This window comes from Medicago sativa, chromosome 2 (assembly GCF_051527215.1).
Source record: "Medicago sativa cultivar Bolivia chromosome 2, Bolivia_mono, whole genome shotgun sequence".
Taxonomy (NCBI): domain Eukaryota; kingdom Viridiplantae; phylum Streptophyta; class Magnoliopsida; order Fabales; family Fabaceae; genus Medicago; species Medicago sativa.
Genome location: NC_140750.1, coordinates 78,717,290 through 78,861,468, shown reverse-complemented (window position 1 = coordinate 78,861,468; position 144,179 = coordinate 78,717,290). Strand labels below are relative to the sequence as shown.

Genomic DNA, 144,179 nt, shown 5'->3' with positions numbered 1-144,179 from the left:
ATGAAATTTCTTAACGATTGTTGAAGGCATGGGCGGTTCTATGGCCCGGCGATCCTGGGCACCCGCCCGGACTCCGGACCAAATTTTTTTGCAATCTCTTATGTAAATTTCGATGAATTTCTTATATAAACCCTTATAAATTTGGCAATTTATTTAGATTTTTTTTATTATTTGCTTGCAATTTCTTTGTAAACCCCTGTAAACGTGTTGCAGTTTTTTTTTTTTGTCTGGGCTTTACAATAATCCTGACTCCGCCACTGAAAGGTAAGATTATTTCATATTAATGTTTGAGCCACGAGGTTTTATTTACTTTAGACACAAGTCAGGTGTCGTGTCTTCACCCTATATTTCATTTTAACCAACCAACATGATATTATTTGACAAAAACAAAACGATGTTAATGCATTCAAGTTGATAAAGTACATCAACAAAAATAAATCATATATTTAATATCACTAAAAATATAAAGGATGAATATGCGAGTAAATTCACAACATCTAAATTAATAGCATACAACGACAAAATACTTACAAATAATATGATCAAATCAATTTCTCCAAAAAAAAAATGATCAAATCAAAGTAGCTGAAATATTCGTGCATTCAGATTTATAACGTTGATGTCGAAATTATTAATTGAATTTGTAATTGATTGATGTTGATTTTTCAATATAAACCAAACGAACACCGCAATAAAACGAGAAAACAAACAACGTCACACAAGTTACACATCACACCGCAACGGATATTTTTTTGGCCATGTGTTATGCATCTATGCACCTAAATGGACTAAATGGATGACCTCTTAAATGAAATAAATTTGAACTCAAGTACAACCTATTTAAGTACCGGAAGCAACTCAACAAATTGTCTATGACGACTATTAAAGTAAACAGATACACTATCAAATACACATTTTTTTTTGCTTTTTTTTGGTGTTTTTTATACTACTTACTAACAAATTTGATTTTCTTCCCTTCTTTGCTAATAAGTTTGATAAATCGTTGTCTAATAAAGTTTTTTCAAGTTTATATGCATAAAGTTTTTTATTTAAAAAGTGGAAAACAATAGGTCATGTACTAGATTTGATGCTGTGAAATAAAGAAATGTTCATAGTGTTAACATTTGAACCAATTAGTAACATTTGTTTTGATTCAATGTGGAACCATTTACTTGTTTAGTTTCAAATTTATAGGAAGTTTGAAAGTATAAAATTTACAAATGATTTTTATTCTATGCTTTTTCAAGATTGACATGAAGAATAATTTTACAAATGAATTATTGTGTTTTAAGTAAATTAGAAAGATTTACATCTGTCGTGGATTTACCACCACTAGTATAGTATTGCAGTCAACAGAAAAACAATTGGTTAAGGAACCAATAGATTTCAACATTGAGTAAATTGGATCACGAGAAGCGAACTTAGTATCCATTAAGTACAGCAAATCCAGGTTGTGAGTTAACAAGAGTCAATTAAGGGCCTTGACTTCTCATGGGTATCCCAACCCACGACAGTTCCAAGAATTAGGAGGCTTTTTATCTTTTGTATGTTTGGTAAATTTTGACCAACATCATTCCTTATGTTGTTGTCATACATGGTCTTCCTTTCCTTATAGAAAGGACTCTTAAGGTCCATATTATCATCTGATTGCTTCTATTCATGTTGTTGTCATTTTGGATTTGTCTAAAAACTTGACTATGATCTTTACCATCAAAACAGTTTGCTGTGAATGCATATAATTTCTTTATAGAAGACTTCCATTGAGTTGTTTGTGATTGCATTTTTCATAATTATGTGCAAGTGTGTCTCTTGTGATTCAAGGAAGCGGACACAGAGTGAATGAGAAAGACATACAGGAAGCAGAGCTAAAAAATGGAAATACAGTGTGAAAGTGAAAAGCACAATGCTACCACTTGAAAAATGTTTTGTATTAGTTCTTTTTATATCAAAGTCAAGGCAAATATGCATGTTGGTTTTGAATTAATGGTCAGGAAGTATATAGTTATTTATGGGGGGTGTTGTTATTATTGTGCCTTTTTTATTACGAGGTGTTTCTTTCTCATTTTTTGACTCACATAAACTACAAATCACATAGCACACTCCAGAAGATTGAATGTGTTATGTGATCTGTAGTTTATATGAGTCAAAAATGAAAAAGAAGCACCTCATAATAAAAAAGGCACAATAATAATCATGTCCCACATAAATAACTATATGCTTAGTTACCATTAATTCAAAACCAACCGACATATTTCCATGACTTTGATATTGAAAGAATTAATACAAACCCATTTTTTAAGTGGTAGCATTGTGCTTTTCACTTTCACACTGTATTTCCATTTTTTGGTTCTGCTTCATGTATGTCTTTCTCATTCACTCGTTGTCCGCTTTCTTGAATCACAAGAAACACACTTGAACATAATTCTCAAAAATGCAATCACAAACAACTGAATGGATGTCTTCTGTAAAGAAATTATATGCGTTCACAACAAATTGTTTTGATAGTAAAGATCATAGTCAGATTTGTAGATAAATTCAGATTGACAGTAGTTATTTTTTCAAGTAATACTGGGTTTATGCTAATGTAATAGTTAAACACCAAATCATAAGCAAAATAGATTTGTATGCATGAAATCATAATATACACGTAAATATAAATATGGACCCTAAGCTATAGTAGTTATAACTCTATACCCCAAGAGATGACAAGGAAGATGGGAGAATTGGCTTTATCAACAACAACAAAAACCAGCTCAATAAGCATAAGAATAGAAACAGTTAGATAATAATATGGACCCTAAGAGTCTTTTCTATAAGGAGAGGAAGACCATGTATGACAGCAACACAGTAATAGTTGAATCGAATAGAAACCGAGTTGGAAATTAAAGCACAAAATTACAGCACGTAGAACATATATGAGAATCAAATCAATTGCCTCTCTAGCTCACTCAAGCAACAACGAAACAATCTCTGCCTCAATCATGGCTTGCCTATCAGCATAAGCTTTATGTGCCATAATCATCAAAATGTATGAAGCCTTCTCTTGACATTCAGTTGAATATGAGAATGAAGATTTCTCCGAGCAGTCCAACGAGAGGAGAAATTGCTTTGACTAATGCAAACGGGCCTCTTTGCTCCGAAGATAGAAGAAGAAGGGATGACTCAAGCAATGAACAATGAGCGATAAAGAATGTAAATGAATTACGTTCTCAAATTTTGGGTTTTATGGTGGTGAAATGAAGAAGAAAAATAATGAATATTGAGATGTAATCAATTGATGAAGGTGAAGAAGAAGAATATGGCAATGAAGATAGAGAAAGAGGGAAGGAAAATGATCTTGAACTAAGAGATTTTGGTGTTATATAGGAGGGCACAAAAGTAATATCCCCTGTTACACTTAATTTTTTTTGTGTGTGGGACCATGAAACAGTTTTTTTTTTTTGTGAAACCTATTATTGAAGGTCATTTTGAGTGAACCATGGGTAGACCTTTAAAATTAAGGACTATATTAGGGGCTTCCTGATTTTCATTTCCTCTTAAAGTTTTTATTTCTCATTTGAGCAAAGTAAGGTGATACATTATAACAATAAAGAAAGAAACAAGTAAAGTCAATATAAGTTGAAAAACAAAAATAAATGCAACAAACCTTAAATAAAGAAAATCAATTTAAAAAATGACCTAGATTGAAATTAATTTTCACCTAGATATGAAGAATGAAACAAGATTTGAACATTAATGGTTGACAACAACAAATTTTTTTCTTTCTAAAAGACACTAAATGGAGATGGGCTAATCACAAAAACGTAATCCATGCATAAAAAAAGTAGAAGATACTAACACAATCATTCCAACTTTGAAGAGGACCGAAGCATTCACGTTTTAAAGTTAGTGAAGCTCACACCAACACTAAATCTTCAACCAAAGCAATATGTAAATTCACAAATGCAAATGTTAAGAAATCAAAAAACACAAAGATTGCGGAAAATCAAAACCCTAACTCAGTGAAGATCAAATCTCAATTCACAAAAATGTTGGCTCTAAAAGATGGCGGCGAGAATGGAGGGTTATAAGGGATCAAGAACATGTGAGAATGGAGGGTTTTGACGGATTGGCTACGGAAAAAAAATGGCGGAAGCAAAATATAGGATGATGGTGAGAGATAACCATAGAGAGTGATGAATTGATTTAGGGTTTGATTTCCCTAAATGACGAACGAATGGGGAGAGTGGGAAGGATTCTGTGGTTTTTCACCCAAATTTAATTCACGCTAATACTATTCAAACCATAGTCGGTACAAATAGGTCATAGAGGTTCAATCTTACAAATCATCGTTGTTGGTAGGAAATAAACAAACTACGGCGGTTGAGGTAAAACTGTCGACGTCTTCACCCTACTAGCACCATTTGACCTTTTCTTCAGCCTGCTAGAACCATTTACCATTTTCTTTGCATTGGAAGGTGTTGTGTAAGAAGATGATCATTTGGAAAGGTGATTACACAACAAAGGATGGACAATTTACAGACAGGATGAGAGTTGTAGGTTGAAAATGTTTGGAGGTAAAACCCTCCACACCCCATTGTCATACCTAGTATAGTCCTCCTTTTTTTTATGTTATGTTGCTGGTGTTGGATAAAATAAAGCAACTTTTATGAATGATATCATGTCTTATTTGAGGGATATTTAAATAAAATATAGGATTAATTGCACTTTTGGTCTCCAATTTTACCAAACTCACAAAAATAACATCCTTTTTTTAAATCAATTTCTTTTTTGTCCTTCTATTTTTAAATTTGTTGCAGTTTTGGTTCAAGCCATGTTTTTTACTCAAAAATTGATTTTTTTGATTTTGCACAAAAACAAGGTGATTGATTGTTCGAATGTTAAATATGAAGCCAAAATATCACCCTGAAGAGCAAAATTCACCATTTTCAAGGCATACAACATGGGTTGAGACCAAAATTATAACAAATATAAAAATAAAGTTAGATTTATAATTTTTTTTTTGTGATTTTACTAAAATAGGAGTCCAAAAGTAATATTAAACCTATAATCTTTGGAACTCACTTGTCACCTAATATACATTTTCTTTTTGGCTTAATTGCATTTTTGACCCCCTATCATTCCAAAACTTACGGTTACAACCCCCTAACTAATTTAAATACAAAACAGCCCCCTAATTATTGAATCTTTGGCAGTTTTGGCCGCTCAAGGCCAAAAAAAATTTAAAAAAATGACACGTGGCACCTCATTTAGGGTGCCCCGTCAGCGTTGGGGGCCAAAACTGTCAAAGATTCAATACTTAGGGGGCTGTTTTGTATTTAAATTAGTTAGGGGGCTGTAACCACAAGTTTTGGAAAGATAGGGGGCCAAAAGTGCAATTAAGCCTTTCTTTTTCTTTTTTTTGTTAAAAATATAAGGTCCTCTAAGAGAAAAGAAAGCAAGAAACAAATACATTCTCCAAAGAAGTTCATTTACCCTTGTACTCCCTGCGTTCCAAAATGTAAGCAAAAATGAGTCAATAATGTATCTGGTACAAATTTTGAACCAAATAAAATAACTTTTGTTGACCAATTTTTGCTTATATTTTGAAACGGATAGAGTATATATTTAGCATTTTTATTTTATCAATAATTCACATGATTTGTTTTCATAAAATTATATTTATTTTTTTGAGCAAGTTTTCATAAAGTTTTTATAATGCACTGTTTATCCATTAACATGATTTGTTTTCATAAAGTTGTCTTTTTTTTAAGCAAGTTTTCATAAATTTTTTAATGCATTCTTTATACTTTTGAAAAGAATGATAATTTCTCATAAAAAAAATGACAATGAGATTTTTTTTAAGGGGAAACGATGAGATTTATTAAGTATTTATTAATAGTCAATGAATAAGTCCCAAAAATAAAAAATAGTCAATGATCCCTTAAGAATAGATTTTTGAATACATTAATGGTTAAGAACAACAAAAATATTTTCAAAAGACACTCAATGAAGCAAATCTAATCACAAAAAAACGTAATCCATACAAAAAAAAGTAAGATACTCACAATATCATTCCATCTTTGAAGAAGACTGAAATATTCAAGCTTGAACATTAGTGGAAATTCACACAAACACCAGATCTGCAACCAAGAAAATATGTAAATTAACAAACGCAAATGATAAGAAATTTAAATACACAGAGGTGGCAGAAAATTGTATTGGGGAAAAACAAAACACTAGCTCACTAGAGATCGAACCTCAGTTCACAAAAATGATGGCTTTGAAAGATGGTGAGAATGGAGAGTTTTGAGGGCTCTGAAAGAAGAGATAAAGATATTGACGATAAACCAAAGAAGCAGTAAATCAAGTTCTTTACTTAAGTCATGGATTTTTATGTTTTTGAATCTAGATCCAGTATTCTTGAAGCTGAATTGAATTTTTTCTTCTCTTGTTGAACAATTCGAAAAGTGAAATTTAGACAAAAAAATTGAGAAAAACTGAGATTTTTTTGACAAGATCAGAGAAGAGAATAAGAAAGAGATGATGAAGGTGTGGTGAGTGTTGTGTTGTTGAGGATTTTGTGTTTGAGTATTGCTTAGTGTGACGGCTGCTGAGAGGTAGAGAGAGGCGATGGAGGTGTGGTGGTGAGTTCATGTTTCAACTTTCTAGGGTTTCTAGGGCTATTTATGTTGGATAATTCAGTTGAATTGGACTTTTAGTTTTGGGCCTGCAAGTAACAAAAATATTGGGCTTAGTTGGATCTTCGGTCGAGACAAACCCATTTTCAGCTAGGCCGATTTTGGATTTAATAAAACTAGGCTCAACCGTTTAAGCCTAGACAAACCCATTTTTTCTTATTGCTTCACCCCGAGACCCGTTTTAACCCGCCCCGATGGACCCGCAGGTGACTCAGTTATTTTGGGTTGTTGACGGGTTCAGATATCATGCCCAGCCCTACCAAAATCTATGCAACCATGAACAAACTCATCCTCGTATGAAGCCCATTTACCCTTACACATAGTTAGCATGATTTTTTTTATTATCAATAATTATCATGATTTGTTTTCATAAAATGATTCTTTGTGCACTATTTATATATACTTTTTGAAAATCATAAAAAAACAAAAGAATGAGATTTATAAATTAGTTATTAATAGTCAATGAATAAGTTCCCAAAAAAAATAGTCAACGATCTGGTTAAAAAAAATACCCTCTTAAAGAAAGTTCCCAAGAAATAAAAATAGTCAACGATCAGGTCAATGATAAAAATGAGGATATTACAATATAAAAACATATCAATTAAATGATTTCTCAATATATGTTTTTTTAGGGGAGGTATAGAAAATCTAAATGAAGGAGTATTAAAATCTTTTCACTAAAAATATAATATTATGTATGAATTAGAATTACCTCTCCATTCCTCTGGGGGAAAAATGTATGAATTATTTCTCCATAAATCATTGTTTTGTTAAATGTTAGCAATATAGAATGAAACACATATTTGATTAATGACCTAAAAAACATGATTGATTGATTAAAGAATGATTAATTGTTCAAATTGTTCCTATAATGTACGTGAAATTTCAAAAATGCCTATGTTTCCTTAAAAAAAAATGTCTATGTTAAAATAAACACATATTCTATCTTTGCAATTTGAGATTCTTCCTTTTGTTTATCTCCCAATAGTCCAGTCACATAGAAGACGCTAATGTGACAAAGAATTTTACCACCTAGCTAAAGGGAGCTTCTATGAAGAAGTCAGGCAAATGACTTCATCGGTGCAGTCGTGTGAATGGGCCAATCAGATTTCAAGTGATGACACGTCAGAAACCCTAATCATGTTCCAGTGCAGCGCGGTCTACAGTAAGGAAACTTTTAAATATTGCAATCTAGTCCCTATATATATTTTAATTATTTAATTAATAAAAGTTATTAAATTTATTTTATTAAAAAAAAGTTATTAAATTTATTATATTGAATAATTAAAATGAATATTTAGTTTTAGAAAATCCCCTCCATTGTTTTTTTGAATCACCATCTTCTTCTTCACATCTTCTTCAACTCTTCTTCCTCAGAAATCACCATCTTCTTCATACCACGAAATCCAACGTTTTCATCATCCAGTCCTCTGCAATCATCATCTTCTTCGTCATCCAAAATGATTTAATGTTTTCAAAATCAATCATCTTCTTCGTATGGTTCACCTCCGTGTTTGATTCTTCTGTCAAATCGTTTTCTTCATATGAGGTTCATTTGTTGTTCGTCGTCGTGGATCAGTTTGTCAGAAGTTGTTGCAGTTCGAAGTTGCTTGTTACCCTAAAAAAAAAAGTTAAGGTGATTCTTATTAGCTATTTTTATCGTTTTTGAATTTTGAATACTCTCGATTAGGGTTTCGATTTTCCCAATTCTGGAAAGTGAACTAGTGGATTAACGTGTTATGTGTTAATTGAAATTTCGATTATGAAGCAACTCTTGTGTATGAATTTTGAATTTTGGCAATTAGGGTTTCAATTTTCCCAATTCTGGAATGTGTTTTAAGCCTCAACGGTGTATGAAATTGGAATATTAGGGTTTCAATTTTCCCAATGCTGGTCTGGTACTTGGTGGATTAACGCTTAAAGTCGTAACTGTGGTTTCTATTTTCTAGCAATCCTGATTGGGATTTTAACTGTTGTATGAAGTTTTGTTCCTAAAGCTCATGTTGCTGATACCTAACGGAAAATTACGAAAGAAAGGAATTGTCAAAAGTAAAAGTATGTACTCAAATGGCATAATCTACTTTCATTCATTCACCAAGTAATTAAGAAGTATGCAAGACTAAAAACTATGAGAAAAAAATGCATAAAGAAATTCAATATTCAAAAGCAATATCAAATTAACAAAATCTATCAAAAAGTTAACTTCAAGACCAAAACTGGTTCGTTTTTCTGCTTGACTTGGTTGTCTATGGTCATAGTGCTGAACACTTTTCTTGCAACAATGAACTCAGTGAAGTAACTTTGAGTTCATTTAATGACTACATTTTCTATGTTGATTTTCCCTTGTTGTGGGGTTGTGTGGCGTCCAATGTTTGTCTAACAACTTACTTTTCTCGGTATGATCCGTTGACAAGGTCCAATATGAGTAGCTTTCTTGCTTAGCGCTGTGTGGTTATTAGTGCTATAAACAAAGAGTGTGAGTTGAGTACCTCATTGTCAAGTTATACTAATCTTTAACCAGTTACGATATCTTCAAGACTCACATGTTCTTCAGTATAATCTTTGAGCGTGAGTTGAGTACCTCATTGTCAAGTTATATTAATATACAGTCTTTGATTCTTGACTGCTGATTAAAAAAACAACTTGCTGATCACCCTTATGTTATGATGTGAAAATTGAATCAAATAGAAGCATTTTTTGTTGGCAAAGATAGGTTTTATTACTACTATGTGATTGGTTCAAAAATATGGTTATATAATGGATACATTCCTGATGCATTGATAATCTAATGTTTGTTATACACTCATACAGCTCATATCAACAATATGAAGATGAGATGGTCAAGTCAAGGAACATAAAAAGGAAGTAAAAGGGTTCAGACATCAAATCGGCATAAACGACATTGGTAGAGGTATGTAAATAGAATGCTAAAGCAATTACCATAGTTATAATTATAGAATTCAACAAAATACTCAAAAGACCATGATTGCATCGCATGTCGTCACCGAAACAATGTCAAATATGGACCTAAAATGACCATAAGTTCCAACCAAAACATAAATAAAGTCTTAAAACTCCAATCAATGGACCTAAAAAGACCATAATTTACAACCAAAACATAAATAAAGTCTTAAAACTCCAATCAAACAAGACAATAAATTTAAGATTGCATATCCATTCAAACTTTCAAACTTTGACCAACGCCTTTCTTTTTGATTCCTGATAAGTCCAATAGTCCGTAGCCTTTGATAACACCTCTTCTGACAACACATTGTTTTTACTTTGCACCAATTGAAGTGCAAGTTTCATTCTTGAAGCAGTCACAACCTGATACAATATAACCAATCAGGACCATTCATAATCTAATTCAATGATACAATCATACTTATGTTTTAGTGACCACAACTTAACTTACCGTGATTTTGTCGTAATCAGTTCTATACGCACCTTCAGTAAGCCACTTAGCCACAAACACTCCACAGTCATTTCTATATCAAGATATTATCATCAGAACACAACACAATCAAAATAGTTGTTACATATCAATCATAACTAGTTAGAAGTTTGATAATTACGATCCAGTTCGTTGACGTGGAAAACATCTTGGTTCAATCAGACAAAAGCTTGAAATTGGTGTTGTTGAAGAGAGTGTGCTGATTCCATTGAAAGATTCGTGAGTAAACATTTCCTCAAGAAATAAACCCTGCAATAAATTAGAATATTTATGAACTGAACCGAAAAAAACATACGGTACGTGATCAATACCAAATCACATACCAGCTTAAGCACTTCGCGGCGTCTATGACTTTGTCTTTCTGGACATGGTAGAGAGTCCAGCAAAAGTACTTTGTTCTCCACGAAATCAACAATCATTAGATACCAATGAATCCCCCTATCATTAATGGGAATAAAAATCTGAATTTTTTTTTTGAAAAACAAGTAATAAATAGGTTATCGTTATGATGGGGTGAATCAGTTTTAATGCAAAGCTACGCATAAATTACCTTGGCCACAGAAGTTGCGCAAGACATGAAGCTAGATTGATATCTCTTCCTGATATTGTCGGGGTTATGATGCCAGTCCAAAGCACATTGCTGCATTGAATATAATTTGTTAATTGTCTTTAGTATTTCAAATAACCAGAAGCTATGAGGTATTATATCTCATTATAGTCAGAAGCTATTACCGAAAACGACGTAGGCAGATACCACACTCTGTTCTCCTTGCCAAATGCAGGCTTAAACCAATTCTGTCTTGCCACAACCAGATTTATAACCTGCAAATGATGACAATCACATTTCAGCTGAGATAGTTCATCTTTCATTTGTAGATGTTAAACAATGTTAAACAATAATCACCTCCTGGTCAACAAGACATCTAGACATCAGTGTTTTTAGAGCCTTCCTATCCCCATATACGCCACATGTTGTTCTGATCAAAACCTCGTCCCTACGAAACAGAATGAAATGCAACCACATGTGATCAGCCACATTATACTACATGAATCTTTAGATATTATATTAACAATGATATATATGAATTTCTAACCTAGTTGAATCTTCCTCGTCCAACATGAAAATGTATGCTGCTGTGTAAGCACATATATCATTAATTGCCATATTTGATGGTGGTCTGAAAGCTATTGGCATCCACTGCATAATTAAACCGTTTTGAAACATTCATTAAACTCAATTAGGGAGTATGAAAACATTTAGATGTTTATAGCTTATAGATAATATAACTTACTTCAGGAATATCGAAATCACCATATAAGCCGTCGTATCCGACAGGAGTCCAAGGTTGGTAGTTCAAGTAAAAGTCGTGATCGTCGTCTTCTTCTGGTTTTAAGAACAATTTCTTCTTAATTTTGTTGTATTGTAAGTCATCAAGTAACCCTTTTCCTTTACTTAGATTGAGAACCGGAGGAGCTGACTTTGTTTGATTGTCCAAAATAAGCTTATTCTTGGACTTTGAGGCTTTTTTCTCTGTCTGAGCAAACTTCTTGATGACCTTTCCACGGTCAGCGATTGGTGTCGATGCTGTTGAGTCGTAATTGACTGCCTCCTCCTCACCACTATTGTTAGGGGTAGTTTGGTGACTAATCAATCAAATACCAAAACAGATGTAGAACAATATTAGTAGCTTGTCCAGAACAACTCAAAGGACGACACGTTAACACATATTCCATACAACTATACTGAGGTGTGAGAACATAGATTTTAGGACATGTCTATTTTCCTAGCCTTACAAGGATCTGTCTAGCCTTACCATCTAAACACCTATGTTCCAGAAAACTTGAATGGCATGTAAACACATGTAGTTTTCAGATTTATTCAATTAAACTCTAAGGAAAATGTAAGCACATACAAGGATTTATTCCATCCAACTCCACTGACATGTGAGCACATAGATTTTTTAAAATATGTTCCAGAAACATTTGAATGCCATGTAAACATCTATATTTGCCAGATTTATTCCAATAAACTGTAAGGAAACGTGTTGATGGTCATGTTAAACTATTGAATATAAGTCATTTTAAACAAAAAAAACTCTAAGGTCATGTGAAACTCAGAAAGAACAAAGCCAAAAACCATATTGGATAAGTACCTTGATGAAATCACAATAATCTCTGATTTGACTTCCTTACTCTTGCTCTTGGTTTCTGTTACCTTCTCTGTCATAAGAGCTGTAGTTTTTTGGAAATCTGGATTTGTATGCTTAGGATTTGTAGTTTTCTCCCTTCTTGTTGATTTTCTTCTGTTATTTCCATCTGGTGTTGTCTTACGTTTTCTTGGAGTTCCTTTTCCAGCCATTGTTTTTTTTTTCTGTTGTGAAGAGTTTCTAAGGTCGAAATAGAGAAGAAGAGTTGGGAGTAATGCTTTTCTATAATGGTTTATACGTTGGAATGTCTAAGGTCACAGTAATAATAGTTAAGAATTAGTGAATTAAGTTTCTTTTGATGTAAATTCCAATAACTTAAGGCACTCTATCGTTATTTGCAACCCAAGTATAGGACATTAAATGCGCCCACATAATAGGAAAACGCATCAGTTATCAATGCATATGACATTTAGTTTCATTTATCATTCATTCTTTCCTATGTAAATAAACTATTGTAATTTGTGTAAAAAAAAAAAATTTAACTAATGTGCTTTTCTGATGATATAGTGTAGGAAATTTGTTGTTATCAATACAATGTCTGGTGGTGGATCAACTTCAAGGACTCATAGGGATAATGGAGAAATACTTACTGCTTATATCATCAATGAGGTTAGAACTTCCTATTATTTTATGTTGAGCAATTGAATATTGTTTAGTGAATTATCTAAACTATATATCTCATTTACAGCCGTATGGAGAGATTAGACCTTCCTTTGTTGAGCATTTTATCCACAAACTTGGAAGAGAATTTATATTGATTGATGCAAAATCCAATAGACACAAAGTTAAGTTCAATCAAAACATTGAACATCCACTTCTGACTGAGGGATGGATCAACTTAAGGGAGTTTTATGGTTGGAATGAAGATAAAGTGATCTTTATGAAGTTCTTGGGGAATGATTGTTTCCAATTCACTGCATTTCGTGGACATTTGAATGTCAACTCATTGCCATCATGGCACACTTACAAGCAAGGAATTGAGGATCTCAACCATTATGAAATGATCTTAACTCCTTATATGGCTGCAGGTTATCAATTGGTAAGTACCAACAACTCCTTCTAAAATGATACATCTCTATAAAGTTGAAAGCTATTCTAATTGTCATTTTGTTTTTTTCAGACACTGAACATTGAATTTGGTGATTACATTAGAAGCTCAGGCTTCTCTGCTATTAATATGTATGGACCTACAGGCACCGAGTACAAATGTGATGTACTAATAAGGGATGGAAAAAAGAAGGCAACAAAGATTGACAGTGGGAGGAACAAATTTTGTAAAGACAACGGATTCCATGGTGGGGATAAGCTTAAGTTTAAGTTTGTGGATATAAGTACATCAAATGTAATGAAGGTTTCTAGGATTTAAGTAGTGTGTTGGACTTTGGTTGTATTTTTTGTGTTTTGTGCCAATGTTGGTAAGTTACTTGCACTAGAATTTAACAAAACTGTACATTGTTTTGGTAGTCTATTATAAAACTCATATGTTTTGTAGTCTATTATAACACTCCTGTGTTTTGTGCCAATGTTGGTAAGTTACTTGCACTAGAATTTAACGATTATGAGTAACCTACGATCACTCTTCCAAGAACAGTCAAACACATGTATGTGGAGGTATACCTTACATATGCTATAATGGTCATTTACAGAGGTGCTTCTTTTTGATTTATCGCTCAATTAGATAAATCAATTAAATTTAGTTGATTATATTCCTCTTAGAAAATAACATACCAACAGTTCCTAATAAATCAAACTTTATTCAACAACACAAATATTTTTTGAGGTTGAGCATGTGTTTTGAATTTGGATAGACCTTTTTCAAAGCCCTATAGAATAAATAGGATAATATCTACATGTTCCTAGCATTATGATTTATGGCTTTTAGTAATAATACTGGAAGTGATACGATAGTAAACTCAATGAACCTGAGATTAGCAAAAAAAGGCAAGGTTAAAGATTGTGCAAGGTTAAAGAAGATGAAAACCCACCAGTCATAGATATATACATATATACCAGGAAATAAAAAAAAAGGCAAGGTTAAAGATTGTGCAATTAGTGGTAGGAACACCTACACACTAATTATATGTCTTTGGCATAAAGCCATTAATTACAGACCACCAAAATATGAAAGGCAAAAGGTTAATTTCAAAACACAAGGCACGAGCATATCACCACCATCTTCCTACTCAAAGAAGGAACCAGGATCCTCTTCAAAGAGGTAGCTTTCTTTCATAACCTTAATCTCATTGTTAAAATGAATATTAACAATGTTGAAGATGATCCGGTCTCCTATCACAAAATTGCTTGCTGCAGCGAATTCCTTCCATCCATCTTTAATCTTCACATGCCATGGATAATCTTCATACCACATAAGACAGCTCTCCTTCTCCCCTGCTGGTCCACGAAGAATCACATCATGACAAACAATTTCCTTCATATAGTCACCCATCGCTTGAGGCACAGTCTATGTGAAATAAACAAACAAACCAACACAGTCAGAGTAAAACCAATAGATAACGGTTACAAATCAAATAACCTACAAACAATTAAGGAATATTATACATGGATATGATACTTACAATTTCTAAGGCCTATGTGGGATCCTCGGTCAATTCCATGGTGAATGCAACAGCTTTGCGAAGGCCTAAGCTCCCACTATGCCATGTCGGGAAAGCGGAGGGTAGATCTTATATGGCAGATGATCAACGTGAAACACGCTGTGTCCCTGATAGCTTAGGAAGATGAAGTGGTTCCCTTGCAATCCGTAAACCTCCCTTAAATGCAACCAGCCATCAGTTAAACATGGGTCGTCATAATCCTGGTTGCACCGGACCACAAAGGTGTTTCCATCCTTGTCAATCAAGGTCCAGAACTCACCCAAGTATCTTCGGTACTCTCGATAGAACCGTGGTTCAATCTCTCCGTAATCCTATCAACATTTATACATAGTCAATAAAACAAACTCCTCTACCATTCAAAACATTCCTTCAAAATTAAGTCAAAGACAGTCCTATACTAAACATGGTCTTTTAAAAACAAAGTAATTCCTTCAATTCAAAGACACAGTCCTATAGTTTAAATACATTCCTTCAAATCAATTCAAAGACAGAGTCATATAGTTTCAAAACATTCCTTCAAAGTAATTCAAAGACACAGTCATATAGTTTCAAAACATTCCTTCAAATCAATTCAGAGACAGAGTCATATAGTTTCAAAACATTCCTTCAAAATAATTCATACACAGAGTCATATAGTTTCAAAACATTCCTTCAAAGTAATTCAAAGACACAGTCATATAGTTTCAAAACATTCCTTCAAATCAATTCAGAGACAGAGTCATACTGTTTCAAAACATTTCTTCAAAATAATTCATACACAGAGTCATATAGTTTCAAAACATTCCTTCAAAGTAATTTATGCCAAAGTAATTCATACACATGATTTTTTTAAACAGAATCTTATACAATCAAGGAATTTACTGCAAACAATGTCTTACACTATATAGATACAGAAACTTAATCTATTCTTAGTTTATTAAAACCAGAAACTGAATCTATTGAATTAAAAGGGAGTCATTTTTCCACACAAACCAACTCTACACAGAAAAATCATATTGAAACTAGTCAAAGTCATCATGCATGAAAAAGGAATCATGAGAAACGTTAATGAGAAATGAAAAAGGACTGGCTAACCCGATTCTTCGCATGGACAGTCATGAAGTGTGAAAGCCTCTGTCTGACGCAAACATCTTTCTTCGTCGTCTTTGCCATCGTCATATCCATATACATCTTCAGATGAAGCTTGGGGAGAAGTACAGAAAAAGAAAGGTTACTACAAGAAGAACCTTTTTTGGAAACTTCTCAAAGAAGGTGAAGGGAAAAGATGGGATTGAACTTATGATGTGGGAGGCGAGATGTGACTTCTCTGTAAACTGATCAGAATATGCTGACCTTCAGAAGGGTTAGATGAAATGAATTGAGTGTTGTGGGAGGCGATATGACTTCTCTGTAGGCACTTTGAAAAACTTGAAATGTGATATTTTCGATGTGTCATCATTAGTACCCAAAATATGTATTATTTTAACAATTGTTTATGGATTGATACCCAAAATATGTATTATTTTAAGGAAAATAATGTGATAAAAAAACATTATGTAATTAAAAATTTAATATACTGAATTAAAGAGTAAAAACTTGAAGTTGGTGATATTGGCAAAAAACTTGAAATATAAATTAAATAATAATCTTTAATTATATATTAAATTATAATATTTTAAGGAAATATTATTGTTACTTAAATTATGTCTTTTTTTTTAAATAAAAAACTTAACCCATTGAATAAAATTATAGTATAACCCTAAGACTTGAAGTTGTCAAAGTCATTTATAACCCTAGTCCTTAACTACACAAGTGATATAAGATATTTTTTGCTCTACTCCTTAACTACATGTGATATATTATAGTTTTTAACTCTAGTCCTTAAGTTAATAGGTTGTAATAATTACTAGGCCCAGTCATTAACTGGAAAGGTTGCGAAAGTCAATATTACCCCTAGTACAAGTTTACAAGTTGTAGTCATTTATCAACAAATTATATAAAAGTTTATTTAACTTTTTACTTGTTATTTTTAACTTTATTTAGCTTATTCTGCAAATGTAACAAAAATAAAATAACCTTTTCACATGCCATTTTTCAAGAATAAGAACAATTAATAGTCAAGTTATGTAAACAAGTTAATTATTCACATGCCATTTTTCAATAATAAGAATAATAAATGACTTCTTGAAGTAAAAAAAAAAATAGTTTGGTTGCAAATTCCAAGTTGCAAAAGTCATCATTTGGTTGCTGATTCCAACTATCTCTACACAGATATTACATTAACTTTTTATTTGTTATCATTAAACTTTACGAATTCTTCCATTAAAAAAAAAATAGGTTTTTTTAACTTTTTCTTTGGTATTTATAACTTTACGAATTTTTTAAGTCAATAAAAATTTATTTAACTTTTTATTTGTTATTTTGTCAGTAAAATTTATTTATGAAAATATTGACAATTATATAAAAGTTGTATTTAACTTTTTTCTTTGCTAAGTTTTATCTAAGTAAAAAATAGTAGGATGAACCAGAAAATGATACTTATAACATAGATATGGCTTGTAATGGAAAATATATGATGGAAGGGATAGAGAGAGAGAAATATTGGTAAGTGGGAAACAATATGACTTCTTTGCAGGCAAAATGTGACTTTTTTCAATGTGTATTAATTACTTAGTGGTTTTTTATTTTTTATTTAAGAATCAATACTTAGTGGTTGTTAATCAATTTTCCAATGTAATTACATTCAGTCGAATTGTTAATTAAAAAATAGTAAAAAACGCATAACCATTATTTGGTAAAAAACTTATTTTATGGAAAATTATTTTAAGCAATTTATCTCGTTCTAAATAATAATATTGAATTATATATTAAAAACTTTAAGTTGGCGACAATCCCTGTAAAAAACTTGAATTATATGTTAAATAATAGGCTAAAGTGCATTTTTCCCCCTTTAACTTTCAAAAACTTGCAATTTTGACCCCCTAAGAATGAAAACTACAATTTTGGCCCCCTAAGTTTTAGCCCCATTGCAAATTTGGTCCTTTTTACCAATTTTGACCGGTCAACGCCTACGTGGCACGCCACGTGTGTAATTATTTAATTAAAAAATTAAAAAAAAACCATATAATCATTTTTTAAATTAAATAAATGAAAAATGAAATTAAAAAATTAAAAAAAATCAGGAAAAAAAAAATCAAATCCCTCAATTTTTTATTTCTTCTTCTTCTTCTTCATCTCTTCCTCTCAAAACACCCACCGTCACTCTCCGACCACCACCGCCGGTGACACCTCCTCCTTCTTATTCAACAATGCCTCCACCGCAGACAAGATCATCCTCTGTAGACAGTAATTAGACAAGTTATAAGGGTGATATTGTTAGAACCCAAACATGTCCAAACTGTAGACAGTAAACTCTTGCCCCTGCAATAATCTGCCCATGGATCTTGAATTGTCGAGGCGTTATCATGATTTATTTTTATGAACAAGCACAAATTCTTTTCAACCATGGGCAGATTAATTTTTAGAACAGCAACAACATGAACTCACATGAACACAAACACCATTTTTTTTCTCACAATAATCAATTTCGAAAATCATCATATACAAAACCAAATCAGCTTTTTTCGAATTCATTCGAGGACAGCCACAACACACAAATTAAGCCGGTTAAATCCAAACAACAAGCTGACGACGGATTCATAGAAGAAATCCGAACCAGCAGCAATCAAAGAAGAAAAACGAAGGTGTAGAATCGATCGTGAAAGAGTGTAAAATTTGGTTTTGATAAAATTAGAGGAAAACAATTTGGTAAGCAAAATGAGTAAGAACCAACTTACGTCAACAAGGAAATGAGACAACAACAATGACAACTCCAATTACATCGACACGGCAACAAAAGGACTCCGTAGTGATGCTTTGAGTGTTTCTCAATTCCAACGGTATCAAACCAAAAAGAAAGAGTTAAGGGATGAAAATGGAAGAAAACAAATGAATATTCACAGCAACTAAAGTTGCTTACCGTGACTGATAAGTTTTCCGTCGCTGTTGTGGCGATTACCGGCACGGTGGTCGTCGGCGAAAGTTCTCCGATCATGAAATAAATTGAGGGGTTTTGAAGAGGGAGAAGAGATGAGTTCAATGGTGATATTTTTTTAGCCAATGGAGGTCGGAGTAGGGCGGCACATCGCCTGGAATGGTGGACGGTTAGTGTACGAGAGAGAGAAAAATGAATTTTTAATGTATTTTTCCTGATTTTTTTAATTTTTAATTTCATTTTTAATTTATTTAATTTAAAAAATGATTATATGTTTTTTTTAATTTTTTAATTAAATAATTACACACGTGGCGTGCCACGTAGGCGTTGACCGGTCAAAATTGGCAAAAAGGACCAAATTTGCAATGGGGCTAAAACTTAGAGGGCCAAAATTGTAGTTTTCATACTTAGGGGGTCAAAATTGCAAGTTTTTGAAAGTTAAGGGGGGAAAAGTGCACTTTAGCCTAAATAAGACTTGAAAATTATTTAAGCAATTTATATCCTTCTAACCCTAAGACTTGAAGCTGGCGATCATCTCCTTCAACATTGTCAACCCTAACCCTAAATACTTGAAGTTGGATATTATCTCCTTAAACATTGTCAACCCTAACCCTAAGACTTGAAAGTGGCGATTGTCTCCTGTAAACATTGTTGACCCTAAGACTGGATGCAGGCGATCATCTACTTTGGCATGAATTTCTTGGTGAAGCTTTGTGGGCATGTCGAACTTCTCCTAAAGAATCGACGAATACTACACCCTATAGGCTTACATTTGGCCATGACGCGGTTTTGCCAGTCGAAATTTTTATTCAATCAACTAGAGTCCAAAATAAATTTGAGATTCCAACAAATCATTATTGGGATATGATCTTGGATGAATTAGTTGATCTGGATGAAGAAAGATTGATGGCATTAGAAGTTCTCACGAAGCAAAAAGAGAGAATAGCGAAGGCTTATAACAAAATAGTTAAATCGAAGTATTTTGCTCAAGGAGACTTGGTGTGGAAAGTTATTCTGCTAATGGACAAGAAAAGTCGAGTGTTGGGGAAATGTTCTCCTAGTTGGGAAGGACCATGGGAAATTCGAATAGTTTTTTCATTGACGGATCAAAGAGTTATGCGCATAAACGGAAAATATTTGAAAAAATATAAACCGATGTTGCAAGAAATTAAAATTGCACAACTAATGGGCATTTTACATTATAAGTCCCAAAAAAAAGTGCAAACAAAACAAACTAGATAGATTAAAGTTTAAACAACAATAGACTAGTGAATCTACCACTCGTGATTCATGCCAAAGACTTCGATAAACCATCGAACTTCGCTATCAAGGCGACAATCAATGCAGAAGTTATGAAAGCGGTAGTCTTCGTCAGCAGCAGGAAGAAAGCCGCGATAATGCCCCGCCCTGCCATCTCCTGGGCAGTTAAGCCAGTTGTTGCAAAACTGTCGGCGTATCAGACCTGCAGGCATGGCTCTACTGTACCAAGTGCATCGAAACCTGAAAGGAGTAGTACCTCCCAGAATGTCCAGTCGATAGCGTTCCATCTGTCTGGTCATCAAAAGTTCCCTGATATCATCAAGGAGCCCCTCATAGTCCAAATGAGGCGGGCCAAGAGCCTTCAAGATAAGTTGGAAATATTCGGCACTCTTAAAGGGAGTAGCTTTCTCCAGTAAACGGTTTATGGCACCAAGATTTGGTGTTTCATGCAACATTTGTTGAGAACATCGAAGGAGGCAGAACATAGGATTGCCATGGTTCCATAAACGCAACATGAAATCAAGTTTTTCATGGGAAGGCTCCAAGTCAGTAAGAAGATGAATGCAGTCGTTACCAAAAGATTTGGTGACGATAGGATCTCTACAAAGCACTGCATGCCTTTTGTTGGTTCTTTGGAAATAAAAGAGGTCGTACATGCTGTGTTTAGCAACCCTCGCAGCTATGTTAATGAGAATATCATCGCCGAGAAAATCCATATTTTTGGATGACTTCTCTGTAAACTGATCAAAATATGCTGACCTTCAGAAGGGTTAGATGAAATGAATTTAGTGTTGTGGGAGGCGATGTGACTTCTCTGTAGGCACTTTGAAAAACTTGAAATGTGATATTTTCGATGTGTCATCATTAGTACCCAAATATGTCCTTTATTTTAACAATTGTTTATGGATTGCTACCCAAAAATATGTATTATTTTAAGGAAAATAAAGTGGTAAAAAAACATTATGTAGTTAAAAATTTAATTCCCAATTGTAATATTTAGATGACAAAAATAGTTTTGGTGTTCGTGCAAAAATAGTTTTTCAATTTTTACTTGGTGGTTCTTGCAAAAATAGTTTTTATAACTTTTTCTTTGTTATTTATAACTTTACGAATTCTTTAAGTTAATATAAGTTTATTTAACTCATGTAAACATATTTGTATAAAGTTTATTTAACTTATGTAAACAAGTACATTATTCATATGCAACTTGGAATTGGCAACAATATAAATGACTTATTGAAGTAAAAAAAAAAAAAATAGTTTGGTTGCAAATTCCAAGTTGCAAAAGTCATCATTTGGTTGCCAATTCCAACTAACTCTACACAGATATTACATTAACTTTTTATTTGTTATCATTAAACTTTACGAATTCTTCAAGTAAAAAAAAATAGCTTTTTTAACTTTTTATTTGGTATTTACTATAGCTTTACGAATTTTTTAAGTCAATAAACATTTATTTAACTTTTTTCTTTGCTAAGTTTTATCTAAGTAAAAAATAATAGGATGAACCAGAAAATGAAATAAGAAGATGAACCAATAAATTTTAAATCAACATGAACTTAGAAGATGAACTAATACATTTTAAATCAAAGACAATTCATAAGAAAGATAATAAAAAGATGAAGATTACAACTAAGAGGATCAAGATGAAGATTTAATTGCGATAGATCTGCATACACATTTGATAACATCTCATTCTATCCTCAACATTCTGCATAATATCTCTTAAAACATTGAAGTTGTCTTTCATATACATAACAGCCATCATCATATGATTCAAGATAGCAGTTCGAAGATCTCCTTCATTCTTCTCCTTTTCTTCATCACAAAGCTTCTCCACAGTATCCCAATGTCTTTGAACCTCATCAAATGAATTCAAAACCATACGTATCTCTGCAGCGTCTGGTGCATTTTCTTCACGCATGAGAATGTTATTTTCAATGTATTGTAGTTTGAAATCAGAATACAGTTCAGAAGCATCCTTCAGTAAATCAAAAATGGCAATGGTCAATCTACTAATGTGAGTTTCCATGAAATAAGGATCAATAGTGAGGGATTTCCAAAACCTGGAAACACACCTAAAAGGTAGAGGATTTTCTGCCTCTACCTTCAAAAGGATATCTAACATTATTTCTGCTGGTAGAGACTCCATGTTGGCTTGTGATGGAAAATATGTGATGGAAGGGATAGAGAGAGAACTATTGATACTTATGATGGAAGGGATAGAGAGAGAACTATTGGTGCGTGGGAAACGATATGACTTCTTTGTGGGCACATTGAACGACTAAAATGTGACTTTTTTCAATGTGTATTCATTACTTAGTGGTTTTTTATTTTTTATTTAAGAATCAATACTTAGTGGTTGTTAATCAATTTTCCAATGTATAATTACATTCAGTCATATTGTTAATTAAAAAATAATAATAAACGCTAAACCATTATTTGGTAAAAAAAATTATTTTAAGGAAAATTATTTTAAGCAATTTATCTCGTTCTAAATAATAATATTGAATTATATATTAAAAACTTTAAGTTGGCGACAGTCCTTGTTAAATAATAATAAGACTTGAAAATTATATGTTAACCTTAACCCTAATAAGACTTGGAAATTATATCTAAACTTGAATTATATGTTAAATAATAATAAGACTTGAAAATTATTTTAAGCAATTTATATCCTTCTAACCCTAAGACTTTAAGCTGGCGATCATCTCCTTCAACATTGTCAACCCTAACCCTAAGACTTGAAGCATGCTATTATCTCCTTGAACATTGTCAACCCTAACCCTAAGACCTGAAGCTGGCGATCATCTCCTTCGACGTTGTCAACCCTAACCCTAAGACTTGAAATTGGCGATTATCTCCTTTGAACATTGTTGAACGTAAGACCTGAAGATGGCAATCATCTCCTTGAACATTGTCAACCCTAACCCTATGACTTGAAGCTGACGATAATCTCCTTTGAACATTGTTGACCGTAAGACCTGAAGATGGCGATCATCTCCTTGAACATTGTCAACCCTAACCCTACGACTTGAAGCTGGCGATAATCTCCTTTGAACATTGTTGACCGTAAGACCTGAAGACGGCGATCATCTCCTTGAACATTGTCAACCCTAACCCTACGACTTGAAGCTGGCGATAATCTCCTTTGAACATTGTTGACCGTAAGACCTGAAGACGGCGATCATCTCCTTGAACATTGTCAACCCTAACCCTACGACTTGAAGATGGCGATCATCTCCTTTGAACATTGCTGACCGTAAGACTTCAAAAGTCATTTTAAGTTACTAATCTTGTCTTTAATTTTATGATGTGTTATTTTATACGATGTTGATGAAGTAATTTTAACCAAAACTTTTTCGTTAATAAAAAAATATATAAATTACATTTTATTTCTCCATTTCATTCTTCGTTAAAATTCATTTTTTAATGTCTATTTTAATTTATGGACTTTATTAATAATTTTGTTATTGTGTATTCAATTTTTTTAAGGGATCATTACTTAGTGGTTGTTAATCAAATTTTGTTACTTGTTATTTCTAATTTTATTTAGCTTTTCTGCAAATGTAACCAAAAAAAAAAAACTAGTTTATTATGCAGTTAATAAGAGAGAAGAAAAAACCATTTTTCAAAAATAAGAATCATAAATAGTCAACTTATGTAAACAAATACATTATTCACGTGCATTTTTTTTCCAAGTTTATTTAATTCCCAATTTTAATATGTTAATAGTTTGTTTGCCAATTCCAAGTTGCAAAAAGTTAATTGTTTGGTTGCCAATTCCAAGTTGCAAAAGTCATCATTTGGATGCCATTTCCAACTAGCATATTCTCCAGTGAATTATGATAAGACTCTCTATCCTATACAACAATTCATATGTTAAGCACCAGCAAATGCACAATTTTTATCAACATAAATGGGCTCATTAACTTTTTATTTGCTATTATTAAACTTTACGAATTCTTTTAAGTAAAAAAAAATAGCTTTTGAACTTTTTCTTTGGTATTTACTATAACTTTACGAATTTTTTAAGTCAATGAAAATTTATTTAACTTTTTAGTTGTTATTTTGTCAATAAAAGTTTATTTATGAAGATATTGACAATTATATAAAAGTTGTATTTAACTTTTTTCTTTGCTAAGTTTTATCTAAGTAAAAAATAATCAGGGATAAAATTACAACTAATAGGATGAAGATGAAGATGACATTCAATTGTTAGAAATTCGACAACAGATTTGATAACATCTCATTCTATCCTCAACATCTTGCATACTCTCTCTCATAATGTTAAAGTTCTCTTTCAAATATACAACCACCACCAACATATGATTCAACATAGCAATTCGAATATCTCCTTCATTGTCCACTTCTTCTTCACAAAGCTTCTGCGCATTTTTCCAAAGTCTGTCTACCTCATCAAATGCATTCATAACCGTATGTATCTCCTCATTGTCGGGTCGATTGTCTTGAGGCCTAACAACGTTATCTCTAATGTATTGCAATTTGAAATCAGAAAACTGATCAAGAGCATTGTTCAGAACAGTAAAAATGGCAGTGGTTCACCTACGAATGTGAGTATTCATGAAATAAGGATGAACAATGAGCGCATTCTAAAACTTGCAGACACACCTAAGATGTAGAGGATTTTTTGCCTTCACCCTCAAAAGGATATCTAACATTATTTCTGGTGGTAGAACCTCCATGTTGGAGTTTCGGTTCATTCTAAAATGGAATTCGAAGTCTGAATTTGCCTTCTAAAGGAAAAGATGTGATGGAAGGGATAGAGGAGAGAACTATTGATAACTTATAACAGGTGGGTTTTAAAGGAAAAGATGTGGTGGAATAGATATAAACATTCATGGAAACTTGCAATCGGTTCAGATTACTTGTGGGAAACGATATGACTTCTAAAATGTGACTTTTCCAATGTGCCATCATTAATCAGTGGTTATTTTTTTTTACTATTTATTTTTTATTTGAAGTCATCATTACTTAGTGGTTGTTACCCAATTTTCCAAAGTAATTACATTCAGTCATGTTGTTAATTAAAAAATAATTAAAAAACGCATAAGACTTATTTTTTAATGAAATTAAACAATTGTTAATGACATTGCTACTTAAAGTGATGTTAATGTTTTAACTTTTTACTTGATATTTTTAAATTGTTATTCTGCAGTTAATAAGAAAGAATAAAAAATTGTTTTTCAAAAAAAAAAAAAGAATAATAAATAGTCAACTTACGTAAACAAGTACATTATTCACACTTTTAATATTTAGATGACAAGAATAGTTTTGATGAAGATGAAGATGTCTATGCATTGAGATAAATTTGCAAACACTTTTGATGACATCTAATTCTATCCTCAACATTTTGCATAATATCTCTAATAGTGTTGAAGTTGTCTTTCATATATATAACAGCCACCAAAATATGATTCAACATAGCAATTCGAAAATCTCCTTCATTCTTTTCCTTTTCTTCGTCACAAAGCTTCTCCACAGTATCCCAATGTCTTTGAACCTCATCAAATGCATTCAAAACCCTACGTATCTCTTCAGGGATTGGTGCATTTTCTTCACGTCTAATAACGTTATCTGAAATGTATTGCACTTTGAAAGCAGCATACTATTCAGTAGCATCATTAAGTAAATCAAAAATGGCATTGGTCGATCGCCTAATGTGAGTCTCCATGAAATGTTGATCAACAATGAGGGATTTCCAAAACTTGCTAACACACCTAAAAGGTAGAGGATTTTCTGCCTCTGCCTTCAGAAGGATATCAATCATTATATCTGCTGGTATAAACGCCATGTTTGGCTTGTAATGGAATATATGTGATGAAAGGGATAGAGAGAGAACTACTGATACTTATAACACATGGCAATCGGTTCAGATTATTAGTGGGAAGCGATCTGACTTCTCTGTAGGTACATTGAATTACTAAATAAGTGGTAGTCATTACTAATATATTGAATTAAAGAGTAAAAACATGAAAAGGAAAAATTGGCAAAAGACTTGAAATAAAAATTAAATAATAATATTTAATTATATATTAACTTATAATATTTTAAGGAACTATTATTGTTACTTACATTAGTGAAAGAACTTATGGAATATGCACATAACATACGGAAATATTATCTTTACGAATTATTTAAGTCGATAAAAATAGTTTGATTGCCAATTCCAAGTTGCCAAAAGTTAATTATTTGGTTACCAATTCCAAGTTGCAAACGTTATTAGTTGGTTGCAAATTCCAACTAGCTTACTATGCAGTCAAGTAGACTCTATATCCTATGCAAATATGCATAGGTTAAGCAACAATAAATGCTTAAAAGTTTATTTAACTTTTTTATCATCATCAAATGTCTCACTCACTAGTTTATTTAAATTTTTTATTTATTATAATTTTACTTAAAAGTTTTTCTGAAAATATTGACAATTATATAAAAGTTTTATTTAACTTTTTTCTTTGCTAAGTTTTATTTAAGTAAAAAATATCAATATGTTTGGTTGCCAATTCCAAGTTGCACAAGTCATTATTTGGTTACCAATTTCACTTCTACCGATCCATGTTAACCCTAATGCATTTAATACATCTAATCAATCATTTGTTTTGTTATTCTTCTTATCTTTCCCAGGAAATCAGATTTTAAGAGGATGAACCAGAAAATGAACTAAGAATATGAACTCATAAATTTTAAATAGTCGTTTATCAACAAATTATATAAAAGTTTATTTAACTTTTTACTTGTTATTTTTAACTTTATTTATGTTTTCTGCAAATGTAACAAAAAAAAAACTAGTCTATTCTGTAATTAATAAGAGAGAATAAAAAACCATTTTTCAAAAATAAGAATAAAAAATAGTCAACTTATTCGTAAAAAAAATATATATTCAACTTATGTAAACAAGTACATTATTCACATGCAATTTCTTTCCATGTTTATTTAATTCCCAATTTTTTTTTAAGTCAAGATGAACTAACTAAAAATAATAGGATGAACCAAGTTTATTTAATTCCCAAATTTTTTTAATTCCCAATTTTTTTTTAAATCAAGATGAACCAATAAATTTTAAATCAAAATGAACTTAGAAGATGAACTAATACATTTTAAATCAAAGACAATTCATAAGAAATAGGATGAAGATGAATATGACATTGAGAACTGAGCACATTAAGATAATACATTTCAAATCAAATACAATTCATAAGAAAGATAGCAACAGATAAAATTAAAACATAAGAGGATGAAGATGACCCTAAACCACTGACTTGCTATGAATTCTACAACAACTTTGAAAACATCTTATTCTATCCTCGAGATCTTGCATTCTCTCTCTCTCTCATAATGTTGAAGTTCTCCTTCATATAGATAACAACCATTAACATATGATTGAAGAAAGCAATTCGAATATCTCCTTGATTCTTTTCCTTTTCTTCGTCACAAAGCTTCTGCACAGTATTCCAAATTCTTCCAACCTCATCAAATGCCTTCACAACCCTAGTTATTTCTTCATCGTCTGGGCGATTCTCTTGACGCCTAACAAGGTTATTTGTAATGTACTCCAATTCGAAATCAGAAAACTCAGTGAGAGCATTCTGCAGAATCTCAAAAATGGCAGAGGTTGGCCTAACAATGTGTGTATTCATGAAATCAGGATGAACAATGAGCGAATTCCAAAACTTGCAGACACACCTAATATGTAGAGGATTTTCTGCCCTCACCCTCAGAAGGATATCTATCATTATATCTTGTGGTAGAACCGCCATGTCTGAGTCTCGGTTCATTCTAAAATGGGATTTGAAGTCTGAAGTTGGTTTAATGGAAAAGATATGATGGAAGGGATAGAGTAGAGAACTATTGATATTCTTATAACATATGGGTTTTAAAGGAGAAGATGTGATGGAATAGATATGAACATTCATGGAAACTTGCAATCGGTTCTGATTACTTGTGGGAAACGATATGACTTCTAAAATGTGACTTTTCCAATGTGTCATCATTACTCAGTGGTTATTTTTCTTATTTGAAGTCATCATTACTTAGTGGTTGTTACTCAATTTTCCAAAGTAATTACATTCAGTCATGTTGTTAATTAAAAAATAATAAAAAACGCATAACCATTATTTTTTAATGAAATTGAACAATTGTTTATGGCATATTGCTAATTAAAGTGTGTATTATTTTAAGGAAAATTATGTGGTAAAAACATTATTTTAAGGAAAATTATTTTAAACAATTTATCTCGTTCTAAATAATAATATTGAATTATATATTAAAAATTTGAACTTGGCGACACTCCTTGTAAAAAACTTGAATTATATGCTAAATAATAATATTGAGATTGGCGATCATCTCCTTCGACGTTGTTAACCCTAACCATAAAAATTGACGTCGGCGATCATCTACTCGAACTTTGTTAACCCTAAACCTAAGACTTGAAGTTGGCGATCATCTCCTTCAACATTGACAAACCTAACCATAAGACTTGAAGTTGGCGATCATCTCCTTCGACGTTGTTAACCCTAACCATAAAAATTGACGTCAGCGATCATCTACTCGAACTTTGTTAACCCTAAACCTAAGACTTGAAGATGGCGATCATCTCCTTCAACGTTGACAAACCTAACCATAAGACTTGAAGTTGGCGATCATCTCCTTCGACGTTGTTAACCCTAACCATAAAAATTGACGTCGGCGATCATCTACTCGAACTTTGTTAACCATAAACCTAAGACTTGAAGATGGCGATCATCTCCTTCAACGTTGACAAACCTAACCATAAGACTTGAAGTTGGCGATCATCTCCTTTGACGTTGTTAACCCTAACCATAAAAATTGACGTCGGCGATCATCTACTCGAACTTTGTTAACCATAAACCTAATACTTGAAGTTGGCGATCATCTCCTTCAACATTGACAAACCTAACCATAAGACTTGAAGTTGGCGATCATCTCCTTCGACGTTGTTAACCCTAACCATAAAAATTGACGTCGGCGATCATCTCCTCGAACTTTGTTAACCCTAAACCTAAGACTTGAAGATGGCGATCATCTCATTCAACGTTGACATACCTAACCCTAAGACTTGACGTTGGCAATCATCTCCTTCAATGTTGTCAATCCTAACCACAAGACTTGAGGTTGGCGATCATCTCCTTCGACGTTGTTAACCCTAACCATAAGAATTGAAGCTGGCGATCATCTCCTCGAACTTTGTTAACCCTACACCTAAGACTTGAAGTTGGCGGTCATCTCCTTCAACATTGACAAACCTAAACCTAAGACTTGAAGTTGGCGATCATCTCCTTCAACGTTGTCAAACCTAACCCTAAGACTTGAGTTTGGCGATCATCTTCCCGAACATTGTGAAACCTAACCCTAAGACTCTAAGTCATTTTTGCTATACTTGTTAACTAAAAAAAAGGTTAACGCTGACAAAGGTCATTTTTAACCCTAGTCCTTAAGTAAATAAGTGGTAGTCATTATTAACCCTATTCCTTAACTAATAAACATTCGAAAGTCTTTTTCAACCCTAAGGCTTTAACTTAAACAATTGGCAAAAGTTGCAAAAGTCAGTTATAACCCTAGTCTTTAATCTTAATAATGGCAAAAGTCATTATTGACACCATTTCTATACCAAACCCCTATATAAGTAGAACCCACACATTTATGCATCTTAGTATAAACAACTTCTTCATCGATTTAAACATGAGAAGTCTTGGAAATATGAACAGATCTAACCCTAATAGATCATGTTCAACAGCTTCTTCTTCAAATGTTACAAGACGGGGACGAAAATGTTTTTGTGGTTATCATACAGTTTCATTGACTTGTAAAAGGGGACCAAATGCGGGCAGACAGTTCTGGAGATGTCCACTTTGGATGGTAACTATTTCTCCATTTTATTCTTCGTTAAAATTCAATTCTTAATGTCTATTTATGTTTCTGGACTTTATTAATAATTTTGTTTTTCGTGTATTAAAACCCAGACACAACAACCATGTCGCAAGTTTATTTGGCTTGATGAAGATGGAGAAGAAAATATTAACGAGGGTGAAGATCTCCAGACTCGAAGTGATGTTAGTGTTGTTGATCTAGTGAAAGAACTTGTGGAAGATGCACATAAGATTAGAGAGAAAAATAAGAAGAATAAGATGAAGCTCAATCTGATGAAAAAGAGGGGAAATATATTGCTGGCGTTACTAATTATGTCTTTAAGTTTAAATATTGTATTTTTTATGATGTTGATGGAGTAGTCTTGAGCTTAGAATTACTTTTTCTTTAAGTTTAAAAAATTATATAAAAGTTTATTTACCTTTTTCTTTGTTATTTTTAACTTTACGAATTCCAGGTTGCAAAAAGTTAATTATTAGGTTGGTTTTTCCATGTTGCAAAAGTCATTAGTTGGTTGCAAATTCCAACTAGCTTATTCTGCAGTCTTAAGTTTCCAATGCATAGGTTAAGCACCATAGATGCACAATTTATTAAAAAAAAATAGAACGATTAACAAGAAAGAAGAAAAATTCATTTTTAAAAAGTAGTAAATGACAACTATTAAACTAAAAAGATATGACAATATGAAACTTAGAAGATGATCTAATACAAAATGACGGTTAAGAAGATGAAGATGACATCTAAAATAGTTACACTGAATTGAGAAAAATTCTCAAACAATTCTGATGACATCTCATTTTATATTCCACAATTTGCATAATATCTCTCATATTGTTGAAATTCTCTTTCAAATATCTAACAAGACCCAAAAGATGATTGAGCTTTGCAATTCGTTTCATAAACCAGTGTTTCTCTTCTTCTTCTTCATAATCTAAAAGCTTCCACGCATCATTCCAGATTCTTTCAAACACATCAAATGCATTCAAAACCGTTCGTATCTCTTCCTCGTCCGGTCCATCTTCTTGACGTACAGCCACATTATTTCTAACATATTGAATCTCGAAAGCATGGTATTGATTAAGACCCTCTTTCAATAGAGAAAATATTTCAGTGTTCATTCTGATAAGGTGATTCTTAATGAAATGAGGATCATCAATGAGCGATTTCCACAACTTGCAAACTCACCTTAGTTCTATAGGATTGTCTGACTCCACCTTCAGAAGGATTTCGATCATGACTTCTGTAGGTAATTTGAAGTCTGACATTATAAAAGAAGAACCTTTTTTAAAACTTTTGAAAGAAGGTGAATGGAAAATATATGATGGATTAGATGAAGTGGTTTATATAGACATTCATGGAAATTGCAATCGGTTTAGATACCTTTTTGGAAGCGTTATGACTGGTCTCTAAGCACATTGAATTTCTAAAATGTGACTTTTTCAATGTGTCATCATTACTTGGTGGTTGGTAATCAATTTTTCAATGTAATTACATTCAGTCATATTTTGTAATTAAAAAATAATAAAAAACGCACAGAGAGGGAGTGAATAATGAGAAGAAAAATAGGACAACTTATGTAAACAACTACATTAAGCACTGCACAAGTAACAAGACCATGTTAGAAAGTGAGTGAAGACAAATTTAGTACAACTTAACACCAGCAAAATAAAGTGTACAATCCTCAACAGGATTCAAAGAGCTTAACAACAAACTATTGTCCATAAGTTTCACTAATACTGGCTAGTTCAAATAAAAAGTCACATTCAACGACGTAAGGACATAATATGTTGCATCAACGTCGTACAAGAAGCAACTTCCATCACATTCACAGTAGGTTCAGGTCCGCTTCCCGACCCAGCTTGAATATCTTCCTACACAAACACAAGTCAAAAGCATTTCTCATTGGACTGGGACACATTACATTTAGACTCAACATTGGCAATTCAAAATTGAAGTTATACTCTGTCATCTTTGTTAGACGGATCATTTCCTGACACATTATCATCTTCTTCATCATTGTCCATTGCCGCGACTTTGGCCTCCTAAATCAAAAATTATCCATGTTAACATTAAAAAACAACATATATGAGGTCAAGAATATGGGATTACTTTGATTGAACTTACATTTAGTGCCATTAGTCTCCTTGATGCCCTAACAGGTGCCTCACCATGCGTTCTTCTTTTCCTTTTCTTTCCTACTTTAGCTTGTTCAGGAATCATCACACAATCCTCACTGTCAATGTTCTTATCCTGCCAAAAATTGAGAAGTTAATCAAAATGTGCATATTACTTGTGCAGTAAGTAGGTCATTTACATTCCTATATTTAAACACATTGTTGGTACTTACTTTCATATTCACGGATCTTTGTGAATCCTTGACAACCTCGCTTTGACTACCTCCCTTTAATCCTCCTGCCACGTCTTTTTGGCTAGCACTCTGAGACATAGGCGCAGAACATGTCTTTTTCTTTGGGTGTCCTCCCTTTGATCCTCCTCCCACGTCTTTTTGGCTAGCATGTTGAGACATGGGCGTAGAAATATGTTGACTGCTTGCAGCACAGGTCTTTTTCTTTGGGTGTCCTCCCTTTGATCCTCCTCCCACGTCTTTTTGGCTAGCATGCTGAGACATGGGCGCAGAAATATGTTGACTGCTTGCATCACAGGTCTTTTTCTTTGGGTGTCCTCCCTTTGATCCTTCTCCCACGTCTTTCAGGCTAGCATGCTGAGACATGGGCGCAGAAAGATGTTCATTGCTTGCTGAACAATTCTTTTTCTTTGATTTCACTCCCTTTGATCCTTCTCCCACGTCTTTCTGGCTAGCATGCTGAGACATTGGCCCAGAAAGATGCTCAGTGCTTGCGGAACAAGTCTTCCTCTTTGATTTGGCTCCCTTTGATCCATGAGACATTGGCCCAGAAAGATGCTCAGTGCTTGCGGAACATGTCTTCCTCTTTGATTTGGCTCCCTTTGATCCATTTCCCACGTCTTTCTGGCTAGCATGCTGAGACATGGGCGCAGAAAGATGTTCATTGCTTGCAGAACAATTCTTTTTCATTGATTTCACTCTCTGTGATCCTTCTCCCACGTCTTTCTGGCTATCAGGCTGAAACATGGGCACAGAAAGATGCTCAGTGCTTGCGGAACATGTCTTCCTCTTTGATTTTCCTCCCTTTGATCCTTCTCCCACGTCTCTTTGGCTATCGGGCTGAGACATGGGCACAAAAAGACGTTCAGTGTCTGCGGAACATTTTCTGGCATCATGTTGCTTGCTGCCACAGTTTGAACATTTTCTTACAAACTTTGGTGCCTTTTTATTCTTCTTTGGAGCACCTTTGCACTTCACTGGCAATGGATCACGTATGTGGTCCATTGTTGAGTTTCCAGTAACAATTGGAACTTCAGGGCTCACGTACTTTTCCCGAAGCTTTTGTATGTCATCCAGCACATCAGCATACAAGCTACCCTTTTTTGACATTTCCCTGCAAAAATTTGTAAACACATTACATAATGCACCATATTGAGCAATCTCCATCAACTTAGAATCTACTTCCCCACAATAGTCCACATTCAAGAAACCAATCTTCGCCTTTTTCGTCCAACGCAACAAGATCAAACATTCTGGAATGTGTTCAGCACGTTCTTCCTTCAACACAAAAAAAAATATGGGAGCATGGAACCCCTCGAGATTCAAATTTCCTGCATGAACACTGAATTGCTGAGATCGACCCATCGTATAGAATTTCATAAACACCCTCCTCAAGATATTTTGTCAACTTCATTTTTCGCAAGTCACCATTCACTTCTTTTTCCTTCACACTCAGTGCAACACCTTTCATAATCTCTTCTTTCACTTCTTGAAAGATCTCTGCCGTATAGATTTCAGCAGCCTCGCGTTCAAGACAACGCAGATGAGTTGTCAGCACAGGGGATGAAAACCTGGATTTAAAATCAGCTACAAGTTCGTTATTTCTGTAGCCTCTCATTGCCTCGTCAAAATTGTGCAGAAATTCAAAGATGTTTCCTTTCTTCCTAACATAACTCTTTATGATTTTATTAACAGGCTCACATTGAGACGTAGTTCTTATACCACCAAAGAAATCGTCACGCAGGTATGCAGTTGCCCACAATTCTTTGTTCCATATGTTTTGGTAACCCATGGATTGTTCTCAAGGCCATTTTCCCTCACCAAGTCCCCCCAAAACTCTTCAAATTCATCCTCCGTAAAATTAGAGTACATTGCTTTTTTAAAACCTTCCAAAAAAGCTGAATTCTTGACATTGTCCATAGCATTCTTGTTCAGATGCCAAGCACATAGAAGATGACGCGTACTTGGTAAAACCGCCTTTATCGCCTCCCTCATAGAACCGTCACCATCTGTTACAACTGCTTTTGGAAGTTTTTTTCCCATACAATCTAGAAAACTGGTCAACACCCACATATAAGTGTCTATTGTTTCATCCATCACCAATGCAGCACCAAATATAACTGTTTGTGAGTGGTTGTTGCAGCCTGACAAAATCACCAACGGATAGTGGTATTTGTTCTTGTTGTACGTTGTGTCAAATGCAACCACATCGCCAAAGCATAAATAATCTGATCTACTTGTGCCATCTGCCCAAAATAGACATTTCAAACGTCCGTCATCAGTGGCAGAATATTCACAAAAGGAATGTGGATCAGTTGAGGACTTAACATTTAGATAGTTTAGGGCAGCTGAAACATCACCATCCTTAATAACAGCATGCATTTTTTTGTCAAAGTAATTGTACAGATCTTTCTTAGTGAACCCAACACCGGGATATCCACCCTTCTGAGCCACCATGTATCCCATTATATGACAAGTTCTTATTCCGTGTGACTGAAGACCATCAATTTGTGCTTTATCTACCTCGGATATTTTCCGATAAACAGGGTGTAAATGCACAGCATTGGTTGGAGTAGGTTCATGGTTGTGACCCTCTTCAAAAATAGACACAACATATCTACCCTTTTTGGGTCTGTAGTGAACACGGAGCCTAGCTGGACACTTTGTACGAGTGATACGTCGGTGATCTCTTTGCCTATCTAACCTTGATAAATGCTTCTTCTCTCTGAACCCCTGCTTGTTGCATACATACTGCCTCATTACAATCTCACTGTTAACATTGCGCCTAATATCACTCTTCCTAACAGCAAAACCATTACACTTACCGTACTTATAATAAAAATCGTAAGCTTCATCAACACTCGCAAATTCCATTTTCCTTATTCCTTCAGCAGTTAATGAATTTATCCTTACCATTTCCTCACCAACAACTACATCATCATCTTCAGCTAAATTGTTATCACCTTCACTACCATGACAATCACTTTCATCGCCTTCACTTTCATCACCTTCACTTTCATCACCTTCACTAGCATGACCTTCACTTTCATCACCTTCACTTTCATCACCTCCACCTTCATCACCTTCACTTTCATCACCTTCACCTTCATCACGTTCACCTTCATCACCTTGACTTTCATCGCATTTACTTCCATCATCTTCACCTTTATCACCAGCACTATAATCACCAGAACAACCACCATCATCACTTTCATTGTCTCCAGTTTCATCATATCGCTCATCACCTGTATTCCCTTGAGTATTCTTCGTATAATTACCATGACTCACATCATCATCATCTACATTCTGTTCAACATTCTCAGTAGATTTACCACCACTCCCAACAACGATCGGATGTGTTTCGTCACTCAAATCCACATCCGTAGAACCGTAATCATGTTCCGGTGTACCAAAATCAGTAAAGGCATTGTTGTTGTTTTCCATCTGGAATACAAAATTTAAACCAAAATGAGATAAACCCTAATCACTTATCAAACCAAATGAAGATATAAACCATAATCAATGAACCCTAAACAACCAACAAAACTACTCAATCCTAAGTTCTATTCACTATTGAACCAGCGAATCTACTTAATCACTAATTTCCCTAACCCTAATCAACAAATCAAAAACTATTTCCGTAATCAAAACCAGCGAATCTACCCTAATCCCTAATTTACGTATTTGATTTCGCATGACCTAACCAATCCCGATAATATTACATGCAGAAAAAAATATGTGCAGTTGAGCTTACCTAACTTCACAGTTGAGCTTGAAATACGAATCCAAGGGCAACGATCGGGAAATAGGGTGGAGACTGGAGATTGGAGACGACGATGGAAGGGCAACGATCGGGAAAAGGGTGGAGATTGGACGCAAAATCCTTCTACTCTGGTGGGAGAGGAGAAAGAAAAGGGGTGAAATGGGTAGGCTTCAGCAAGAACAGAGGGGAAGAACGTTCAAATTCTTTTTTAAATTTTAAAGTTAATTTTTTAACTTTTTTGATTAAAATTGATTTAAAAACAAAAGGAAAATAGTGCAATTAAAATTAGTTTAAGGGCTAAAGTACAATTAAGGAACACATCACATACCATGCATCCGCCCGTACCATATAACACGCCTAAAAGTTAGTTTGACTGACTTTTGATCACGTGGCGCGTTCTTATTAGTTGTAGGGTTACTGCACCGAAGAAGTCATTTGCCTGACTTCACCATAGAATTTTCCTATAAATTTTAGTGGCGGAGCCATGGGGGAGGCCTATGGAGGCCATGGGCCCCCTTAAAAAATTTATTTTGTTTAGTGATAGTCAAATAAAATACTAGCAAGTTTTTTTTTTCTCGAAGTTACAATACTAGTTAGGTGTCATTTGTATTGAGACTATTTTTTTTCCATTTGAAAACATGCAAAACAATTCATTAATACTCCATTTTTTTTAAGGAATTCGTTAATACTCCATATACTTCTCAATTGGACGTAATCAGTAAAAATGAATTTTTGTGATTTGTCAAAATATTAAAAGTGATACTGTGGATATATTCTTAATTTTTGGGACAACTCTAGATATTAATCTCTCAAGTTTTGTGGGGTTTAAATGGACGAAAACATTATCGAGTTTAACATTGCTGCATGTTCAAACTCGAGTTCAAGTTTAAAACTTTGATCGGGTTAGAAGAGACTTGTGTCATCTCATATAAATACTTTTGATTAGTTTAAGTTTTCTTTACAAAGTTGTTTTTTAAGTTTTGGCCCTCCGAAGTCAGAATCTTGGCTCCGCCCTTGAATGCAATGTGGATATTTTTAATGACATGGCAGTTTTTTGACTGTGTGTCTACATTTGAAGAGGACATTTTTTTTTCTCCATGACTCAAACAAGCTAAAAGACCCTATGAAATGGGTTATAGGATTGTTAAAAAAGAACATTCAACACCGTCAATGTATATTTTGTTTATTTGAAGAAGTTAAAATGAAATTTATTTAAAACAAAAAGAATCCTAGCAAGCACAAGGAATGCTAAGCTAGGAGACTTAAAAGCAACATACAAAGGAAAAAGGAAAAGTGTTCGTATATATGCGGAACACCCAAACAAACACTCATCTATCAAATACAAACTTCTACAAGCAAACCAAAAATACCCTCCACCGAGAGCCCTCGAAACCAATAAAAACTAAACACCAAACCAAGAAATCATCTCCAAAAACCAAAGTCCAAACGTGCAATAGCAGGAACAAATCTTGTGCCAAACCATTAAAAAACCTCTCCAAAATAACCATCAAACTTACCAAAAACCCATGTAACCGCACCTTAAACAAGCCATACCATCTAACATTCGTGTATTTGAAAACCCCATCAACAACAAACTCATAGAAGAAAACCCACAAAAGCACCACCACCACTAGCCACCAAAAGCACCACCACCAACAAAAAAATACCATTAACCACCAAAAAAACCACCATTAATCCTCACCAAAAACAGCACTAGCGACCACGAAAACCAATAAACCCCACTGACCCTCCCATCAGCGACCACCACACACCCCTAGCCACCACACAACCACCACGAAGACAACAACGAAAATAGCTCAATGCTCATCACCACCACCACCACACAAATCCATCACCACACCGCAGGTCCGCAATCACAGATTCTAGATCCACCACAACACCACCACAAGTCGGACTCTTCTCTCCACCGATCCACCAAAACAACATCGTCGCCACCACTGCAAAACCACCACGTCATCACCACCTTCACCTCCTATCACCGCCAAAACCGTGACCTACTCCACCACAACACACCAACAGAAAATAGAACACGCAACAATTCAAAACGAAAAAAAAAATCGCCGTCATTTCGAAGAGGAACAAAAACAACCAAAACACACAAGACCATCGGAGAACAACAACCTTAACGCCGGCGCCGATAGATCTGGCGTTTAGAGGTGGTGCGGAGGACTGGTGTCACTCGTCGCACCACCACTCTAACCAGCTACATCTTGTAAATTGAGGGTTTGGATTTCAATGTATATTTTGTTGCATTATGACCTTATAATATTGAAATGTATAAATATTCTTTTGCAATTTCAATATTAGGCACAGGGCAACAAATATTCGGCAAACAAACCCAAAAACAAAATTTCGAATTTTGACTCCATAGTCATTGTTTCAAAAATGAATCTCTTAGTTTTTTACTAAATAGTTTTCAAGGGAGAAAAAGAATTTCCACGTAACAAACATGCAACATCTTTTCATCCTTAGACGTGTTCTTCAACTCTTTGCTAGTGACCTTCAAATTCAAGAGATCTTTCAAAGAGTTGAGAGCAACAAACGTAATTATAATAATTATAAGTAAAAGAACGTATGTTGGAACACTTAAAAGCATTTTTTTTTCTATATACAAAATATAATTTTGATGGAAGAATAGAAAAATGATGTTGGATAGAAGGTAAAGTTTGTGTTGGTGATTAAACTTACGGTGGAAGGCAAATGATATAAAAATTGGAAAGTTTAGAAAGCACTGGGAACAATTTATAATTACATCCCTTAATTTATATTTAAATTGTTTTAAAATAAATGAGTAATAACAGCTATTAGGATTGTCAATATTCAATACCTCTTCAAGTGGCATCACCATTCAGGGGCGGTGGCACCCCTGGTTAGCCTGGGCACTAGCCCGAGCTCAGCTGTTACTTTTTTGTATCAAGTCTAACTCAATAGTCCTTTTCCTACTTAAAAAAGGGTAAAATCTGAAAATTCTCACACACAAAGAGATTTCGGTAAGGGAATTTATTTATCTTCTAATTTTATTTAACACACTATTGGCAGGTTCATCTATCTTATTTTGAATGGTTAATTGTTCAAATTGACCATGTAAAATAAAAAACATATATTCTAGCATTGTAATTCGAGTTTTTTTCTTATTTTCATCCTATAATATACGCGTAGTATAAAAATGTGACATAGATGTTGAATTTTTTCATGATTTGTTTCATACATGTTTAGCACATTAAAATATAGCTTTACACGAAAAATTAAATTTTTTCGACCGGGGATAAATTAATTATGAATTTCTTAAACAATTTATAATTAATTTGTATCTCATTTAAAAACTACAAAAATTTATTATGAAGGTTCTTATCATCTTCTAGTCATGCCTGCAAAATTAGGGAACTAAATTTGACCTGTGAGTATACGTTTACTCGGAACAAAATTTCAATTTTGCACGTTTTGGTTGAAAAATCAAAATAAATTGAAACGACTTCGAAATGCTATGAAACTTTATAGATTCTTTTTATGTATTTTTATAGATGTCTCTGCAAATAATGAGCTCAAAATTTGATCTATAGGTCAAGATATTCGTTGTTTTGTTTTTTGAGTTTTTGACACTTTAAAAATTCATAATTAATTTGTCGTTTGTCGAAAATTTGTAATATTTTGTGTAAAGCCATATTTTAACGTTCTTAACATACCATATTTTACGATAAATTTTTTGCCCAGGCTCTATAATTTTCTTGGATCCGCCACTGTCACCATTTGCAATTGTCATTGCCATGAGAACAACAACTAAAACACGGTTTTAAAAGCAATTTTCTCTTATAACTTTAATTAATTTTTGGGTTTTGTAATATGGACACGCTTCATCGGTAAATCGTCGTATTTTTTTTGTAAGTCATAATAAGATATTACTTTTATTCTAAATTTGTTATTATTATAAAATTTAATTTTTAATAAAAATGGTAAAGGTCCAAATTTAGACTACTTTTAGAGGTGACACTTATGGTTTTATTTATATATGGAATAAGATTGAAACAAATTTACACCAATTTATAGAACCATGGTATTTGGTTGCACTTTTAACAGTTTTGCATCAAATTAAAGCATTGAAAGAAACCAACCATGTGATTTGCATTCATTAATTGATTCCACATGCAAAGAACTTGGTGAAAATGTTGAAACAAAGAAAATGTGGATAGTTATTATTTATTAAAAGGGTAAATGTTTAATTAGTAATACTACATTGTTTAGATTTTGGAATGATGATAGTAAATGTTACTAGTTAACATAGTAAATACTATGATCATGTTAAAGAAAAGTCAGCTAGATAAATACTCATACAAAACCAACATACATATCTGCCATGACTCTATATGAAAAGAACTAATACAAACCCATTTTCAAGTGGTAGCATTGTGCTTTTCACTTTCACACCGTATTTCCATTTTTTGGCTCCTTCTCATTCATTCGGTGTCCGCTTCTTTGAATTACAAGAGACACACTAGCACATAATTTTGAAAAATGCAATCCCAAGCAACTCCATGGAAGTCTTCTATAGAGAAATTATATGCTTTCACAGCAAATTGTTTTGATGGTAAGGATCATAGTCAGGTTTGTAGACAAATCCAAATTGACAATAGTTACTTTTTCAAGTAATACTGAATTTATGCTAATGTAATAGTTAAACGCAAAATCATAAATAAAATAGATTTGAGTGTGCTCCTTCTCGAGATCTCAGGTTCGATTCTCTCCGATGTCAATTTCGTGGGCTAATTTAGCTTCTTAAAAAAAAAATAGATTTGTATGCATGAAAACAAAATATCAACATAAATATAAACATGGACCCTAAGCTATAGTAGTTACAACTCTCTTCCTCAAGAGATGGTAATGAAGATGGGAGAATTGGTTCTATAAAAAAACAAAAAAAAAAAAACTAGCTCAATAAGCACATGAATGGAAGCAATCAAATGATAATATGGATCCTAAGAGTCCTTTCTATAAGAAGAGGAAGACCATGTATGACAGCAACACAAGGAATGATGTTAGTCAAAAATTCACCAAACATACAAAAGACAGAAAGCCTCCTAGGAGAGGCTGGCTAGCAATCATGAAGCTTATTTCTTGGAACTGTCGTATGTTGGGACACCCATTTTACTGCAATACTGTTAGTGGTGGTAAATCCACTACCATGTAAATCCTTCTAATTTACTTAAAACACAATAATTCATTTATAAAATTATAATTCATGTCAATCTTGAAAAAACATAGGATAAAAATCGTTCGTAAATTTTAACTTTCAAGCATCCCATAATAATTGAAACTAAACTTTGAATCAAAACCTATGTTTTTTTTTTTTAACAGAAAGTTGAAGTCTTATTAGAATTTTTTATTTAACTTTGTGAAAAAAGGAACCTAGCAAAGCGCTAAGCTACCAAAAAGAATATATAAATATAAAGAAAGGATGGAACAACAACATAAAAGAACCCAAAAAATAGAGAGGGGGCCAAACCAAACCTCTCTAATGAGTCACAAACCTATAGTTAGGTAAACCTAATCCATTTCTACCAAAAGAAGATCTTATGCACATAGGAAGATCATACCAAACAGTGAGATTAGCAACATTAGCACCTAGACTAGCTAAAGAGTCTGCACAAACATTACCTTCTCTGTATATATGAGATTGACAGAATGACATAACAACACTAATGGCTTGACAGCACATAAAGGCATAACAGCACCAATGGCATGACAAAACATAATGAGTATAAGAGCACTCACCTTGACAGCACATAACAACACTCTGGCATAACAGAGTGGCATGACAGCACCAATTCTCTTTGATGAAATATATAATTAGTTTTCCCATGATGCAAATTGTAATTCATGTGTATATATATTAGCTTTCAGTGATCAATAAAAGCATCGAAACATATTTTATTATATGGCATCAGAGCAATTTTCGATCTAGGAAAGGGTGTTGAAACTGCCCTTATTTCCTCTTGTTCATTGTACTGCTATTGCAGTTTGTACTTCTGACCTCCCTGAAGTTTCATCACATCCATTTATTCCTCTAATTCTTCCGCACCACTCAAACTATCCCAGCCATTAGTGTTGTTATGTCAATCCATCATTCCAATCACGTTGGACAACGATTCAAGCCTCTATATATCATGGTCTGCCTTATTTCAAGTTCAAGCTTGTGTTCATAACGTGCTTGATCATATCATCACTCCCACTGATGAAAAAGAAAGACAAACAGCAGAAGCAACAAAGAAAAATGACCCCGGTCTCTGGAAACGTCTCGATGCGGTCATTTTACAGTGGATGTATGCCACCGTAACCCAGGATATTCTCAGTTCCATTCTGGTAATCAATGATACTGCTGAAAATTGTTGGAAAAGAATTGCTGCTATGTTTCAAGATAACAAGCATTCGAGAGCAGTCCACCTCGAACATCAATTCACCAACACGAATTTGGAAGATTTTTCGTCTACCAAAGCCTATTGCAATCGTCTCAAATTACTCGCCGATCAACTTGCAAATGTTGATTCTCCAGTGAACAACACTCGCCTTGTGTTGAAAATGATTTCTGGACTCACCGACTCATACGCAGGATTCGTCACATACATTCAGCAACACGATCCCTTGCCGACATTTGAAACGGCGAAATCTCGGTTGGAACTAGAAGAATCAACCATGGCTCAACGTGTTGCACGCAAATCCAGCCACTCCTCATCTCAGGAAGCCTTGCTAATGAAATCACAAGATGAAAATTCATTTTCTTCCATCTCTCCTACTACCAATCATGTGCGTGCTGCCAACAACAACAACAGCAGCAGCAGCAGCAGCAATACTCACGGTAACCACAATAATCGAGGACGGAACCGCGGTAAGGGGAGATACTCCGGCAGAGGCAGCCGCAACTACAACGGCGGAAATGGATGGCAGCAATCAGGCGATGGTGGACGCGGTCAAAATTCCTACTGGCAACAGCAACAACAGGCCCCTTGGCAGTGGCCACCGTATCCTACTAGGACCCCTCCACCATGCCCTTATCCAACTTTTTGGAATAGGCCTAATGCGAACCCAAAAACTCAACAAAATGGTATTCTTGGACCTAAGCCACCAGCTGCATTTACTGCAACTGGACCAAGTCCAACAGATATTGAAGCTGCTCTCCACACTCTCCATCTCGCTCAGTCTGACCCATCTTGGTACATGGACACCGGAGCAACATCTCACATGACATCCACACATGGTAATCTCTCATCTTATTTTAATTTGAGCAAAAATAATAGTATTATCGTAGGAAATGGTCATTCAGTTCCTATTCATGGTTTTGGAAATGCTAACTTAACCCCGCCTCACCCTCCATTAGCTTTATCAAATGTCCTCCATGCACCAAAATTAATTAAAAATTTAATCTCTGTTCGTAAATTCACTACCGATAACCAAGTGTCTGTTGAATTTGATCCATTTGGTTTTTCTGTGAAGGATTTTCAGACGGGGATGGTTCTAATGAGATGTGAGAGTCAAGGCCAACTATATCCCATCACAAACACAACCACAAATAAAAACAAATTTCCTTCCGAGTTTGCAGCTCTATCTACTTCTGTTTGGCACGACCGTCTAGGTCACCCAGGAGCATCTATTTTAGAATCTCTTCGAAAAAATAAAATGATTGATTGTATTGCTACTTCAAAGTCAAATTCAAGTTTTTGTCATTCATGTCCTCTTGGTAAACATATTAAAATGCCATTTGTTAATTCAGATAACTCTACTCTTATGCCATTCGATATTTTACACAGTGATGTGTGGACTTCTCCCGTATTGAGTACTTCCGGTCATAAATATTATGTGCTTTATTTAGACAACCATTCGAATTTTTTGTGGACTTTTCCAATTTCACACAAATCTCAAGTGTTTTCAACTTTTGAAAAATTAAGAGCATATATTAAAACTCATTTTCATAGGGAAGTTAAAAATATTCAGTGTGATAATGGTAGAGAATATGTCAATGGCAATTTTCAAAAACTCTGTCAAGCAAATGGAATTTCATTTCGTTTCTCGTGTCCTTATACTTCATCTCAAAATGGCAAAGCTGAACGAAAAATCCGATCCATTAATAATATAATTCGGACTTTACTAGTTCATGCTTCTCTACCTCCAAAATTTTGGCACCATGCCTTACAAATGGCAACTTATCTATTGAATATTTTACCAAACAAAAACTTGAATTATCAATCACCTCTCAAAATTCTGTTTCAAAAAGACCCGTCCTATTCTCATCTACGAGTATTTGGGTGTTTATGTTACCCACTTTTTCCATCACCTACTATAAACAAACTCCAACCTCGTTCCACCCCATGTGCCTTTTTAGGATATCCTTCCAATCATCGCGGATACAAATGTTATGATTTATCACAAAATAAAATCATTCTTTGCCGCCATGTGATATTCAATGAATTAGAATTCCCCTTCTCTAAGCTGCACACTCTCAATCAAATCAATTATCAATTTCTTGATGATGAAGTATCACCTTACATAAACCACTTCATCACACAAACTAGCCCAGGTCCAAGGACACCAAACATCACACAACAGAACTCTCAACCACCTACTCAACTAGGACCGACCTCAACCCCCCAATCAGACCAATCTACCTCTCAACCGGACCAAATTCTGCCTTCCACATCTACTCCACAAAATATACCACTTCCTGCTATTTACCAACCTACCATTAGTGAAGAAAACAAACCAGTTACGAGGAGCCAACATGGCATTTTTAAACCCAACCAAAAATACATCAATCTCCACACCGAAGTCACAAAATCTCCTCTCCCTCGTAACCCTGTGTTAGCACTAAAAGACCCGAATTGGAAAATGGCTATGGATGATGAATACAATGCTCTAATTCAAAATAAGACGTGGGATTTAGTGCCCCGTCCACCTAATGCAAATGTTATTCGTTCTATGTGGATTTTTAGGCATAAAGAAGAATCTGATGGTTCTTTTGAGAGGCATAAAGCCCGACTTGTAGGTAACGGTGCAGGTCAACAGGTTGGCATAGATTGTGGAGAGACCTTTAGTCCAGTTGTCAAACCAGCCACCATCCGAACAGTACTCAGTATTTCCTTATCTAAAGCATGGAAAATTCATCAGTTAGACGTCAAGAATGCTTTCCTACATGGTGAACTCAAAGAAACAATGTATATGCATCAACCTTTGGGCTTTAAGGATCCAAATCTTCCTCATCATGTCTGCCGTCTGCGAAAATCTTTGTATGGGCTCAAGCAAGCTCCAAGAGCATGGTACAAACGGTTTGTAGATTATGTATATTCTATCGGATTCTCTCAAAGCAAGTCAGACAACTCTCTTTTCATCTACCGAAAAGATACACACATGGCCTATCTTCTTCTTTATGTGGACGACATCATTCTCACTACTTCTTCTAATAATCTTCGCAAGTCTATAATATCACGACTCAGCTCTGAATTTGCTATGAAAGACTTGGGACCACTGAGTTATTTTTTGGGTATTGCAGTTACTCGACATAATGGTGGTTTGTTCCTATCTCAGAAAAAGTACGCAGATGAAATTCTTGAGCGAGCAGGTATGTCATCATGCAGATCATGTCCCACTCCGGTTGACACTAAACCAAAGCTTAGTGTCAAGAAGAGCACTCCCTATGAAGACCCATCATTATACCGTAGCCTTGCTGGTGCTCTCCAATACCTCACCTTCACGAGACCCGACATCACATATGCGGTACAACAGATATGTCTTTTTATGCATGACCCCATGGACGATCACATGCACTCTCTTCGACGCATTTTGCGTTATATTCAGGGAACTAGTCACTATGGTTTACATCTTTATCCATCATCCACTACATCGTTGATCTCTTACACAGATGCTGATTGGGGAGGATGTCCCGACACTAGACGATCTACCTCTGGTTATTGTGTTTTTCTTGGAGACAACTTACTATCATGGTCGTCCAAACGTCAACCCACATTGTCTCGATCCAGTGCTGAAGCTGAATATCGTGGAGTTGCCAATGTCGTCTCTGAGTCATGCTGGTTACGTAACCTACTTCTTGAACTTCACTGTCCGATACACAAAGCTACTATGGTGTACTGTGATAACGTTAGTGCCATATATCTTTCCGGTAATCCTGTTCAACATCAACGTACAAAACATGTCGAGATGGACATTCACTTTGTACGTGAAAAGGTAGCTCGTGAACAGATACGTGTCTTGCATGTTCCCTCGCGCTATCAAATTGCGGATATATTCACCAAGGGTCTTCCCCTAATACTCTTTCAAGACTTTCGAGACAGTTTAAGCGTACGCCAACCTCCCGCTTCAACTGCGGGGGTGTGACAGAATGACATAACAACACTAATGGCTTGACAGCACATAAAGGCATAACAGCACCAATGGCATGACAAAACATAATGAGTATAAGAGCACTCACCTTGACAGCACATAACAACACTCTGGCATAACAGAGTGGCATGACAGCACCAATTCTCTTTGATGAAATATATAATTAGTTTTCCCATGATGCAAATTGTAATTCATGTGTATATATATTAGCTTTCAGTGATCAATAAAAGCATCGAAACATATTTTATTATAGAGATGTCAAAAAATTCATACTACTAGTTAATTGCAAGCAATTCAACCATCTGTTTCTAAGATGCCAAGGAACTATGGATTGATTTTTGAAGGCACTAACCACCACTTCTGAATCCACTTCAAGCCAAAGATTGGTCCAATGATGAGTGTTGGCTAACTCAATAGCTCTCATGGCACCTGACAGCTCAGCATGCAAAGAATCACCAACTCCAGTATTTTCGCCAAAGCAAATCATGAGGTCTGCTTTGCAGTTTCTGAATATGCCTCCACAAGATGATAAATTCCCATTAGAAGAACCATCTGTGTTACATTTTACCCATCTAATAGGAGGAGGCTGCCAAATTACCTCTATCATATTTGGAGCTCTAGGAGGATGAAGAATTGAACTTCTTCAAAATGACAAAGTTGGCTATACTAGGAGATGCAACTTTCTTTGGGAGATTACCATATAAAGCAGCATTAGAAGTAACAGAAGCAATTGAAGACTTCCAAGGAATTTTCTTGTTTTGAAATCTTATTTGGTTTCTTGTGAACCAAATGCTATTTATGAGATTTATTAGAGCAGCAATGACCACAACTTTACATTGAGGGTTCCAAGAACCATTGCAAATGTTCCATACAACTTGTAATCATACATTTAACTATTTTTTTACATTTAACTATGCTAACCATACAACTTGTTAAAATTTGATGTTAAATTTGTATGTAAAAATAACACGAGTCTATCTACGTTTTCGTTATTCTTTTTCTTCTTCTTACATTCAAAGTTTTTACATTATTATTAGATAAAACAGTTGCACACGTTATCTAAGCCCCAGTACCAATAATATAATGTAATGTCATAGTAAAATCTTACTTAAATATATATTATATCTAGTGTTGGACACATTTTGAATAAATTTAGGCTAAAGTGCACTTTTCACCCCTTAAGTTTTAAAAAGTTGCGATTTTTGCCCCCTATGAAAAAAATGACAAAAGTGACCCCATGTTTAGGGAAATATGCTCTTTTGACCCCTAACATAAGGGAAATATGATCTTTTGACCCCTTATCTTCTCAAAAAGTTGCGATTATGGCCCCTTTTTTGGGACACGTGGCGTCTTTTCAGCAATTTTTGGAAATTGCAATTTTTTTGATAGGGAGCCAAAATCGTAACTTTTTGAAATTTAGGGGTCGAAAAGTGCAGTTTAGCCATAAATTTATGAGTAACTTACTCTACGGAAGGAAAAAAAAGGCCATATAAGGTAGCAATGCTTTATTTCTCTGTATTTGATTTATACCAAGCAACCTTTTCAATTCACGAACATATAGTTGCTTTAATATTTTTCTGGTAAACTAAAAGATTTAATTGTAATTTTCTAAACTCACATAATAAAAGAAGACTCGAATATGTACAGTAAAAACTTGATTTTTTTTTTCTTTTGACAATAAGAAGACTTGAATCTTGATGTTGCCACTTGTATGGACAAAGATACTGACTTATGTGCTCATCAATACATATTTTATCAATCAATTATTACTTTTAGAACAACTCTTTAACCTTATGAATAATCCATAGTTAAAAATTCATTTAAATAAATAGAGCATATTTAATTAAATAAAATAAAAATTAAAGAAAAAAGGTATCTTCATTGTTATATAAAAAATTTACATTTTCATTCATTCATCAGTGTTATTATTAGAGGGGAAAAGTAGCGACGAGACATAGTGAAGAAACTCTTCTCTTCTTGAATTTGCGAGTAACTCCATTTTTTTGAGGTCTTTCTTATTGTCAATCACTCAATTTCATACTCACTAATTTGAATGATTCTTCTACGATCCTTTATAATTTCTTACCTAACTGTGTTTTGGTATGATTTCATTATTTTCTTTTAGACCCTTCTTTTTCCATTTCAGCAAACCAATTTATAAAATGATCTAGATTGAAATTAATTCTCACCTAAATATGAAGAATAGATTTTTGAATACGTTAATGGTTAACAGCAACAAAAATATTTTCAAAATACACTTAAAGAAGCAAATTTAATCACAAAAAAAAGCATAATCCATACATCAGATCTGCAATATTCAAGCTTAAAAGTTGATGGAAATTCACGGAAATATTCAAGCTTAAAAGTTAATGGAAATTCACATAAACACCAGATCTGCAACCAAGAAAATATGTAAATTAACAAACGCAAATGATAAGAAATTTAAATACACAGAGGTGGCAGGAAATTGTATTGGGGAAAAACAAAACACTAACCCACTGGAGATCAAACCTCAATTCACAAAAATGATGGCTTTGAAATATGGTGAGAATGGAGGGTTTAGAGGGCTCTGAAAGAAGAGATGAAGATGTTGACAATAAACCAAAGAAACGGTAAATCAAGTTCTTTACTTAAATCATGGATTTTTATGTTTTTGAATCTAGATTCAGTATTCTTGAAACTGGGTTTTTTCTTCTCTTGTTGAACAATCCGAAAAGTGAAATTCAGACAATTTATCTTTCAACATCATTAAACTAATTTATCTTTTAAAAAATAAGAATTTTTGTGAGTGTGCCCAAACTTTTTGCATATGGGTTTGTCCTTAAGCAAGACTTTCTCTATTTCGGGTTGTGGGCCGGTTCAGATATCATGCCCAGCCCTACCAAAATTTATGCAACAAAGAACAAACTCATCCTCATATGAAGCCCATCTACCCTTACACATAGTTATCATGATTTATTTATTTTTTTATCAATAATTATTATGATTTAGTTTTCATAATATAATTCTTTGTTGCACTATTTATATATACTTTTAGAAAAGAACAAGAATTTCTCATAAAAAATAAAAGAATGAGATTTATAAAGCAGTTAATAATAGTCAATGAATAAGTTTCCAAAAAAAATAGTCAACGTTCTGGTAAAAAAAAAATACCCCCTTAAAGAAAGTTTCCAAAAAATAAAAATAGTCAACGATTAGGTCAGAGAAAAAAATCAACGATAAAAATGAGGATATTACAATATAAAAACATATCAATTAAATGATTTCACAAAATGTGTTTTTAGGGGGGTATTGAAAATACTAAATCACTAAAAATATAATACCATCAAAGAGTACTAAAATCTTTACACACAAAATATAATATTGTGTATGAATTATCTCTCCATTACTTTGAAAAAAATGTATGAATTATTTCTTCATAAATCATTATTATGTTAAATGTTAGCAATATAGAATGAAAAACATATTTGATTAATGACCTGAAAAACAGGGTTGATTGACTAAAGAATGATTAATTGTTCAGATTGTTCCTATAATATACATGAAATTTGAAAAATGCCAATGTTAAAATAAACACAGATTATATCCCTACAATTTGAGATTCTTCCTTTTGTTTATTTACTTTTACTTATTATGACAGAGAAGTATGAGCCAAATCATGCAAAATGGTCGACAGAAAGATGTGCTATTTGTAGATGTGTCAAAAATTGGGAGGATAATAAAATTATCATCAGTAATAGGTGTTTCAATTATTGTTGATAATCTTTACCATTTAGTTGTAGAATTATTTATTTTTGATTATTTACATTTTTTTCAAATTTACAAGGTGTTAAAGGCAATGATGCCAATTATATAAGTTTTCTTGTTTATTATGCAGTAGTCAAACAAAAGTCCACCAAGAATGCTATGGTGCAAAGCATGTTCAAGATTTTACTTCTTGGGTTTGTAGAGTATGTGAAACCCCTGATGTTGAAAGAGATTGTTGCCTTTGTCCAGTAAAAGGCACGTCAATCATACTGGATTGACGCACATTTTACTGGACAAAGGCAACACTCTCTATCAACATCAGGGGTTTCACATACTCTACAAACCAAAGAAGTAAAATCCTGAACGTGTTTTGCACTATAGCATTCTTGGTGGACTGTTATTTGACATATGCATAATAAACAAGAAAACAAATATAATTGACATCACTATCTTTAACACCTCGTAAGTTTGAAACAAAATGTAAATAATTGAAAATAATTCTACAACTAAAGGGTAAAGATCATCAACAATAATTGAAACACCTATTACTGATGATAATTTTATTATCCTCCCAATTTTCGACCCATCTATAAATATCACATCTTTCTGTCGACCATTTTGCAAGAACTGGCTTATACTTCTCTATCATAATAAGTAAAAGTGAACAAATCTTTGTACCAAAAAAAAAAAAGTGAACAAATCTTGAATCTTGATGTTGCCAATTGTATGATCAAAGATACTGACTTATGTGCCCATCAATACATATCTTATCAATCAATTATTAATTTTAGAACTACTCTTTGGCCTTATGAATAATCCCTAGTTAAAAATTCATTTAAATAAATATAGCATATTTAATTAACTAAAAAATAATAATAAAGAAAAACGGTATTTTCATTGTTATCTAAAAAAAATTGCACATTCATTCGTTCATTCATCAATGTTACTATTAGAGGGGGAAAAATAGCGATCAGACATGGTGAAGAAACTCTTCTCTTCTTGAAGTTGTGAGCAACTCCAATTTTTTGAGATCTCTCTTACTACCAATCACTCAATTTCGTACTCACGGACTTGATGATTCTTCTACGATCCTTTATAATTTTTACCTAACTGCATTTTGGTATGATTTTCATTATTTCCTTTTAGAATATTCTTTTTCCATTTCAGCAAAGTAAAGTAAATTTTTATTCTCTACTTTATAACCCCAAGGAAAGAAACAAGTACATTCAAATTGAGTTGAAAAATGAAATGCAACGAATTCTTAACAAAGAAAATCAATTTATAAAATTAATAATCTAGATTGAAATTAATTTTCACCTAGATATGAAGAATAGATTTTTGAAGACATTAATGGTTAAAATCAACAAAAATATTTTCAAAATATACTGAATTGAGCAAATCTAATCACAAAAAAAAAACATAATTCATGCATCAAAAAAGTAAGATACTCACAATATCAATCCATCGTTGAAGAAGGCTTAAAAATTAAAGCTTGAACGATAGTGTAAATTCACACAAACATCAGATCTGCAACCAAGAAAATTTGTAAATTAACAAAAGCAGATGATAAGATATTTAAATATAGAGAGATGGTAGAAAATTGTATTGGGGAAAAACAAAACACCAACTCACTGGAGATCGATCCTCAGTTCAGAAAAATGATGGCTCCGAAAGATGGCGAGAATGGAGAGTTTTGATTATTCTGATAGAAGAGATGAAGAAATTGACAATAAACCAAAGAAGTTGTAGATTGGTGAGAAGCAGTAAATCAAGCTCTTTACTTAAGTCATGGATTTTTATGTTTTTGAATCTAGATCCAATATTATTGAAGATGAGTTTTTTCTTCTCTTGTTGAACAATCCGAAAAGTGAGATTCAGACAAAAAAATTGAGAAAAAAAACTAAGATTTTTCGGACAAGATCAGATCAAAGAATCAGAGAAAGACGATGAAGGTGAGGTGAGTGTTGTGTTGCTGAGTTTTTTGCGTGTGGGAACTGCTGAGTGTGGCGGCTGCTGAAAGGTAGAGAAACGATGGAGGTGTGATGGTGAGTTCATGTCTTTGCTTTCTAGGGTTTCTAGGGCTATATATGTTGGATAATTGAGTTGGACTGGACTTTTAGTTTTGGGCCTGCAAATAACAAAAAAAAAATACTGGGCTTAGTTGCATCTTCGGTCGGTTTTGGCTAGGCCGGTTTTGGATTTAATAAAACCGGGCTCGATCGTTTAAGCCTAGAGAAATCCATTTACTCTTACACATAGTTAGCATGATTTTTTTTATCAATAATTATTATGATTTGTTTTCATAATATGATTCTTTGTTGCACTATTTATATATACTTTTTTAGTTAGCATGATTTTTTTTATCAATAATTATTATGATTTGTTTTCATAATATGATTCTTTGTTGCACTATTTATATACACTTTTAAAAAAGAAGGTGAATTTCTCATAAAATATAAAAGAATGAAATTTATAAAGTAGTTAATAATAGTCAATGAATAAGTTTCCAAAAAAAATAGTCAATGTTCTAGTAAAAAAATACCCCCTTGAAGAAAGTTCCAAAAAAATAAAAATAGTCAACAATCAGGTCAAAGAAAAAAAATCAACGATAAATATGAGGATATTACAATATAAAAACATATCAATTAAATAATTTCTCAAAATGTGTTTTTTTAGGGGGGGGAGGTATTGAAAATATTAGATCACTAAAAATATAATACCGTGAAGGAGTATTAAAATATTTTCACTAAAAATATATTATTGTGTATGAATTATCTCTCCATTCCTCTAAAAAAAATGTATAAATTACTCTCCATAAATCATTATTATATTAAATGTTAGTAATATAGAATTAGAAACATATTTGATTAATGACCTAAAAAACATGGTTGATTGATTAAAGAATGATTAATTGTTCCTATAATATAAGTGAAGTTTGAAAAATGTCTATGTTAAAATAAACACATATTCTATCCCTACAATTTGAGATTCTTCATTAATAGCAGTTTTGGCCTTCTAAGTATCAGGAAGTTGCGATTTTGGCCCCTAACAAAATAAAATACAATCCAACCCCCTAAGTACTGCTCCTTTTGCAGTTTTGCCCCCCAGACCAATTCAACTCTGACGTGGATGTCACACGTGTGTAATTTTCAATTTTAAAATAAATTAAAATGCCACGTGTGTAATGCTTTAATTAAAATAAATAAAAAAATTACACACGCACGTCAGTGTTGAATTGGTCAAAATTGGCTTGGGGGCCAAAACTAGAAAATGGGCAATACTTAGAGGGCTGAATTGTATTTTATTTTGTTTGGAGGCCAAAATCGCAACTTCCTGATAATTAGGGGGGCAAAACAGCTATTAAACCTTTTGTTCATCTTCTAACAGTCCAGTCGCATAGAAGGCGCTGTTGTGACAGAGAATCTTGCAACGTAGCTACTGCAATGTGGATATTTTTAATGACATGGCAATTTTTTGCCTAAAAATACATTCCTCGCATTTTTTTTGAATTTTTTAAAAGGTTCATCGCAATAGTTTTTCTACCAAATCATGATGTTTTCAAGAAATTTATAATTTTAGGGAATGTAAAATCATAATTAATTTATTACTTGTTTAAAAACTATAAAATTTTATGATTAAGGTTCTTATGATGTAGACTGATATGGAAGACCATATCACATAGATTTTATTATCTTTGACTATTCAACATGTCCATCTTTGGTTGAGCGTTCAGTTCACGCGAACTCCACTTTCAGTGTGCTTAGCTCAGCTTGATCGTTCATGTCATGCCTAGCTCAACTCCACCCTTCATAATGTTGAACTCAGCATGACCATTCAGGTCATATCTAGCTGAGCTCCATAATTCAGCATGCCTAGCTCAGCTTCACCATTCAACATGTTAGCTCAAATCCACCCATCATAATGTCGAGCTCGGCTTAACCATTCAGGTCATGCTTAGCTTAACTCCACAATTCAGCAATCATAGCTTAACTCCATCATTCATCATGCCTAGCTCAGCTTCACCCTTCGAAATGCTGAGCTAAGCTTAACCATTTAGGTCATGGTTGGCTCAACACTACCATTCAAGTTATGCTTAGCCCATCTTGACCATTTAGGAAAACTAGAAATTTACCTCTTCCTCATGTTAATGTCCAAGTGAAAGTTGTGGTCCTCGTAAGAAGTGTTTCATGGAATGCCACGTGTCGTGCACAAACGAGTGATATGTAGATGCTCCAGCTCTGCGTGTCATGCACGGAGGAGCTGCATAGAGAATGAGAAACCAACTCCACTGGTGGGTCTGGACATCTAAAGAGAGACCCTTTAGGTTAAGAAAGTGATGACTATAAAAAATGACACATGGAAAGCAAAAGGGGATCCATTCATTATGACAAAAACAATGTGTTTCGGAGTGTTCTTGGAGCTCCCCCTAGGAAAATCCATTGAATAACTCATCTATTGTAACTTGTATTTACATACGTGAACATGATGTTATAAACATGTCTGCGAAATTGGGGACCGAAATTCTGTTCATGTATGCTTACTAGAAACAAGTTTGCATTTTTGCATGTTTTGGTCAAAAAATTAAGATAAATTGAGGTGTCTTTAGAAAGTTATGAAACTTTGCAGATCCTTTTTATGTATTTTTATGGAGGTGTTTCAAAAGAATCAGCTCAAAATTTGATTTTTCAGTTGTTTTGGTTTTTGAGATTTTAACGCTTTAAAAATTGATAATTAATCTGTCTCTTGCCAGAAAATTTTAATTTTACGTGGGAGGCCTTATTTTAACGTCATAAACATGGTTATGAAAAACCATGAAATAGATCAATCTCTAAGTCACTTTTTATGGATTTTATGTCTACAAATAGGGGTGGGAATGGACCGAGCCGAGCCGAGCTTTGCTTAAATAGGCTAGGCCTAGTTGAAAAAACTAAGGCCTAAGTCTTGGTCTTTTACCTGTCAAAGACTTTATTTTAAGTCTGGCCTGGACTTTTTAAAAGCCTGGCCTGACCTATTAGCCTGTTTAAAAGCCTAGTTTGTGTTACAAATTTCAAACAGAGTATGTTCATCAATTTTTTTTTTCCTTTCAATGTGTGCAACATACTTAATATAGAGATAAAACATTAATTAGATACAAATTAAACTAATGAAACACAATTGTAAAATTTATAGATGGATAGAAACTCAAGAATAATCATGTCTGATAACAGCAAAGATTTCAATTTCAAACTTAATCTAATAACTATATTGACCTTAGGCATACTAGTAGCAAGCCTTAATAGTTCACACATAACAATAGCAATGTCATACAAAATAATAATTGTGGTATGAGAATTTGAAGGATCAATAATTCTTTTTGATATATATATATATATATATATATATATATATATATATATAATATATATGGAAAAATGTAATATACTCGTATATGGGCCGGCCTGGTAGGCTTGATAGACTTTTTCATAAGCCTAAGTCTGGCCAAATTAAATTAATAGGCTTTTTAAAATCTCAAGCTTGACCCATTTATTAAACGAGTTAGGCCGAGCCGAACTTTTAGTAGGCTGAGCCATAGGCCCCTGACGAGCGGCCTGACCTATTCCCACCCCTACCTACAAAGAAGAAATTGGCCATTTTTTTTATTATTATTTCAGCCCCTCAATTATCTTTAGAAAAATAATTTAAGGCAACAAATTGATGTGTCATCAAAAAAAATACATGTGACAAGAGCCACATGACAAGATTCTATGCCATGTCAATGCCTCATGTGTGACTGATTTGTTTGAGGACAAAAATAGGAAGAACATCAAATTACAGTGGTAAAATCTGCATTTTTTTATCGAGGCATTTTTCAGTGTAATACATGAGCAATTAAAAAATTAACTCATTAAAGAAATGTGCCATAAGATTTAATAACTAATACAGTTAAAATTAAACAACAAAAGTAACATAAGACATTTTTTTTAATATGTGCACCTATTATGATGTTTGATTTTTGCAAAATTGAATCAGATTTTATTTTTTTTGGCTAAAATATTTATTTCATGTTTTTTTATGTAATAGGGAGACGAAGATCAGTAAATTAGTAAGAGAATAGCAATATGAAGAGAGAGACGAAGACCTAAAGTAATAAATGACACATTTAAAGCATTGACTCACTGAAAATTACAAGTCTATCCTTGAGTTTTGATTTTTCCAAAGCAGAAAAATTAGGTATTTTGGTCCAACTCAAAAGGTGTTGGTTGCTAAAATGCTTCTTCATAAAAAGGAATGAGTCTATTGTAGCAAACTTATATATATATATATATATATATATATATATATATATATATATATATATATATATATATATATATATATATATGGGTTATGATAGAAGGCACCTTTTATGAAGGTGTCTTTTATCAAGTTACTCTATGAGCATTTGCGAAAAGACACCAACTTACTCTTAGGAAGGTGTCTTTTATCAAAGTTATAACTAAAAAGTGAAAATCACACCTTAAGGTGTGACTTGGTAAAAGACACCACCAAAGGGTGGCTTGTAACATAACCCTATATGTGTGTGTGTGTGTGTGTGTATATATATATATGTATATATATATATATATATATATATATATATATATATATATAAGATTTTTTTTGTTATGCGGGCTAACGAGCTACCAGCGGCCCATGCGGGCTAGCCCAAACGTGTACGGGACTATTTAGGGCCGGGCTAAAATGCCCTATAAAAAGAATCCTGCTCTTTACCCAAACAGTATTGCTCAGTCCCAAAGTAAATTACCTTTATGACCCTACGTGTAACACCCTATTTCTATTAAGCGGTAAAACGCGCGAATACATCAGAAATATTCTAGAAATAGATGCTACATCTCCGAATAAACCACAATTCATACATGCATAAGGATCATGTTATACTACATAGCAGCGGAACATCATATAATTCATAAACAATCTCTGGATCTCCAAACTAAATACAAATGTATCATCCAAATCTCAAATAACAGAATATCTCAACTCCAAATACATAGTCAAATAAAACAACATGCAAGAACTACCCTAGATCAGAGCCCTAATCTAGACACTTGCATGTAAAGAGAGGAACTCCACTCCTCGGCATCAACAAGCAACAACTAAGCATCCTGCACGCCGTCTACCCATCCATACAGAGAGGTAGGCGGTCCACCACAGACCACTGAGGGTTAGCATTACATCATCATAATCCATAAAAGATTTAAACAAGAACATTGGAAATGAAAGATATATTCAAGAATACAAAATAACAAATCATACATGTATTCACAGTATTCATGATTCTCATACCATTCAAACCATTCCATATCATCATTCCAAGTTCATATCAATAAGTGTATCATACACGTATCACATATACATAACCCTCCCTCCTAGAACACTAGCATCACATGATCATTATTATCCCCCATCACTTACATTTCAAGCTATCACATTATTATCATAGCATAGCATACATATTCAACCTCTAATCAAGTCATCAACAAAAGCTTATCATTTATCAACATCAATCAATGAAAACATTACTCACTTCATTACTCATCTAGCATGCTTATCTCAACAAGTAACATTCGTCATATCGAAGTTATAAGCAAGCCATCATCATTATCAAAGAACATCACCACATCATATATGTATATATACATATACAAATCTCACCTCATCATTATTATTAAAATAACCATCTTCAATTGATTCACCAAGTGTATAAGCACAAACAATTAAGACATGCAATTAGAGCATAATACAATTATTCACAACCATCCACAACATTCACCAATGTACATATACACCAATCCACATAATCACAACATTCACCAAATTTCACCAACACACAAATTCACCAAGTCACATATTCAATTATGACACGACTCATCAATTAATCAAATGCATATGATGCTCTAGACTCTTCTCTAGATGCATGTGGTACCAAACTCCTCCAAGGTCGTCACCTTATGATGCAACAAAAACATCATTATCAACGGCTATAATCAACGGCAATATGGATACAAGTATCCGGTCAACGGCAATATGGATGTAACATCCGACACGACATATGATGCATGAACATATGACTCAATCCACAATGCATATGTTCACCACGATTCAACGGCTATAATCAACGGCTATAATCAACGGCTATATGTATAAACACGCATTCATCGCTAATCACATCAAAACTAGCATGTATAAACTCACCACCAACAATCAACGTCATTTAACATGTTCAACAAATAACATAACATAAACATGTTCATCACCATTCAATTAGTATATATGCATCGACAACAATTCACCACCACTTGACAAATATACAATCACCAACAACATCCACAATTCAATCAACATATAGTTGTCACACATACACATCATCAATCATCTCCACATAAATCAACATATAGTTGCCACATTTCCACATAATTCCTTACAATCCAAATAGAGGAACAAATACAACATATGATCACAAACATCACATTCATCACCTAACAACCATTCATACCTCATCTGATAATCATATCAATCTAATCCATAAAGGATTCATAAGCAATTGGCCCTCAATGATCATTTTCAATCAAGTTCGTCTCATAAATCACAATATTGAAAATAATTGAGCACCTAAGCCAAAACCAAGTAAACGAGCTCAATCGCCTATGCCATGTATCCTCACAAGTCACATATACGTGCAGTAGAGGTTACATAAACATTTCATCGGCCACATATGGAGAATTAACAAAAATTCCGAAGTTCGTCTCAATTGATCACTTTTTACAAAATTCCCATTTTCAAAGCAAAACAAGTTCAAACTTGATGGAACTATTCACAACCATTTTTAGAAGTCATATAAACATCATACATACTTAACCCTACTTCATTCTTTTGAGAAAACAAGTTTTCAGAAAATCAGCGTTCTTGAACATTCCTTGAACAATCAACAAAAAGCTTGATTAAATCCAAGGAGTCAAGTTCAACTCAATTCTTTTGATGTTTTCCATATGTTTAGAAAGTCTAGAAAATAGTAAAACATCGAAAGAATCGGTTTTTGAAAGTCCGAAATTGGCCCCAAAGCACCCCAGCACAACACAACAGGGCAGACACCCATGAGGGGCTGCCAAGCCACGCCCAGGCATGGCTTCCTGCGCCCAGGCGCAAATGGGCAGCAGCCAGTGTCCTGAGCTGCGGTTCTGTGCAGTCCCGGTTTTCCGGTTTCGCCATTTCGTTCTTAAAATCTCGACCGTTAACCCAAATTCAATTCCGTTTTCGCCTATATTCTCCTAACACTTAGCTCTATCATAATGTATAGAAAAATTCAAGTTTCAACCATCCCAAAAATCATTTTCCATAACCTCACATCACACTCATTTTCCAAAACGGTTAACGCTCAATCTCATATGAAAATCCCGATTTCTCCCAAACCATTCCTCATTACCAAACAACAACCAAAAACAGAAAATCATTATACCATAACTCATCATAATCAACTTGTTTCATTCATTAAAAATCATTGACACTACAATTCAACTTAATCTCATCAAAATTCACCAATTCATCAATTTCCACAACTTTCAACAACAACAACATATTCATCACCAATTCACCATTTTAATGATACCCATTGCATCAATCCAACAACAACATATGTCAAGATAACAACAACAACATTTGAACATAAATTCATGCACAATTCAACACTACAACTTCAATTCTCATCAAACTTGCTCAAGAACACAAAGCACCAACAACTATGCATTTAAACATGTTAATTCACATACTAACATACAATTATCATGTAAATCATGTTCTCAAACATAACAACAACAATCATGAACGAATTTTACAACAATTAGATTCAATTCATCAATTTCACAAAAATGGGTAAGAAAGAAAAAGTTATGAATTATGGTTGAATTCTAACCCTCTTACCTCTAGCACCAAGATTCTCTAACCCAAGCCTCAATTTAGCTCCTAAATGATGAATCCCCTCTTCAAGCTCTAACCCTTGTTCTTCCCTCTAGCCTCTATCTCTTCTCTTCCCAAATGAAATGAAATGAATAATGTTTGTAAAACCTAGTTTCACCAACAACTAGAGTTTATATACTAGCTCTACTCAATTGGGCTTATCTCTTAAACCTTAATGGGCCTAACCCATTTCTATTCTAACACCCAAATGTCACTACTCACTTAATGGTAAATTATAACACTAACGGTTACTTAATGGTAATTAAAATAATTACTACACCCTCTCTAGTAACTTGGTAAAATAATACTCCTACTAAACATTAAAAATAATCCTCGTTCAAAATTACAAAATTACCCCTACTCTCAAAATGACCAAACTACCCCTAAGTCCAAAATGACTAAAATACCCTTCTAACACCGAATTCTACGAATCCCAACCAAAAATACACACAGATGCAAATAATCACATAAGAGCACATATAACAAACACAAATAAATAATTAAAATAAAAACTAGCGAAAATCGGGCTGTTACAACTCTCCCCCACTAAAATGAATTTTCGCCCTCGAAAATTACCTGAAGGAAACAACTCCGGATACGAAACCTTCATCCTGCTCTCCGATTCCCAAGTGGCACTCTCACCCGTCGGTCCAACCCAAATCACTTTAACCAAAACGATCTCCTTGCCACGCAAACGCTTCACTTCACGATCCTCAATCCTAACTGGCCAAGTCTCAACAGTCAAATTATCCCTTACTTCCAAATCATCCACTTGGATCACATGAGACGCATCATACACATACTTCCTCAACTTAGACACATGAAACACATCATGAAGATTCGACAAAGATGGTGGTAACGCAATCCGATACGCTACAACCCCAACCTTCTCAACAATCTCAAAAGGTCCAACAAAACGAGGAGTTAACTTCCGACACTTCAAAGCACGTCCAACACCGGTTACAGGATTCACTCTCAAAAACACATGATCACCAACCTGAAACTCAAGGTCTTTCCTCCTCTTATCATGATAACTCTTCTGCCTACTCTGAGACGCTTTCATCTTCTCTTGGATCATCTTAACCTTTTCCGTAGTCTCTTGCACAACATCCGGTCCTAACAAAGCACCCTCTCCTGACTCATACCAACACAACGGAGTCCTACACCTCCGACCATACAAAGCCTCAAACGGTGCCATTCCAATACTAGAATGAAAACTGTTGTTGTAAGTAAACTCAATCAACGGTAAACATTCAACCCAACTGACACCTTGCTCCAACACACAAGCTCTCAACAAATCTTCCAAACTCTGAATAGTCCTCTCTGTCTGACCATCAGTCTGGGGATGATAAGCAGAACTCAACCTCAACTTAGTTCCCAAAGCATCTTGCAAACTCTCCCAGAACTTAGAAGTAAACCTCGGATCCCGATCCGACACAATACTAGAAGGAACACCATGCAATCTAACAATCTGCTCAATGTAGATCTCAGCCAACTTTGTCACAGACATACCGGTCTTGATAGGAACAAAATGTGCTGACTTCGTCAACCGATCAACAATCACCCAAATAGAATCAAAACCCTTAACAGTCTTCGGCAACGCTCCCACAAAGTCTATTGATATACTATCCCATTTCCACTCTGGCACAAATAACGGTTGCATCAAACCTGACGGTCTCTGATGTTCAATCTTGGACTTCTGACAAACCAAACAAGCATTCACAAACTCTGCGATCTCCTTCTTCATTCCAGGCCACCAAAACAACCTCTTCAAATCTTGATACATCTTAGTCGCTCCTGGATGAATACTCAAACTACTCCTGTGACCTTCTTCCAAAATCTGCCTCTTAAGCTCAAGAACACTTGGTACACAAACACGATCACGAAACATCAAAACATCGTTCTCATCCAACCTGAAATCTACACCCTTACCTTGGTTAACCAACACTACTCGATCTACGAGTTTCAAATCTCCCTTCTGACCATTCTTGATCTCCTCCAGAATATTACTTGTCAGCTTCAACATTCCCAACCTCACACCATCCGGTGTCAACTCACTAACCAAACTCAAATCTCGAAACTGTTCAATCAACTCTAACTTTTTTACCATCAAAGCAGACATATGCAACGACTTCCTACTCAACGCATCAGCAACAACATTGGCCTTTCCAGGGTGATAACTCAGCTGAAAATCAAAATCCTTAAGATACTCCAACCACCTTCTCTGCCTCATATTCAACTCTTTCTGGTCAAACAAGTACTTCAAACTCTTATGGTCACTGAACACTTCAAACTTAGAACCATACAGATAATGCCTCCAAATCTTCAACACATACACCACGGCTGCTAATTCCAAATCGTGAGTCGGATAATTCTTCTCATGCACTTTCAACTGCCTCGAAGCATAAGCCACAACCTGACGATTCTGCATAAGCACACCACCAAGACCCATCTTAGAAGCATCACAATAAACAACAAAAGATTCCTTCGGATTCGGCAAAATCAACACTGGAGCTGAAGTCAATCTCTTCTTCAACTCTTGGAAACTCTTCTCACACTTAGCATCCCAAACATACGCTTGCCCCTTCCGAGTCAACTGCGTCAATGGCAACGCCAACTTAGAGAATCCCTCAATGAACCTCCGATAATAACCTGCCAACCCAAGAAAGCTTCTAACTTCAAAAACAGACTTAGGTGATTCCCACTGCAACACTGCATCAACCTTCGACGGATCCACGGCAATACCACCTTTAGAAATCACATGACCAAGGAAACTCACTTCCCGCAACCAAAACTCACACTTCGACAACTTAGCAAACAACTTATTCTCCTTCAAGACTCCCAACACAATCCTCAAATGCTCGGCATGCTCTTCTTCAGACTTCGAATACACCAAAATATCATCTATAAACACTACCACAAAACGGTCCAGAAAAGGATGAAATATCCTATTCATGTATTCCATGAAGACACCTGGCGCATTAGACACTCCAAATGGCATCACAGAATACTCATAGTGTCCATACCTCGTTCTGAACGCAGTTTTGGATATATCTTCCGCCTTTACTCTAATCTGATGATATCCTGACCTCAAATCAATCTTACTGAACACTTCTGCACCAACCAACTGATCCATCAAATCATCAATCCTCGGAAGCGGATACCGATTCTTGATTGTCACCTTGTTCAACTGCCGATAATCCACACACAATCTCATGCTACCATCCTTCTTCTTAACCAACAATACAGGAGCACCCCACGGAGAAACACTCGGTCTGATAAACTGTTTCTCAAGCAACTCTTCCAATTGCTTCTTCAATTCACCCAACTCTGATGCAGACATCCGATAAGGCGCAATCGAGATAGGACTCGTTCCCGAAACCAAATCAATTGCAAACTCAACTTCCCTCTCCGGCGGTAATTCGGTAATGTCGTCCGGAAAAACTTCTGGAAACTCTTGCACTACCGGCAAATCACCAACTCCTTTCTCACTACTTTCCTTCAAGGAAGCAAACATCATGAACACACTAGCTTCACCATCCAAGGACTTCTTCACTTGCTCCGCGGTCAAGAACTTCCCACCTTCCTCAGCCACCGGCTTAGAAAACGTTACACTCTTGGTCAAACAATTAATGTTAACAAAAAAAGTCAACATCCAATCCATACCGAAAATCACGTCCATATGCTTCAACGGAAGACACACAAGATCCAACTCAAAATCAACAGGAACCTTAACACAAACCACAACCAACTGAGCCTCCGCAGCCAAAGATACCTTCCCTTGCCAGACAAAATCCCCTGAAGCAACTTGCTACTCCCCCACTACGCTCAAACTCGCCTAAAAGAACAGAACAACACAACAAGTACCGAAAGTACTCTCGTACATGTCGCATACAACAGGAAATTCAAAGAATACTAGTCCGGACAAGACCGACCACGGCTCTGATACCAACTTGTAACACCCTATTTCTATTAAGCGGTAAAACGCGCGAATACATCAGAAATATTCTAGAAATAGATGCTACATCTCCGAATAAACCACAATTCATACATGCATAAGGATCATGTTATACTACATAGCAGCGGAACAACATATAATTCATAAACAATCTCTGGATCTCCAAACTAAATACAAATGTATCATCCAAATCTCAAATAACAGAATATCTCAACTCCAAATACATAGTCAAATAAAACAACATGCAAGAACTACCCTAGATCAGAGCCCTAATCTAGACACTTGCATGTAAAGAGAGGAACTCCACTCCTCGGCATCAACAAGCAACAACTAAGCATCCTGCACGCCGTCTACCCATCCATACAGAGAGGTAGGCGGTCCACCACAGACCACTGAGGGTTAGCATTACATCATCATAATCCATAAAAGATTTAAACAAGAACATTGGAAATGAAAGATATATTCAAGAATACAAAATAACAAATCATACATGTATTCACAGTATTCATGATTCTCATACCATTCAAACCATTCCATATCATCATTCCAAGTTCATATCAATAAGTGTATCATACACGTATCACATATACATAACCCTCCCTCCTAGAACACTAGCATCACATGATCATTATTATCCCCCATCACTTACATTTCAAGCTATCACATTATTATCATAGCATAGCATACATATTCAACCTCTAATCAAGTCATCAACAAAAGCTCATCATTTATCAACATCAATCAATGAAAACATTACTCACTTCATTACTCATCTAGCATGCTTATCTCAACAAGTACAATTCGTCATATCGAAGTTATAAGCAAGCCATCATCATTATCAAAGAACATCACCACATCATATATGTATATATACATATACAAATCTCACCTCATCATTATTATTAAAATAACCATCTTCAATTGATTCACCAAGTGTATAAGCACAAACAATTAAGACATGCAATTAGAGCATAATACAATTATTCACAACCATCCACAACATTCACCAATGTACATATACACCAATCCACATAATCACAACATTCACCAAATTTCACCAACACACAAATTCACCAAGTCACATATTCAATTATGACACGACTCATCAATTAATCAAATGCATATGATGCTCTAGACTCTTCTCTAGATGCATGTGGTACCAAACTCCTCCAAGGTCGTCACCTTATGATGCAACAAAAACATCATTATCAACGGCTATAATTAACGGCAATATGGATACAAGTATCCGGTCAACGGCAATATGGATATAACATCCGACACGACATATGATGCATGAACATATGACTCAATCCACAATGCATATGTTCACCACGATTCAACGGCTATAATCAACGGCTATATGTATATACACGCATTCATCGCTAATCACATCAAAACTAGCATGTATAAACTCACCACCAACAATCAACGTCATTTAACATGTTCAACAAATAACATAACATAAACATGTTCATCACCATTCAATTAGTATATATGCATCGACAACAATTCACCACCACTTGACAAATATACAATCACCAACAACATCCACAATTCAATCAACATATAGTTGTCACACATACACATCATCAATCATCTCCACATAAATCAACATATAGTTGCCACATTTCCACATAATTCCTTACAATCCAAATAGAGGAACAAATACAACATATGATCACAAACATCACATTCATCACCTAACAACCATTCATACCTCATCTGATAATCATATCAATCTAATCCATAAAGGATTCATAAGCAATTGGCCCTCAATGATCATTTTCAATCAAGTTCGTCTCATAAATCACAATATTGAAAATAATTGAGCACCTAAGCCAAAACCAAGTAAACGAGCTCAATCGCCTATGCCATGTATCCTCACAAGTCACATATACGTGCAGTAGAGGTTACATAAACATTTCATCGGCCACATATGGAGAATTAACAAAAATTCCAAAGTTCGTCTCAATTGATCACTTTTTACAAAATTCCCATTTTCAAAGCAAAACAAGTTCAAACTTGATGGAACCATTCACAACCATTTTTAGAAGTCATATAAACATCATACATACTTAACCCTACTTCATTCTTTTGAGAAAACAAGTTTTCAGAAAATCAGTGTTCTTGAACATTCCTTGAACAATCAACAAAAAGCTTGATTAAATCCAAGGAGTCAAGTTCAACTCAATTCTTTTGATGTTTTCCATAGGTTTAGAAAGTCTAGAAAATAGTAAAACATCGAAAGAATCGGTTTTTGAAAGTCCGGAATTGGCCCCAAAGCACCCCAGCACAACACAACAGGGCAGACACCCATGAGGGGCTGCCAAGCCACGCCCAGGCATGGCTTCCTGCGCCCAGGCGCAAATGGGCAGCAGCCAGTGTCCTGAGCTGCGGTTCTGTGCAGTCCCGGTTTTCCGGTTTCGCCATTTCGTTCTTAAAATCTCGACCGTTAACCCAAATTCAATTCTGTTTTCGCCTATATTCTCCTAACACTTAGCTCTATCATAATGTATAGAAAAATTCAAGTTTCAACCATCCCAAAAATCATTTTCCATAACCTCACATCACACTCATTTTCCAAAACGGTTAACGCTCAATCTCATATGAAAATCCCGATTTCTCCCAAACCATTCCTCATTACCAAACAACAACCAAAAACAGAAAATCATTATACCATAACTCATCATAATCAACTTGTTTCATTCATTAAAAATCATTGACACTACAATTCAACTTAATCTCATCAAAATTCACCAATTCATCAATTTCCACAACTTTCAACAACAACAACATATTCATCACCAATTCACCATTTTAATGATACTCATTGCATCAATCCAACAACAACATATGTCAAGATAACAACAACAACATTTGAACATAAATTCATGCACAATTCAACACTACAACTTCAATTCTCATCAAACTCGCTCAAGAACACAAAGCACCAACAACTATGCATTTAAACATGTTAATTCACATACTAACATACAATTATCATGTAAATCATGTTCTCAAACATAACAACAACAATCATGAACGAATTTTACAACAATTAGATTCAATTCATCAATTTCACAAAAATGGGTAAGAAAGAAAAAGTTATGAATTATGGTTGAATTCTAACCCTCTTACCTCTAGCACCAAGATTCTCTAACCCAAGCCTCAATTTAGCTCCTAGATGATGAATCCCCTCTTCAAGCTCTAACCCTTGTTCTTCCCTCTAGCCTCTATCTCTTCTCTTCTCAAATGAAATGAAATGAATAATGTTTGTAAAACCTAGTTTCACCAACAACTAGAGTTTATATACTAGCTCTACTCAATTGGGCTTATCTCTTAAACCTTAATGGGCCTAACCCATTTCTATTCTAACACCCAAATGTCACTACTCACTTAATGGTAAATTATAACACTAACGGTTACTTAATGGTAATTAAAATAATTACTACACCCTCTCTAGTAACTTGGTAAAATAATACTCCTACTAAACATTAAAAATAATCCTCGTTCAAAATTACAAAATTACCCCTACTCTCAAAATGACCAAACTACCCCTAAGTTCAAAATGACTAAAATACCCTTCTAACACCGAATTCTACGAATCCCAACCAAAAATACACACAGATGCAAATAATCACATAAGAGCACATATAACAAACACAAATAAATAATTAAAATAAAAACTAGCGAAAATCGGGCTGTTACACTATGCATGTTAAGCCACGCCACGCATGTTAACATGCGTTAGTTATAACGGTAACGCAACTTGAGTTGCGCAGCGTTACTTAAGTTGGTTTTCACCAACACAGAACCTCCATTCCTCTATTTCTCAACTTTTCAAAAACGAAATTTTCACCCCCAAATCCAAATTTCACCATTCTTGCGCCATTCAAACCAAATTTCTTCCACAATATCAAGTAAGTGATTATTAAACTACTTCTTTGCATTATTTTGGTTGAAATTTTCGAATTTTAGTATAAAATTAACATTTTTAGGTTTTTAAAAAATTGTCTTGCATGTTAAAGATTATGGTTGTTAGTGATGATTTAACTTAGGAATTGTTGTTTAGATGTTGTTTAGGGTACAATGTGGTAGTTTAGGGTTTTGAAAATGCTAGATTACATAGTTGTTTGAAGAATGCACACTACGTGTTCGGTGAAATGTCTCAATAATAATTTTTTTGGTTTTATTGGATTGTTAATGATGTAATTAGTTAGAGTTATGTTTGTTAATGTTGAGTATAGTTAATTTGACTGCAATGTGGTAGTTTGTGGATTCAAATGACATTGTGGACATTATAGTGTTGTTGTATTGCTAAAGATTACACGTATGTTGCTGTCGAAATTATGTGAAAATGTGTTAAATATTTTTTGATTTTTGTGCAGATATGTCTGAGCATGAGAGGCCTGATAGGCTTAGGTTAGGGAGGATGGCCCCTACTAGTAGTGCACGTAGGGAGAAGCAAGCACTACATCCTCCGGAGGGTCGAGGTCGAGGTCGAGGTAAAGGGAGAGTGGCGCCCATGAGTCTTGCTACTGTTGATGCTGCGGGGGGATCGACGTCACAGACGGGTGCATCCCAGATTATGGACCCCCCACAGTATCAGCATCAGTTTGAGGAGCTGGCTTATCAGGATCAACATTATCAGGAGCAGGCTGGATTTCAGCCGGGTTATCACTATCAGGAGGGGTATGAGTATCAACATCAGTTTCAGGAGGGGTATCAGCCTGAGCATCAGTTTGTCGACCCTCCTCAGCAGCAGCATCCAGAGCAGCCTCCTCAGCAGCATCATCCTGAGCAGGATCCTGAGCAGCAGCATGCAGAGCTAGTTATGGAGGATGAGGATGGGGGCTTTCCAGGGGGGCCTTACGAGTTGTCACTTTTACCGGACTTCGGTAGACACGTGGCATGCAAGCTTTGGAACGATAAAAGAGTAAGTATAATTTGCTTTATTTAATTTAATGATATTTTACTATTATGTGAAGTTTATTTTACGTATAATGTAGAATATTTTTAGTTTATTATTTCATGTTTCTTTTATATATAATATATATAGTTTATTCTACGTATAATATTCTACGTATAATATATTCTACGTATTTTTATTTATGAAGTTTATTTCATGTTTAATGATATTCTACGTATAATATTCTACGTATAATATTTTACGTATAATATATATAGTTTATTATTTCATGTTTATTTTACATATTTAATTATATTTTTGTTGTATTTCAGTTGCAAGCGGATCGTAAGATGAAAGGCATCTCTCACGGGAGGAAACTGAAGCTTTCTTCCCTGTCCCTTCCAATGCCGGCAGATGCTAACCCTTGGTTCTGGGAACCGGTTGATAGATCGGGTCTAAGGCCCCTCCTTCTGACTGGGTACGACAACATCTCCCACGGTTTAGTGTGTGCCATGGCTGAGAGATGGCATCAGGAGACCAGCAGCTTCCATCTGCCTGTTGGGGAGATAACCATCACACTGGATGATGTCACTTGTTTCCTAGGCATCCCCGTAGCTGGACGGCTCATTCATGAGGAGGATTTAGAACATGACGCAGCTATGGATATGCTGGTGACCCACCTGTTGTTTCCGGTGGAGGCTGCGGTTGGGTATGTGACTGATTTTGGTGCATCTGTCTCTTACACGGTCCTGAAAGACCAGTATGATTACCTGTTGAATAGGTGCAACCAGTTGCTAGGGGAGGATTTATCAGAGGAGGAGGAGCAGGAGCTGAGTCATATTAGGCCCGCCTGTGTGAAGGTGTTTTTGTTGCTCTTGCTTGGCTACACCCTTTTTGCCGGCAAGAACAGCAAAACCATTAGTCTGCTGTGGATGCTTGCCATTCGGGATTTGGCTAACATAGGCATGTGGTCATGGGGCGCGATGGGACTTGCTTTCTTGTATGAGCAGCTGAATCTTACCTCAGACCCAAATGTTGGCTCAGTTGGTGGTTACATGAGCTTGCTTGTGGTAATATATTTTTCCCTCTTTTTTTAAGTTAAACATAAATGTATAGGTGCTTGTATGACATGTATATATTTTGTCTGTTTGTGTTTGCAGGGATGGGTTATAGCTCACTTCAGGCATGTGGTTCCGAGGTCCAAATATTTAGATTACGACCGGGAGGACCCGTATGTGGGTAGATGGAAACCTCAAAGGGGGTTTGCTCATGCTGACCACTTCAGAGGCTTGTTGGACTCGATGGAGCATTGTCATGTCACCTGGAGGCCGTACGAGCACTGATAGGGCCAAACCGCAAGTGCACGGCCTATCGAAGTAATAGTAGTAAGTAGAGTTATCGTTCTGCTAGGGAGTTGGTCAATCTAATTAACTTTTAGAAAATGATTAGAGGAGAAAGAAATAAGAAGTTGGAGAGTGCAGTTTTTGAAAGCAAATAACAATAATATTAAAAAGCCTCGGGATCATTGGTTCATCATAATAACGAATCTTTTCACAAGCAAGCCTTAAACTTATAATTATACGTTAATCTTAATTACTAAGGACAAGTTTCTCTTTAGCATATCACAGCTCCTCTCGAAGTCAGTGAGTGTATCCCTCCAACAACCACACCTATTCTCATGGGTGATTGCCTTTGGGACCCTTGAAGATCGAAACTTTATGTGTCCCAAGGTTTGCTAGACTATTCTCATGTTTCGCAAACCTTGTCTAAATTCACTTGTTCGGATATCAAAGCACCGCGTTCGCTTTATGAATTGATATCTGTGATGATGAATTAACCATTATCAAACCCTCCGCGTTCGCTTCCACAGTTTGATAATAATTAATTCATGTTAAAACGGTGAATTTAGATTAGGAATTAAGGTAACAAATAATTAGGGTTTAAGGCTTGGCTTGATCCGGATTACGTCATTAGACTTATCCAACGATCCCAAGACAAAGAAGTCTACTCACTCACGTTCATCGTAGACATGGGGGAAGAAGAGAGAATGCGATAAAAGTAAATAAATAAAGTAAAGAACTTTTATTGAAATAAAGACTTGAAATATTCAAAGTGAAGGTTAATGTTTATGGTGGAGAGCTACTCTATTTATAGCTTTACAATCGACTTAGAAACTAAGCAACTAAAAGGGTAAAACAGTAAAGCTGCAACAGGGTAACTTGGGCCCGAAGAAAAAGCAGCAAAAGGGGCTTCTGGAGGTGGCACGGCCGTGCCACATGTTGGCACTGGCCGTGCCAAGCTTCTGACTTGGTGGGAACATATTTTTGTTCCGTATCTTCGTATTTTCGCACTGTATTTGCTCCAGTCCTCTTTCTTTTGCTCCAAGACACCTTCCACCATATATTCATTCCTAAAATAAAATAAAAGACAATTTAAAGTAAAATATTCTAAAAGGAAATAAAATGCAATATAATTAAATCAAATCTTATTTAAAACTAAACTAAATAAAGCTTTAAAATATACTAATCTATGACTCATCAAACTCCCCCACACTTGAATCTTTGCTTGTCCTCAAGCAAAATGCAATAGACATAGCAGCAACAAAAGATTTATTCATGGCAATATTAAGAACACATGTCTCAAAAGAAAGGCTTTGCTTCCAGTACACTAATTACAATTTCAAATGCTTCTCATGAACCTATTCTACCCAACATCAAGTCTCAAGTGAGTGTGTGTGTGCAGTCCAACCCTTTTATTGCTCCTGTATAAGACAGATATTATGAGGAATAGGTTCTATCCTTAGTGCTAAAGTAACCGAGAAAAGTCCTTTCTTCATTTCATATAAGAGTGATGGGAATTTAAGTTAAAATTAGATTAGATTAACAATTAAGCACAAGGGGCTGCAGATGCTTAGGGGCTATCTATCCTCGTAGGAAGTCTTCTCGGATGTAATTGTCCTTTCCCCCTAGATTCAAAATCACCCTAAGCAGTGCTGCAAAATTATTATTTGTTTCATCTCCGAGTAGGAAGTCTTTTTGGATGTAATTGTCCTTTCCTCCTAGCATTGATGAATTTGTTTCACTTTAGGTTCAAATTAGGGAGTCACCACCACAATTAGGAAGTTAGGGATTGTCCTTTCCCCCACATGTTGGTGCCATTCTCCCGCCCCATTTTAACTTTAACAATTAAGGATATAACAATTAAGAACATAAATTAATTTCCCACACAAACTTATACTACTTTTACTCTTAAGACTTTAAAGGGTCTAAGTTAACACTAAAGATAGAACGTGTTCCTTAAAATACCTATTCATACATTTGCTCAAGGATTGCAACCGGGTGCTTTTCTCATTGGAGAATTTCACAATAAAACATGATATGGGTATAGCAAGAACATAAGAAACACAAGAAACTACTTTTATGTACAAGAAGCGACTTGAAGAAGAGACAAAACAAAAATTTTCATGCCATTTTTTACATTAAAAACAAGCTGCTGGTCATGCCTCTTGCTATAAAAACAAAACAAAAAGAATAAAGTTCAAGGGAGTTTGGGACACTGCGACTCTAGACACTTTATTAGCCCCCCCCCCCCCCCCCCCCCCCCACACACACTTAGGGGAAGCATTGTCCTCAATGATTCAAAAGAAAAAGAAATTAAAAGAGAAGAAGAAGTAGAGGAAGAAGAAAGAAGGAGTAGAAGAAGAGTAGTAGAGAGAGGGAAGAGAGGAAGAGGAAAGCTCACAATTTATTGAGGTCCATATGGAGGACCTTGAAGTTGGAGGTGTTGCATCATCCGACGGAGCATCTCATTATTTTCATCATTGACACGGTTGCCCCTTTGAACTTCATTGCGAAGGCCGGAGATCTCAACACCTTGCCTTTGTTGCTCGGTGCCCATCCTCTCGATTTCATTGTGAATCCATGTCCATCTTTGATTTTCATTAAGCTCACCGGCTTCATGGCCATGGTGCCCCTCTTGGTGCAAGTTAGCACCTTCTCCTTCATCATCTTGTTGTTCTAGAACCTGCATATCATCAACATACAACCAATTTTCTTCCACCTCGGTGGTAGTCCGAGATGGGTTAGGCAATAAAAACATGATTGGCAAGTTTAGCTTAAGTTGGTAATGTAGTGGTGGACGATGTTTAATGAAATTCATAGCAATGAGGGCTTCCCGGTTAAGCTTATTGTTTCCCTCAATTGGTTTGATTCCCTCATCCTCACTCACACCAAAACACCTAGCTATGTATGTAATAATTCCACCCACCACTATGTCTCCCATACCGGCTGGTCTAGTAGCTACAAAGTCTAAGTAATCAATCAAATAAAAGCCAGTGTTGACGGGGTGGTTGTAGAGCATTGCCCATAACATGAACAACTCATTGGTGGTTTTTGTTTTGGAGGAAGTTTGTGATTGATTGGTGAAAGAATTGAGTGATTTGGTTAAGAATTGAGGGAGATGTGAGGGTTTGAAGGTTTGAAGATTATGGAGGTTTAGAGAGAAGTTTGAAAGATGAAAGAGGGTTGTTGTTTGTGAATGAATGGAGAAGAAGGAAAAATTTGATGATATAGGGGTGCAGACATCGGGCACGGCCGTGCCACCCTTGGCACGGGCCGTGCCAACCTTCTGTGGCTCTGGGCTGATTTTGTGTTACAAACCATGGCACGGCCGTGCCAACCTCAGCACGAGCCGTGCCAACCTTCTGGTAAGGAGGACTTCAAAAATTTTCAATTTCTTGATTTTTTTCGAATCACACTTGGACAATTACCTACAAAACAACTTAAAACAAAGAAAAACAAAACAAAAGCAATTAAATGCGTGGGTTGCCTCCCACGAAGCGCTCTTTTAATGTCATTAGCTTGACGGTTAGAAAGAGTCCTTAGAATGGGTCAAAGATATCATATTGTGTAGATGACGCCATAAAACGTTCTTTCACAACATGATCGTTAAGCTAACATGATCGAAGTAATAGTAGTAAGTAGAGTTATCGTTCCGCTAGGGAGTTGGTCAATCTAATTAACTTTTAGAAAATGATTAGAGGAGAAAGAAATAAGAAGTTGGAGAGTGCAGTTTTTGAAAGTAAATAACAATAATATTAAAAAGCCTCGGGATCATTGGTTCATCATAATAACGAATCTTTTCACAAGCAAGCCTTAAACTTATAATTATACGTTAATCTTAATTACTAAGGACAAGTTTCTCTTTAGCATATCACAGCTCCTCTCGAAGTCAGTGAGTGTATCCCTCCAACAACCACACCTATTCTCATGGGTGATTGCCTTTGGGACCCTTGAAGATCGAAACTTTATGTGTCCCAAGGTTTGCTAGACTATTCTCATGTTTCGCAAACCTTGTCTAAATTCACTTGTTCGGATATCAAAGCTCCGCGTTCGCTTTATGAATTGATATCTGTGAAGATGAATTAACCATTATCAAACCCTCCGCGTTCGCTTCCACAGTTTGATAATAATTAATTCATGTTAAAACGGTGAATTTAGATTAGGAATTAAGTTAACAAATAATTAGGGTTTAAGGCTTGGCTTGATCCGGATTACGTCATTAGACTTATCCAACGATCCCAAGACAAAGAAGTCTACTCACTCACGTTCATCGTAGACATGGGGGAAGAAGAGAGAATGCGATAAAAGTAAATTGCAAAGAAGAAAGTAAATAAAGTAAAGAACTTTTATTGAAATAAAGACTTGAAATATTCAAAGTAAAGGTTAATGTTTATGGTGGAGAGCTACTCTATTTATAGCTTTACAATCGACTTAGAAACTAAGCAACTAAAAGGGTAAAACAGTAAAGCTGCAACAGGGTAACTTGGGCCCGAAGAAAAAGCAGCAAAAGGGGCTTCTGGAGGTGGCACGACCGTGCCACATGTTGGCACTGGCCGTGCCAAGCTTCTGACTTGGTGGGAACATATTTTTGTTCCGTATCTTCGTATTTGATCCAGTCCTCTTTCTTTTGCTCCAAGACACCTTCCACCATATATTCGTTCCTAAAATAAAATAAAAGACAATTTAAAGTAAAATATTCTAAAAGGAAATAAAATGCAATATAATTAAATCAAATCTTATTTAAAACTAAACTAAATAAAGCATTAAAATATACTAATCTATGACTTATCAAGCACCGACGAGACGTGACGCCTTTTCATGACGTGTGCTGGTACTCTGGATGGATCATGGCAGGCAGTCAGAGGATGGTGTGTCATTTGCCGGAGCGGGTGCTGAGGCAGTACAGACATGTTCAGAGGGTTCCCCGACCTCCTACTGATGTTATTACCGCAGCAGATGTGGCTGCTGCCTTCTTGGAGTTTGCTCTTCATGTCGTTCCCCACCAGCGGAGGGGTCGCCAGGTCCCAGACGACGAGCCTTGAAAGCATACAGAGAGGTACGTGAGGTGGTTCTACCGTGTGTCCCATCCTCTCATCGTCAACCCTGCTCTAGAGCCTGATATTGTCATGCCGAGACCTGTATACCAGGATATTCTTGTTGACCAGGAGTGGGCCAGACATCCTCCCGATCCATTGCAGGTCATCGGCATCATGAGAGAGAGAGTGGAGCATGCGATGGGGATTCCAGAGGTGGTTTCTAATCCACTCTTCTTTGGCATTTTGGAGGGCCTCCGTACTGACTATAGTGTGTTTGAGCAGCAGCCGGTTCCGAGGAGGAGGTCTAGGAGTCCACAGGAGGACCAGTAGTGTCTTATGTTAGGACTACATTTTATGACTTTTTTTGGATATATTTGTAGTATTTTCTCGACTTTTTGGTTTTTACATTTAGGTCTAGCAGCTGGTTGTATGATATTTACATTTGCGGGGTTGCGCCTCTTTATGACATTTGCATTAATTATCGTTAAAATTGCATTTCTAAATTATTATTGAATGAATGCTTGTTCTCTAAATTAAGAGTTTTGGTTGAATCAATGCATGTACTGTAAACATGGAATGAAGGAACAAAACAGTAGCTACTGCCACTGTCATTCTGTTCTGGTGCCACTGTCTCTGTTCTGCTGCCAGCGTGAGTTAAGTCACGCTAGTGTTAATACTAGCGTGAGTTAAGTTGCGTCAATTGGATTTGGCTTGCGTGAGTTAAGTTGCGTGATTAGCAGCACACCAGCAACAACGTGAGTTAAGTCACGCAACAGATCCAAGACATGTTGCACTAGCGTGACTAAAGACACGCTACATGACTTAAGTCACGTGAAACTTTGTACTAGCGTAACTTAAGTAACATAGCGTGACTTAAGTTACGTATGGTTTGTACGTGCGCAAGTTAAGTTGCGTAGGGTCATAGAGGTAATTTACTTTGGGACTGAGCAATACTGTTTGGGTAAAGAGCAGGATTCCTATAAAAATCCAGACTCAAAATTTAAGGCCCAAACCCTACAATTAATCGGGTTTAACGGGCCGATCCATATGGGCTTTCATGTTTTGACAGCTCTAGTAGCAATACTATATCTCATACTAGGATTTGCTGCTGTTGAAAAATGACGCAGTTACACATAGTTTTCCATTTAAGCCAGTGAATTAGATCACAACATTGTGAGGTCTTGTGGCACAAATTCATCCAACAACTGAAATTAAAATTGTGGGAAAAGTAACTGCGCCAAATCCTTATGTCTATATATATTTTATAATGGCATGCAACCTTTTCACATACACAAAGCAACTTTATTTTATTTGTTTGATAAACTAGTAGCTTTAATTTTTATTTTCTCGATCTCACCTAATAAAGAGTGAAAATACTTTTTTTTTTAATGTTTTTTTCTTTTTCCTTTTGATGTATAATGGTGAGAAGACTTTGAACCTTCTTTGATTGTTGACGTTGTACTTTGTTTGGCCGAAGATTTTGACTTATGTGTTCACCAATACATATTTTATCAATTGTTGTTTATTTAGAACTAGCAGCCTTTGGCTGTAGTAACAAGTCCCATTGAAAAATTCATTTCTCCTTTTGTTCTCATACGACCACCCAAACTCATAATTATAATTCTGCGTGAGATAATTTTTTATCAAATTTTAGGTATTTTTTGACCAAATTCTCCAAGTCATTAAGATATATTTTTTTAAGAATCTATGGATTAATATAAAAAAAAACTCAATTGTAAAAATCTGAGTTTGCATTAAATTGAAATGTTTTTTTTTACAAATAATAAAAAAAAAACATCGACATTGTAAATTAAATTTAATCTTTCAAACAATAAAAAAGTTCATTTAAATAAATTAAATATATTTAACTCAAAAAACATTTAGATTTGAGAGGATAATGAACCTCTTTCGTCTTAACAAAAAATCTTAAGTTCGAATTCAGCAATAATAAAAATCAAATATATTCAATTAATAAAATAAAAGAAGAAAGAAAAACGGTAATTTCATTTTGATTATTATTAAAAAAAAAAAAAAAAAAACGGTATTTTCATTGATTGAGTGTTATAATTAGAGGGAAAAAATGGCTATTGGAAGAAGCATGGAGAAGAAGAAGCTCGCTCTTCTCTTTCTGAATCTATAAACTTCAATTTTCTCAGATCTCAATCATTCTAATTCACATTCACCACTTTCAATCATTCTTCTTCGATCCTTGCGTTTCGGTATATATATATATATTTTTATATTTCCTTTTAAAATCTTCATTTTCATTTTCCGTCATTTTTTACGATCGATTAATTAATATTACGTTTATATGTATATATTTCTAATTACAAGTAATGCTATGTTGTTTTTGTTGTTTATACTTTAATTTTTGGAATTAATGAAAATGATAATGTTTATTTTTGTAGGAATGAAATGAAAGTGTGAATTTAGGGTTTTGACATTGTTGAGTTTGTGATGTATTGTAACGGGGAAGATAATAATAACAGCAAGCAATGGAGTTGTGGAAAAGCTGGTACTGTGAATTTGCGAAAAGTGAGCTCGTTCGTTCGCGATATTCGAGAGCCTTGCCTTTCTCACTCTCCTGTAAAGGTTGTTGTGTTGTAACTGTAAGACTGCAGCAATCTACTAGGTCTTACTAATTGCTTTGCTTTCATTTCTCATACATTGTGTGTCTGTGTGCGCGCGCGCGAGCGTGTGTGTTGTACATTGTAAATTGTAATGCATTTTTTTTTTTGTAGTTTGGCGTGTTAGTTCATCAATTAACGATGCCCTAGAACTTCAAGGCCAATTGAATTTTTCAAGGTCCTTCTTGTATATACTAGAGACTAGTTATAGGTGAAAAGTGCGGGCAACATACTCTCTAACAACACTTTTTCTACAATTAGATAAATTTCATGCGGACCCCATAAATTATGTGGGTCTCATTTCTTATGTTAAGAGTGCCACATTCGATGAGATATGACCAGAAAATGACTTTATAAGCGAGAGACATGTCTCACTTTACAAGCTGATTTTGTAGGGTTGAGTTAGGTTAAACCCAAAATTTTATGTATTAGAACCTATCCTCTGGTTCATGATAGAACATCATGGCGTAATTTGATTAATGTAGCCGACCCCACTTAGTGGGATAAAACTTGGTTGTTGTTGTTGTATTAGAACCTATCCAAGATTCGCTGGGCCATCCACTATCAGGTCATGCTCCAGATGTCCAGTTTTGGCCATGAGAGGACATGTTAAAAATCCCATATGAGATGAGATGTAGCCTGCAAATGGCTTTAGAAATGGGAGACATTTCTAACAATACGCGCCAGTTTTGTAGGTTTGGGTTCGACCCAACTCAAAAGACCTTATTTAGTGGTACCTATCTCCCGAATTGGTGGCACACATATATAGAGTGTTAGAGTGTGTTGCTAGCATTGCTTTTATCGGATATTCATATTGACCTCTCATTTGAAACACTGGGCATCAGAGGGGGTCTTGTTGTTTACAATAGAAAAAAAAAGTCATAAAACGACTTTTTTAATGATTTTTATTACTCTTACCATCTTGAAGCAGGTAAACAGAATGCTTAAGCCGGACATATGGCAAGCCTTGTCTGATAGTGAAGGAAAGGTGTCTGGTTTCCGGAAGGCACTGAAATTGGTTGTGTTAGGGGTATGTTGTTATTCAAGTTGAATCTGTTTTTCTTCTTTTCTTTGTGACATATATATATATATATATATATATATATATATATATATATATATATATATATATATATATAAAACCACCTTAATCAACATCACCATAGTCATGTTCAACTTAGGAAGCTGCATGCTTGTGAATTTTATGCACCTTCTCATGTTTTATTGGATTGAAAATACTAACGGTTTGAGTGTGATGATGGGTTCACTTTCCCATAAGCAAAGTCTGAGTTTGAACTATTTGAATGGAATGGGGTCCTGGGCAGAGTTTTTTTTGTCTTCTGGGTTTAATGGTCCTGGACAAAGTTTTGTCCCTTAAGTATTATACATTTAGGTGCTGCATCCGTTGTTTTCTTCCTTTTTTCAACAAACAATTAGCTCTTGCGATCACAATGTTGTTGTGGGTCCAAGTTATCACCAATTCATTTATAGGCAAGGCTCATGCTTCCTTTAATACTTGAATTTATGCACTTAGAAAACTGGCATTTGTACAGCTATAACACTCTCTGCTCATCATAAGCGCGAGTCCTTCTCACCTTTTGGGTTCTTGTCAAGCTATTCAATAGCTTTTGCAGTGTCCCATCACCATGCCAGAATCATGGCTACTTCAAGTTTGTTTTTGAAAATAAATTTAATTAAATCATTAAGCTGTTGTTTTTAAACATTTGCAAATAAAATACGACTCTTACCTTGCTAACAATTTGTTTGACGAGTTCATTATGTCAAGATTCTTTATTGAGGATTGCTTTTGATGATCAAAATATGGTACAATGAAGGCCCTGAAAAAAATGCATCCAGTCTATCATATTTAACGATAGATATTATATAGTATAATAATTGAATAAAATGTAGTACATTGAATGCATTCTAGGTTCAACCCATTTAACTTGTTTGCTTTGCATAAAGAAATTGAGGCTTAATTAGTTGCTTTTTTATTTATTTATTTATTTATCATATTTATTAACTTCATATAAAATGGCTTTTATTAATTTTTCTGATTACTGTATAATATACCCAGATGACATGCAGATCTAATATTCAACAAGCAACACATCACTAACTTCTAGATTTTTTTTTAATAAAAATCATCCCTTCAGTTGTAGCCTGTAGGTGCTTAGATCCCGCGTCCATTAGGCATATATGTTCAAAATACTCCTTATATTGACTTGGGCAATGCTCCCTGCTTGAGCTAGTTTTTGCGGTTAAATTGGTGGTATTTTGGTCTGAATTCTACTTTGGTACAAGAGTGTATCTCAGCCTTGATGTCAGGTTACACATAGATGTTTAGTCATGTAATCTGCATATTGTAAGTAAGGCGTACTGTGATCCCACTTCGGCTAGGTATATGGCCAAACTACTCCTTATCATGGCTTGCGCTTTTTCTCCCTTGAGTTAATTTTTGGAGTTAAGCTGTTGGGTCTAGTCCATTTTAAATCATAGATTCATAACAATAGGCTACATTCATGGTTTCATTGAAGTAATATAATATAACTAAAAAACGTAAACCCTCCCTTAAGTTGTGAGCAAATTTGTGAGTTTAATTTTTTTTTTTTTTACATCAATATAAAAAATATACATATGTACTTGAGTCATCAGACATGCAAACTGAAAATTTCTTTCTAAAATCGAGGCTATTATAGGAGTTTTTGTTCTTCACTGATTCATTTCCTTTTCCTCCCATGTCTGTTAGGGTATAGATCCATCGATTAGACCCGAAGTTTGGGAGTTCTTACTAGGATGTTATGCACTGAGCAGCACTGCTGAGTATCGAACAAGGTTGAGAGCAGCTAGAAGGTACAGATAAATCCACTTTCCTTAATTTCTTTTTCTCTAGTATTTCCTGGATATTATATATGGCTATTTTGCATGTCATGAGTATTGAAGCTATTGTCTATAGCCAAGAAAGTCACAAGTTAGAACAGTATTTCTGTCATCGATGAATGTGGTCATATGTCAATGATTTCATGATGTGGAGTTGTGGATGCCTCTGTGGGAAGACAACAGCAATAATGCTGCCAGCCTTTAGGCCAGCTTAATTTTTTTTTGTTTTTTGTTTCTTTAAAATTTTATGATGTTTTATTTATGGATTAGGATTTTATTATGCAGAATCCTTGATTGATCCTATAATTTAGGATTTATTTCCTTGATTAGACGAGACCCTATCAATCAGAAGTCATTCTTTTATTAGGGACAGACTTTAAGGGCGTGGATTATTTAATGGAAAATCAATCAATTATTCTTCCGTTTTGGTTATTCTAGGAGGGGCTTTGTTAGTCTTTTATTCATGTTTTGCTATAGGCTACAAGACAATTTCTCCCGTGTCTAAACTTATGACTAGGTTCTATGCAAAGACCCATAACAATGCATTCCTTTGGAATCTGGCAGGCAACTATTTGTGTAACTGTGTCAATAGAACTATGACTGTAAAATCCTTTTGGCTTTCAATGGAGACATGATTTGTTTCAGCTACTGTATATAGCACCTTTCTTGGATTGTTGAATATGTAGTTATTACTTATTGACAACCACAAGAAACTACCATTGCAGGGAGCTTTATAGGGACCTGGTTAAGCAATGTCAAGCAATGCATTCAAGTGTGGGGACTGGTTCATTGGCATATATTGTTGGCTCCAAAGTTATGGATATGAGGACCTCCTCTAAGGATGAACGCAAAATTGAAGCTAAACTAGAAAGGTCAACATCAAATGATAATAATGTTGAAGTAGAACAATGTCATAGTAGGAGCATTATTTGTGCAGAGGCAGCAAACACAGACCATCATGAAAGGTCTGATGATTGGGCTGACCAACTTAACCTAGTTAGTTCGAGAGCAAGTACAGATAGTGCAGCTTCTGATTTTTCTGGTCATCAAAACTGCAGTTCCCCAAAGATAGGGAGAGAACCAGATGGATCACATAATAGGATAGACAGTAATTTTGATTTTCCTCCTTTACCTGTCACCAATCTGTTTGAAAAGAACGGTGAAGATAAAAACTCGGGCACAGAGCATGGCAATAAACTTTCTACACAGCGTAAACTAAGCTTTGAAGATGACAGAATGCATAGCTTCCATATCAACAACAACATAGACTTAGTTATTGAATCAAATGGCCAACCTCCTACTACCTCCCATCCTGTAAACTCTGAAATTGAAACCGCTTCACCTGATGAAGAAGAACCAGACTTTCCATCTGACAATCCAGTTTATGAAACACCTATGGTAAATCAACTAAAAATATCAGATGTACCACAGCCAGCAATGGCAAGTGCCTCGATGTCTCAAGGATGGGCTGCCAGTGACGATAGAGTATCAGAATGGCTTTGGACTTTGCACAGGATAGGTATATAAGTTGTATACTGTGTTTTGTTCTTGACGACAGCATGTTTTATTCTGTTATCGTTTCTTGCTAACTAGCTTAATCTTTTTCTAGTTGTTGATGTTGTGAGGACCGATAATCATCTTGAATTCTATGAGGACAGGAGAAATTTAGCTAGAATGTCAGATATCCTTGCTGTTTATGCATGGGTTGATCCTGCTACGGGGTATTGCCAAGGTTATGTTTTAACTGTAAATTTCTTGCCGATGTAGGATTCTTGTTACACTGATTTTGGACCCAAAACTCACATTCGTTTTACTGGCCATTTAATTTTAGGTATGAGTGATTTGCTGTCTCCCTTTGTTGTAATCTTTGAGGATAACGCAGATGCATTTTGGTGTTTTGAGATGCTTTTGAGGAGAATGGTATTTGCAAATTCGGCTAAGATTCAAGAACATAGCTTTGTTTGTAGTGACTGACTTGTTTTCTTTGACATAACTTCAGAGAGAGAATTTTAAAATGGAAGGCCCAACTAGGGTGATGAAGCAGCTGCGAGCATTATGGCATATTCTCGAGCTGTCAGACAAAGAACTTTTTGCCCACCTGTCAAAAATTGGAGCTGAAAGCCTTCATTTTGCATTTCGTATGTTGCTAGTTCTCTTTCGGAGAGAGTTATCTTTTAATGAGGCTCTTTCAATGTGGGAGGTTCGTGCCACATGCTTCCAACGCCCCCCTCACCACACACAAAAATCCCGCTAACTAATTTAAATGTTTTTTGTTCCCAAATTATTACAATTTTCTCACCGGGTTCCCTCTTTTTCGATTGTTTTCAAACAAGACCTCCTTAATTTTATACTTACCAAATGCTTCCCTCTTTCATTTCACCGTCAATTGCTCAGGTTTAATTATGTTCTTGGTTCCTAAATAATATCATAATTTACGAATGCATTCTCAATAACTTTATTATTTACATATTAGTCGTTTCTTTTTTATGCCACCTATGCACTTAACGGTGACATGTAATAGAGTACATTTGGTAAACAAAATGATTTATGGAGGATTTGTTTGGAAAGAAAAATTGAAAATGTGGATCAACCAAAAACATGTTTAGTCCCCCTTCACTTTTTTTTTTTCAAGCCTTTGAAATTAAATTAGAAAGTGATGGCAGAGGAACATATCTTGTGTGTCTGCTTCTGCTTGGAGAGACGTAGTTGCTAGTAGTGAAATATGATCCTAGTTTTAAGATTAACCGCTATTGGTACAAAAACTCACAGATCTAGTTTTGCTGTTTTTTTGAGGTAGAGTTGTGATTTGTTTTGTTACAATAAGTCAATTTAAAGGCAGAGATTGGGCTTCCATACCTCGTGAGTATGGATTTGATCCAGTTTTTTGGCGTCTTAGCAAAATAATCATACCGTTTTTTAATAGTAATGAGATAGTGCTTTATTACAACATTGTGTATATGGATTTGAAAGTATTGTTGCAAAGAAATTTATGCCTGTAATTGTGAAATAGATAATATTCTGTACCTTTTTGACACATCATTGGTTTAGTCTGTCAATACATGATTTCAGTAATCTTGTGTAATGCAGATGATGTGGGCAGCTGACTTTGATGAATCCTGGGCATATGAGTTAGAGGAGAATTGTCTGGAAGCATTGGAATTACATCTTCCCAGAGACTCAAGCAATTATATTAAAGAAGCCGTTGCTGATTCTGATGATGATAGTATCAAGAGTGATTCACAGTCAAATCATAATGAAAATGACAACACAAAAGCCAGCCCGCAGCCGCATCATGTGAACACTGATCACCCTGTATGTGATGTCAAATTGAAGTTGCAAACATCCAATACCTTTTGTGGCTTGGCAAGGAATATCTGGTCAAGAAATGGTCGAGTTCAAACGAGAACTATTTCCTCCTTGGCAAGTAAAGGAAACGATGAGTTAGCCACATTCTGTGTTGCAGCAATTCTTGTTTTAAACCGCCAGAAGATCGTTCGAGAAACCAACTCGTTCGATGATATGATAAAGGCAAGTGCATTGATCTTTTGGTTTTACCCTGCAATTAATAACTACTGTTAAATTTATAATTATTATATTCTCAAATTACACTTTTATTTTTGTTTATCATGTCTGGTGTAGGGTTCCTTGGTTTGGATTATGTTTTGATCTGGAAATATGTTGAAAGTGTATAGATTTTTTGTTTGTTTGTGAATCTTTATTCTGCTAAGCACTTTGTATCTAGATGTTTCTCACGGCCATTTGTGCAATAATGGCATATCCTGGTGTCATTTTTTAATGTGTCTGGTTTTACTTTTTATACGGTGATTATAATTTGTTCCTGTTATAGTTAAAACTTAAAAGTTGATAATTTCCATTTTAATAGTAGCTTTAGTTCTTTTCTCTCAATTACTTTCTCAGTTCTTACATTTCAAATGATTTGTGAGCTTATGATTCCCTTAACCTGGCTAAGGGATTATTATTTGTCTAACTGAAACCCTATTGCCGATATTTTTATTCTTTGCATTTTATTCCTTTTGGTCATGCTCAGTTTATCTTCTTTTGTTTTGTCCAGTTTTAAGTCCCTCTATGCTGATTGTCCTGACTCATTACTTGAAAACCAACACATATACTTAATGATGTCCACATATACTTATGAGATGTGTTCGCAACTTTGTTTTTAATTTGTTTTTTCTTCCATGCGGAGTTCTTTAATTCACTATGCAAAGAAGGAAAAAAAGAAATCAGCTAAGGGATATTGTGCATTTTCTAATTTAATTATTCAAAACTAAATATTACAGATTTTCAATGACAATATGTTGGAGATCAATGTAAAAAGATGCATAAGAACAGCAATCAAACTCCGAAAGAAATATTTTAACAAGGTAAGTCCTAAATTAGTTAATATTCTCTACTTCTACTCATAAAGAGGGAAATGATTTCTTTTGCTAACTTTTTGCCTTTTTTTGTTTGGCAATGTTCAATATCCTTGTTTTATTTTTTTAATGATCGCATTAACTTGTTGAAGTACAGCTGCTATGTATTGTTATTGGTCTGCTTCATCTAATTCTAATGAACTGCAATGCATGCATTGTCTGGCTCTGATGTTTTTATATTCATGCAAGATGAAATTTAGATTCAAATCAGTTGCTCTCTACTTTCTTATTCTTATGTGATAATGCATTGCCATTTAGAACCATCTTCCCTCCAAATACATATACCTTACTTTTATCTATATTACTCCGGTCTCAAATATAAGCAAAAAGATGTTTCATTTTATGGTCCTAAATATAAGCAAAAACTGACTAATTTTATTCTATTTAATGCTACAACAACAACAACAACAACAACCAAGCCTTATCCCACTAAGTGGGGCCGGCTACATGAATCAAACGATGCCATAGTGTTCTATCAAAAACCATGTCTTTCTCCAACTCATTTATCTCTAGATCCTTCCTAATAGTTTGTCTTATAGTTTTTCTAGGTCTAACCCTACTTCTAGTGATCTGACTCCCCTCCATCCGATCTACTCTCCTAACTACAGAATCACAGGTCTTCCCTCTACATGCCCAAACCACCTAAGTTTAGTTTCTAATGCTACTATTTTCAAAATACCCTTCAATGTAACAAGTTCCCATACAAATTAAATGAAAAGAATTGGTAGTTTCGTAAATTTTTTTTTTTATTACATCAAGAAAATTCAACGAGGTTAACCACTATTCTCTTTCTTTTTGGTCAAAGGTTAACCATTATTCTTAATATGTGTGAAATTAGGTAGTTTTGCTTATAATTGAGACTGGAGGCAGTATTTCTAAGATTTCTGTGGTGAAATTGAAGTCTAATTCTTTGACAGGTAACCAAGAAAAAGAACCGTGTTGCAGAATAAAGAGACTAGGGGACTATCATTGTTATATGTTCTTAAAGCAAACTGAGGAACACTTGTGTGGCTATGCTTTTCCAAATTGGATCATGGTGTTAATTTTTTTTATTACTTATCCACTTTGGATGGGAGACTTTGTTGCTTAAAGTGTTTTTGCTTTTGGAGTTCCATCCAGATGTTGTACATTCATAGTCATCATTACTCTTTTTTATGAGGTAATCTCACTTTGTTCTGCTTTACATTTTGTCTGGTCGCTTAACTTCTGATGCTTTTACATAGATTCCTAGATGGTCTTTTCCAAGTATGCTACACTCACAATTTGATGCTAGGATTATTAATGGAAAAAGTGTATTACAAGGCTCTTGTACTGAAAGCTTTGGGCAAAGCTATAAGGAGTAAACAAAGTTAATAGACACATGTGTGATCCTTAGGAAACAAATATGTCTTTGCTTCTATTTGTTTGAAACACAACCTGAAACAAATATGTAGCTTCTTCCCCGAGATGAAAAGTGTGCAGCCCTTTAACCTGCTTTGCCAAGGCTGTGGCTAATGGAATGAACACTCCAATCCCTGTTGAAGGGATTCTGGGAATTTATTATACCTGCTTCATACTTGCTCCGTCTCATTATAAGTGTCACATTAGGAATATTTTTGTCTCAAATTAAATGCAACTTTAGAATATCAAGACAACATTTATTAACTTCTTACAACAATATCCTTATTTAATTAATTGATCAACCTAATTATTCTTTTGGAAATGCTAACATGGGCACATGTTAAGGAACTCAATATGGAAATTGTCTTGTAAATTGTGCGAATTTATTTCATAGAAACTTGAAATTTAATTTTTCTCAATAAATACTTGCTATTTATGGAATCCTTAACATGTACCCTAAGTGCACGTTAGCATGACCCTTATTCTATTAGTAGTTACTACTACTTTCAACCATTTAATTAATATGGGTTTTTTTTTTTTTTTGAAAGATTAATATGGGTATTTTATGCTATACACAATTTTTAACTATAAAATTCAACATAATTAATCATTTTCTTAAGAAGTGTGCATGCCTAAAAAGGCACCTAAAAATTATAACGAGACAGGGAGTACCTTGCAAGGGATTCATCAATTTTTCTCTTATTGTGTGACTTCTTTCACACACTTAATTGCATTAGATTGTTTGCAAATGAAATTTGCGTCGTTGTTGATTAGCACCACGCAATATCCATTTGACAATTCGCTAGCTTAGCAGCATTGCTGATGATATTTCAGTAGTGATTTTAATTTATTGAATGCTGGAATCTTTCTCTAGAAATTTGATTTTGGATTGATTATTGAATGGCCAAGTGTTGTAATTGATTAGGAATCTTGTTGGATTGAAATTTCTGTTTTATCTTTATATCTTTATTGTTTCAAGGAGATTTATTTTGTGAGGGATGTTTCCTGAAGATTATGTTAAAGACTTGTTCCCTTTTGTAGTATGATTTTTACATTGCTATGTTTTATCTCAACATGATATTTCAGCAGTGATTTTAATTATTGAATGCTGGAATCTTTCTCTAGAAATTTGATTTTGGATTGGTTATTGAATGATTAATTATTGTAATTGATTAGAAATCTTGTTGGAAATTGATTAAATCGGATTTGAATGCAAGATATCATTGTTTTTGAAATTTCCAGTTTATCTTTACTGTTTAACCATGGAGGTTAATTCTGCGGGGGATGTTTCCTGAAAATCGTGTTAAGATTTGTTTCCCTTTGTAGTATTTGATTTTTACATTGCTGATGTTTCATCTTTTATCTTTTTTTCCTCTTTAAGCCAATAAGAAGATTGACAAGGGGATTTTTCATCACTCTGGTTGCTCCCATGTCCGACAAATTGGCGGTCTTGGATGCTTGGACTAGTTATGCAGATAATGTTCCTTCAATTTTTGTTCAGCTTATATTTCTGGAGAACATCATACATATGCTATTACTACTTAGAGCATTTGGCGTTTGGAAAAAGCACATGCATAGAAGAAGAAATGGAGGGTAGATACAGGGGAGGGAATTGTTGTAGTATACGCCTATATGGTACCACAGAGTTAATCTTTGTGGATGATTTGAATTGGCAAAAGAAAGGATATATATTATAATATAATGGTTCATACACACTACAATTTTTTTGTAACTTAAATTGTTGGATCTTACAAATGACAAAAGAGGGTACGATTCTTGTCCCTTATTCACGTATTATTTTTTACCTTCCGAACACAGACAATTATGTTTAAACTGGGCATATCTGAATCCACACTAAACGTTCAATTTGTCCTGCTGCTAATTTGGGTTTCACTTATTTGTGTATCGACAACTCCGGCGTACCTCTCCTTGATTTCCTGTTAAAACTTTGATATTTCCCATTTTGAACATGGATTGAGCAAAAGATCTCCTAAAATCTTCAAATCCAGCAGCAAATTCCTCGGTGATCTCTTTGGTGTCATCACCAAATAGTAATTGTTGATCGATTCCCAGGACAGCTTCATTGCGCAGGATCCTTTTATAGTATGATTCTCTGAAGATGTAATCTTTTCCAGAGTCTGGGTTTAGGTATACCAGTGGGTCACTTTGTCCTTTCTTTGTTCTTGGGGGACAAAGTCCCCTCAACGTGTCTCGAAAAGTAGCATCCATGCTTGGGTCTGAGTTTCCAGTACCATTGTAATTATACAGCCTGTCAACAATGTGGCTACAATGTGTTTGGCCTAGTGTGTGTGCTCCTGTGTTGATATGAAACATGCACCCATTTAGAACATATTGTTAGTATGTAATTTCTACTTGATTGTAATCTTGCCTTACCTAAGAGTGTTGTCATATCTAATACGTCCAGTCCCCTTGATTTAAAGTATGCTAGAGATTCCTGCCATGAGATGGATGGTGATGGCAGGTCTACTGATGCAGCATCTGATTTCATGCCATCCTTTCTTCCTGTGAAAACTGGATAACCTGGTGCACCTGCCTGTTGACATTAATTCTCAAATCGGTTACTGTTTTTTCAACTTTTACCCCTACCTTGAGAGAAGATTTTTCTGCGGAGGGGATAGTGAAGGAAATTGTAAGTAGACTAGTTGAAAGAATACCATTTTAGCAGCATCCCTAGCTGCGAGATGGAGTATATCAGCGCAGGAGACAATTCCAGGGCATCGTGATTCCAGAACAGTTTTGATCTTGTCAATTAGTACAAATCCTCCAAGCCCCCGGTTTTGTGGTGCTCTTTTTTCTGGATTTGGTCCTTCATCAAGCAGTATTGATGCATCACAACCCTATGCCACGAAACAGCGATTTAAGTTTCAGGAGAAAAAAAAACAAAACTTATTCATTTATAATGTTTAGAATGGTAAGTTTAAATGGAATCCTATGCTTTAAACCTCATGAACTCTAAATACCAAGTTAAATGGAACAACTGAATTTAGATAGAACAACAAGAGGGTTCAAGTTTCGACTATATATTTTTAGTGCAACTTGCATATATTTTAGCTTCAAGGGTCTGCTGTTTTTGTAACCTGTCCTTTGGTTGTTCCTAGTCCTATTACCTAAAAGTTCCTTTCAGCCAATAACCTCACACGATGTCTCTTTCTTAGCTTAAAAAGTTGAAAAATGGAGAAAAGAAAAGACTAGCTAGTACCAAATTATAAAAGAAAAAAGGAAATGGGGACATACATTGACAAAACAGTCGGTGTAAACCAAGCGTAGTAACTTGGCAGTAATACTTTTGTCTTGATCCCAGTGAATCTTCACTTGGTGCCGGACATACACCTCTGCGTCGCGGCATACATTGTGATAGTGATGCCATTGCAACTTTGGCTTTGGAGCTGCTGCTGCTGCTCCATGGCACAAGCTCAACACTGCAAAAGCTATTATTAGTGGGAAAGCCACATACATAAGTCTACCCATTAGGGCAATGTTACTCTTGCTCTTTGTATAATTACTAAGCTTATTGTGTAGGTATAGCACTGGTTAGAAACTTATTGCATCTTGCTGCTTATATAGCAGTACACACTGTCCTCCTAGTGGCAATAACCGACCACACATCATAATGGTGTAATAAAAATTAAGAAAGAAAACTTGTAGAATAATTGTAGAATAATGGGTTTCAAAGGAAGAAAAAGATTTAAAAATCTATAATAATATAATCCATACATTAAGGCACCGTGTGACGGAAGAGTGAGGCATGGAGCTGTTCACATGCACCAATGCACTTTCAACATCCTTCTAAAGACTAAATTACGCTATGACTTGGGTTGTAAGCAACGTGCTTTCCATGTGACTTCTACTTGAATTTGGGGTCTCATTAAATTCTAATGCTCTAGCCTCTTTTTAAAGATCCAATGTTTACCATAAATCAAGAAAATTTTGCGTTTTCTTCTATCTAGGTATGTATGTATGTATAAATTTGGTATTGTGAATACAGGTTACTCAGTAACCGACTTAATCTACAATATAGTATGGCATGTGCCTTCTGATCCAAGTCTAAATTGTTCAAGCGCTAAGAAGTGGATAATTGTATCTTCGAATTCGCCTAATAATATATCAAATGTGTTTGCATTTAATTCATACTTATGGAACACTTAGTTATACTTATTTTGTATAATCTGCATCTTCGAATTCGAGTAATAATATATCAAGGAAAAAGCGATTTATCCCGAAAAGCTGTATCCCGATAACAGCCCGACATGTATTGTGTGAAGGCAAATTTTTACTCACCTACCCATGTATTGTGCCAGCCGGTCATGTATTGTAACAAAAAGACATCCAACGGTGCTAGTGTTTCGGGACAAATTCGGGAAGGTTTGTTTCGGGACAAATAGCAAGCCTGATATATCAAATGTCTTTGCATTTAATTCGTACTTATGGAACACTTAATCATTCTTTTTATGTATAATCTAAATAAGTTTTGTGATATTCAATTTGTACAATCAAATTCTTTTTTTTATAAAAAAAACAATCAAGATTTTTTAAACTAGAGATGTGCTATTATAGTAGTATTTAATCAAGGTGTTTTTTTACCAATTATAAAAAGTCTAGTAGTATGCAAAAACATCAAAGATTCGATAAATTTGTCTATAAAGCGAGTTATATACAATTGTGTTGAGGTATATTTGGATGGAGGGTTAAGGAAGGAAGAATTTATTTGTCTCGTTCAAGTTGCAGACACTAAAAAAGTTTTTTTATAATCAATTAAGCGTGATTAAAATATTATATGGTTATTTATTATGATGCCCTTTGATTTTGCTTTTCTTTTTTAAATATCAAATTTATTTTAAAACATGGTCATGCTAACTTGGACCCTATTGACACAAGCTAAGGAAATAAAAAAGGAATTGAAAATAAACTTTATATTGATTAGAGAAAAATGTTTTTTAGGCACCTAAGAAAGTCGAACGGTAGTTAACTACTGCTCGAAATACTTTTTTAATTGGATGAATAGATTTAAAAAGTGTCACAACTGATCTCAAAAGTACTGAACGATAGTTAGTTGTCGTTCGGTGGGTGTCTGAGAGCAATCAATATAAGTGCCTAAAGTGCAATCGTCTTGATTAGATATTTTAAACTTTTTAACATTAAATGCACATTTTCGGAATTATATTTCTAAAAAGTGATTTCTTAACATATTTCTACGGTGGTTACTTTAAAATATATATTTAGCCTTCCAAAATTTTCACCTACAAAACTCCCAAAACCGAGAAGGTCTTGCATCGTCATAAAGTTTGAGCATAATATTTTAAACACACATAAAAGAGAAAAAATGGAAGAGAAAAAACAAAGAGTTGATTAATATTATATAATTTCTTTTCGTGATTATGCCCAACCAAGTAGTATTTCTCCCCAAAAAAAAAAACAAGAAGAAGTAGTATTTCTCCCCACATTTCCAGTGATAAAGAGAGTCTTGCAAAAAAAAAGAAAATGTCTTACCCTAACCCATTAGATTTTCTGAGGATTCTCATATTTTACTTCCTTTATATATTTATATTTTATCTCCCAGCTCTTTGAGGAATGTGATCAAGAGGAATATGAGGAGAAAACTATACGAGTCATACTTTTTTTTATTCGTAAAATTCAAATCTTATTATTTCATTTTCATTTTTATTTCATCGAGAATTGTAAATTTACTCTTTCTAACACATTCTTCTTCATTTGTTGAAATTCATACGAGTTCCATTATGTTTATATGGATCCTAAAATTTAGCGGATTCATTTAAATTTTAACCATTCAAAAAGAGTGTGTTGAAAATATTTTGTTTACGGATTTATTAGTATATCATTATTATCATCGTTTTTCTTTCAATGCTTGCTTAAAATTTTGTTGAGTCCTTTCAAATCTTAGAAGTCAATTTACTCATTTTGAACTCTATTAAATTCGTATAGCATAAAGCAATTGGAATTGAAATTACAAAATCTTTATATTAAAGTCTTTTAAAAAACCTTATGAGTCATTACAACAATATCACATATTTTAAAATGATTTTCATGACTATGTGAAATTGATTTAAGTCATTTACAATATCACATCGTTTAAGGATATGTTTGGAAGTTGGATTTGGGAGGTTGGGGGAGACGATTTTTTATTGTTAGGTACTCTTGTTATACATTTTATTATTATTTTTAATTTATTTAAAAGAATAACATATTAAACCATCATATAATACTTCAATAGTTTTTAAATCAATTTCAAAAAATATTTATAGTGTCCTTATAATTTAAAAAAGAAAAAAAACTCTCTTCCAAAACCTCCACCCAAACATACATAAAACAATTTAGACATTACCCCTTTAATTAGAGGGTAAACAAGTTTAACAAGTAACTATTATGTATTGATAAACTTAAATAGGTTTGTCCCCGTGAGCTTAACTCAGTTGGTATGGACAATGCATAATATATGCAAGGTTCGGGGTTCAAACCCCGGTCACCACAAAAAAAAACTTAAATAGGTTTACACATTTGGCAAATCGCATCTGAGTATATAAATATTTATGGAAATGTTTGAAGAAATAAAATAGAAAAGTGACATAGTTTTTTTTTTTTTTCTTCTAGGGGAGAAAAGGGACAGTTATAAAATATAATTGAACTTAGTGCATCATTATTAATTTATGGAAATGTTTGAAGAAATAAAATAGAAAAGTGACATAGTTTTTTTTTTCTTCTAGGGGAGAAAAGGGACAGTTATAAAATATAATTGAACTTAGTGCATCATTATTAATTTATAAAAGATAAGACTGTCCTGAATAATTTGAAAGTAAAATGCAGCAAAACGTTGCCTAAATATTTGATCAAGAATAATAAAATAATCATAACTTCTTTAACCATACTTTACCATGTTTGCTTTGGAGGCAACTTAATTAGTTTTGAAGCTTTTGACTGATTAATACAAAAATTGCTTCCAGTTGGATTACAGAGTGTACCACTCATTTTTGTTACCTTATTTGGCTTGTAGATTGGAAAAGTGTTGTGTAAACACGATGTCCAAAATCCAAAAAATTAATTTAAACAGGTAAGTTAGGCTTTAAACAGTTTAATCCTCGTATAGGCAAAATCAACAAGTTGAAGCTAATTTCTCGGTGCTGAAAGGAAAAAAGGTGTTAAAGGTAGCCTTTTGATGGGAAGCACTTGGGTGGCATAATGTCACCATGGCATTAAATCTGGGTCACACAACACACATTGCCACATAACATCTGAGCCACACAACACATACAACACATTTGGGCCACACCACACAACACCTTTGTGTGACCCAGATTTAATGTCACGGTGACATTATGTCACCCAAGTATTTTCCCTTTTTGATACGTGAACGTTGAGATTCACAGAGTAGTCTGCGATGCAGTTGAAATTTACGATGAGGTTGAACTATCAATTTTGAGATTCGTTTAAAAGTAGAAAACTATCTTATCTAATGATTAAAATCACATGCACCGTAATATATGCGAAGTCTCAAAAATGACTTTGTAAAATAAAAATCACATATTATAATCCTCTAATTTGATATTTTTATTATTTTTAACCCTGTAATATAGTTGAAGTCTAAAAAAACTACTTAGATTTTGAATTTTTCACGATTTTTTTGAGGCATGTTTAGAACGTTAAAATATGACTTTACATAAAAAAGTGAAATTTTTCAACTAAGGATGAATTAATTATTAATTTTGAGTTGATTGTTTGCAGAGACATATGTAGAAATACATAAAAGGATCTACAAAGTTTCGTAGCATTTCAAAGACGTTTCGATTTATTTTAATTTTTCAACCAAAACGTACGAAGTTACAATTTGTTTCGAGTAAACGTTCACGGGTCAAATTTCATTCTCTAATTTTGCAGGCATGCTTAGAACTACATAAGAACCTTCACCATGAATTTTTGGAGTTTTTAAAGGAGATACAAATTAATTATGAATTGTTTAAAAAATTCATAATTATGAGGAATAAAAATTCATAATAAATCCTAGTCGGAAAAATCTAATTTTATGTGTAAAGCCATGTTTTAACATCCTAAAGATGCCTGAAAAAAAATCATGAAATTCAATCTCTATATCAATTTTTTTGACTACACATGTATTATAGGGTAAAAAATAAAAAGAATCTCAAATTACAGGTTTTGAATATGTATTTTTTATTTCACATGACCATTTTTCAGACATCACGTATTTTACAGAGTCAATTTAAACAATTAACCCTATTTCATATTGATGAAATATAAAGAAGCATTCAAACTTCCTAAAAAAAAGAAGTATTCAAACTTATATGTGCGGCGTGATTTTGTTTTTTTAGTTGAAAAGGGAATTCAAATTTGAAGATTTAATCCGATCATAGTGGTTTTAAAAAAAATAATTCAATAATTTTTAATTTTATGTTTTTTGCGTGTGTTGTATAATTTGTCGTTTTGATTTGGATTGGTTTAATTATAAACACCCTTAATTCATATATGATCATTTTGTTGATTTATTTTATACCAAAGACTTGTTAAGAAACTAGACAAACACTCTCAGACATTCACACCTATTATCATAAAAAAAACAAGTCAATGGCGCTCACTAGACATAGTCTCTAATATAGTAAAACTTCAAAGAGTCAAAAATAGTATAAAGTTATCCAACCAATCAACAAAACAATTTTCCTCCCTCTAGGTATATTGAAATTAGACACACCAATCCACAATCAAAAGGTGATTGATACATCAACGTAGGAACAACCCTCCTAAACTTGCATTTATTCGTAACCATATCAATCAACATTATGGAGTCATTTTTCACAATGATTTGTGGAATATGCTCACATCAAGCCATATCTAAACCAAGGTAAATTCCCAAAATTCACTTTGAAGGACGTCACACACTCCAATATTTCTAATGCATCTTTATCGATCTCCCATGAGTATTGCGAAAAAGGTCACCACAACCTGAATAATCTCCATCCCATTTGCAAGCACTCTCACTATTGAGTTTTATCCAACCTGTATAGGGTTCATTTCTTTATCTAAAGACTGTGATGAAGTACGTGGTTTGGACACAAGTCTATCTCCAAAGCTAGTAAAATTATGCATTGCCAAGAAAATGTTATTTGACTATTGAAAATCATCTTAAAAAATAGTTTTATTTCTCCACGTCCATATGAACTAATCGGTGGTCATGAAAGTTGTCTTCAAGTCACATTAAATATTTCTCGTATTTTTATTGAAAGAAGGAGACAAGATAATTCTCGGGCAAAATCACCCGATTCCCACCCGCTTGAAAATATTGTGCCAAACAAGACAAGCAATGTCACAAGTACAAAAAAGATGATCCTCTTCCTTTAATACCCCCGGTAGCACACAATACGCCACTCTCCCACTAATTGTCAAGCAAACGTTTGGACCTTGGACGGGGCGAAGCTTCCCTAATTAGCTCTCAAAGCTCTTCTCATGGCAGCATTCAACGTATTTTCGGGAAGATTTTTTTAGAAAGTGGCACATATAAAGTTTTGACTGAGAAAGTTTCTGAATGATCAATTTCCCAAGTTCAATTTGTTTGTTATTACCGGTGCTCACTTGACAATCCCCAGTGAGGGCCGTAAGGTTTCCAAATATTTGGTGCTCCCATTCAAAAATAAAATAAAATTGGCCACTTAAATTTACACCTCTAAGTCTTATGATTGTGGTTGTATCCTTTTTGTTTTATCTATTTTTACACTCATTTGTGCTTTGGTAGTGCTTTTAGTATAATTTGGCATCTTAGAAAAATGGTAGTAAGAGAAGTCTTGTTGCCAAAGATTGAAACTTATGGCACTAACTCCACACCATCAATAAATTGTTTGTCACTCCCTCAAACCGCCCATTCACCTAACAACATTCGAGCCAGCAACATTCCTCGGTTAATCTAGATCTCTAAAAATGGTATAAATATATACTCTTACAATTTAAAATAAAAAAAATTAATATTGATAGAAAATGGGAAACAAATGTAATATTTTATTTACGTAAAAAACGTAATATTTTACTAAAATTTACAAATGAATCAATATTAGACACTCCCTCCTTTTGAATAAGTTATTCTTAGTGAAAATCTTATTATAGACAACCTCCATACAAAAATAGCCATCTTAGAAAGTTACTCAAGCTTAACTAGAAAAATCAATAGCAAAGTTACTCAATCAACTTTGCCTAGCTTAGGTAAAATATGTTATTAAGAAGATTTGGAAAGAAAAATGAAAAAAACTATTAATTCATTAATAAAAATATTAGGTTCCGAAAAACAAGAGTAAAAAAACTCTTACAAAAAAGTGAATCATTCAAAAAAATTGAAGGGAAAAATCTTAAAAATAAATAAATAAATAGAGGAACCTACAATATTGAGTACAAGAAATATTCAAAAAGAAGGAGTAGCACAATGCAAAAACCAAAACAAACCATTAACTAACTAACAAGGGAAACACAAAAGGTGGCCGATCGAGAGCGTCCTATCAGCCACTACCAACTACTAGGAGTCATGCAATGCAACCTCCCACTTATAATAGGAAATATGGGTGGCTAGGATTCTTGTTAAGGAACTAATTTTCAGAAGAAAATTGTACGCGTTGTCACCAGATTCCCTAGTAGTAGTAGTAGTGGTAGTGGTAGTGGTAGTGGTAGTGGTAGTGGTAGTGGTAGTGGTAGTGGTACTACTACTACTACTACTACTACTACTACTACTATTATTATTATTATCTCTTATTTCTAAAAGTTAACCCGTGACGCAATATTAACCCTAGATTTAACCTAATTTTTTCGCGTGACTTTACTATATTTACTCTAGATTTAATTTATGCAAAATGTCATCTGTTATTTCTAAATGTTAACCCGTGACGCAACATTAACCCTAGATTTAACCTAATTTTTTTGCGTGACTTTACTATATTAACCCTGGATTTAATTTATGAAAAATGTCATCTCTAATTTCTAAATGTTAACCCGTGACGCAATATTAACCCTAGATTTAACCTAATTTTTTCGCTTGACTTTACTATATTAACTCTAGATTTAATTTATGCAAAATGTCATATGTTATTTCTAAATGTTAACCCGTGACGCAATATTAACCCTAGATTCAACCTAATTTTTTTCGTGACTTTACTATATTAACCCTAGATTTAATTTATGCAAAATGTCATCTCTAATTTCTAAATGTTAACCCGTGACGCAATATTAACCCTAGATTTAACCTAATTTTTTCGCGTGACTTTACTATATTAACCCTAGATTTAATTTATGCAAAATGTCATCTCTTATCTCTTATTTCTAAATGTTAACCCGTGACGCAGTATTAACCCTACATTTAACATAATTTTTTCGCGTGACTTTACTATATTAATCCTAGATTTAATTTATGCAAAATGTCATCTCTAATTTTAACCTAATTTTTCCCTCCACACTTTTGCATTTAATGTTTATCTAAAGTAAAATAAAATTATGTTCCTAATTATAAGCTGATTTTTTGGAAAGGTATAATTGTTAGCCCGTCTCGCTATACTTAACCTAAACTCTTACTTATAAATCTTAACCTGCCTCGCTATACTTAACCTATTATGTTACGTTACTTATAAATGTTAATATGCCTCGCTATACTTAACCTAATTTTCCCCCACACTTTTGCATTTAATGTTTATCTAAAGTAAAATAAAATTATGTTCCTAATTATATGCTAATTTTTTTTTTGAAATCTCTTACTTATAAATGTTAACCTGCCTTGCTATCTCTTACTTATAAATGTTAATCCGTCTCTCTTTACTTAACCTAATTTTTCCCTCCACGCTTTTGCATTTAATGTTTATCTAAAGTAAAATAAAATTATGTTCCTAATTATATGCTATTTTTTTTTTGAAATCTCTTACTTATAAATGTTAACACGTCTTTCTATATTTAACCTAATTTTAACCTAATTTTCCCTCCACACTTTTGCATTTAATGTTTATCTAAAGTAAAATAAAATTATGTTCCTAATTATATGCTTTTTTTTTTGGAAAGGAATAACCATTAACCCGTCTCACTATACTTAACCTAATCTCTTACTTATAAATGATAATCCGTCATGCTATACTTAACTTATTATGTTATGTTACAGTATCAAGGACGATGTCATGGAAAATTGTGTTATGGTACAGTACCAACGTCTATGCTTCTTCATGTTATGAAATACCATATGACATTCATCTAAACTATTTTGCTACTTATTACCGTCAAATATTACCTTCCATTTGACCCGTGCGTTAGCACGGGTCGATGGTCTAGTGTTAAATTAAAGTCAAACCTAACCTAGCTCCCCGCCTTACCCAGACCAAAGCAATAAGGCTTTGTTTGCGAGTTTGGAGGGGAAGGGAGGGGAGGGGTTGGAAAAAAAGAAAGGAGTAAGTGGAAGAAATAGAGGAAATTGGAAGGAAGGGCTTTGGGGGCTTATTTTTCTTCAAAATATAAAACCCTCCTCATTTGGGGAACTAAAAAATTGTATTGGAAGAGAGTTTTGGGGGTTTATGGAAGTTTATATGAATTCTTCAAATTTAATATATGTTGTTATAATAATCTTAAAATTAAAAATATATTAATCATAAACATTAATTTACCATATACTCTTTCAAAAAATGTGAAAGATTTATCAATTTTCCCCTATATTTTTATCCCCCCAAAGCTTTTCCTTCCCCTTCCCTCCAAACTTCCAAACAAAGCCTAAAGCTACCTAACCTGGCTCCCACGTTGTTGCATTACATTCATAATTGAAAAATGTGAATCCTTCAAAATTTTGCTCCAATGATTCATTATAGAAAATATATAGTACATGTCATTCAAATTTATCTAGAAGAGGAGTGTTGTCGGAGGGCGTGTCTTTGGATTGTGTGTGGTGCCTGGGGAAAAAAGAGGTGAAGGATCATTTGTTTTGTAGATGTAGCTTCGTCAGAAGAGTTTGGTATTCCGTTTTTAAATGGATCAGAACGGGGATGATTTTACCCGGAAATGTTGTTTCCCTCCTTAACTACTTTTCATCTTCATCTTTTGTCAAAAAACATCGGAAGGGCTTAATGCTTATTTGACATGCAACAATTCGGAAAATTTGGGAAGCTCAGAAGAGATTTTAGGCCATCAAAGTCATCTCTTGGAGATGGTTTATAGACAGGAAAATAAGAGGTCCATGCTTGTATTACGAATGGTATTCAAACCTTCTTCTTTGTTTAATTTCTTGAAGTTGGGCGATTGTTTCCTTACGGGTCGAGTACCCCTTGTACTTTTCCCGAATTATGGATTTAGTACTCTTTGTTCTTTTCTTGTTTTCTAATAAATTTTGAAGATAAATAAAAAAGATCAAATTCTTACATCCTTAAAAGTTTAATTCTCTTTGAGGATTGGGATTCTTCACGAAGTAATTATTATTCTTTTTGAGGCTCCTAACAGGTACTATGTTAAATCTCAGATACAATCCAATCCTAAGAACTGTCTAAAGATTGAATGCAAGGACAAAATCCAATATAGGTCTGATTAGGGTAAAGGAATTGTGAGATGGATAGACATAGCAAAACATAGATCAGTCTTTGCATTGACCCTCTTTCTTTTTTTTTTTAAAGGTGCATTGACTCTTTTTCTTAACAACAAAAATAATCGTAATCTTACTTATTAAAGCTTGTCTGGTCAAGCTAACCCTAACCCTAAATCTAACCTAACAATTTCCCTCCCATTCTAACGCATTTAATTCACATGTTTGACCTCCTCACCCTTTTAACACGCAATAAATTCATTTCATTTCAAATTGTCTGTCATTCATTAAATAATTTAAGGCAATTCATTTCAAATTTGAGAGCATTTCCTAATCAGTCGATCTGAATTTATTCTATCGCATTTAATTCGCACCTTTGATTTCCTCATCCCTTTAACACCTTACTAAAGCTTGTCTGGTCAAGCTAACCCTAACCCTAAATCTAACCTAACAATTTCCCTCCCATTCTAACGCATTTAATTCACATGTTTGACCTTCTCACCCTTTTAACACGCAATAAATTCATTTCATTTCAAATTGTCTATCATTCATTAAATAATTTAAGGCAATTCGTTACAAATTTGAGAGCATTTCCTAATCAGTCGATCTGAATTTATTCTATTGCATTTAATTCGCACCTTTGATTTCCTCGTCCCTTTAACACGCAATAAATTCATTTAATTTCAAATTATTTGTCATTCATTAAATGGTTTAAGGCAATTCATTTCAAATTTGAATGACAGTTCAGCACCAACAAACAAAGTCAAATCATTCATCTCTTTGACCTTCTCATTTAAAAGAAATTAAATGCTCATAAATTCTTATCTTAATCATCATCCATTCATTTGAAATTCAAAAATTCACTCCTATCATCATTTATAATATCATTTGACTTTCTCATTTAAAAGCAATTGTGACTGTTAAAGCAACATTAAAGCAATTTTGAATTACGATTTCACTCCCTCCTATTCTCAAATCCTTTTAATGCAAATGAATGTGTGTTTTAATTATCCATTGGAATATACAAACTCGATATAAATGTGTATTAATGGCATTCAAACCGTTTTTGGAAGTTATATAACAAAATAATTAATTAGTATTGGAAATAGACATGCACATTAAGTATCATTATTAGTGATGAATGCCTATGAGGAACACGGAAGGAAAGAGCTTGATGGACAATTGACTTATTTCAAGTACTATATATACACACACTGAGATTTGTTTTGCCATAACAACAAAGATATCACCCTTTACATAAGAGATAGTCATGATGGACAGCCAATCTGCCATAAATGTCACATAATTCCCCATTCACCGCCAAAGAGGTTTTTTTTTCCTCAAAAGATGCTATCTTTATCTGCATTTTCGTTTTCATATGAGTTGAGATTTTGCAATTGCTTTTTGGTGTCTTTCTTACGATTTTTGCATTTTAAAATATGGCTTTATGGGAATATGAACCAACAGATCCACCTTTTATTCATCTCTTGAGGCTTAAATGACCTACATATCACGTATAGTACCATCCAAAAGAGATATGTTTGATAACATACCTGATTTTATAAAGCCAATGTTTGTCATATTTGCTATCCTTTGTTCATGTTATGTAGCGTTTGTAAAAGAAAAGAATGTTATAAATAAATCATTCCTATTAAGATTGTAAGCCAGACACAAAATTTGTTTGAGTTTTATGTATGATTGCTTTTAATTGATATTGACAGCATCATTGAGCATCAACAATCCTAACAACGATAAGTATATCGACACTATGAAATTTATATATAGAACATATCACACTGAATTTAATACCAAATGTTGTATGTTGTTTAATCTTTGTTGTATCGGCCTTATGTAGTTGCTTCTTTCTTTCTTTATTACATTGTTTCTCATATGGATGTTGTGTGTCCTATTAAGTCCCGGTTTTGCTAATCCTTTTTGCTATTCTTAAATACTATTTTCGAAATCCTTTTTAATGTGCTATTTTTTAATACTACAAGTTTTATTGATTACTACACTAATCGTATGTATGGTTACTTGAAACACTAATCATGCGTATGATTACTTGAAGTTAGTTGTAAATTTAACCCCTTTGGATCAGATCTATATTCGAAGAGAGTTTGCAATAATCTCATCAAAATTACATTAGTCAATCATTACTTGAGAAATAATAGTGATGTTTTCAAATACGTTACAAATTTGGTACGATTCATACGTCTTTGAAGGACATATTAAGGCACATTTTATCGCTACATTGTATATTTAATAAGGATTTGTCTAACATGTGCAACATTGCACATGTTCAAACAATTAAAAGTAAAAAAAAAATTGAAAAATATATTTTTAATTAATTTTTTATATTTAATATAAAATGTATGTTTCAATAAAAACTTATTATTTTGTTTAAAAAAATACATATTTATTATTTTAAAGTTCTTAATATGTGCAAATTTGCACATGATGGAAACAATCATCTAATAATCACATTTGTGTTTTTCGATAGCCACATGCATGACACATGTCAAATATAACTTATTGATCATTATAACAGTCGATAGGACCCGTGCGTCGCACGGCTCGAAAGTCTATTGATAATAAGAACTGTTATGCTATATGAATGAAACCCTAACCCTAACAATAATAATGAAAATAAGAAAACAAAAGATCTGATCAATCGTTATCAGTAACATCATAATCATCCACAACAAATCACAATCGCAACACTAAAATCAAATTAATTCAAATAAAGTAACTCACAGTTACGTACTCAAAGAACATATATACTATCAAACCCTAACTAGCAATACTCCACGTCACACTTCAGATCCACATCAGCAAAGCAGCAGCTAGAAATCCAGCGACGGATCCACCATAGGCTACTCTGAATGAAGCGGTGGCACTTTTATGAATCGGTGAACTGGCCGGAGCCTCGTTGCCGAAGATATCATCAAAATCATCGTTGGCGGAGTTGTCGTCGGGGACACCATAGCTGTCATCAGCCGGTCCTGAGGCAGCGGAGGAGATGGTATGGGAGCCGGTGGGAGAATCAGAAGCGGGAGGAGTGGCGTTTGGTGAATATACCAGTGCCGGAGAGTTTTGTGGCGAGGCTGTTGGAGAGTAGGAAGGTGCTTGACCAAAAACGGAAGTGGTGGGAGAGATGGTTGGGGAGCCTGTGGGAGAGACGGGAGAGGGAGAAGTAGTGGTAGGTGAAGGAACCGGCGCCGGAGAAGGGGAAGGTGCTTGACCGAGAGTGGAAGTGGCGAGAAAAGCTACAAGGAAGAAGAAAACAATGTTACAAGACATGGCTGATATATTGCTGCTATTGTCCGAAAATCAAAATTGCTATGTACATGTGCAATGAAGAAAAAAAGAGAAATAATTGTCTATTTATATTTATAGCATTGAAAATAATTTGCAGCAATACCTTTTTTTTTATATATAAAAAGTACTACATTTATCTAGAAATTAGATTGCGAAATTATAGTATTACCTACATAAAATATAAATGATTATTTTTACACAAAAAAAATATAACAATTATTATACAAGCAAAGTTTTTTTTTTGAAAGAATTATACAAGCAAAGTTATTAACAGAATTAAAAAGATCATTGATGACTACAAGATATTTATAGAAAAATGTTAAAAAAATATTTATAGAGATAATAATTGATTTTTTTTAATGAAAAAAGAAGAATTATTATTTTTTATTGAAGGAAGAATTATTTATTTTTTGAGGGGTAGAAGAATAATTAATAGTTAATAGGATGCGAAATTATAGCATATCAATGACATATCGAAGAAAAAGGTTTTAGACAACCTGTAAGGTTTACACAAATCGTCTCATTATTATTAATCACATTGATTGATATTTATTCTGAATTTTTAATGCACATAATCAATAATAATATAATCAATTTGAAAATCTCAAGTGAAATCAAGTGTTTTGCCAAAATGAAAATATAATAGTAGTATATTTTTGGGAACATATGCTCTTACGACAAAAACACGTATTAAAAGTTTCCACAAATAATTTGTTCAAAAAAAAGTTTCCACAAATAATAAGTATTTATTGAAAAAAAATTAATTTTCATAATTTTGAGAAATAAATTGATATAATTTCTAATAAATAATTTATATTTTGGTATACTAACCTCCAGGGACGGTCCCATGTTGATGGTAGTGTATGCCATGGCCCTCACTATCTTTGAGTTTCTCCATACCTTGTCCATGCAATTCCTTCACTAGCTAGCATAGGTATATGTAATGGCCCTCATTATATATTTTATAGTATATATTTAATGTTAGAAATATACATGTAGACATAACCCTCATTATACAAAATTCCTGGCCCGTCGTTGCTAACCTTTGCCCTAACATTGCCTTGTACTTTTTTAGACAAAAAAAAGAGAGGGCTAATTAAGCCGGAAAGAAAGAAAAACCAGACAACAATCAACTAGAGGTAGGAATCTCGTTATATCAACAAGAAGAAGAGTTTAAGACGAGTTTGACACTGCTCGAGTCATAAATCATCAAAGTGGATACATGATCACACCTAATATTTACCAATGCAAAATGGCACAAGAAAGTCTTAAAATAAGAGTGACACACTACACTATGTCCTCCCAATCCATTGTAAGCAATGGACCAATTTTCTAAACTAATCTCAAATCCACAACTACACTCCCCACCTTGTCACTCTTCAAAGTGTTAGAAATGACTTTATGACTGACTTGCAACTTCACCTTCAAAATACTACATTCCAAAATTCTCCACAATTCAGCAACATAGGCATTTCACTGCCTCAAATTCTTAGAGAAGTCCTCAAATTTATTGTAGGTATTGAATATTTAAGTTGGATCATATGTTTTTGATATTCCTACATCTTTTCCCGATTTTACGATGAAAGAGGGCTTAAAATTCATAATTGATGATACTTGAAGGATGGAAGCCAAAAGAAAGAATTCAAGATTGTGCAAACTCGCTTAGCACCCAAATCAGGAGCCAAGGCCGTTCCTATGAAATAGGAGGCTCGACTCTCTTTTTAAAATAGGCCCCTAATAAAATAAAAACGTAATTTTTTTTTGTAGTTAAGCTTCATTAAAAAATCAGAATCAGAAGAACTTCTAAACATGAAACGTAATAAAAAAAAAATTAAATGAAAGAAAGGTGAAATTTACCTAACGGTGTCATTTGGATTTGTCACTCCTCCATTGTGGAAAAGGGAAAAACGAATGGTTTGAGCGAAAAAGAAATGATTGTTGTGATTCTTGTAATGAAATAGCTTTCCAAATCGACTGATTAAGTGATTATACAAATTGGGGGTGGTTTGATAGCATCAGATTTATGTCCAAAAAGGAGAATTAGAGTCTAAAAAAAACGCAAGCATGTAATGAAGAAAGAAAAAGAAGTAACATATAATTTTTTTATTTAAGTGGGGTATAAATATTAGACTTGATTATTTTTTTGAGGCCCGTAGCTTTTGGAGGCCCAACTTGGTTGAGCTGCTTGCTCACCCGCAAGGCCGGGCCTGTCAGGAGCTAAGCGATTCAATAACAAAAGTCCAGATGCAAAACATTGCAAAATCTCTTATGGCCGAAGGGAGGTTTACAACCGATTTGAAGATAGCTAGAATTGCTTTGTGGTGAAGAAAAGTGAAACCGCTTAGCGCTGAAATGATCGGATGAGCGATTTAATACGAACTCAGAACTATAAATAGAGAACCATTTCATTTATTTGGCATTCTCGGTTATTTTGAAGAGAGGGAATATAGAGAGAGGGAGAGAGAGAGATGATCAAGGTGTAATGCATTCAAGTTGGATCTTCATTAATTGGATGCAAATTTATATCTTCTTCATCTCTTTTGCAGAGCTTTAATGAGTATGAGTAGATAAATTCTATTTATGTTTGGATTAGGAATAGTTAGTTGTGAATCATTTGTAAACTTTTGGTTTTGGCTGTTTCTATACAATCATGTTTCTTTATATCAAGATTTATCTTTGTTTGTAATGCTTTTTCCGACATAAAACTCAAAAATTGATATTTTGATTTAATAAGCGGTTGATAAAGACTTGTTAGATAAAGATAGGGTCGTATTAACTTGTGCCCTAATGACACAAGATAAGGAATCCAAAAGTAGAAATATTCCCTCGAATTTTGTGCATTCTATTTATTACACCCTCCGGTCACTAATATAAGCAAAAATTCACTTTCTAGGTTCATTCAATAAATGATGTATGTAGCCTATAATAAAGACTACATACATCATTAATTGAATGAACCTAGAAATTGGATTTTTGTTTATATTAGTGACCGGAGGGTGTATAAATTCAAAAATTCAATTGAATGCACACATTCCAATGAAAAGTTACTATGTTGGGTTCCTTATCTTATGCCTTAAGGGCACAAGTTAACATTTCCCATAAAGATATGAGATAAATTCATTTGAATAGTTGCTAGGAATATGGCTAGATCTACATTCACAAACCACAATTGGATAATAAATCTATTGTCGAAAACGAAAATGTATGATGCGACAAATGAAGATATAATAGAAAACATAAAAGTTTATAATAAATCATAGGAATACATAAGTGAAATAAATAATGCAATCTAATCCTAGTACATTTGTTTATCTTTGAAATTTTCAAAAGTTTGTTTATTGTTTATGCAAACTAAACAATCTCAAAACACTAACCTAGAAATCATATAATTTATTGAATTGAATGGTTAAAATTTATGCGAATCTTTATAGATACAATAAAACCAATACATTAATTTTCGCATAGACATCATCAAATGACGCCGTTGTAGGGGACTTGCGCTGTAATATTTTTACTTTGTATAGTGAATTTTGTTTTTCTATGCAGTTTTATTTTATTTTATTTATTGTTGTTTTCTAACACTTAGTGTAGGTTTTTTATTTTCTTTATCTATGTGAGGAAAGCTTCTTGCTCATAAACTTTGTTTGACGGTGAAATTGAAAGAACAATAAGGTGAAACAACTACAAGACAAGAAAGAAGAAACAATTTCCAAACTTAGGCAACAACAAGGTGAATCTTCCAATTTCCACCACTTATGAAGTAACAATTATTGAGATCATGACTGAAAAAATGGAAATGGAGGCACTCCACCACCACATATCAAAAATATATAGTATTCCATGAAGACCAGCACACATCAACAGACTTGATGCCAATCAAAGGCAAATGTAAAAGAAAATGCATTCACTGGAGTGGACCACGAAGACCCCATCAACCACTTGGTAGAGTTTCTATGAGCTTGTGGGTTCATTAGGTACACCTAAAACACAAGAAGGGCAAATTATTCATGAGATTTTTCCCATACTCTTTGATAGGAAAAGAAAAAGGTTGATACCTAGACAAACTTGTAGCAATAATGAGCAACTATAACACTCTTGAGGACGAGCAAGATCATGAAGGCCACGAGCCCACAACCACAATTGTCATCTTTTCTCAATGTGCGTCGAACTTTGAAACATTGTATGAAGCATGGGAAAGATACAAGTCTATGTTGAGAAAGTGCCTAAACTACATACACCCTCCGGTCACTTTCTCAACATAGGAACGTGTCTATTGTTGATGTCTAAAAGCTTTGATGACGCTGGAGAAAATTTTGAAACCATGGCTACAAATGATAAAAAAGGTGAATACAAAATAGGTCCTTCAAAAAAGAGAAATGATATTTGTACAACCATTTTTTTACAACTTTCTTTTTCATACTTACATTATGTTTTTACTCTCTCTCTATTTACTTTGATTTTTGTGTCGATACCTCATTTTCTTTGTAAATTATGGTTGTCCCATTAGTTGTCATTGAAATGATTGTTCAAATAACACTACTCTTCAGAAAATAAAGAATGAATTATTAAACTAGGACAATATATGTTATCCCGACCCAAAACAAATGATAGACGGATTTTTCACCCTTAAAAATATGATTTTTTTTTTTTATCCTATCATGATGTTAGTTTTACAACTCAGCTAAGGTTTTACTTTTGGGATAAATATACTATGCTTTTATTTTGAAAAAGGATAAAAATAGGGAAATGTTAAGAATGCCTTTGGATTACTCTTTTAAAAACTTTAATATATTCAATGTATTGAAAATCTAAAGTGTTTAACTTTTTCAAATTTTTTAATTTTTTTAATTTAAAATACATAAAAACTGATTTGAAACATCATTTAACAAAACCCATAAAAATATGATAAAGTTGCATATCCTATTCATGTGACTCACCAACCAGTAGACTAAGACAATAATGCTTGTTTATCATATTAAAGTGTCATGAATATCATTCAAATTAACCGAACCCAGAATCTATTATGGAAAAAGAAAGAAAATATCTTACGGAGAAAGATGTAGTTGCCCAAAAAGAGAACACATAAGGGATATAAAGGGAAAAAGAAAGGACAAAAGGTAATTGAAAAAACAGCACTGGTCAGCAGAAGTTCATACCGTACATAATCCAGTACAGTGTCCCAATAGTTAATGTGTAAAGGACCTGTACAAAATCTTAATTCCAATTCCTTCAAAAAAAAAATCTTAATTCCATGTCAAAAAATAAGAAGTAAAAATAAAATAAAAATACTTTTAATAACAAAAGAATGTAAAAAACACTTATTTTTCTTAATTCCAATTCCTTCAAAAAAAAAATCTTAATTCCATGTCAAAAAATAAGAAGTAAAAATAAAATATAAATACTTTTAATAACAAAAGAATGTAAAAAACACTTATTTTTTCCCCATTTTTTTATAATAGATAAAACACAGCAGCACACTCACTTTCACTTTCTCTTTCTTTTTCCCTTCCTACGTGTCTCTTCTCTTCTCATCATCTCTCTCAAATTTCAATCTCTCTCAACTAACGGCAGCAACTCTCCATTCTCCTCCTTCTCAACTCTCACCTCTCAGTCACTCCAAGGTAAACCATTGATTCTCCAATTTCTCCTTCATTCTCTAATTGCTTGTTTTATGGTTTTAAAATTGGGAATTCGACATAACTCATTCAGTGTTTCAATTGTTTTATTTCCTTATTACGAAAACTAAATATGTTTTGTGAGGGTTTTCTTTGTAGCAGAATCAAATGTTATATTTCTTCTAATCTTGCTTCAATTTGGTGAACTTCATTTTCATTTACAACATTCTCAACGACAACAATTAGCAGTAAGCATTTTTGGATTACATAGTGTTTATTTTTATGGAATTGTCGAGTATTGGGTTGGGGTGCGAGTAAGCATCTTTTTCTCATTATAATTGTTGGGGTGCGAGTAAATATTATTAAAAAAAACTCAAAATCATATGTTTATAATGCGTCTTTGACGTCAACACATTTGTATGTGAAAATTATATATTTTTCATTAATTACATTTAAATTACCGAAATCCATTTGAGGATTGATCTATTCCAACAAATACCTTTTCTTATACGTCCACCGCGATATCCAACATTTAGGTCAAATTGAATACATACATGTGTAAAAAAGAGTTTACACCTATTTTTTTTTTTTCTGCTAATAAACATGAGATTTGTTTTTTTGTAAAAAAAAAAAAAGCATGAGATTTGTTTTGAAATTAATTTCATACGCGTGTTTTTTCAATTTTTTGACGTAATTAATGAATTATATTTTTTTACTATACATAGTAAATAATAATAACCTTAACCCTGCATTTGCAATTTCAATTTCAATTCCAATTCAATCAAAGAATCAAAAACCCTCTTTTCTTCTATTCTCTTCTTCTCCACTTGCTTATCGCTTTCAACCTCACTCACACTCTCTCACCCACTCTCTCTCCGATTCCCGCCGGCGGGAAATAACCTCAATTCCGGTCACCCTTTCACCGGAATTTCAAACCTTTACAATTTTTTTGTGATTATAACAATTTCAAAAAATAAGGGTTAGGTTAGGTTATGGCGAACCCTTCTGGTACTGGTGGTAATCATCAAGAACAACATACTCAGGTGAATCCTTCTTCTTTTAACGGCAATTCCGTTCCTGAAACCTCTTCAGGTCTTGTCATGAACATGAAGCATAATCCTGGCATATCTCTTGATTGGTCCCCTGAAGAACAATCCATTCTCGAAGATGGACTCGCCAAGTATGTCAATTTTCTATTTTTATGCAATATATAATGGAATTGTCATGGTTTATGAGTTTATCTATATGTTTTGAATTTACTTTTTAGTTTGTGAGATGGAATTGTTGATTATATGAAATTTAGTTTTTTGTTATCTATTTTTGTAGTTTAAGTCATGAATTAGTGTTCTAATTTTGTAGTTTAAGACTTAAGTCATGAATTAGGGTTCACATTAAATAATTTTTTTGTATTGTTAATCCTAGAAACGCGGCCAGCCAACATACTTTGAGACCAAGAGCGAACTTTTTTAGGGAAAATTATTAAAGTTTATAGTTTATTTAAGTGTAATTTTTAAGGTTGGTGTAATTTTTGTCGTATATAATCACGGTGGTTGAACTTAACCAATTTATTAAATTGGTTTAATTGATTAAATAATGTATTTAGCAATAAGTATATATAAATCAACTATATTACTGCGTAGGTCATTCGGTCGAGTTTAGTACAGAGGGCTTTTGGGTTGGATATGGGGTCGTGTGTTCCAGACTTGTAAGATGAATGAATATCTATATATTAGAAACTTTTTTTTTTTCGTTAGTAGCAAAGTGAAAATATAAAATTTGAAAAAACATCACACGCAGGATTCGACCCTGTGTTGTAGCTTACTAGGTTTAGATAACCCAACCGCTCGGCTGCACAGAAGTAGATGTCATATTACAGAAATGTTAGTTAATACATAATATATAGAATTATGGGGCCTAAATTTAGGACTAAAAAATCATAAAAATTGGAGGTCTAAAGCCATAGCTTTAGTAGCCTTAGGTTAGGACCGGCCTTGCGCAGTAGTCAATAGCCGCCGCCGCGTTGCATAGCATAGCAGTCTCTAAAACTTATTTGCTTTATATTGGATTTGGATATTATTGAACTTCGATTGTTTTTTCGGTCAAGAAGAAATTAAAATAAACAAGTTAACCAGGGGAAGAAGAACCCCTATAATCATCCATCAACACGGAAACTAAAAGAGGAAAAGAAAGTAAAAAACATTCCAATAAAAGGCGATTTGGTGCCCCTAAGGAGATAACATATCAGCAACTTTATTAGCGTCATGAATGATAAGATGAAGAGAAGTTTTCCAATACAGCAAATGCAACAAGGAGGTAATCAACTTTAGGATAGGACTGGGGGGTGCTGTAGATGTACGCCCTTTGTGAATAAGGAAGGGTACGCCACTACGTCTAAGTTCTTGGGCAGTGGCAGAGCTTCAAATGTTTTTATGAGGGCCCCATTTTTTTAAATTTATATATAATTTTTTCCACTAAAATATAAAGTTTGATATTGGTGTGTTGAAGTTTGTCCATTTAACTTTTGCTTGCAAACCAGGGCTCGAATCTGGCTCTTTGCAATATTATTATAGCATTTTTTTTGTTAAAAAGTACAGGTATATAGCTAAAACACGCAGTGAGGGACTCGAACTCAGGTTACACAACTTGCAGCTGCATGACATTACCGCTAGACCACATCATTCACTTGTGATATAAATGCTTATTCACCTGTATAATAATTAGCTAAAATATGTATGTATATACCTATTAAAAATGAAGATTTTGCAATTTTGGGAAAAAGGACATGGCCTTCCTATGTCCCTATAGAGATCCACCACTGTCTTTGGGAAATCACTTCAGTCACTATCTTATAGCTTACTTTACATAGAGCCACGGGGCGCAGTTGACTAATCAGAAAGGGTTCATGACATTTGGGAATTAGAGTAAGTAGAGTTTGGTTTACCTCAGATGTTGGATTAGGAAAGTCAAAGCAATTTTTAACAAGCCTGAATCTAGAATTACGAACAGTAGCTCGTTCGTTTTTGAAGAAGATAGGGCAATAACTGTCAGGTCCAGGAGGGGAAATAATCATCCAATAACACGGAAACTAAAAAGTTGTAGTAGACTTGTTGAAAAAGCCCGTGTACCAACTCTTATAAATGGATAGAACACGTCCCTTAAGCTTAGTCTTCATAGATCCAACTGCCAGATTTTGTATATTCTTCTATTTTTGAGTTTTACGCAGTACTTGTATTGTACTATTGTATAAATGTTCCATATTCTTTCCCTAAACTGTGACATAGCGGCTATAATATTTTAGGGGTTTGCTGCTACATACCACTATCTATCATTGATACATAGCTTTTAATGAACCAGCAAAAATACAAGCAGAGTCACAAATTCACGTAATTCCTCAGTCCCTTAGGTAGTGTAAATTGGAAATGTTGGCAACATTATTGAGCTAAGCTTTTAGAATCAGAGTGTCCAAATTGTAAAGTCAGTTGGGATTTGGGTGTTCAGAAGAACATTATGAAAAACGAGTTCCTATTGTTTTTTTTTTCTTCCATCATTGCTTACTTCTGTTCGCACCGAGTTTTATGAGAAACTTACGAATTATATGCAAATGAAGATAAATGGCAGTTTGAAATGGACCATGAATGAAATTTCCAGTTATGGTATTTACCTAGTTCCTTATATTAAGTATTTGATTTTTTTTCTTCCTGTACTTTAATTTTTTTTTTTTGAAGGTTCCTGTACTTTAATTGAACGGTAAATTCATTTTGTTGTCATACTGTTTAGCATGTGTATTTTGATCAGTAATGTATATCTGTACAATTCTATAAGGTAGTAGTCAAATAATTAATAAAAATTTCAAAATTTCTTTTGCAGGTATGCCTCAGAATCTAACATCGTGCGTTATGCAAAGATAGCTCAACAGCTAAATAACAAGACAGTCCGGGATGTGGCACTACGTGTCAGGTGGATGAACGTAAGTTACATGTTTGTTTCTGCCTTATGGCATTTATTTCATTGTAGATGCTATAAAAATCTATGTCCCATGATTTTATAAGGGTGCTGTTACATTATGATTTAGATGTTAGTTTACGAACATTGGTTAGTAAACCGTTTGGATCTTGTATCAACTAGTATCAGGGTCTAACTTATTGCGATCCTTTTTCTAGATGTTTGTCATAACCGTGCTCACAGGTTTAATGTTTGTCAAGGTTGTGACTTGTGAGAACTTTTCTTGTTTGTTGGGACATGATAATCTTATATTAGATATGTCATTGCATGGTAAATATATCCACCTAATATTGGAGTTCTATATTATAATTTTTTTTTTGGAAGCTTTCAGTCTCTTGCACTTCACTTTTTGTGGATTTGTCATAACTCTAACCTTCTCTTCAGTTTTTTTTTCTTTCTTTCTGGCCTAGTGGCCAAAATGTACTCAAATAAACACACACACACACACACAGTGAGGGAGAAAGTGGTGACCATGGTTTGAACCTGAGATTCCCCATAAAATGTCCTCACAACCAAACCACTAGGATGTAACAACCCAGACGGCCATCTTTTCATCTTAAAATGAAAGATCTGTAAAACATTTACTTGATTACGTTAGATATTTGATAGAGATCTTTAAGAGTAACCATCTTGTTTTCTTCTTGAGAAAAAAGGATAACTGATGCTTTATTCATTCATTAAATGGTGGAAGACACTTCGGTTCTGTTTGCAACCATCCCCATATTAACAAGTCCCATCGAATATAATTGTTGTTTTCCAAGAAAAAGTTACTACTATTAGTTGTTTTAACATGTGCAATGTTGCACATGTTAGACAAACCCTAATTTAAAATATGAAATAAAGAAGCTCACTATTGAAGATTGCATAAACTCAGTTTCTGCATACACTTATTATAATGGCGTGTTTGTTTTTCATTTGTTACAGAAGAAAGAAAATAGCAAGAGAAGGAAGGATGATCACAATTTGTCACGAAAAAGTAAAGATAAAAAGGTACAGCTTCCATATATTAAACATTCTAACGATTATTATATTATAATTTTTGTTCATGTCTTGTTTCCTTATATGGATGGCTTTGGAGATGCTTTTTGTTGTCTTTCTGTAATGTTGGGCTATTGTTTGTGTCTGGTCCTATCTCTTTTGGTGAATGTTGCCTGGTGAATATTCTCTTTCATGTTCTCACGCTGTCACCCCTGCTTTAGACACATGAATTTAGTTTGTCTTGAATTCCCTACTTCTATAGTTCTGTAATTAAAGCCTACTTGATTATCTTTTGATTGATGATGTATATCCTTATCCTTGTGTTATTATGTTGATTGAGGGCTGACCTCTGGACCCTTTCTTCCATAAATGTGTTATGACTTCGGAGTTTGGACTTTGGAGTTTGGAGAAGCCCTCATTCAGAGTGCATATATTCCACCTAAAATTTTGACATATTTGACAAAGCATTATTGTGTCACTTATCAGCTTCAATAATTTTAACTAAGCTTTTCTTGGACATGTAAATGTTATCCTATATTTTCTAGATCTTGTAAAAGTGTTTGATAATTAGGTTATTTTGACTATCTTTCTGATACTGACCTATAAAAGTTTCATTTTTAAATTTTAAGTAGTAAATGTCACGTGAAATTTTTGTGCAGACTTCAAGTTTTCTGTACATCATTTTCCTCTACATATTATTTCTCAGAGAATTTCATTATGATGGTTACTATTACTTTTCCTTTTGGAATAAACTGAGCGTTGGGAAATTATCTAACTAGGAAGAATCTACTTTGGCATTCTGTTTCCTCATTTCTTTTGATTTGTTAAATAAGTAATAGTTTAGCATATGGGCTAAAAGAAGTGCCCGGAAACAAAAGTGAAGTAGCACAATTGAAGAAAGATAATAGAATATTTGTGAAATGCTGGAAACTCTCAAGTTCTTTTTTTTTTTTTTTTTGCTTCTCTTCAATGGGACTTCAGATGCTTACCAAAACTCTATTTTTATTTTCAGGAAAGGGTTTCTGATCCTGCAGCAAAATCATCTCATTTTGCTGCTCGACCCAGTGTCCCTCCATATGCGCCACCAATGATTACTATGGACAATGATGATGGCATCCCTTATTCAGGTTAATCTCTATACCTTGTGAATTTTTTTCATACCTTTGGGTGTTGTGGTTTGACAACATGACAATACAGTCTTGTATCTCTAATGGGCACTTCTTTCAGCTTTGAAATGTCTCATCTACTTGCATTTTTATAAATGATTTAACTTCTCTTATTATTTTTTTCGGACAACTCTTTTCATATTAGTTGTTTTTATCATCATCGTTTTGCAGCAATTGGAGGTCCCACTGCTGAGCTATTAGAGCAGAATGCACAGACCATGACCCAAATCTCTGCAAACCTTTCCTCTCTCCAGGTGTGTTGACAATATCTTCAGTCTATTTTTCCTTTTATGTACTGACTATACTGCTTGGGTGAAAATTGAACTTTCCAGTCCGACTGATTATATATGTATTTGTACTAATCCCTTAATCTTGATAGTAATTAATGTATATTTTCTTCAAATGTTTTTGCCGAACACAATTCAATAGCTGAAACAGTATTTATGGACACACCTTACTTCTGAAGTACACTTATATAACTTAAAGTACCAATGCAGAGTGAATTGTCATTGCCTGATAGAGGCAGAATGAGAAAAAGATAATAACATTCCTAGAGATTAGGAAAGTTTACAAAATTCAGGTAATCATATACTAGATATATCAAATATCAAACTAGTTGTCCTGTATGTTTGTATGTACGCTGAAAATGTTCCCTTTGTGCATGTGTTGTTCAGTATATATCTTATCGTAGTTTAGTCAACAACCTGACATCATGTCTCTTAGGAGGTATTGAAACTGCATAGGTGCTTAAAGCAGTGATAATTCGCAATGTCTCTGCTTGATATTCTGAAAGTGGTGCTCTAATTTATCAATATGATTTCCACTGATAGGCCATTCTCTGTGGCTGTAAAACTGACCTATATTTTTTTTGTTATTTCTATCTTGTTTCCAGTTACAGGAAAACATCAACCTTTTGTGCCAAACTAGGGACAACATCATCAGAATTATGAATGAGTGAGTTTTACTGTTTTTGTTTTTTTTCTTCTATATTTACTCTCTATAATGTAACTGATTGACTTGTTTCTCTTTTTAAATTTCTGTATGTGAATGCTAGCTAGCTAGCTAGCTAGTCCTTTCCTACTTTAACATAAAGTTAGAATTGTAATATACTTGTTGCTTTAATCTCATTTGACACAATTGTAATATTTTTTCTTTCCTCTTTATTTTTTCGACAGGATGAATGATTCACCAGCGGTGATGAAGCAAATGCCGCCTCTTCCAGTGAAGATGAATGAAGAGCTGTCCCGTTCCATACTCCCAGGAACACCTCTCCATCCTCAGTCATGATGTTTTTTATTCATCGTTAACTGGCTTGCCTCTTCATTGTTTCTTTCTACAGTGGGACCAAAGATTTACTTTCGGAAAAAAGAAGAAAGAATGAATAACTGTTGATAATCATGAAGTTTAATTAGTTTTCATACTATTTTTTTTTCTCCAGATGTTAGCTGCTCTTGTTCCCTTGTCTTTGCTCTAACTTAGTAGTACAATAGGAATTATTTTATATTCATGGTATTTGATTAATTTAAAATAAGCAATCAGAGCAATAAGTTGTAGCATAATTTTATCTATCGTACAATAATAAATTTGATTATGTATATTGCATCAACTGGTACATATTTTTACCATGTTTGTTTTCCTCCTATCCATTAATTGAAAATGGAATCGGTTGGGGTGCCACCATGGAAATGCCATAATTATATCATGTGCATAACATGAGTTTTTCCATCATGTTAATAAGGTGTACATGTGGTGGATCTCTTTCTGACCTAGTTTTATTACTTGTGGCACATTTTTATCTTCACTCTGTTGAATGGTATCCTTTCTTTTCTAGTAACTGGTTGAATTTTCCATTCTTTTAAATGGTTTTTACACTCGTTCATTTGCATGTTGGGTGGCTCTTCCATTCCCACTGGTTTTATGCTTGACATTAAACAGTTTTGTTGACAATTTGTCAAGCTGTTCTGTTGAGTCAGTTGTGTTGTCAATTTTTGTTTTCAAAATCATTGGCGTTGTAAAAACATTATTAATCTACTTGCATATATGGGTGACATTTACCATGGGAAAGATGAATGCTTTCCCACCATGGGAAAGTTTATTTTTTACCATCAGATTAAGTAAAGAGCATAATATTATCATAGACACTCAACACACTATCTCCCACTTCTCTTCTCTCTCCTCCATGAACAACAACAACATCAAACACACCCTTCTCTCTCAAACTCTCGTTTCTCATAACCCAATCTGTAGGCATCAGATTTCAAAATTCATATCTAATACCAATTATTTGTTTCTAATTATTGATTTGATTTGATTCTTCTCACTTGAATTTCACAATAAAAGAAGGTAAATCACCAATTGCAGCCCCAAATCACTGGAATCTCACACTTCTCCTTTCAAATTCACCAAATTTCTCCGCCCCCCAATCTGTATCCAAATCGAAATCTATGAAGAATGAGATAGTAAGCCATGTTATGGAATTGAAGATATTGAATTTGAGAAATTTTGAGTGAGATGGGTTTGAAAGAATTTTGAGGAATAAGTTTTATGTGATGAATATTGTTGTTATGTTTAGGTTTCAATGTTTTGAAACAAGATTATTGTTGTGTTTAGATTGAATCATGAAATTGAAATTAAAATAGAACTTGTGCTTTGTTTTGGATCTATGAACACAATTTCTTCTGACCAAAAGATTCAATTGGGAATTGCTACGAGTGTAGTTCAAGAATTTTGTTTAGAAATGAATAATAATAAATGGATTAATTATAGATAATTGATGCAATGAATAAACAAGGGAAGAAGGAGATTTGGAACGTGGGTTGGTGTTGCAGGTGATGGATGAGTGTGGATGGAGGAGAGAGAAAAATGGTGGAAAATAGTGTGCTGAGTGTCTATGATAAAACTATGTTTCTCATTTAATCTAATGGTTAAAAGCAACTTTCCCATGGTGGGAAAGGATTCACCTTTCCCATGGTAAATGCCACCATGTTTATGTGGCTTAGGAGTTTGTCGGGCAAAGAGGTAGGGATTTGTTTGAAAAAATATCTTACATTCTCATAACATGTGTCATTTTCAGTTTTTGAATGGAGTGTCATTTTCATTTTGATCATCTTGCTACTTTAGCACACATAATTTGATGGCTGTACGTAGTATTAAGTTGTAAAACACATTTTTATTCTATTAACATTTGAGGTGTTAGCTCAGTGAACTTATACGTTAATCTTAATGTGATAAGTTCGAATTCCTCGTATGGTTGTAAAATGACCAATGTTCGCATTTTAAGTTAATAACAGTTTTTCACTTCCCCAATTTTTATTTTTTTTAAAAAGGTACTATACAAATAGTAGAAATTTTTTACTTTTTTCTTTGGTTTGTAATGGATAGAAAAACTGTGGACTAGACTTAAATACAGTGCCATACACACAGTTCTTACTGTTCTCCTATCCCTATAAGACACGTGGATTTAAATTTTCTCAACAACTAAAATATCGTAATACAATAAAAAAAAAAACTGGATAAGCACCGTCCGGAATACAGTAGGCACACAACCGCCGGAATCAACTAGTAAGCAATAAAAAATCTGTTCATGTCCAAAACATAGAACAAAAAAGGAGGTTTACAAGAATGTTGTGGGATCTCAAATTTCAGAAGTTGCATCTAGTGATTTTCTGATTTCGATCTAAAAATGAGTAACACCATTGTTTGATTTCATTGGACTTACAACCCTCTTCAAATTGTCACCGTTTTGTTCCAAAAAAGAATCTGAAAATCAAGACTAGCACAAAGATAGTGGTTCCCAGCCAACATAGCTTTCTATGAATAAATAACATAAAAAATTGTGGAATTCAATCACTTTAACAAAGTAAGTAGGAGGAAACCGCCGCCACAAATGGACATATATAAGAAATAGTTGAACCGTAAACGGTGATGGAAGCCGACGAAAAAAAGAAAAAGAAATATTTTTTATTATTATAAATACACGTGTCTTTTTTTAATTGGGAACAGTTTGAACCGTGCAGATGGAACTTTATATAAGTTTTGTCCAAAAACTATACTTTGAGTAAGCGCTTAAGCTATGTATCTTTTTTGTGACGTATGAAACTACATTTTTCAGTGTTTAATTGTAGAAAGAAGTTAATAAAGGAACTAGCTTTAAAAGAAGTTACATTTTCTAGTTTCTACTATCAGGTTTTTCTTAGTGTTTAAGAAAAACACTTGCTTTTAAAGAAAAGAAAGAATATAACTTTTTTTTAATAGGAAAAAAAAGAATAGAACTTGACATACGTTAGCACGATTTGGTAAGCTCCATGCACATTGATATGTAGGGTCAGAGTTTGAACCCTGAATTTCAAACTTCTCTACGTTTATAGTGCCAGAGTCTAAAATTAGGCTACTTGACCAGAAAAAGAAGATATAAAACGCATACCACTTTATTTTATCCAGAAATCAAACTTATATTTCTAATCAATTCAACATATAAGCGGCAAACGAAAAACATTGCAATATGATATATATTGGCCATTTTTATATACTTTCTTGTAATTTTGAATTCTGGATATTGAAGTTTAAATACATTTACAAGTTGGAATAATTTTACTTAATGTAACAACATTTTTTTTACTAATAATTTATCATATTTTTTGGGGTCAACATGATAATACCATATTTTCTAAGCTCCAACAAAGTTACCCGTAAAAATACTGGGCATGTCAATGTCATGTCAGCAATACATGTTAGCAACCCATGCTGAGTATTGTTGTTGGCCTTTTTTTGACTAATTTGATTTGGGGGGAGCAGTAACGCAGCCAAGACATTTCCCAATTTTATTTCAACACATGCCACAGTTAAAATGGGTTAAAATTTCTATTTTTTCTTTTATGAAAAAACTACATATTCTCTATACTATTAAAACACATGCTAAAAAGAGAATAATATATAATGGTTTGGTAGAAGTTTTGGGTGATCAATTCCAAATTATGTAAAATATAAAATTGATATCCAAACCAATAGAAATCATATTTGATTGGTTTACAGATCCGAAAATGAAAAAGCCGAACCAATTTAGTTGGTTTGGTTTGGATCTTCGAATTCATCAGATTATTGATTGATTTAGTTCTTACATCCTTTACCGAAATTAGTCTAACATATAGTCATGTGGTCATTGTTGAGTGATATTCAACAATGTTTTTGGTGTTAAAGATGGTTACCATGCAAAAACTTTTTTTTATTTTCATTTTTTTTAAATATATATTTATTTTAACTTGCTAAATCCTGCCCTATTGAATCAAGTTGGATATAATGAGACCTACGAGTCAAATAGTAGAATTTTTTTTGTACATTATACAACATTATCATACTCATATATCATAAAATTAGTTATATAATAATAACAACAAGAACACCTTTTTATCTAGCATATGTCCCAAAAAAAACCCATGGCAATGCAACACCATGTTGTTGCCTTGACTAGAAAGTCATGCCTTGTCATCTTTTTTGACTTTATGTAGGTAGTTTGAAAATGACCAAAATAAAGATAGGTCCAGTGTTTGAATGTATGGAGTTGTTGTTTATGACTTATGAGGTCATACGTGGATTAGGTTGAAATTGTTGACACTCAAATTAAATTCACCCCCTTTTTACAAGTTTAGTGGAGTATTTGACACGATTTTACTTTTATTCTTGTATTTTTCTTGGCCTTCAAATTCAGTAAAGTTGTCTTAATTTAACTTTATATTATTTCATTTGGAGGCTATCACTTTTTTAGATAACTAACATTTTTTTTATTACCAATGAAAGTAGCAAGTTGCTTCAATGCTCACAATTGATGACTAGGTATATATGTGAACGTAGATATAACATTTTTGCAACGCGCAAACGGTGTTTACTCTAATTCAAAAAGTAGTAAAAGTAATTGATACCACTTTATTTTTAAAGAAAAAAAAATGGAACATGTTAATGATCCCACTTAATATATTATTAACAAAAAAAGAATTAGTGACCAAAATTAAATTATTCTCAATTTTTTTTATAATAAACTATTTTCTAATTTCGTTACCATTAATTTTAGTATAAAAATAATATGCTGGGGACTGATTAAAACAAAAAAAGTAAAATAAAAGGAGACACATATTTATTTTTTTCTTTATAAATTTTTGTCTTTAATTTTATTTTTTTATGGATTTAAACCAAACCAACCCATAAAGTGATTATCATAGGAAGACAAAAACTATATATGAAAGTGTTTCAGTTGAGATGTTGTATTTGGCTTCCTGATCTTTACAATTTGACTAACTTATAAAATTAATTAGGTGTTATATCTTATGGCTACATATACTTTTTTGCACCCTTTGTGAGAGTTAAAATTGTGACATGGTTCAGCTGGGATAGAGAGAATTTCAAGTACCTTTCATCTCTTGAATTTATCATGTAAGTTTACTCTGAAAAAACTGCACTTCCACATGTCATAATGTTCTTTCCTTGTAACTCACTTATACCATCAAATATTGTTCTGATAAAGTAGATTCAAGATTATTTCTTCTACATATATAGCTTTTAGTATGCATATGCATATACATATACATAATTTGATTATGATGATATAGACCATGGTATCTATATGCATATACATACATATACATAATTTGATTTGGTTGATTGCATCTAGTTAAATTGGCAGGTTAAAGATGTTCATAGCCAAAGGCTTGGTATCTATTATAGTGATTATAACATTGATTCTCCCACAAATTGAAGCACAAGCTGTCTCACCTGGTGATTCTGCTGCAGGTAATTATTTAGTTTCCTCATAGTCTCTACAAGTACAATCTCAATTATCACATTCCTTCAAATTTTCTGCAATCTACATGCATTTATACAAGTTTATAAATTAAATATTCATGTTGAAATATTACATGGCATGCTATGAAACTCTGATAGACACATACACCGGACACAACATTTGGCAACACACATTATCATGTCGGTGTAATTTGAGAAAATAAATTGAATATAATCACATGTGTCGGTGTCACGTCGGAGTCGGATATCAGACACGTCTTCAATTAGAAATGTCGGTATTACAAAAGTGACATATATGAATCTGTTATTTATGTGAACTAAAAAACAGTTTCCCTATCAAATATCATAAAAATGGTTTCATTATTAGCAAAAAAAAAATAAAATCATAAAAATGGTCAAATGGGTAAGCTTTAAATATTTATTTCAAAGGATAGAACAATTGAAACTTACTAATGTGTATGTGACATGATATATTTATTAACCAGGAAGAGTAGGGCTAAGGAATTCCTGGCTAAAGCATAACAAATTAATGAATTTAATTTTGTGTATGATGATCAAAAGTGAAGATGTCTAAAAGATTTTATTTGACCATGAAAAAAAGATTGTCTCTCATGCACAATATGATTCTGAATTATGTACCTACCCAAGTTTAGCTACTAACATACATGTTAGAAATTGTTTTGTTAGGGATGTATCCTCTCTCTCATAATGAGTGAAAATTTCAATTTTATATGTATCTTTAATACATTAAATATATAGAATCCAAACAAATATAAAAATATCAATAGACACAAATACTTCACATGATATAATATTCAAAGTTCAACATGAGATTTTCATTCTTTCATTGTTTCATTTTTTGAAATTGTCTTTGGTACTGAAAATGAGAAGTACTATGTTTATGTTTGATTCAGATAATGTGTCAGAACAGATTACACAAAGGGATAATACAATTAGAGTGGATCCATTAGATAATTTCAAAAAGTACAGAGGAGGATTTGACATCACCAACAAGAATTATTGGAGTGTAAATTTCTATCTCCCTCTTTTTTGAGTCTAACTTCAAACATCAATGATATTGTTAACATTTCATTAATGTTTTTGTAGTCTTTGATATTCACTGGAGTATATGGATATGCAATTGGAATGTTATGCCTTCTATGTGGAATTTTGTATGGAGTTATTTTGCTGATCACAAAGGTTTATCATCACAAAAATGGAGGAAAAAGAATGAAGAAAGTGTTTCCTTGTAATTACAAGAGTTGTGATGCTTTACTAATTCCTTTGGCCATATTTCTCATGTTAATAGCCATGTAAGTCATTCAACCTTGCCTCTAGCCTTTAGTGATTAATCATTAGAGATTACGTAAAATCGACACATACAATTTTTTTATGGTTTTCCTCAAGTGATGTATATGCATGATTGTTGATTTGTGTAGAGTTGCAACAGGGCTAGTTCTTGTAGGGAGTGCAAGATTCCATTCAGAAGCTAAAACTTCAGTTGATATCATAATCAAAACAGCAAACAAGGCATCAGAAACAATACACAACACAACAGAAGCATTAAAAGGCATGGAGAGTAACTTGATGGAAGCCAATGTTAATGTTGAGGCTTCTTCAAATCTTGACTCTACAGCTGAAAAACTTGATGATGCATCTGTAAATATTGAAATGCAAGCTCAGAAAAATAGGCGCCTTATCAATAATGGCTTGAAAATAGTGTAAGAGTCACTAACTCATTTTCGTCATTAAAATTGTAATGGTCGGTCAATTCAGTTTCTCAAACTTGTGAAATTGGAATTTAGTCCCTTAAATCGTGGTGCAAAATTTGAAAAAATGAGTAAATTGTTTGACATTTTTAAATTTAAGAGACTGAATTCCTATTTCGCAAATTTCAACGACTAAATTGACGGACCTTTTCAATTTCAAGGACTAAAACGCCTATTTGCTCTACTGTCTCTCCTACTACTGTTTAAATAGTAAAATGAATGAAAAATTACATGGAAGTAATGGAATAAATTTCATTGCAGGTTTATAACTACTACAGTGATCATGTGCTTGAACTTGCTTGCTGTAACAATTTTGTCAGGTATTAACATCGTGTTTTGATTTTGGACCATACACATAATGATTGATACATGATTCTCATATAATGTTGGAATTTTCATTGAACAGTTTCTGGTGTACTACGGTTAAGGAGGGCATTGTACCTGTAAGTATGCTAAAATTTCATATGTAATGAAAGCATGTGATAACAAATTACATATATGTTGCAAATTTATACATTTGTTTATATTCTTTTGCTACTCTTTTTCACAGCCTTGTTGTACTTTGCTGGTTGTTGACAGTATTATGCTGGCTATTCTTTGGAGTCTATTTCTTCTTAGAAAAGTAATTCAGAAGTCCTTTCTTATTACCATAATTACATAGTAATATTTTTATAAAGTAGAGGCTTGTGTCTAACAGTTGAAATCTCTATATATTGTAGATTTTCTAGTGATGCTTGCACAGCTCTTGACAACTTTCAAGAAAATCCTTATAACAACAGCTTAAGCTCAATCCTTCCATGTCAAGAATTGCTCAAAGCAAAACCAGTTCTATCTGAATTTAGTGCTGGTATCTATAATCTTGTTAATGAGGTAATTTTTCATAATCTCTAAAAAAAATCAGCTTATTTTCCAAATGAGTTCTATATTAATGTTCATAAACTATTGTTTTTGGATCCAACATACTGGACCTATTAATTTCATGTTGGAGTAACTTTTTTGGATTTTTGGTTGGTTGTCTAGGTGAATGCAAACATATCAATGCAGACAAACCTTGTTCTTGTTTGCAATCCTTTCTCAGCGCCACCAAATTATACCTACCAACCCGAGAATTGTCCAGATAATACTATACGAATAGGTGACATTCCAAAGGTAGTTTTTGTCCCTATACAATCCGAGCTGTTTATATAGGACTAAAGTTAAATGGTCATGATTTTATTTTTTCCTAAATTATAAGACCAAGATGAATTAACAATGTGATCATTCTTTTTTAAGGTATTAAAGCCTTTTACTTGTTTGGATACAAATGATGGGAGTTGTGACAATGGAAATTTCATAACAAACAGTGAATATGCAAGAGTTGAAACTTACACAAATTCAATTCAAGACCTATTGAATGTGTATCCAAGTATGGAACATTTGTTAGAATGCCAAATTGTAAAAGATGCATTCTCTCAAGTCCTTGTTGACCATTGCAAGCCTATGAAGAAATATGCTAAGATGGCATGGGTAGGAATGGTGTTCCTTGGAGTGATCATGGTTTTGTTGATTATGTTTTGGACTATAAAGGCTAGTCATGAACATTGTTATCATGGTTCAGATGGTTCTGTGGAGCCTCATTGTGAAGTACCGAATTCCTTCAAATCAAGAGCAGTTAAAGAGATTGAGATTTGATAGCAACTTAATTGATTAACAATTAATCAATCATACAATATTTAGTTCATAAGAATATAGGAACCGGTATTGGAAGGCAAAAATGCGCAAGCAGCTTTCCAGTAATCCGTGTATAACTTTTTTTAAATGATAATTCAGTATACCTTATTTAGTGTGATAAAATTTGATTGTTGCTGTTATAATCCGACATGCAACATTTGTATATATATATATATTATATATTAAAGGGGGTGTTAATGTTATTTCAATAGACCTTAGAGGAAGTGAGTATAATTTACCCTAATATATATTACACTAACATGCCGGTGATGCCACATACAAGTCAAATGACAGACCAAGCCACGAAGGGTGTCTAGTATTTGCATTTGGTAATATAATTTCCTCATAAGTTTTATTTAACCTTTATTTCAGTTTGAGAATGAATTTAGGAGAGGGAAATTGAATTTTGACACAAATTTTTAAGAATAATTTGAACGGTTAACACATAACTATAAGGTTAATTACTTCTTCAAAAAACTATAAGGTTAATTACATTCAATAAATAGTCAATAAGTATGATAATGTGTCACAATTCATTTATCATCAATTATACTCCATCCGTTTCAAAATGAGTGTCGCTTTAGTCAAAAAAATTTGTTTTAAAATGAGTGTCGCTTTCAGTTTCCAATGCAATAATAACTTTTTCTTTTCAATTGTACCCTCCAATTAATACTATGTACACTACTTCCAAAGTATTACTTTTAAAACTAACCAGTAGTTAATAAGGATAATTTGGTAAAATAACCATTCTATTTCTCTTAATCATTATCTTTCTTAATATGTGTGTAAACACCTAAAACGACACTCATTTTGAAACGGAGGGAGTATATAATTAACCACCTATAGTGTAACAAAAAAAAAACACCTATAAGAGCTACATTAACCAAGAATGCTGAAGTTTTTTTATCTTTGATAAAGAAAATGGTCTTAGTTACGGGTAACACTTGGTGCCATTGGTTTTTGCTGCCATTGAGGATATAATAGATAGCCAATACATACAGTTAGACAAAAAAAAAATGTTTTCCGTCAAGATTTTTTTTTAACGGTTGTTCCACTTTTTTGGTTCAAAAGTTGAATTTTCTCATCAAAACTCAAGGCCCATGTACGTCCCTTATTTTTCTCATCTTGAAATAGTCATATACCTGTCTCTATTTATTTTAGTAGTTGTACACTATTTTCACAAGAAAAAAAAAATCTGACTTACAAAAAACCCTAAACACCATACTCTCACAACAATTCTGGTCTGTCATCCTCTTCTATACAGATTATTATTGTCAGTTATATACCCTTAAAACAACGTGAACAATGTGTCTTAAACTAGCCACCTTGCCATTTTTTGGGTTCTTGGTAGCTTATTATAATATGTATCACTACACTATTAACATCGTGTTTAATTTTAATTGTCCTAAGATTCATATAGAATTATGGCCATATTCTACAACAATCTTAAAGATTTTCATTTTATTGATTAAACTCTTATTCGCAACTCACCACTGCAAGCTATTACAGCTGCTTTCGTCCGCTGGTGAAAGGAACGAAAACGGAAGGGAACGTACGAGGAAGGGAGGTCGGAAAGAAAATAGTACCCATCGAATGGAGCGAATTTCTGACTTTAAATAGTCAGTCTATGGCAGGTTAGTAGTCACATTTTTGTTTTTCAATTTTTTATGGTACATTTGAATATGGAAGTTGGAATTTCAGATGAGTTTAAGTTCTTTTTCTTAAAACTGTAGCGATGTGATTGAATATTCTATGAAAACTTAATATTGAGATTTATGAAATGTTGGATTGATTCACGAAATTGAATGTTTTTATATATGTTGGTTCAATGGTTATTGATTCAATTTGTTCAATGGTTATTGAGGCTAATCTATTTGGTTAAACATGTTTGTATAACGTGATTGTTGATAGGGAATGAATTTTAATTGATTGTCTATAATTTGAGAGCAAGATGTTTTAAAAATAAAAACAATTTATAAGGACAACAAAAGGCAATTGAATCATGTTGGTTTCTGGGGTTTTGTTTTTTATTCAATTGGATGCTTTATTTGGATTAAAGTTTTGGTTTCCATGTTTTTTTACTGTTCTAGTTGTTGCTTCTATTTATTTATTTTGTGTATTTTATGATTTATTTATATCTATATTTGGAGATAAGGGTTGATTTAAGGTGATCATTTTCGTAGCCATGATTATTTTGTCTTTAAACACAAATCACTTCTGCCTCCATTATCCCTTTGTTGGTTGGGTTTATTCCCCACGAAATCCAACCATCTGGATTTGGTGGGGCCGCTACGAAGACCATTGAGAGAATGGAGTTTGTGGGGTTGTAGGCGTAGTGGAGGGAGGAATTTAGTTTAAGTTAAATTCCTCCCTTTACTACGTGTACATCACTGTAAACTCTACACTCTTGGTGGTCATCGTAGCGGTCCCATCAACTTCAAATAGTTGGATTTCATGAGGAATCAACCCAACCAAGACATGAATGATGGGGACGGAAGTGATTATTGTGTTTAAAGATAAAACAGTCATGGATGTGAAAACGGTGTATCTTACATTAATCTTATTTATCAGAATTTGTCACACTAGTTAATCCTAACTAAATTATGGTGGGATTAAAACAACATAAGTGTAGATCCGTGGATAAATACAAATGCTACTATGACACTCAGTATAGCAATCTAAATTAAACAAACAAACCATTAAAACTTTTTAATTAACTAATGTTATTAAGTAAACTGTTTTATTTGTTTGCTCTTTTTTTTATACGTGATTAGGTTGGTTTCAATGTCCTATTTATATAGATAATGAGATCGAATCAATCAACATGTATTGCTTGGCAAGTAACTACTTTTGGAGAGTCTGTCAAATCAAAATGAATTAACAAGATGAACGTGATAACCGCTACGAGTGGTTATTTGTTCGTGCATTTTATTTGTGCATCAAAGGTAGGTCAAGTTTCATTGGACGTAACTGTTTCATTGTTGGTAGCTAGTCATGCACGACCTTGCTCGATAATAAACTAAGAGGCAATTGTTCTTGTAATGATAATGCTAGAAAACATTTTAATTCATGCAATTTCTAAAATTTATTAAATGAGTCATATAATCCTCTATTGTATGAGAAATTATGCATTTTACCTGATATAATATGGAAATGAAGGCATTGTAGCTAAATCATGGACGAGGTTATGCATTTCAAAGTTTGCTTCCTCATGATCACCAATAGATCGATCGTCATAGTATCAACGACCTTGACACTAATGTATTCTTCTCCAACTTTTTCCCAACTTTCCGAACTTGTGGACGGTTCTACTGGGCCTTCTGCAATCCACAACTGAACTATCATTTTTTTTTCCTAAGATGGACTTCTTCGGAAAAATTGAACAATATGCAAAGCATAGTTTTAAAGGAGCTGAGAGATAAATGCAGCTCAATCGTAGAGCAGCTTGCACCTTATAATTTCTTAATTCTCAAATGTTACTTTCTAGCACATAATTCCAGTAATTTGGGGAAAATTTGTTGTGAAGAAAGAGTCCGAAGCGCTAGTGCAATTAATGGTTTTCAACCACGTTTTTTTGCAATTTCCCTGCCAATTCCTTCTAGATTGGAATGTTGTTGGAGTTACATGCTCGAAATGCACACTTTGCAACTAAAGACCAGCAGTCTTCACTTTCAAGAGGCCTTAAATAATCTTCAAGATTTTATCAAGTTTTTTTCTTAACTTCCAATTTCAATTTTTTATTTTTGAAAGAAAGAAAACTAATTTTAGATTCTGGTATATTTTGATAAAAATTAAGATCATAAGAATTTTAGTTAAAATTTTGACATTTAACTAGATTTATTTAATTCATAAAATAAAAAACTAATTTGGATGTAAATAAAAAAATTGAAATAATGAAGATATGCTCGCTGATAGTTGAGTGAAAATGGAAAACAAAAATGGTAATGATTCTTCTCCATTGGTGAAGCTGAGTGATTGTTTGGAAGAACTTATCAACTTCACTCTCAATTCCCACTCTCACCTTCTCAATCTCTCAACCCAATTCTGCTCCACTCTCCTCAAACATGACCCATCCTCTTCTTCACACTCACATGGTACTATTTTTCATTCATTCAAAACTACTTCTCCTACATATTTATATCCTTATTTAGGGACTAAATTGATTAGTGGAACCTATTATTCTATTTGCAGATTCTTTGGAAGGAGTCCCACCGTATCCTTTGTACAAGCGACTTGCTTCAGCTCTGTTAAGGTGTATGGATTCTGAATCATTTTGTAGTACGGGCTTCAATTTAGACATGATGATGATGATTATCAATGAATTTGAAAGACCTTCTATGCTGAAGAAACACAATGAATGGCACAAATTGATCGTGGAGAAGGGATCTGAAATAGTTAATGTAAATTGTTATGCATTTGTATCTTTGATTAGGCTGGTTTAAATGTAATATATGATGTTTCTTTTTGTTTCAACAGGTTTTGAAGAGTGTTTCCTTTGAACTCCATGTTCAGGAGCCTTTTTTTACCCAGCTTAAAGGTATGTAATGTATACTATCCAGTATTCATCACTCCACAGTCTATTTGAGTAATGATCATAGCTCAGAAGAAATATGTATATTTGCTGCATAAGCAGTGTTGCCGAGTTGAATAATTATCTATTCAAATGTCCCTAAAACAGAGACTGAATAAATATTTGCATGCTAGTGACAAATGATAATAACCTCTTTGGCTGTGACATTGTCCTTCTAACTATAATTTCATTCTACAATGTCTTATGATGTTATTGCCTGCAGATGGCCTAAAAACAATTGAGGGGAGGTGTGCCACCGGCAAATACACCAGGTTTAATATACTAATTTTAATTTTAAGATAACACCAAATTGGATTTAGTCTTAATCTTATTAAGAACAATAGTCCTTGCTTCCTTCAGAATATACCGGCTCCATATGGACTTAATTGGATTTTATTATTTCTTAATAATTGACAGTTGGTTTATTATGAGATATATGTTGGTTGTTTTACTTCTCTCGTTTACTTTTCCTGTTTTGATTTTCTTTTCTTTTTTTAATTTGGGTTCTAGGATTGAATCAGGAAATCGGATTCTCTTAAATAAGTCTTTGGTGTTTGAAGTTCAGGTGATGCTTTGTTTCATCAATAATTGATTTTACTGTCTGTAATGTCTTTGATCTGTCTCTTACTTCATCAGTATATAGGGAGTAAGGCGGTATCCTTCATTCTTTGACATGTTGGAGACAGAAAGTCTTGGAGAAGTTCTTCCTGGAATTGAAAGCGTTGAAGAAGGTACCGAATGTCCTGTTTATAGATAAGTGATATGGAATAGCATGTATAACCTAGATAAACTACATACCTGCTATGAATCGTTATTTGTTCCGACATTGTATTCTTGCATTCAAATGGTTTTAATATGAAAGAACCGTCATTCAGTCCATGTCCAAGTCAATTCTAGATTTTACATGATGCCTCCGTAGTAACACTTGCATGACATTATAGGTGTAAAGATCTATCGGAGGTTTTACACAGAAGAGATGGAACAGACAAATGGCGTTCTTGCAAACACTGTTTCAAAACTCCCGGTTCAACCATACACTTCTTTGGCTAGCTTATTATCTGTGGGTTTACTTTTCTATGAAACTATAATTGAATAGTTGTTGGATTTAAAAATGATTGGTTATGAGTGTGATTTTTTCTTTGATTTGCACATTTTTGTATCTTCCTAATTGTTGATTATGATATGTGTTTAAGCATGCAGAAAAGGCAATAATCAGCTTAATAATTGTTGATTACTTACATATGTGATACATGTCTTGTTTCATGTGACTTCGTATGGACTAATGCTCGAGTATTCTCATATTGAACTTCACTGCAGAGTTAAGATAATTCTTCATTATTGTGCTGTCTTGCTTTTATCTAGGGATTGAGCTATGAGGGTGTTCAAGGTCTTCTCGGTCTAATGCATACCACTGGGACAGTTCCTAATGCACTTCCACCGCCAAGATCAACTCTGTTAGCCTCATTTAATATCCCATGCAATCTAAGTGTAAGAAAATGTCTGTTTTTTTGGGGTTAATGTTGTAGCCTTTTAGTCGCTTTTACCTCTTTCTTTTTTTGTTGGATTTATTTCTGTATATTTATGAAGAACCTTAGGAACTAGTGTCATTCCACATTGAATTGAGACTCTAAGAAAGTTTATTGACACTTAATGACAAATGATAAATGTATACTTTATGATCAATATTCAGGAAAATGCCTTGACTGATGGAGCTCGGGCATTGGCCAAGCATGCCTGTAGGAGCAGCAGTGGTTATTGGGGTTCTCTTGTTGGTAATGGTGAGTATTTTTTTTTGAAAGTGAATCTTTTAGATACATCTTCGGCAATTGCTTTTCAATTCTACCTTTGTTATCTTGGTTTTTCTTCAATCGGCTTGTTTTCCATATAGAAGATTTTAGATTGTTTTGAAAGAGCTTATTTAGAATTGTTTGACCTTATGTAATGAAAAAAAGCACTTATTTTAATATTTGAAGACACTCATAGAAAAACATATAACAGCAGTGATATTTGTGGCGAGATACATATTGCGGAGTCATTACGAAGGTGTTTTGCAAACCTACTGATGTCATTAAATTCCAAATTTTGTAGAAAACAGGATGGTAGTGATTCTAGCTGGCTAATCGCATTCGTGCGCAATGGATTCGCTATATTTTATTTCTCTGTATGTTCTTCAACATATAAATAAGCGCCAAGTTAAGAATAAGTACTCAATTAGGTTGTTTAATCAAACACTTCTTTGTCAAAGATGTTTTTAGTTTGGGTTTAATATGTTAGCTGAAATGTTTACATCAGCCAGTATACTAATAATGTGTCACCGGCACTGTCTCTCCCTCTCTAATAAGTTGATCTCATTTTTTTTTTTTACTTATCCTGTGTTTTTTAATGTTCTTTTTAGATTCTAATAAAAACAGGCTTGCAGTCGATGTTATTAACAACTTAATAGCACACTGTTGTTGGATGAATATACACACTGTCGCGCCACATGGAGTTGTCTTTGAAATAAGGGTTGTTGATGGATATGGTGCACGTTGGACAGAAGATGGAAGTAAGGTGCGTGGACAGAAAAATAATTATATATTTTCAACTCGCAATATTGATACATATTCTTTAAGGTGTTAACCCTACGAATTTGTTTTTCAGTTCATTGGGTTTTTAGAGCCATACATGCAAGATGGTCACTCCAAGGGATGGAAACACTAGTTCTGCTAATCAGACCACAACAACTGCAATGCAACTATGTAGTTGAATACCATATTTTCCTTTTGGCTTGTGATGGAATTGTGATATGTGCAGTATTTGTTTTTCTATCTCTATTTTTCACTGATACTTATCTAACAAGTAACAACCAGCTCTTGTACCTCATAAATGATAAATGATCTGCTATATAGTGACTTTTATATACATTGTAGCTATAGATGATGGAATCGGTCCAAGCGTCACATGTCTCGATCGGAATTCGAATTATCCATAAAATCGATTGCACTTTTATGGGGGGAAACACACGTATGGTATGGCTTTGACCGCAGGCCGCTATGCCTTGGTCTAAGTCTTACTTTCCTCATTTTTTTTGCCTAATATAATGCATTTTTCTCATGGTTTGAGACTGACTTTTTCAAGCACGTACCAATATTGAAAGCTCCTTCCTTTAATTTTGCCTAGATCTTTTCTTAAAAAAAATCTCATAATCCCAAACCCAAAATGTTTTTCCGGTATACCAAAACCGGAAAGGTTAATTTAAGTTTTCTGAAATTAAATTACACACCAGAATTGTTAGTTAAAGTTTTACTGGAAATTTAACAAATCGGAAATTTTTTAACATACCGAAAATGTCATGTGGGGGTGTTAAAGTTTTTGAACCCGGAAATGTTGAAAGTGGGAATGAAAAATGAAGGTGTAAAAAATTAATGATAGACATTTTTAGTGATTTTTTAGCAGTGAAGATACCAATATTGATTAAGTGCAAGAGAAACATTCAAATATTTGAAACTGAATGTCCCTCAATTACAGGCACTTTATCCTCTCAAATGTAAACTGACCATTTCTCTACACTCTCCCATGCAGTGTTCCACCGCTTTATTTTCATGATTTTCACTTTGTTGCGTTTGTATCGTGCTATATATATATATATATATATATATATATATATATATATATATATATATATATATATATATATAGCTCTACTCTTTTCAATTCCCAGGCTGCATTAAATGTATCGTACCACTCATCTTCCCTTACCAATCTACTGTGTCCATTCATCTTCCTCTTCCCATGAAGTAATTGATGTCAAAGTGCAAGCTTCCTTCCTCTTCAACATCATCCTCAATGTCTTCCATGGATTCTACAAAATCTATCTTGACAAAATCAATATTTACTGTGAAGCAACCGATGAACGGTTCTCCTCGTCTTTATTCTCGCCGCATGCACCTCTTGCATTGCATCATCTGCTCTGGCTCCAGTCACTGATCCATGAAGACAGATGCATCGGTGACCGAAGCAGATGGTGGTTGAGGTGCATGCAGCGACGATGAAGACAGATTGGTATGTGCGTTGTGAGCCACATGCAGCATTCACAAAGATTGTTGTGAAGTAGACATTACAATTATAAGAGAGTTTGGGTGATGATGGAAAGTAAATAGGGAGAGTGAGTGTGAATTCAATTGTATGAATATGGTGGAGTTTTGTGCTTTAGGTGTGGGGAGAAGATGAAGAAAGTTAAGTATAAGACAGAGTAGAGAATGAAGCTTTCTCTCACTAGAAACAGAGAAGAAGGGTTTTAGAGAAAAGCTTCAATTTAGGCATGATGACCAAATTGAATGGCACAAATTGATTGTCCGAAATAGAGAATGTATGTTGTTATGTGAACTACTTCATTTGTTTGTGCTCTTTTTTTTTTTATCTATCATTAGGCTGGTTTCAATGTAACATATGATGTTTCTTTTTTGTTTCGATAGATTTTGAAGAGTGTTTCCTTTGAACTACATGTTCAAGAACCTTATTTTACACAGCTAAAAGGTGTATTCATCACTCCATGCTCCTACTAACAATAATTTGATTCTACTATGTCCTATGATGTTATTGCCTGCAGATGGCCGAAAAACAATTGTCCTATGTTTGTATTCTTGGTTTCCTTTACTACAAAAGGGTGTGCTAGTTTAAATTTTAGGATAACATCATAGATCATATTTGTCATATGATGTTAGTATTTTTTTTTTTTGTTCAATATTGCATGTGGGTAGGTATGAATCAATTATGAGTCTTCTTAATGTAAAAGAAATATAAAAAAGTAACATTCCATAATCAATTAAAAGCAAACTCAGAACCAACTGAACAAACAGCTCACTTATTAAAAGTTTGAAATCTTTAATATCAAGAACAAAATTTCCATGGGTTTGTAACTCAATGGCAGGTGCTGAAGTCTTTTAGACTTGACTTTGATGATGTTATAGTTTTGATTCTCCATTAGGCCACATGTCCCCCCCCCGTCTAGGAAGCCAAATTATGCGAAATATTTATATTTTGAATTTTATCAAAATAAGCTGCATAAGTAAATCAATCAATATGTACCGAATGATATTATTTCATATATATAGTCACCTGAGCCATGTTATCGACTCTATATCGACTTAATGGAATTTTTATTATCGCTTAATAGTTGACTGTTGGTTTACTATGATCTATATGTTTGCCCATTTTACTTCTTTCACTTAGTTTCTCGTGTTTTGATTTTCATTTTTTTGTTTGGTTTCTAGAATTGAGTTAGGAAATCTGATTCTCTTAAATAAGTCTTTTGGTGTTTGAAGTTAAGGTGATGTTTTGTTTCATCAATAATAGGTTATTGGTGTTCTTTGGTAATTGCTTTTCAATTCTGCTTTGGTTATCTAAGTTTTTCCTCCATATATCAATTTGTTTTCCATAGAAGATTTGAAATTGAAAGCTTTTGAAAGAGCTTATTTAGAACTATTTGAGCTTATCTAATGGAAAAGCTGAAGTACTTGTATTAGTATCTGGATACACTCATAGAAGCAGTTTACGAATAAGCACTTTACCGTTTAGTAAAGGATAAGTACTCGATTAAGTTGTTTACTCAAACACTCCTTTTGTTGAACTATACTAGTAGTGTATCACTGACACTGTCTCACTCTATTAAGTTATTCACATTGTTTTATGTAACCTATCTTTTCCAGTCGATGTTATTAACAACTTTAGTACATTGTTGCTGGATGAATATAAACAGTAGCACCACATGGAGTCGTCTTTGAAATAAGGGTTGCTGATGGATATGATGCATGTTGGACAGAAGATGGCATGGAAGTAAAGTGTGTGGATACACTAAATTCTGGTATTTATATGTTCATAATAGTATGTTCAAATTTTAACATTGGATATAATATTGGACATTGGAATTGATATATATGTTATTGTTGTTATTCAAAATCTATCACAAATATATTATTCATTTCCTTTAGCTGTGGCTAGCTAGGCTATGTCACAGCCAATGAATTACACAGTTAATACAAGAGAGGCTTCAAACAGTTTCCTATTTTTTCCTTGTCATACCTGCATTGATTTTAACGGTTGTTGTAGCACTAGTTTAGTTGGGAGGTAACACCAACCAAGTTGTAATTGTCTCCCTTTGTTTGCATGCATACATATGTTTTGTGAATAAACAAGTAGGTTGTGTGAAGTTGGTTAAAAATTGTTTCAACCATCAAACATATAGAAACATCAACTGAAAAAATATGGTCACACAGACTATATATTTGGTTAAGTGAAATTTTTCAGAGTGGTACAAAGGGGTGTAGACATTAAAGGTGTCTTCCAATCTTTATTCGTTTTTTTTTTATAGATAAATGTTCATTGTTGGTAATGTTATATTACCCAAAACTTTTTCAAACTGTATAATAAATCTTTAGGGAAAAATTATTGCTTGCATTTGAAGTTTGCAGATTTTTATATGACCACATAATCTCCATTATTATCTAGCCACTTTCAATGAAGCCTTCATAAATTGGATGGTACAGAATTGCACTCTCACTCACAATTGAATATAATAATCATGAATGAAGCAGTATTTTTCACTCGCATTCAAGGACACATTGACATGCGTAAGACGAGAGTATTTTTTAATTTTTTTAACCTTGAGACCTTTATATTTCGGAATTCAGTTAGAAATAAATAAGTAATTAAATAACTAAGAATTGTTCTACCTAAAAATTGAACACGGATTTTCTGTCGTTTGATAGAGCTCATTTGAACATAACATATTTCCTAACAAAGCTGATTTTGTCATCTGCTGCTGAAACTGTATTGTTAAGTGAGAATAACATAATGTGACCCTTTGTGAATCTGCCAATCGTTTTGTTGATAGGTTTAATATGTCAAATTATTTATAAAAGTATAAGTTAATTAATGACGAAATTTTATCATCAATGTTACGTATACCATCGTGAAAATTTGTTATAATCCTTTTAAAAAACTTCGTCAAATATATATAACTATATCTTATGAAATAGCGACACATGTGGACAAGGAAATTTGCAAAAAAAATAAAAAACCATGGACCACTACCAATAGGATCGCCCATAAACCTTTTTTCCAACAAAGTAAAATAATTAAGAAATATGCCAAAGACATTTCTCCAATTATTAAATTTTGGTGTGTTGGTACCATAATTTTCCCGTCTTGTCTTCTTGTCTAATCATTAACTTGGAATAATTTTTTCATTTGATGCCATAAAATTTTGAGCTATTACATTGTTGAACTCATATTGATTTAAACATTGATTGGACTTTTTTTTAATGATGTAAAAATATTGCCTAGATTAATGTAATGCTTAATAAATAATGTTTATGTGTCTACTTAAATTTAAATGAAAATGATAAATATATAGGACCACAGTTTTGTAGATTAGGCAGTGCTAACTTATTTGGTGTTTAGTAGAACTAATAGGGTTGAAAAGATGACAACATTCCTGAATTGGAAAGAATTTTCTAGACAAATTTTGGATGCATGGAACCAATTTATTTTGAAATATTGAACTTTACAAGGTGGTGACATATACCTTCAAAGATGCCAATCCAAAAGCTGGAGGGAGGTCATCGTCAGGTATCTCCGCCATTAAAATAATCTTATAACATCATCTAATAATAAGTAAACAATTAACAATATATATTTTTCTGACTATATTATTATAGGTGTGAGGTAATCACAGTTATTTAGTAATGATTAATTTTTGACAAAAAAAAAAATTATTGAGCTCACGAGATAGATTTTTTTTCTCTGAATCAATATTTTTCATATACAAGAGTCAGACATATGTTGATCATTTATCATTCAGACAAGCCATATGTTGGTAAGAAGATAAAAAAAATATAATTAATTTAAAAAATAGACAATGAGAGAAGATTAAATTAATAAACACTAGGCATGGAGTTTTTTTTTTTTTTTTTTTATAACAAGAGGGCTTTAGTCCGAAAAATGAAAAAACTATTGCTTAACATAGCGCGGAGTCGAAATACGAATAGAGTCAACTAAAAATAACAAATTAATTTGCGTAGGACAATGCTCATATAACATCAAAGAAAAACCTTCATCACATGCCATATTCGTCAACACATTCATAATATGAATGCCGAATCTTGATCTTCCACTCCAACTCCATCAATCTCCTAATATTTTGCAATAAGCTACAACCATCCACAACTCCTCCTTCTCCAAAAGCAAGTGTCAAAGCTACTACCCAAAAATCAATGTAGAGCACCACTTTATAAAAACCACACAATCTAGCCAAATTCAAACCTTCGAACACCCCTAAAGCTATGCTACATAGGCATGGAGTGTTATATAATATTAATAGCGAAGTCAACAATGTTTTAATATTCCAGCAACATCAAATTCTGTTATAATATTTATAGTATGTAATTAACTATATCCTTTATCATCATCTCTTTGTTTGCATTCCCTAAAGAAATATGTTGTTTGTTATTTTTCTTTTAGAATGATCTGTTTAGCATCCAGTGACCAAGGATTCTTCGCCCACATAGAATTTATGTTCTATTCCTTCCGATGGAACTTGTTTGATTAAAAAAAGCATTACAATGACAAGGAATTGATGGGTTTCCTTTCGCCTCCGAAACTTCGGTACTAATTGAGTAATGATATTTGTACATCTATATAATGATAAATTTGGCGACAACCTTAGTTTTCTCTTTCTTATTGGTCAAAAACAATGTAGAGGGAGAAAAAAAAGAGAAAATAAGAACATCATGTGAGTATGAGAAAGAAAGTTGTTTAAAGTTATCACAAAATAGTTGTGCAAATATCATTTCTCCTTTTACTTTTAAAGAAATGATCTTTTTTACATCAAAATTTTGACGTCAAATATGATATCATTTGAATTTTTATGTATTTTGAAATTCGTATAAAATATATAGAAGATAAAAAAATGATTGGAAATAGATAAAAAAAACACATATGATGTCATATATTGTGTCAATAAATACAAAAGATATCTTAGACCGGGTGTTTGGTATCGATGAAGGTACTATTATGTTAGGTTTATGCTAACAAGTGTCCTAAAGATAGTATTTGTTAAGGATTCGAACTAAAAATGATTGATGAAATTTTGGTAGAAAAAACTATTTTTTTGTTGTTTTAATGTGTTGAATACACAATTTTTAAGATAAAGTTTATATTTTAAACTTCTTAACAAGTGTCCTATAGACGCTCGTTAGCGTTTCCTTTATGGTTAAAACACATTATGTAGGTCACTAGCTCTCATTTTGTAAATATGCCAAAATTCTAGGGGGTATTTTTCATACAAATACTAATTCAACGTTACACCACATTCTTGGGTATTGTTTCTATATTTCTATATAAAGTCTAATTCATAGCCCAGATCAAGGTACACTTAGGGACCGATTGAAATGGGGGCACCCTGGGTTGGGGGACCTCCTTCCCAAGCAAGTCTTTCTCTTGGGAATATCATAATATTTAATATTTTTACGTGATCAATATGTTCTAAGTATATTATGTATGGGTAATGTTAACCAGTGCTGTTAGTGCACATGTTAAGAAATCTAAAATAAGAAATATTTTCTAAGATTTTGTGTATTCAATTCATTAAAAAATAAATATTAAATGCAATACACGTATTCTAATAAATTGTTTCTATATTTGAATCATTAACTTGTGCCTTGAAGGCACAAATTAGCATTTCCCATTATTTATTGGTTAGCACTATGATAACTTAGAGTTTTTTTATATGTATTTATAATTCAATTATTTAATGTCATGTCATTTTTATTTTAATTATTTTAAATTAAATTTAAATTTTAAATCAATTTTGTCTATAGCGTACCGGTACTAAATAAAATCATGTGTATTTGTTTTTTTTTTTTTGTTCAAAAGCCTAGTGGCAAGATCACACACTTTTTTAAAGTGTGGAGAAGTGGGGAATCCGGGGTTCGAACCCCGGCGCCCTGCAAACATTGTCTCTGATAGCTACCAACTGAGCTACACTTATGGGACCATGTGTATTTGTTTTTGCAAGAAAAATAACTTTAGTAATTTAATTTTACATAAAACTTATCATTAATTTTTTTTTCGGTCCCCCGTTTGAAAGATTTATGGATCCTTCCTGGGTACACTATTCCAAACCATAAAAACCTCATCCATGACATTTACTTACTTGATTATCACGGTGTTTGCAAGTAAACTACTTCCTGCTATGGAGCTATCAATCAACTGTAATGGTTTTCAACTCCCAATCAACCTCCAAGCCACAGATCTTAAGTCCGGTAAGGATTGGTAGCACTGTCAGTGGGAATCAAATTGAAGCCACCAAATCCCTTAGCTACAGCGGGAGGGCAGTTGTTTTAGTACACCATAAAGTCCAATATTGTGTGAGAATGGAGGTTTTTAGTAGTTTATAAATAACATTCACACTCTTCTATTCAACGAGACGTCTTTTATAAAACGCAAAACTATGATGGGCTTTCACCCAAGATGAACATCAAAAATTCATTTTACTCTTATGGTCAAAATCCAATATATTCACCACAATGGCCTTTGAAGATGAGTTTTATGTGGTTACATTTTAATCACAAAGGTATAAGCTGAGGAACTAAAAAAAAAAATTTGTCTCTAGAAATAGAGCAATACAATTATGAGTTTAGGAAGGTCTTAAATTTGTAATTTAGCACTGATTTTGTTCTTTAGTTTTTGTTTTTTGTTTTTGTTATTTTATCTTTTTTTCTATTATTAATTTGTTAATGCTTAAAAATTGATTTCAATAAATGCACCAATATTACTTTTCTACATAGAAATGTCCAATCAAATATATATGGTTGTATACTTACAATATTTACATCTCTTTTATAATGCTTGTTTGGTAACATCGTCAATTTGTCGAAATCACAATGATATTGTTGTATCTTTATTTTGCTTCTTTAGACATTCGTTGTGCTAGGGAGTAAAACTTTTTATTGTTAATATATCTCATTTTGCCTTATTAAAAAAAAACAGCAAATTTACTATTATACAAAACATGCACATTATTATTAGATTAATGGTATAATACACTAACAAAGATGAAGATATGTTTAAGTTTTCAATTTTTTTAATTGATGAAAATTCAACTCAACATCTCTACCTAGATAAATATAGTCTACATATGACCATGTCAAAATGGAGGGGACCTCAAAAATACAATAGAATGTACTATGGTGACTCTAATTTGCTTGTTTTAAAAGTGGGGACTAAAATCGTCAAATTGTGATATTTGAGGACCAAAACTATATTAAGTTTAAATTGTAACCACATATATGAGCTGCAAAAGACATTGGCTTGATCATGCTGGTAAGAGAAGGTGCGAAGGTAAAAATCAATTTAGTTAAAAGGTCAAAATCTCCCAACACAAAACCATATAAACTTTATGTAGTTGAACATACTTATCTAATATTATATTAATACATACATACTAGCCACATGACAAGTTATGAAAATGACCCTGTATATAATTTCCAAAAAAACCATATATAGTTTTTTTAAGCAAGAAAAAAGATTAGAATTTCTCCCCTCACAGCACACAGGTGCCTTTCTTCAAGTTGAAAGAGTGCCACCAACCACATAGTCAAAGAAAACCAATCCATCAATTCTCCATAATCCTCTAATATGTACCATAAAGAGGATCAAAATATGGAGATAAGTCCTTACAATACTTCAAAGAATACAACGCACTTGAAGAAGTTGAACCATCAAAATAATAGCTATTTTCTTCATGAAGCTTCAACCATAGACATGATGCATACATCATCAAGCAATCATCAAACATCTTCAGATAATTCTAGTGAGACATGTCATCGTCGTGATCAAGATGGTAAATGGTCCTCCAAACTTCTCAAAGAGTGTGCAATTGCAATATCTAATAGAGACTCATCAAAAATCCACCATCTTCTTTGGATGTTAAACGAGTTATCTTCACCTTATGGAGATATTGATCAAAAACTAGCTTCATATTTTCTACAAGCTCTATTTTCCAAGGCAACACAATCTGGTCACAAGTGTTACAAAACACTATCTTCAATCGCTTACAAAAACCACTCTTTTGATTCAGCAAGAAAGTTAATACTCAAGTTTCAAGAGGTAAGTCCATGGACAACTTTTGGACACGTAGCATCAAATGGTGCTATTTTAGAAGCTTTGGAAGGAGAGAAAAAACTTCATATAATTGATATTAGCAACACACTTTGTACTCAATGGCCTACTCTTCTAGAAGCTTTGGCAACAAGAAATGATGAAACTCCTCACCTTAAGCTCACAATTGTTGTCACAAATAATAGTTCTAGTGTTGTTGTTATGAAGGAAGTTGGTCAAAGAATGGAGAAATTTGCTAGGCTTATGGGAGTACCTTTTGAGTTGAACGTTATTAGTGATTTGAAACATATACGAGAATTAACGAAAGAGAGATTAGGAATTCAAGAAGGTGAAGCAATAGCTTTGAATTGTGTTGGAGCATTGAGAAAAGTTGAAGTTGAAGAAAGAGAAAGTGTGATTCAATTTTTCAAATCACTTAGTCCTAGAGTTGTGACATTTGTTGAGGAAGAAGGTGATTTTTGTAGTGATGACTTTGTTAAATGTTTTGAAGAGTGTCTTAAGTTTTATAGAATTTATTTTGAGATGTTAGAGGAGAGTTTTCAACCAACAAGTAATGAGAGGTTAATGTTGGAAAGGGAGTGTTCAAGAAGCATAATTAGGGTTTTGGCTTGTGATCATGAATTTGATGATGATGAAGATGATGGTGGTGGTGATTATTGTGATAAAAGAGAGAGAGGAAAACAATGGTTTGAAAGGCTTAGGAATGAATTTTCACCTTGTGGATTTAGTGATGATGTTGTGGATGACGTCAAAGCGTTGCTAAAGAGGTATCAAGCTGGTTGGTCACTTGTTGTGCCTCAAGGAGATGATCATATTTCAGGAATGTACCTCACATGGAAGGAGGAGCCAGTTGTTTGGGCATCAACATGGAAACCCTAGATGGATCTTTGTAAATTGAATATTTATGTATGATGTATCTATATATATTATCATTATGTTTAGTTGCTATGTATCAATTAATCTATGGCTAATCAATATTCTTATACAAAATTATAATAGAAGAGTGTGATTATATATTAAGGATTCTTGGCCTGCTTTGTGTGGATATAGATAGCAATTAGGATTGGATATAATGGATTTTTCTTTTAACTTTCTCTTTTGATTTTGTATATTTTGTAATCTTTCTCCTGTCCAACTCCTTTAAAAGAGCATGGCATGGGAGTTTGTGTTGATAGAGCTCTTTAAACACCTTTAATGTATTGTTCTTGTTTGAAGGTGTTTGCATTTGTGCTCTTTCTATGAATTCCATGGATGGCTTCCCTCCTTTTTGTACAATTCATTTTCTTTTCAGAACCATTGGTACCTTGTCAGATTTCATATAGATCATGATATATTCCTTATTATCCCTCCTTTTGGTACAAAGATTTCAATTCTTTATGGCTGTTAAAATAATTTATATGAACTTTTTTATGATGATATATATATTTCTTTCACACTCTTTAACATAATTGTGATCCTTTTAGTCTTCTTTACTAACACCATTTAAAACCTTGCAAAAATGGAGAAGAGAGAATAATTATTATCAACACCATTTAAAATCTTATAAAATTTTAAAAAAAGTAATAAAAAAATAGTCTTG

The 144,179-nt window shown here is 33.7% G+C and overlaps 9 protein-coding genes, 4 long non-coding RNA genes and 2 pseudogenes across 21 annotated transcripts; 7 read left to right on the top strand and 8 right to left on the bottom strand.

The window, feature by feature from the left end:
* Positions 1-12,312: 12,312 nt before the first annotated feature.
* Positions 12,313-13,707, top strand: LOC146951113 (uncharacterized). The gene is made up of 3 exons (XM_085748714.1): positions 12,313-12,950; positions 13,030-13,380; positions 13,462-13,707. Exons 1-3 carry the CDS (start codon positions 12,876-12,878, stop codon positions 13,705-13,707), a joined length of 672 nt encoding a protein of 223 aa, XP_085604840.1. The 5' UTR covers positions 12,313-12,875.
* Positions 13,708-18,152: 4,445 nt separating this feature from the next.
* Positions 18,153-19,134, bottom strand: LOC146951112 (uncharacterized). Its single transcript, XR_015027789.1, has 2 exons — positions 18,772-19,134; positions 18,153-18,271 (listed from the first exon to the last, which is right to left on the bottom strand). It is a non-coding gene; the product is annotated as an uncharacterized LOC146951112 (long non-coding RNA).
* A 2,748-nt stretch (positions 19,135-21,882) lies between these two features.
* On the bottom strand, positions 21,883-22,380 carry LOC146951111 (uncharacterized). The gene has a single exon (XM_085748713.1). The coding sequence runs from the start codon at positions 22,378-22,380 to the stop codon at positions 21,883-21,885; it is 498 nt and encodes a 165-aa protein (XP_085604839.1).
* A 5,167-nt stretch (positions 22,381-27,547) lies between these two features.
* Positions 27,548-28,006, bottom strand: LOC146951110 (uncharacterized). The gene has a single exon (XM_085748712.1). It carries the CDS (start codon positions 28,004-28,006, stop codon positions 27,548-27,550), a length of 459 nt encoding a protein of 152 aa, XP_085604838.1.
* A 3,672-nt stretch (positions 28,007-31,678) lies between these two features.
* Positions 31,679-33,027, bottom strand: LOC146951109 (uncharacterized). The gene is made up of 2 exons (XR_015027788.1): positions 32,259-33,027; positions 31,679-32,176 (listed from the first exon to the last, which is right to left on the bottom strand). It is a non-coding gene; the product is annotated as an uncharacterized LOC146951109 (long non-coding RNA).
* Positions 33,028-33,030: 3 nt separating this feature from the next.
* On the bottom strand, positions 33,031-35,793 carry LOC146951108 (protein FAR1-RELATED SEQUENCE 5-like; annotated as a pseudogene).
* A 21,557-nt stretch (positions 35,794-57,350) lies between these two features.
* On the bottom strand, positions 57,351-60,470 carry LOC146951107 (uncharacterized). The gene is made up of 2 exons (XR_015025495.1): positions 60,365-60,470; positions 57,351-57,563 (listed from the first exon to the last, which is right to left on the bottom strand). It is a non-coding gene; the product is annotated as an uncharacterized LOC146951107 (long non-coding RNA).
* Positions 60,471-64,477: 4,007 nt separating this feature from the next.
* LOC146951106 (uncharacterized) lies at positions 64,478-67,718 on the bottom strand. Its single transcript, XR_015025494.1, has 2 exons — positions 67,497-67,718; positions 64,478-64,708 (listed from the first exon to the last, which is right to left on the bottom strand). It is a non-coding gene; the product is annotated as an uncharacterized LOC146951106 (long non-coding RNA).
* Positions 67,719-75,454: 7,736 nt separating this feature from the next.
* Positions 75,455-75,973, top strand: LOC146951105 (uncharacterized). The gene is made up of 2 exons (XM_085748710.1): positions 75,455-75,628; positions 75,755-75,973. The coding sequence occupies exons 1-2, from the start codon at positions 75,455-75,457 to the stop codon at positions 75,971-75,973; spliced, it is 393 nt and encodes a 130-aa protein (XP_085604836.1).
* Positions 75,974-77,741: 1,768 nt separating this feature from the next.
* On the top strand, positions 77,742-88,753 carry LOC146951104 (uncharacterized). Of its 6 annotated transcripts, none has more exons than XM_085747068.1 (12): positions 77,742-77,862; positions 78,052-78,235; positions 79,202-79,300; positions 81,020-81,123; positions 81,876-82,669; positions 82,760-82,882; positions 82,982-83,070; positions 83,150-83,350; positions 84,238-84,678; positions 85,449-85,532; positions 86,501-86,742; positions 88,345-88,753. In XM_085747068.1, the coding sequence occupies exons 2-11, from the start codon at positions 78,101-78,103 to the stop codon at positions 86,531-86,533; spliced, it is 2,103 nt and encodes a 700-aa protein (XP_085603194.1). In that variant the 5' UTR covers positions 77,742-77,862; positions 78,052-78,100; the 3' UTR covers positions 86,534-86,742; positions 88,345-88,753. The 6 variants fall into 6 exon arrangements, with proteins under 6 accessions (XP_085603194.1, XP_085603193.1, XP_085603196.1 ...); XM_085747067.1 differs by having other exon boundaries at positions 79,199-79,300; XM_085747070.1 differs by having other exon boundaries at positions 78,052-78,252.
* On the bottom strand, positions 88,633-90,601 carry LOC146951103 (putative peroxidase 26). Its single transcript, XM_085747073.1, has 4 exons — positions 90,219-90,601; positions 89,639-89,821; positions 89,358-89,517; positions 88,633-89,278 (listed from the first exon to the last, which is right to left on the bottom strand). Exons 1-4 carry the CDS (start codon positions 90,450-90,452, stop codon positions 88,854-88,856), a joined length of 1,002 nt encoding a protein of 333 aa, XP_085603199.1. The 5' UTR covers positions 90,453-90,601; the 3' UTR covers positions 88,633-88,853.
* A 19,621-nt stretch (positions 90,602-110,222) lies between these two features.
* LOC146951102 (uncharacterized) lies at positions 110,223-117,206 on the top strand. The gene is made up of 7 exons (XM_085747063.1): positions 110,223-110,634; positions 113,322-113,421; positions 114,381-114,446; positions 115,447-115,561; positions 115,772-115,854; positions 116,493-116,554; positions 116,776-117,206. Exons 1-7 carry the CDS (start codon positions 110,447-110,449, stop codon positions 116,885-116,887), a joined length of 726 nt encoding a protein of 241 aa, XP_085603189.1. The 5' UTR covers positions 110,223-110,446; the 3' UTR covers positions 116,888-117,206.
* Positions 117,207-121,469: 4,263 nt separating this feature from the next.
* LOC146951101 (uncharacterized) lies at positions 121,470-125,994 on the top strand. Of its 2 annotated transcripts, none has more exons than XM_085747065.1 (11): positions 121,470-122,023; positions 122,274-122,380; positions 123,307-123,419; positions 123,500-123,705; positions 123,832-124,113; positions 124,423-124,481; positions 124,568-124,604; positions 124,712-124,783; positions 124,881-125,031; positions 125,182-125,310; positions 125,434-125,994. In XM_085747065.1, coding segments are annotated over exons 1-11 (1,557 nt in total). In that variant the 5' UTR covers positions 121,470-122,021; the 3' UTR covers positions 125,833-125,994. The 2 variants fall into 2 exon arrangements, with proteins under 2 accessions (XP_085603191.1, XP_085603190.1); XM_085747064.1 differs by having other exon boundaries at positions 121,806-122,023; positions 122,262-122,380.
* A 3,778-nt stretch (positions 125,995-129,772) lies between these two features.
* On the top strand, positions 129,773-133,342 carry LOC146951100 (RNA-binding ASCH domain protein). Of its 2 annotated transcripts, none has more exons than XM_085747062.1 (11): positions 129,773-129,965; positions 130,063-130,271; positions 130,348-130,408; positions 130,665-130,713; positions 130,952-131,006; positions 131,085-131,172; positions 131,383-131,501; positions 131,804-131,929; positions 132,132-132,219; positions 132,837-132,991; positions 133,082-133,342. In XM_085747062.1, exons 1-11 carry the CDS (start codon positions 129,797-129,799, stop codon positions 133,139-133,141), a joined length of 1,179 nt encoding a protein of 392 aa, XP_085603188.1. In that variant the 5' UTR covers positions 129,773-129,796; the 3' UTR covers positions 133,142-133,342. The 2 variants fall into 2 exon arrangements, with proteins under 2 accessions (XP_085603188.1, XP_085603187.1); XM_085747061.1 differs by having other exon boundaries at positions 130,039-130,271.
* Positions 133,343-141,801: 8,459 nt separating this feature from the next.
* LOC146951099 (protein SHORT-ROOT pseudogene) lies at positions 141,802-143,694 on the top strand (annotated as a pseudogene). Its single transcript, XR_015027784.1, has one exon. The product of XR_015027784.1 is annotated as a protein SHORT-ROOT pseudogene (transcript).
* Positions 143,695-144,179: the final 485 nt, after the last annotated feature.

Bases quoted from the DNA above. Each gene is read 5' to 3' on its own strand.
- LOC146951113 (XM_085748714.1), top strand. From the start codon at position 12,876: ATGTCTGGTGGTGGATCAACTTCAAGGACTCATAGGGATAATGGAGAA. The intron at 12,951-13,029 runs GTTAGAACTTCC...TCTCATTTACAG, and splicing joins CTGCTTATATCATCAATGAG to CCGTATGGAGAGATTAGACC. The intron at 13,381-13,461 runs GTAAGTACCAAC...TGTTTTTTTCAG, and splicing joins TGGCTGCAGGTTATCAATTG to ACACTGAACATTGAATTTGG.
- LOC146951111 (XM_085748713.1), bottom strand. From the start codon at position 22,380: ATGGAGTCTCTACCAGCAGAAATAATGTTAGATATCCTTTTGAAGGTA.
- LOC146951110 (XM_085748712.1), bottom strand. From the start codon at position 28,006: ATGGCGGTTCTACCACAAGATATAATGATAGATATCCTTCTGAGGGTG.
- LOC146951105 (XM_085748710.1), top strand. From the start codon at position 75,455: ATGGCAGGCAGTCAGAGGATGGTGTGTCATTTGCCGGAGCGGGTGCTG. The intron at 75,629-75,754 runs GTCCCAGACGAC...CCTGTATACCAG, and splicing joins ACCAGCGGAGGGGTCGCCAG to GATATTCTTGTTGACCAGGA.
- LOC146951104 (XM_085747067.1), top strand. From the start codon at position 78,101: ATGTATTGTAACGGGGAAGATAATAATAACAGCAAGCAATGGAGTTGT. The intron at 79,301-81,019 runs GTATGTTGTTAT...CATGTCTGTTAG, and splicing joins TGAAATTGGTTGTGTTAGGG to GGTATAGATCCATCGATTAG. The intron at 85,533-86,500 runs GTAAGTCCTAAA...ATTCTTTGACAG, and splicing joins GAAAGAAATATTTTAACAAG to GTAACCAAGAAAAAGAACCG.
- LOC146951103 (XM_085747073.1), bottom strand. From the start codon at position 90,452: ATGGGTAGACTTATGTATGTGGCTTTCCCACTAATAATAGCTTTTGCA. The intron at 89,822-90,218 runs GTATGTCCCCAT...TTCGTGGCATAG, and splicing joins ACACCGACTGTTTTGTCAAT to GGTTGTGATGCATCAATACT. The intron at 89,279-89,357 runs GTAAGGCAAGAT...ATATCAACACAG, and splicing joins AGATATGACAACACTCTTAG to GAGCACACACACTAGGCCAA.
- LOC146951102 (XM_085747063.1), top strand. From the start codon at position 110,447: ATGGCGAACCCTTCTGGTACTGGTGGTAATCATCAAGAACAACATACT. The intron at 113,422-114,380 runs GTAAGTTACATG...CATTTGTTACAG, and splicing joins TACGTGTCAGGTGGATGAAC to AAGAAAGAAAATAGCAAGAG. The intron at 115,562-115,771 runs GTTAATCTCTAT...ATCGTTTTGCAG, and splicing joins TGATGGCATCCCTTATTCAG to CAATTGGAGGTCCCACTGCT.
- LOC146951101 (XM_085747065.1), top strand. The intron at 123,706-123,831 runs GTAAGTCATTCA...TGATTTGTGTAG, and splicing joins TTTCTCATGTTAATAGCCAT to AGTTGCAACAGGGCTAGTTC. The intron at 124,605-124,711 runs GTAAGTATGCTA...TCTTTTTCACAG, and splicing joins TTAAGGAGGGCATTGTACCT to CCTTGTTGTACTTTGCTGGT.
- LOC146951100 (XM_085747061.1), top strand. From the start codon at position 129,797: ATGGAAAACAAAAATGGTAATGATTCTTCTCCATTGGTGAAGCTGAGT. The intron at 129,966-130,038 runs GTACTATTTTTC...TAAATTGATTAG, and splicing joins CTCTTCTTCACACTCACATG to TGGAACCTATTATTCTATTT. The intron at 131,502-131,803 runs GTGGGTTTACTT...GCTTTTATCTAG, and splicing joins CTTTGGCTAGCTTATTATCT to GGATTGAGCTATGAGGGTGT.